The following is a 144,179-nucleotide window of genomic DNA, read 5'->3' as shown; positions in this document are numbered from 1 at the left end:
CATTATTTGGGCACTATGTGGTGGTAATATGTGATCTGGTCATGGTGTGGTAGTATTTCTGCCTTCTATCTGGTAATATTGGTCTTGGTAGAGTGGATTGTGGTTGGTCATTTGTTTTATCTGATATCAATAAGGGGAAACCTCTTTATTTCCAATAGATATTAAATACTTGGATGTTTAACCCCTCCCTGCCCTGTGACTATTACACAGCAGCAGAGATGCAGTTACAGAGGTTCACCAGAGAAAGCAAGTTGGCATTTGGTGAGATTTTCACCTCTGTATTTATAAGACAAAACCAGGAGTGGGTGAGAAATGCATAAAACATGACCTCGGATTGCTCCACTCCTGGTTTTGTCTTATAAATACAGAGGTAAAAATCTCACCAAATACTCAAAGTGCCACAATCTTCTGACAGTGCGGATTCCACCAATAAATAAGTGATCACCTTCCCAACCTGTGCATCGCTGAGAACTTGTTTTCACCAATAAAAACCCTTTAATGCAAACTACAGTAATTGTACATCGCAGTTCTGGTGAGCGCACAGTGATGGGCAGGAGCCGCCAGTATAATGGGTATAACGGCTAACAGGTATTTGCAAATAGCTGAAGGGTGGGCCCGGGTGGGTGGGCCCCTGGAGTCAATGTCCCTGGTGGGCCCCAGACACCCCAGTCCGGCGCTGCCCCTCTGCCCCCGACCCAGCCCGCCCCTGATTTGTCACTCACGGACCCGAAGCGACTGTGCACTGCGATACACACATCCTGTTGAAATTTCTGCTGGCGTTTACAAGCCCCAACCCCCCCTGGCCCGGTCGCAGTGACTGCCACTGCGACCGCGGACATTACGCCCCTGGCTACGTGAATCATATGTCCCATTTTGGTGCTCCTCACCATTTGCATGGCACAGTCATGCATGCTTCTCTATCACCATAGCATCCTGCAAACAATCAGGATGGCTTCTGCTACATCTCTATATAAAAAGATAGTACATCTGTATTTCTATGATACGTAGAGTGGATGGAAATCATACATCTTGCTAATATTTATTATATTACATTCATCTGATGCTCTGTAGTAACAATGTAAATTAAATTGGCGACTTAGTGCAGTGCTATTACTATTAGTAAATGTGGCACCTTGTGTTCCACAGAATATCTGAATATTACCTGAATATTTAATCTCAGCTAATGTTCATTTATCTCTTAAATATCATTGGTCAGATGCTGATCACATGACCAGTGGTGGTGCATGCATGATGATTCCATATGAAGTGCACTGAGTGACAGTTGTAAGTGACAGTTGGAATTGACCAACAACAGTGGAAGAGATGTCGGCTAACTCTAAGCAAAGCAATAATATGGATATAAAAGAGGAGGAGATTGTGGTGAGCAGAGAAAGAGTGAAGACACGAAGACCTTCCCATGACACATCTGATGATGAGAGGAAGTCTTCAGTCAACAGGACAAAACCACCAGTCCAGAAGAAAGAAGTAGAGGAGAACGTGGTGAGGAGAGAAGCAGCGAAGAGACTAAGACCTTCCCATGACACATCTGATGATGAGAGGAAGTCTTCAGTCAACAGGACAAAACCACCAGTCCAGAAGAAAGAAGAAGTAGAGGAGAACGTGGTGAGGAGAGAAGCAGCGAAGAGACTAAGACCTTCCCATGACACATCTGATGATGAGAGGAAGTCTTCAGTCAACAAGACAAAACAACCAGTCCAGAAGAAAGAAGAAGTGGAAGAAAAGGAGAAGGTAGAAAGTCAGAAGATGGGAGCCAAGAAGAGAGGAGCCATCTTCATCTCATCAGGGGACAAAAAGGAGAAGAAAAGAAGAAGGATTACATTAGGACAGAAACCCATGGATCTAAAGCAGAAGGCTGAAGAAGCTGCAGGAAGCAGCGGTGTTCGGCCAACCGGCTCCAAAAGCACAGTCTCTGATACCATCAAGAGGAGATTATTATTCCATCAAGTGCTTGGCCGGGGATGCTATGGAACGGTCCTGCTGGCGGAAGATTCATCTACCCGCAAACATTTTGCTGTTAAGATCATCTGCAAAAGAGCCCTGCTTGCTGACGGTGATGAGCGTGTGATGGTGGAGCGACGGGTTTTACAGCTGGCATCTGGGAGCCCCTTCCTTGTCCACGCAGACTTTGCATTCCAGACCAAGGTACAGTATTGATTGCTCGATATTAGGAAATGTCACACGTACCACACACTGCTCTGCCTCATGGACCCCACTGATATCATCTTACATTTCAATATAGCATGTCCCAAGGTAACCGCAGACAATAAGATGAATGTGATGACTATACACATGGGATATTGTGGCCCCTACTGTAATCAATAACATTTATGGCGGGGCTTGGTACATTGGGAATCATTTATTAAAACAGCCTTTTTACTTATCCCAGCCAATCACAGAACAGCTTTTACTTTTCCAGGTCCGTTAAAACAACCTTAGCTGAGCTCTAATTGGTTAGTATGGGCTACTAGTTTTCTAGTGAGCAGATTTATTAATGAGGCCCAATGTACCCCGCTGTATAAATGATTGAAAATATTAGATGTCATCATTGAGGTCAATGAACTGTAGAAAATCACTTGCCCGGACCTCATGTTTCTAATTGGGTGACTGGTAATATTTGTATCATTTACAGCATTAGCTGGGCATTATCTTGTGTGTAGGCATCATCGCCATGTAGTAGTCTCTAGCTCATTTCTTTGACACTGTAGAATTTTACATATTATTATCTTGTATAGACATGGGATTTCAGAATAGATTAAATGTATTTGTTATTTTTTGTTATTTCCTGGATGACATTGTATTTTGTGTATACCATGTGGGGGGACGGGACCCTGTGTACACTATATGTCAGGGCTATTGACTTTTGTGCACTTTATATACAATTTGAAATTGTGTTAATATTTTTGTATACAAGTATTATCTGTATCTTAAAGGCTTTTTTAATTATTGTTGGGACATTTTTATGCACGTGCATCTACTTGTTTTTCATTGCCATGTTTTCTATGTATAAATATACTGGAATAAAGTACAAAATCCACTGTCTTGGAGTGAAATTTCTTCTAACCTCACCAACTAATGAAAAAGATGGTATCATATTGACCAGGGGCGAGGTGGGCCAGAGGGGCACATGCCCTCCAAGCCGGTGGCCAAGCAGCTGCTTCTTTACAGACTGCAGGGCGGCCCTGTATCTTTCATTGTGTACATGTGCCAGCTGGGCATCTGCAGCCCAGAACAGCAGGCACAGGCCACGTTCTTATGCCTGCCGGAGAGAAGCTTCAGCCGCTGAGCAGTACGAGAGGGCAGACATCTTTGATTCTTGTAAGGCCACGACCCCACTATCAGTATTTGGTCAGTATTCGATCAGTATTTTTTCACAGGAGTGGGAGACAAAACCAGGAGTTGGTGATAAATGCAGAATTGGTGACTTGTTTCTATTATACCTTTTCTCTGATTTGTTACTGACCTGGTTTTGGCTCCCACTCCTGAGAAAATATACTGACCAAATACTGATAGTGGGGCCGTGGCCTTAGCCTGAGCTCCGGATAGTGGTCAGGACAGGAGATTTATACTTTTTGTAGAGTGTGGAAGTGGCAGGATGCTGCTCACCTCCTGACAAGTCCAGGGCCAGATCCTGAATGTTATCTATGGTCGCTCTGCTGAGGATCAGAAAGATTTATTGTAGCAGATGGACCCTTCAAGCAGGTTGGGGTCGCTGTCAGTGTGAGATCATCGGCTCTCGATCTGTATGAATGTTCAAATCACATCGGACCTGAGATCGAGACACTTCAGACCTTACTATACAGACCCCTGCCCCAGACTGATCCTGCACCAGCTACAGGGCCAGAGCCGGCATAACCACCCATTGCACCAGGGCAAGTGCCAGGGCCCTGGGCAAGAGGGGGGGGCCCACTCACAGTTGGGGACACTGGAACGCTATTGGGCCTGAGAGTTGGGGGGGCCGGGTAACCCCCCCCCCCCCCCGTGCTTTACGGTGTTTGAAATACTCACCTCTCGTCATACCCAGCTGGCCGCAGGTCCAGTCTCCTCTGCGTCTTCTGACTCTGTGACGTCTCAGTGTTGAAGAGACAGGACTTGTAGCCAGCATGGTATGAGGAGGGGTGAGTATTTTATTTATTTTTTATGTATGGAGCCCATTCTCTATGGAGCATTATATGGGGCCCATTCTCTATGGAGCATTATATGGGGCCCATTATTCTGCATGGAGTAATATATGGGGTCAATTATGGTGTAATGAGCATTATATGGGGTTCATTATTGTGTATAGAGCATTATATGGGGCCTATTATTCTTTATGGAACATTATATGGGGTCCATTATTCAGTATGGAGCCCATTCTGTATAGAGGACTATGTGGTGCCCATAATACTGTATGGAGTACTATGTAGTGCCCATAATACTGTATGGAGGACTATGTGGTGTCCATAATACTGTATGGAGGACTATGTGGTGCCCATAATACTGTATGGAATACTATGTAGTACCCATAATACTGTATGGAGGACTATGTGGTGTCCATAATACTGTATGGAGGACTATGTGATGCCCATAATACTGTATGGAGGACTATAATGTACAGTCTAAAATGAAAACTTTTGAATCCCCCCTTGACACGCCCCATGCACTGTGAGGATTCGCCAGTTTCTAAGCTATTATAGAATTTACAATAGATATCACTCATGTAATGTAAGAAGTACCGTATTTTTCGGACTATAAGATGCACCAGACCATAAGACGCACCTAGGTTTTAGAGGAGGAAAATAAAAAAATAAAAATTTAAGCCAAAAATGTGTTCATGATGCACTTTTAAGGGGGAGGGGGTCTTCTGCTGACACTGGTATAGGGGTAATGTCCCCCAATTCTGACAATATCCCCCATCCTGGTATATATGCCCCCCCTTCCTTTTATACGTGGTCCCCATCCTGGTATGCATGGAACCCCTCATCTCTATCCCGGTATGCATGGCACCCCTCATCCCTATCCCGGTATGCATGGCACCCCTCATCCCTGTCCCGATATGCATGGCACCCCTCATCCCTGTCCCGGTATGCATGGCACCCCTCATCCCTGTCCCGGTATGCATGGCTCCCCTCATCCCTGTCCCGGTATGCATGGCACCCCTCATCCCTGTCCCAGTATGCATGGCACCCCTCATCCCTGTCCCTGTATGCATGGCACCCCTCATCCCTGTCCCGGTATACATGGCACCCCTCATCCTTATCCTGGTATAGTAGTATGCATGGCACCCCTCATCACTGTCCTGGTATGTATGGCACCCCTCATCCCTGTCCCGGTATGCATGGCACCCCTAATCCCCATCATGCTGCATATGGCCCCCTCAGCGTTACCCTGGTATGCATGGCACCCCTCATCCCTGTCCCGGTATGCATGGCACCCCTCATCCCTGTCCCGGTATGCATGGCACCCCTCATCCCTGTCCCAGTATGCATGGCACCCCTCATCCCTGTCCCAGTATGCATGGCACCCCTCATCTCTGTCCCGGTATGCATGGCACCCCTCATCCCTGTCCCGGTATGCATGGCACCCCTCATCCTTATCCTGGTATAGTGGTATGCATTGCACCCCTCATCGCTGTCCTGGTATGTATGGCACCTCTAATCCCCATCATGCTGCACATGGCCCCCTCAGCGTTACCCTGGTATGTATGGCCCCCTCAGCGTTACCCTGGTATGTATGGCCCCCTCAGCATTACCCTGGTATGTATGGCCCCCTCAGCGTTACCCTGGTATGTATGGCCCCCTCAGCGTTACCCTGGTATGTATTGCCCCCTCTTCCTTATCCTGGTATGCATGGTCCCCCTAATCTCCATCATGCTGCACATAAAAGAAAATAAACACTGATACTCACCTTTCTTCTCTCCTCCAGCGCTGCGTCCTGTCTGCCCGTACTGATCTCTCCATGTGAGCCGCGCATGACATCACTGCCATGCGTGGCTCACAAGGAGAGATCAGCTGCCAGAAGTCACTGCTCCCCATGCCGGGACTGTGTGCGCTGGGAGCAGTGACTTCACTCTCCTTCATAGCCGGCACACACCGTAGCCGCGCTGCGGCTCCTGCTACTGCCGGGCTATCGCGTGTGCCCGCTTATTAAAGGGCATGAATATTCACCCCCTCACCATGCCCATGGGCGTGGAGAGAGGTTGAATATTCATGCCCTTTAACAGCGGGCACAGGCGATTCTGGCAGGAGCCACAGCGCGGCTACACTGTGTGCTGCTAATAAGGAGCATGAATATTCATTTTCTTTAGCAGCGGGGACAGTGTAGGCTGCAGCGGGCGGCTGCTGCCTCCTGTGCCCCGCTCCTCTACCGCTCCCCCCACACCCCACATATATATACCCCCCCCCCAACATTTGGACTATAAAACGCACCCCCCATTTTCCTCCAAAATTTTGGAGGGAAAAAAGTGCGTCTTATAGTCCGAAAAATACTGTAAGTGAAATTTTTGGCATTGTACTATATCTATATTTCTCTGCCTTATCTGTGCATCATGAATTGTGGTATGTGTTAAAGGGGCCACTGAGACTCTTTTGAGCCTACGAAAACCTGGAGCCGGCCCTGTACAGGACATCACAGATTATATCTATACTGTCATCTATACAATGTGATGTCTGGTAGTCGGTGCAGGATCAGTCCAGGGCATATATGATCTAATGTCAGTGCACAATAAAGTACATACTGTACATTGCTGACATACTGTGACTACAGACATCAGATCTTATACAGTATATATATGCTGTATGTATATACATGTATATGACTGTAGATACCACCAAAATAAAACATGGAAACAAGAGAACCACCAAATGATAGGTCCAATCATACAAAGGATTAAATAAATCACTTTATTAAATAAGGGTAACAAGTGGCACTACATGCAAAGAGAGAGCCGCATTGTAGAGTCCAAAACACAGAAATAAATCACAGAGTAAGATATACATGATGAGCTGCATAATATAAAAAACATAATGGTAATACAACAGGTACCAGTATTAGAAATATATTCAACCAACATCTATAAAAGTACTATGTGTACTATAATACTGACCATATCTATATCAAATATCCAATATATGTGTACAAGCAATACCAAAGGGGCAACGTACAATCAATTAGAGAAAAAAATGTATATGAGAAAGATGTATAGCGTACCTGTGTCTACAGCAGCTAGTGTGAGTGGCACTCCGCGGCAAACCCCGACGCGCGTTTCGGACACCACGTCCTTCGTCAGGATATAAAAATAAAACAATAGGTGCTTATTGAGGCTAAAATAAATATTGCAAAAATTAAAAAACAATTCTACAGAGAATAACAATGGAGGACCCCAAGTCACCAACTCATGAGTATCACATATATAGAGACAGTAGTGAATATATATATACTAGATGGTGGCCCGATTCAAACGCATCGGGTATTCTAGAATATGAATGCGGTACACCGGGCGCAATCAGCACAGCGGTGTTTAAATTTGGCGCCAATATCGCTTATTGGTCCCGGCCGCGACCAATCAGCGAATTGTATTAGTGAGGACCGGGGAGCGGCGCTGCGGGAGATGACCGGCTGCTCGCAGCAGAAGTATCCCGACCGGTGGCGCCGCTCCCCGGTCCTCCCTTCACACTTGCCGTCGGGAGATCAGCGGCCCTAGCCGCTGATCTCCTGACGGTAGCCGCATGGAGGTCAGCGGTGCTGCCGGTCGGGGTACTTCGGCTGCATCGCCGCTGACCTCTTTGAAGAGCGGTGTTTAAATTTGGCGCCAATATCGCTGATTGGTCGCTGCCGACGGCCGCGAACAATCAGCGATATTGTCGCCAAGTTTAAACACCGTTGTGCTGATTGGTCTCGGCCACCGGCCCCGACCAATCAGCGATATTGGCGCCAATTTAAACACCGCTGTGCTGATTGGCGCAGAGCAGTGTTTAGACTTGGCGCCAATATAGCTGATTGGTCGCGGCCGTCGGCAGCGACCAATCAGCGTCGTATTAGTGTGGGCCTGGGAGCGGCGCTGCTTATGCGGGTACTTCCGCTGCTAGCAGCTGGGAGATGACCGGCTGCTCGCAGCAGAAGCATCCCGACCGGCGGCGCCGCCGCTCCCCGGTCCTCCCTTCACACTTACCGTCGGGAGATCAGCGGTCCTAGCCGCTGATCTCCCGACGGTAGCCGCATGGAGGTCAGCGGCGCCGCCAGTCAGGGTAGTTCTGCTGCGATCAGCCGGGAGATGACCAGCTAGCGCCGGTCATCTCCCGGCTGCATCGCCGCTGACCTTCGTGCGGCAGATGAGCCGCTAACGGCCGCCATCTTTTTTCTGAAATCCCGCGTCGCTGATTGGCCGCGGCCGAACCAATCAGCGACGCGGGATTTTCTAGACAGACAGACAGACGGGATAAGACAATTCTATATATTATATATATGGCTATAACATGGTTGCCAAAAAAAATCCTAATGATTGCACGCATATGTAGCACAATGTGAATGTTAATCTATATATATAATCGTCTTATCCCGTCTGTCTGTCTGTCTGTGTTAGCGGCTCATTTGCGGGACGGAGCTCAGCGGCGAAGCAGCCGGGAGATGACCGGCGCGTGGCGCTCATCTCCCGGCCGGTACCAGCAGAAGGAACCCGACCGCCGGACCCATCTGCGGGACTGAGATGCATCCGGGAGATGAGCGGCGCGAGGCGCTCATCTCCCGGCCGGTATCAGCAGAAGGACCGCCGGCGCCGCTGACCTCCATGCGGAAGGGAGGACCGGGGAGCGGCGCTGCGGGTCGGGATACTTCTCCTGCGAGCGCCCGCTATGTCCCGGGTTCTCGCAGCGTAAGTAGCCGCACAGGCAGCGCCGCTCCCCGGTCCTCACCAAGACGATTCGATGATTGGTCGCGGTCTTCGGACCCGACCAATCACTGATCTTAGCGCAAAACTTAAACACCGCTGTGCTGATTGGTCGCCGACGCTGCCCGCGACCAATCACCGATTTGGGCACCAAATTTAAATATCGGCAGCGACCAATCAGCACAGCGGTGTTTAAATGTGGAGCCAAGATCGGTCATTGGTCGCGGCCGATATTTAAATTTGGCGCCCAAATCGGTGATTGGTCGCGGGCCAAGACAGCGACCAATCACCGATTTGTGCGCCAGTTTTAAATAGCGGCCGCGACCAATTGGATGTCAGCGGCGCTGCCTGTGCGGGTACTTCCGCTCCGAGAACCCGGGACATGAGCGGGCGCTCGGAGCAGAAGTATCCGGACCCGCAGCGCCGCTCCCCGGTCCTCCCTTCACACCCTAGCGCTGATGTCCCCACAGTATCCGCATGGTGTTACAAAGGTCCGGACATTTGTGTTAAAAATCGCTGATTGGTCGCCGGCGCTGCCCGCGACCAATCAGCGATTTGGACGCCAAATTTAAATATCGGCCACGACCAATCAGCACAGCGGTGTTTAAATGTGGAGCCAAGATCGGTGATTGGTCGCGGCCGATATTTAAATTTGGCGCCCAAATCGGTGATTGGTCGCGGGCAGCACCCGCGACCAATCACCGATTTTTAACACAAATGTCCGGATCTTTGTAACACCATGTGGATACTGTGGGGACATCAGCGGCTAGGGTGTGAAGGGAGGACCGGGGAGCGGCGCTGCGGGTCGGGATACTTCTGCTGCGAGCGCCCGCTCATGTCCCGGGTTCTCGCAGCGGAAGTATCCGCACAGGCAGCGCCGCTGACATCCATGCGGCTAGGGTGTGAAGGGAGGACCGGGGAGCGGCACTGACATCCAATTGGTCTCGGCCGCTATTTAAAAGTGCCGCACAAATCGGTAATTGGTCGCTGTCTTGGCCTGCGACCAATCACGGATCTTGCCGCAAAAGTTAAACACTACGGTGCTGATTGGTCTCGGGCAGCGTCCGCGACCAATCACCGATTTGGGCGCCACATTCAAATATCGGCCGCAACCAATCACCGATCTTGGCTCCACATTTAAACACCGCTGTGCTGATTGGTCGTGGACGCTATTTAAATGTGGTGCCAAAATCGGTGATTGGTCGCGCCCTACGTCGGCGACCAATCAGCACAGCGGTGTTTAAATGTGGAGCCAAGATCGGTGATTGGTCGCGGCCGATATTTAAATTTGGCGCCCAAATCGGTGATTGGTCGCGGGCAGCGCCAGCGACCAATCAGCGATTTTTAACACAAATGTCCAGACCTTTGTAACACCATGCGGATACTGTGGTGACATCAGCGGCTAGCGTGTCAAGGGAGGACCGGGGAGCGGCGCTGCGGGTCGGGATACTTCTGCTGCGAGCAGTCGCTCATGTCCCGGGTTCTCGCAGCGGAAGTACCCGCACAGGCTGCGGCGCTCCCCGATCCTCACTAATACAATTCCGCTCCCCGCTCCTCACCAATACGATTAGCTGATTGGTCGCGTGCGGAGAGCGTGACCAATCAGTGATCTTGGCGCTAAAGTTAAACACCGCTCTGCTGATTGGTCGCGGCCGCTGCCCGCGACCAATCACCGATTTGGGTGCCACATTTAAATAGCGGCCGCGACCAATCACTGATCTTTCCGCCACATTTAAACACTGCTGTGCTAATTGGTCGCGGACGCCAGCCGCAACCAATCAACGACCTTGGCTCCAAATTTAAACAACGCTCTGCTGATTGGTCGCAGATGCCGGACGCGTCCAATCAGCAAGATTGGCGCCAAATTTAAACAACGCTCTGCTGATTGGTCGCGGCCGCCATCCGCGACCAATCAGCGATTTTGGCGCCAAATTTAAACAACGCTCTGCATCGCTTTGCTGATTGGTCGCGGTCGGCAGTCGTGACCAATCAGCAGTATCGGCGCCAAATTTAAAAACCGCTCTGCTGATTGGTCGCGACTAATCAGCGATTTTGGTGCCAAATTTAAACACGCTCTCCAGTTCTCACTAACACGGTTCGCTGATTGGTCGCGGTCGCCGCCCGTGACCAATCTCCGATATTTCCGCCAAATTTAAACACCGCTTTGCTGATTGGTCGCGGTTGCCAAACGCGACCAATCAGCGATTTTGGCGCCAAATTTAAACACCGCTCTGCTAATTGCGCCCGGTCGGCCGCATACATATTCTAGAATACCCGATGCGTTAGAATCGGGCCACCATCTAGTCTATATATAGTTGACAATAACCAAGGGAAAATGTAAGTGTTTTTAGAACTACTAAGAAGATAGCTTCTTACACTCACAAGCCCAAGTGAGTACACATATATAGTATATAATATTAAACTCTGTAAAGAATCTCCTATAAAATAATACATTCAAAATGGAGGAGCAGTAGTTACAAGGCAACTTAAATGTCCAAGTGAGTAAATGTGGGATGTGGTCCTATGTGCACCAATGTACCTTTCGTCCTTGCTTCATCAGGGGCCCCCAAAACATCCATTTTGGATGTTTTATTTTATAGGAGATTCCTTATAGAGCTTAATATTAAATACTATATATGTGTACCCACTTGGGCTTGTGAGTCTATTGTGGTATAGCGACAAGCTCGGCTGTATGCGTAGGTAAAACACAAGATACTGTCTCTTTAAATTCTCAGGTTAGTTTATTTAGCAGTCATAAACTACCCTTGAGTCCATAAATAAAAACACAGCCCATTCAGCTAAAGAGACAAAACAAAATGCAAAACTTTCAGAACTTTCAGCAGAGTCCTTATCTCGGCCAAGGTCTGGCCACTCAAAATTAGCTACACACAGGTTCATCACAGCATGTGCTAGCTCCTTCCTGGAACAAAGTTTCCCCAGGTACTGAACACACCTGAGTGTCAGGGCTGACTATTTAAAGCCCAGACACTCCCCTGATTGGAAGGATGGTGGATAACGTTCCTCCCTACACTTTCATTATCCACTGAAAACATTCCCTTGTAAATATCGTTCTATTAACTCTCTCTGCACCTACTTGTGCATGAGAACTTGTATGTTTTCACATCACTGAGTCTAAGAGTCTCAGCGACACATACCTCCCTTCTGACACACTACCAGTGACTTTGTCACACTATGAAGATATCCTTTTAGTAGTTCTACAGACGCTTACATTTCCCCTTAGTTAATATCAATTATATAGATTAACATTCACATTGTGCTACGTATCTGTGCAATCATTAGGATTTTTTATTTTTTTCAACCATATTATAAATATATATATAATATATATATACAGTACAGACCAAAAGTTTGGACACACCTCATTTAAAGATTTTCTGTATTTTCATGACTATGAAAATTGTGCATTCACATTGCAGGCTTCAAAACTATGAATTAACACGTGTGGAATTATATACTTAACAAAAAAAGTGTGAAACAACTGAAAATATGTCTTATATTCTAGGTTCTTCAAAGTAGCCACCTTTTGCTTTGATGACTGCTTTGCACACTCTTGGCATTCTCTTGATGAGCTTCAAGAGGTAGTCACCGGAAATGGTCTTCCAACAATCTTGAAGGAGTTCCTAGAGATGCTTAGCACTTGTTGGCCCTTTTGCCTTCACTCTGCGGTCCAGCTCACCCCAAACCATCTCGATTGGGTTCAGGTCTGGTGACTGTGGAGGCCAGGTCATCTGGCGTAGCACCCCACCACTCTCCATCTTGGTCAAATAGCCCTTACACAGCCTGGAGGTGTGTTTGGGGTCATTGTCCTGTTGAAAAATAAATGATGGTCCAACTGAACGCAAACCGGATGGAATAGCATGCCGCTGCAAGATGCTGTGGTAGCCATGCTGGTTCAGTATGCCTTCAATTTTGAATAAATCCCGAACAGTGTCACCAGCAAAGCACCCCCACACCATCACACCTCATCCTCCATGCTTCACGGTGGGAACCAGGCATGTAGAGTCCATCCGTTCACCTTTTCTGCGTCGCACAAAGACACGGTGGTTGGAACCAAAGATCTCAAATTTGAACTCATCAGACCAAGGCACAGATTTCCACTGGTCTAATGTCCATTGCTTGTGTTCTTTAGCCCAAACAAGTCTCTTCTGCTTGTTGCCTGTCCTTAGCAGTGGTTTCCTAGCAGCTATTTTACCATGAGGGTCTGCTGCACAAAGTCTCCTCTTAACAGTTGTAAAGATGTGTCTGCTGCTAGAACTCTGTGTGGCGTTGACCTGGTCTCTAATCTGAGCTGCTGTTACCTGCGATTTCTGAGGCTGGTGACTCGGATAAACTTATCCTCAGAAGCAGAGGTGACTCTTGATATTCCTTTCCTGGGGCGGTCCTCATGTGAGCCAGTTTCTTTGTAGCGCTTGATGGTTTTTGCAACTGCACTTGGGGACACATTCAAAGTTTGCCCAATTTTTCGGACTGACTGACCTTCATTTCTTAAAATAATGATGGCCACTCGTTTTTCTTTACTCAGCTGCTTCTTTCTTGCCATAATACAAATTCTAACAGTCTATTCAGTAGGACTATCAGCTGTGTATCCACCAGACTTCTGCACAACACAACTGATGGTCCCAACGCCATTTATAAGGCAAGAAATCCCACTTATTAAACCTGACAGGGCACACCTGTGAAGTGAAAACCATTTCCGGTGACTACCTCTTGAAGCTCATCAAGAGAATGCCAAGAGTGTGCAAAGCAGTCATCAAAGCAAAAGGTGGTTACTTTGAAGAACCTAGAATATAAGACATATTTTCAGTTGTTTCACACTTTTTTGTTAAGTATATAATTCCACATGTGTTAATTCATAGTTTTGATGCCTTCAGTGTGAATGTACAATTTTCAAAGTCATGAAAATACAGAAAAATCTTTAAATGAGAAGGTGTGTCCAAACTTTTGGTCTGTACTGTATGTGCTCATTTCTACAGTGGGGAAAATAAGTATTTGATACTTTGCCGATTTTGCAAATTTTCCCACCTACAAAGAATGGAGAGGTCTGTAATTTTTCTCGTAGGTCACTTCACTTGTGAGAGACAGAATCTAAAAGTAATCCAGAAAATTACTTTGTATGATTTTTACATAATTCATTTGTATATTATTGCATGAAATAAGTATTTTTATGCAATAGAAAAACAGAACTTAATATTTGGTACAGAAACTTTTGTTTGCAATTACAGAGGTCAGACGATTCCTGTAGTTCTTGACCAGGTTTGCACGCACTGCAGCAGGGATTTTGGCCCCTTCCCCCATACAGATCTTCTCCAGATCTTTCAGGTTTCGGGGCTGTCACTGGGCAGCATTGAGTTTCAACTCCCTCCAAAGATTTTCTATTGGGTTCAGGTCTGGAGACTGGCTAGGCCACTCCAGGACCTTGAAATGCTTCTTACGGAGCCACACCTTAGTTGCCTGGCTGTATATTTCGGGTCATTGTCCTGCTGAAAGACCCATTCTTGACCTTTCTCAGAATTATCTCATGAGGCGAGATCTTGCATGGAGCCCCAGACTAAGGAAGATTAACAGTCATCAATCTATATAGCTATAATATATGACGCGCCCCCTGGGCCGTGGGGTACTCGGTGCAGGGCCGGTCGGTGCAGGGGAGATGTCACAGTGGCGGTGACCCGATCCGTGACCCAGGGCGGTCAATAAAAGGAGATATTTACAGGGGATATATAGTTTTTATATACAGTTCGTGACGCCATCTGTGGTATGCGGCTATATGGAGCCGCCGCTGCGGAGCAGGTCCTCTGGAGCTGGTGTAAATGCAGTAGAGTTGGTTTACCCCTCCACAGGTAGAGCTTAGCTCCAGGGCTGTGCTGAAATGTTATGGATGTTGCTGTTGCAGTTGTAGTGCAGGGGGTGATGGCGCGGCCGGAATAATTCACAGAGACAGTGGGGTGCAGTCTTCAGGGCTTACTCACAGTTGTTTAGTTCCTCAGGTTACACTTTCTGGACTACGACCTCCCACATCACGCTGCTTTCACCAGGCAGGGGTGCAGCAAACTCCCAGGTGTTTCAAGAGTGCCAGACAGGACCCCGTTCTATATGACCTCCTCAGCCGTCTTTCTGCGCTGGCCCTCACCCTTCTTGCCCTGTGCCTCGCCAAACAATGTCCCTAGTCGGTATCCTCGGATCTTTCTGGGCAACCTGGAGTTCCCTGGATCCTATGTGGTTACCTTTTTGGCGACTTGAGTGCGGATGTGGCAACTGCACCCTGAAAGTACAGAAGCCTCCGGTTCCTAGTTGAACTTTGTAATTCTCACTAGTTAGGGGCCGGTCCCCTCTGCGGCTTGATCCCTCCACCGCCTGGCAGATTCGGGCATACAGGTGGCCTCCAGCACTGCCCGTACCCCTGGGATCTCTTCCACGCTCCTGGAGCCTTTCTCCTGCTCCTCTCTCTCTCTCTTCAGTCTTGGGCCTCTCTGGCTAGGCCCTCCTCCCGAGCAGAGCTCCTGCAGAGCTCCTGCTCCCAACTCTTCCTCTCACTGAAGAACCCTTCTAGATTGTTCCACCTTCTTTTTATATCACTTCTTACTGAGCTCCTCTGATTTACTTCCTCCACCCACACCCACTACATGGTTCCCCCTATTTTGGTTCCCCCCACTCCAGCCAGGGACAGGGCTCAGAAGGGAAGCGATTCATCTTGCCCCTCCTGCTGGTCTGGAGTAGTGTAGTGTTGGATGCAGGTGTTAGGGTCCCGGGCAGCACTCTATCCTTACCTGAGAGTGAGATACCACACCTCTGGGTGAGATGCAGTACCTCTGTGGTGACTGAACCCACAGGGGCTCAACATATACACACATATATAATTCTAGACAATCGTGTTAAAAATTATGGTCGGCTTCCAGAAAAAAAGAGATTTCCCAGACAAGTAAGCAAATGTCCCGGGCACAGCCAAAGTCTACTGAAACCTCTTGAAAAGCTGCTTTTCTAATACTTCTTGTATGAGAACCTGAGATGCTACGTTAACCACTTCGCGCCAGAGCCTGTTTTTGCCTTCGTGACCGAGCCAATTTTTTCAATTCTGACCACTGTCACTTTATGAAGTAATTACTCTGGAACGCTTCAACGGATTCCCCTGATTCTGAGATTGTTTTTTCGTGACATATTGTACTTCATGATAGTGGTAAAATTTCTTCGACATCACTTGCGTTTATTTGTGAAAAAATCGGAAAATTTTGGAAATTTTGCAATTTTCAAACTTTGAATTTTCATGCCCTTAAATCAGAGAGATATGTCACACAAAATAGTTAATAAATAACATTTCCCACATGTCTACTTCACATCAGCACAATTTTGGAACCAAATTTTTTTTTTGTTAGGAAGCTATAAGGGTTAAAAGTTGACCAGCGATTTCTCATTTTTACAACAAAATTTGCAAAAACATTTTTTAGGGACCACATCTTATTTGAAGTCACTTTGAGGGGCCTTTATGACAGAAAATACCCAAAAGTGATACCATTCTAAAAACTTCACCCCTCAAGGTGCTCAAAACCACATTCAAGAAGTTTATTAACCCTTCAGGTGGTTCACGGGAATTTTTGGAATGTGGAAGAAAACAATGAACATTTAACTTTTTTTCACAAAAAATTACCTTAGACCCAATATTTTTTAATTTTCGCAAGGGTAACAGGAAAAAATGGACTCCAAAATGTGTTGTGGAATTTCTCCTGAGCACGCTGATACCCCATATGTGGTGCAAAACCACTGTTTGGGCGCACGGCATGGCTCGGAAGGTAAGGAGCGCCATTTGACTTTTGGAATGGAAATTTGGCTGGAATCGATAGCGGACGCCATGTTGCATTTGGAGAGCCCCTGAGGTGCCTAAACAGAGGAAACCCCCAACAAGTGACCGAATTTTACAATCTACTCCTCTGTATAAATTAATCTAATGGTGGGAAAATAAGTAGATAGGTAAATGGTCACTAAACCCATAGATGAATTCCCAGAGAGGTGTCATTTCCAAAATGGGGTCACTTCATGGGGGATTCTGCTGTTCTGGCACTTTTCAGAGGCGCTAAGTACCATAACTAAAGAATCCCCCCTGAAGTGACCCCATTTTGGAAATGACACCCCTCTGGGAATTCATCTATGGGTTTAGTGACCATTTTAACTCAATGGATGATTTCCAGAAACAAGCACACAATGGAAGGTTTAGATTCTGGAGAACCCCCACCCCACCCCTGGAAATTAAGTGAGCTCTACTTGAATGTGTCATTCACTAAATGAACCAAATGTTTGAATGACAAAATGGGATACATTTTTACAGTTTAAAAACGTGGTTCTGTGTGGAAGATTTTAAAGCAGTCAGTGATGCATAAGGCTGGCAATGATGGGCATTGTGGGCAATAGTAGCGGGTATCACGCCTCATTCCTCTCTTAGTACGTACACGACATCTTTTCTGGGGGTTCCTTCTCGTTACCGTTGCTGGAATAAGTGCAATAAAATGTCGCTCAGTGAGTCTTTTCACATCCTCAGATTCTAATGGATGAGCGGGGCTAACACTTTCAAAAACAAGATTTTCAATTACCTTTTCTTGATGATCAAGAAAAGGATCGGAATTTCCTGCTTTTTTGTACAACACAAAAGAATTGTATGTGGCCACCTGAAACAAATAAATAACCAACTTTTTATACCAGGTATAGGACTTTCTTTATACCTGGTATGGCTGTAGAACCTGGTCTGCAAGGTCCACACCCCCCATGTGTTTGTTGTAGTCAATGACTGACACAGGTTTTTGCTTCGGAGTGGTGGATCCTAGTTCTACAGTGGCCCTTGTGGCATCTGTGTGGATCGAGCTGGGGACAAAAATATCCCTCTTATCCTATACTTCAGGGCAAGCAGCTCTCCGTTGCGTACAGCCCTTGACTGCCCCTTTTGGAACTTTTGGTTGACCAATGGTTGTGGAAACCCCTGACGGTTTTTACGAATGGTCCCACAAGCTCCGATGTTGTGTTCAACCAGACTTGCTGGTGTAATAATTGTCCACATATAGATTGTAGCCTTTTTGAAAAAATGGACTTATCAGCTCCCAAACAATTTTTCCAGATGTCCCCAGATAAGTAGGGCATCCTGGTGGGTTTAGTTGGCTATCTTTCCCCTCATATATGTGAAAAGCGGATGTGTATCCGGTTGAACTTTCGCACATTTTATAGAGCTTTATTCCAAACCTTGCCCTTTTAGATGGGATAAATTGCTTGAGGAGCAGTGTTCCTTTGAATTTTTACAAGGGACTCATCTATAGAAATATTTTGTGTTGGGGTGTAGAGCCTTCAGATTTTTTCTGACAAATTTTCAATGATGGGTCTAATTTTATATAACCTGTCATGTTCTGGGGCATTTCTGGGCAGGCATTGACTATTGTCGTTAAAATGCCAAAACCGCATGAGCATTTCATAACGGGTCCTAGGAAGAACGACTGAAAACATAGGGGTGGCTTCAACAGGGTGGTTGGATCAGTAGGATCGAATGCTCGGTTTTTTAACAATCCCCATGGCAAATGTAAGTCCTAAATTTTTTTTGATTTCCGGGACATTAGTTGGTGTCCATAAATTTGCCCTAGCATAGTAAGATCGGGGATTCTGGCTTATGAATTGGGATGCGTATAAATTTGTTTGCACGACAATATGCTCTAGCAAGCTGTCTGTAAAAAACAAATTAAAAAAATGAATTGGTCCAAAATCTTCCACCTCCACATTTATACCAGGAATGGCGTTGAAATCAGGGCTGAATGGAGCAGCCGAATCCTGAGCCTCCCATCTGGGAAATGCTATATCATGTGGCAAAGCCCCTTGTACACTGGCGTGCGCCAATTCACTAGTAGAAGGGACAGCGCTTGTACTGGGCAGTGTTCCCTGATTTGGAGACGTTTCTCCAGTAGCGCTATTTGCCCCTATTGTTGTACTGGTCCTTGGGCTTGAGGATGGACCAGAATCACTGCTCATTTCTGAGCTCTCAGTGTCGCCGCTACTAAAGCCCTCAAAATCCACATCTCCATCTGAGATTGCGCTGTCATCAGTGTCAGAACATAGCAGGGCATTCACCTCCTCTGCGGTATAAGTCTGACGGGCCATTTTATTTGTTTTTATATTTTTTGACTGGACTGGACTGACCGGACTGGACTGACCGGACTGGACTGACCGGACTGGACTGGACTGGATAGACCGGACTGGACTGACCGGACTGGACTGACCGGACTGGACTGACCGGACGGGACTGGACTGGACTGGACTGACCTGACAGGACTGACTGACCTGACCTGACAGGACTGACTAACCCTAACCTAACTCTTACTTTCTTTTTTTCTACTTTCACAGTGGCAAGGCTGACACAGCTCTTGTCACACTGTTTCTCCTCTGCTCTCTCACTGAGATCGGAGGGGAAACAGTGTATTTATCAGGCAGATCGCCCTCTCTGATTGGCTGGTGTGATGCTGACATCATCGAGACCTGAGCCACTCAGGTCTCAATGAGGTCAGAGGCCACAGCATCAGGATCCCCTCGCTGCTAAGGTATGTGGGGGTCTGGATCACCGACCACCGGCTGTCACTATCTTTTAAATGCCGCGATCGCTATGGATCGCTTCATCTAGAAGATAGGAACAGGTTAACATCATGGGGACCTGATCCAATCAGGTCCCCATGATCTCACATGTCAGAGCTATCGCTCTGCACCGGAACCGCAGCGCTTGCAGGACCCTGGGGGTCCTGAGCGCTGCTGGACCACCCACCGTTTTTAAACGTCGGCGCTGCACAGAGCCCAGGCAGCGCCGACGTTTATGTACAGTGGGCGGTCCTGAACCGGTTAACAGATGGAGCATCATGTCCTTCAGACCACCACTTTTATGGCCTGGTATTATTGTAGCTTGGATTAGGGTATACAACAACCATGCTTTGTGCACTGCAGTCTACACTCGTCCAGTCCAGTCGGGCCTCCCTGACTGTTGGTCAGTAAGATATGTGTAAGTATTTTCTGTATGATATATTATTCTGCTGATACAACTAGTGAGACCTCCGGGCACAAAGATTTCATTCTTTTGTCTGAGTTAAATGCTTTGAAAAACATGATGCAATCCGAGCACCATATCTAAGGAGTCTCGCCACGTGAAGCTAGTTTCATGAAAACATGCCTCCATTTTTTACTTATTAAAGTGTTGTACAAGGTCTGACCTCGTGTTTTTACCATAAACCAGAATCATTTTATAATAAATCTGCCAGATGCTGCGGGGGAAGAGATACTGGCACCATGCCTGCCCTGTGCATCAGTAATCACAGGACACCCCTATAAATATCTGACATAAAATGACATTGAACATTAACTGAACAAAATGTACAGCAATTCTTTCTATCTCTGTATGCCCCTGAAGAAAATCATTCTACATATCCGCATATTTAAGTGACCCTCCACAGGAGCATCATTATGAGCCCTAAGGTGTCATTACAGGGATCTCATGGTCATCAGCTAGAACATTGAAACAAATGATGGGACATGTGAAATGTAATCCTTCTTACATGGGACATGTAGACCACCTTCCATTTATCCTGTGGCCTATAGTTATACGGAGCTATTCTGTAGTAGGTGTGTAGATATTGTGATCTTTTGGCCACTTTACCTGCATACAAATCTACTTCTGTATTTCTGTGCTCCAGCTCTGTGTGCTGCTTGGTCTGGAATACGTGAGCTGCGGGGACTTTAACACCTTCCTTCTGGAGAAGGGGCGGCTTGACATCCCCAGCGCAAGGTACATTTTATGTTACCTACAAACCTGATCATAACTGTATAGAAATTTCTAGCATTGATCCGTTCACTTCCGTGCTGTATTATCTGCCTTTGGGTTCTGGTGTTTTTAATATAAAAATATTGTAGATTGCAGCGAAATTAACCAGAACATTGACAGAAATCTTGAGTGGCCTCATTATTCTTCAGTGGGATCTGTCAGGATTTGTTGTATGTTCTGCATATGGTCATCTTGTTCTAATCGTCCAGTCAATGTAGATAATATTGGCTGGAAGCAATATCTTTGTGTTTCTTGTCTTCTCCTCGGAAAGTTACACTCATTCATGTCTTTCTGTCAGATTCTATGCCGCTGAACTGGTCTGTGGAATCCAGTACCTCCACTCCAAGGGCGTCATCCACAGAGACCTCAAGCCCGAGAACATCTTGGTGGCTGAAACGGGCCATATTAAGATCACAGATTTCGGTCTCGCAATTGACAACATGCATGGAGACCGAACAGCCACCGAATACGCTGGGACTGCAGGTTACATGGCTCCTGAGGTGGGATAATAGTGCTTTCCTATTTAGTTTTCACTAAAATTACAGTCCATGGGAATGTTAACATTTTGACCTTTTTGTTCTTACTTCCATGATAGATTTTTGCTGGCGAGGAGTATAACGCCGGAGTAGACTGGTATTCTCTTGGTGTCATCTTAAAAGATATGGTTACCAGTGAGTGTACGTTCCATCTGACACTCGATGAGGCATCCTCCGGCATTGATGACATCATTAAACAGGTCAGTATAGTTCCAGGTTATTAGTACTAGGGGTTGTACAATATTCATTTAAATGGTGAAGTTGTGAGAATGTTTTATTGCCTCTACCGCTTACCTTCATGGGTTTTACTTTATTGTTTTTAGCTCCTACAGAAAGATCCAGCCAGACGCTTAGGAGTCCATGGTAACATCCGAGAGCACGTGTTTTTCCAGTGTATTGATTGGGTCTCTGTGGAAGCCCTGAAAGTGTCTCCACCACACATCCCTGTAGTAAGTATATGACCAGATCACATTGCACCTCTGTTAAGTATTATTTAGCGCTGACACTTAGGCTATGTGCCCACGATGCAGAAATGCTCAGGATTTTTTCCTGAGCGTTTCTGCATCTCCCTGGCAGAAAAAAACGCATGCGGATTGTACATGCGGATCGTACATGCGGATCGTACTTGCGGATCGTACATGCGGATCGTACATGCGGATCGTGCATGCGGATCGTGCATGCGGATCGTACATGCGGATCGTACATGCGGATCGTACATGCGGATTGTACATGTAGATTGTACATGCGGATTGTACATGCGTTTTTCCTGCTGGGGACATGCGGAAATGGAGCGTTATTCACTGACATTTCCGCATGCGGATTGTACATGCGGATCGTACATGCGGATTGTACATGCGGATTGTACATGCGGATTGTACATGTGGATCGTACATGCGGATCGTACATGCGGATTGTACATGTGGATTGTACATGCGGATTGTACATGCGGATTGTACATGCGTTTTTCCTGCCAGGGACATGCGGATGTGAAGCGTTCTTCACATGCATTTCCGCATGCGGATTGACAAGCGCTTTCCAAGCGATTTTAGCATCACTTGGAAAGTGCTTGTGACAACTAGGTCACACTATATAAATCCATGCAAACTGCATGGATTTATATAGTGTGACCCGAGAGAGTGGTTAAAAATAAAAAAAAAAATGTATACTTACCCTCCGATGGCCCGCGCTGGCTTGCTTCGCTCGGTGCTGGCACTTTGCAGTGGATTGAAAGACCTGCCGATGTCAGCGTCGCATGACCCGTCACATGTCTCTGACGTCAGCGCAGGTCCTTCAATCCACTGCAAAGTGCCGGGAAGCAAGTAGGAGCGCAGCGCGGGCCGCCGGAAGGTAAATATACATTTATTTTTTATTTTATTCTTTTTTTACAGATTTTTTAATGGTGCCTGGGTCTGGAGGAGAGTCTCCTCTCCTCTAGTCCTGGGTACCATCCACACATTAGAACGCACCAATTACGCAAGTACAGATGCAGTCTTGCGGAATTGGCGCGTTCTATTGCAAGTCAATGGCGGCGATAAACGCAGCATTTCCGCAAAATAATTGGTAGTGCTGCGTTTTTTTCCGTAATGATAATCCTCAGCGGATATTTCCACAGCATGTGCACAGCACATGCGGATTATCATTGCTGCCCTTCTACCATGCGTTTTTAGTGCGTTTCCGCGCTGCAAAAACGCTGCAGGAACGCATTAAAAACGCATCGTGGGCACACAGCCTAACATTGGAAAATCAACATCATCCAGAGCTGCTGGTCCTGGTCTGATGGTCTAGATCATTTCATATCATCCTTCTCCAGAACGTTTGAGATTTTGGTAATAATTATTTTTTTGTTTGTTTTATAGTCATCTAAAGCTCATCACAGTTCTCGACCACACCATCTGGAGAAATTAGAAGCAGCAGAGGCCAAAAAGTCACCTCTATCAGCAAAGGACCAGGCCATGTTCAAGGGATTTTCTTTTGTCAACTTGGAAACCCTTGACAAGACACCAGCTCCATAGTCATCAGAGCCAGCTGTCTTCCTCAGCCTCCAGAAGACCTTGAAGAACTGAAGATTGGACATCACTTTGATGATCATCTGAAAGCACTGCTGGAATGAAGATGACCATGGATACGACACTGAGGGACCCAAAACACAGACCCCAAAGATGAAGAAGCCAGACAATGTAATCATGCGCTGGCAGTAAGTATAAGCGCCACAACATCTGCGCTTCACTATACTCATAGGCATGTGCAGAACATTTTACACTAACCGGTAATTGGATTTCCTCTTGCTCATGACAGCTCCATCTTTCGGTGCTGTCTTGGGGTAAGAAGAAATAACATGGTGTGCGATGGCCGGCTATTAAGGGGAGGAAGGAGGCCGGATTTTTTTTTTTAAAACAAACATCATTGCACATGTCTATGATCATTTTTATCATTACCGGTAGTAAGATTTCCTAACACTCATGAAAGTGCTGTCATGGGTGTCGGGAAGAGGTGTGTGATGGCCGGCTATTAAGGGGAGGAAGGAGGCCGGATTTTTTTTTTTTTTTTAATTACAGGTGAGCATAAAGATGACAGCAGATCCCAGTGGAGACATAGAAGATAGAGATGCCAGCAGATCTACTCCTATTCTGGCAGTAAGTATAAGCGCCACAACATCTGCGCTTCACTATACTCATAGACATGTGCAGAACATTTTACACTAACCGGTAATTGGATTTCCTCTTGCTCATGACAGCTCCATCTTTCGGTGCTGTCTTGGGCTAAGAAGAAATAACATGGTGTGCGATGGCCGGCTATTAAGAGGAGGAAGGAGGCCGGATTTTTTTTTTTAACTAACATTGCACATGTCTATGATCATTTTTACCATTACCAGTAGTAAGATTTCCTCACACTCATGAAAGTGCTGTCATGGGTGTCGGGAAGAGGTGTGTGATGGCCGGCTATTAAGGGGAGGAAGGAGGCCGGATTTTTTTTTTTTAATTAGCAGTTAATAATGAAGATAAGCATAGCAATGACAGAGGATCCCAATATATGACACCAAAGACAGAGATGCCAGCAGATCTACTCATATGCTGGCAGTAAGTATAAGCGCCACAACATCTGCGCTTCATTATACTCATAGGCATGTGCAGAACATTTTACACTAACTGGTAATTGGATTTCCTCTTGCTCATAACAGCTCCAGTCTTTGGTGCTGTCTTGGGCTAAGAAGAAATAACATGGTGTGCGATGGCCGGCTATTAAGGGGAGGAGGAGGCCAGATTTTTTTTTAACTAACATTGCACATGTCTATGATCATTTTTACCAGTAACAGTAGTAAGATGACTCCTGAGACCCAGCAACAAAATTTCCCCAAAAAGTCCCATGTAATAACGACAACATACAAAATTTAACCAAAACTCCTTTTAATGGTTAGAGGTCGTTCACAGCCAAAAAGGACGTGCTCAGCGCGTAACTGGTATAAAACCCGGTTAAGGCACTATTGGCCAGCTGAAACGGGTAATCCATATTCCACTGCCGGACTCCCGGCGCATATCATACTTCGTACTGGAGAAAAACATCAAGATAGAGCAAATGACTGCTGCTGTGACTTAAATACAGAACAACCAAATAATACCAACAAAACACACTGTACATGGGAAAAAAGGGGAGGGGTGGTGGGAAACGCAGACTGCGGGTCCCATGCTTGTGTGGAGAGAGGCAGGAAGAGGCAGGTGACTAGCCCAGGGGATGGGGGAAGACTCGGTTACCCGGGCCTTTAGCCTTAAGGAGGTCGCGGTGGTCGGCTCCCGGGCCCGTACTTTGGGGTCTCTCTTTAAAAAGGCGTTGATAGATGTTAAGTTTATAAAAGTTCGTGACGCCACCTGTGGCTTCTGGTGAGGATCACCAGCGCTGCGCAGTCCACTGAGGCCGATGATAAGGCAGCTGGATGGTATAGCTCCCCACAGGTGGAGCTAGGCCTCAGGGCAGTGTATGACGGGGTATGCAGGACAGAGAGACTCAGCCGCGTCAGAGCCAGAACAGGGACAGACACAATAGTCACTTCAGTACCTTTTACTGATGGAAATTCAGGCACTCCCCGGAGCACTGTAGGGTGAAGGGTGTATGTCTGGATCCTCCCCAATGAGCGGGTTTTGGGCCTCCTGTTCCTTGCCTCTACGTAGTAAGTTTCTGACCTGCCTGGAGCTAGGCCTAACTTTGTCTCTGTCCTGCGCTGGCTGACCTTGTGGTAGGGCCTTCTCTTGGAGTGCATGCTCCCAACCTACGGGGCCTATGTGTCTCCTGGCTCTGGTAGGTATCAGCACTTTAGCGATCCTGGGACTTGTAGTTCTCCAGGGATTCCGGTTATATCTTACTGGGTCGTGGATATCCCGGTAAGCTTCGGACCCGGTGTCCGGTAAATTCTTCTTCGGGGTGAGCTAGTTAAGCTCCTCTGCCCCCTATGTACTAACTCTCTCTACTCGCCTTCAGCCTACTCGGGCCCTCAATAGGCTACTCACACTAATGGCAGCTTGCCGCGCTTCACCGATCTTATGGCGCCGGCACACCTAAGCTCACTATTCTGAGCTACGACTCAACCGGGCTCAACTCTGTATTCAGGCTTGCACTAACTGAACTCTCCAGAGGAATTGCTGAGTCACTGAGCTCCACTGCAGACTGACCTGTTTCTGTGTCTCACTCTGCAGGAACTGACTGCCTGGCTCCACCTTCCCTTCTTTATATATCCCTAACAGGCTCCCTCTGGTCGTCTGAGGTGGAAGGTGGAGATGTGTGAATGGTTATGGGGGCCTCTTGTGGAGGAATCCGTCAATACACCCTTCTAGGATCTGTGATACCAAGCACAGCTGGGCTTCACACAGGGTCTGGACTTATAATGAGGGGAAGAGGGAGGAAGAAGAGGATTATTGGGTGAAAGCCAGGAGGAGAGGAGAAAAAGAACATGGGACACACAATTTAACCCCTTCAGCAGGGCACAGCAGTCAAGGGGCATTCAATTAAAGATTGACGTGCCCTGCAGACTGCTGAGACCCAACAACAATATTTCCTCAAAAAGTCCCATGGAATAACGACAACACACAGATCTTAACCAAAACTCCTTTTAATGGGTAGAAGTCGGTCACAGCCAAAAAGGACGTGCTCAGTACGTAACTGGTATAAAACTCAGTTAAGGCACTATTAGCCAGCTGAAACGGGTGCAAATCCATATGCCGCAGCTGGACTCCCAGCGCAAGTCAGACTTCGTACCGGAAAAAAACATCAAGATGGAGCAAATGACCGCTAAGGAGGAGCGGAGTATTTATACTGCGCTCCGCCCCCCACCCATTTGGTAAAAAGCTTGTTCTATGCTATCCTGGAGACCGGAGAGAAAAGTATCCAGCCCTATTTCCGTCAGATGGACTCCATCGGGTAGCATAAGACTGGAATTGTCTCCCTCAAGTTGGTGATGCCTCATGACCACTCCGGCCTTAAAACGGATAAAGCGGGCATTAAGCGTGCGCACAGAACGTTCAACTGCCGCCGCATCTCTCGCGCCCTGCCATGCAACACGTGACATGACCTCTGACCAAATCAGAGTAAGCTCTGGAAAAAGTCTGTGGAATTTATCCACGTCGGAGCGCATGATTGTGAGGAGCTCCGCTAGGTGAAAGGAGCAGAGATCATTCCCGCCCGCATGCAGGACTAGAATTAAGGGAGAGGAAGCAGTCTCAGCTATCCTCACCACCTCGGGAAGAACCTGAGGCCAGGTCAAGCCTCTTATTCCTCTCCAAAAAACGTTGATGCCGTGGAACCCAAGACCTCTGCCACCTGGTCGACGTTCTGCTCTTTGGGATGCCCAGAAGATGTAAGAGTGGCCCAGTATCCATACTGTGTGTTTTACACCAACTATGAAGAGATAATAAAGTTAGTGAAGCAATAAATTCGGTCTGATGTATCTTGCAAAACAGGAGGAACGCCATCTACCAATGCGCTGGATCTCGGAGTTAGGCAAACCAGCACGGGCTGCTTCGGTAGCAGCTGCTATCCTAAAGGAGTACGTACCAAATACCTTGAGAGGAAGGCCTACGAAAGCTAAACATTTCCAAAAAAGGGATTGAAATTGAAAAACCGTAAGAGGAGAACCATCCTCATGTGAGAAAAAGGAGTCACCAGATCGCCAGAACGATAAGTAATTATTAACAAGCGTTAAAGGACAAATAGGACCGGGGATGGTAAGAAGGGGAACCCATGAACAAATACCGGACGGGTCAATTTTCGATTTCCGAAAGTGGATACGGAGACCTCGGTCACAGGGAGTGACACCATCATACTGGAGTCCTCCTGAAGTGCGCTTGGATGGGGACACCAATTCACTAATGCGCAAAGCACCAATCCAAAAAACGCGAGTCAAAAAGCGGCAGAGAGTAGAGCAGACTTGAAAGGAGAAGAGCGGACAGCGGGAGTGGGTTGATTAGGCGGGTAAGTAAACTGAAAGAAATGGGCCGTCTGTTCCCCTGACGAGTGTGCTCCCTCCTCCAACCCATAATAGCCTGCCGAATGATGAAAACCTTAGTAACATCGTTCCAACCTAAGAGGTGAAAATAAACACCGAGATCAGATAGGCGGTTCTGTGCAACGGCTCCTGAAACACCCATGCTGCGCAAGTAAAGTAAATATTCGATTGTGACCTCCAGACGGGCAGCGTCGGATGCTGCTGCTGATCTATCCCCAAATAAGTTATGCCACTCATTCCATGCCTTACCGTAAGAACGCCATGTAGACGAGGCCACTGAAGATCTCACCAACTCCATCAATCTTTCTCTACCACCTTCCACATGAGGGATGGGCATGGATGCCCCTCTGGTTTGGCCGCGGGGAAACATTCCCGGAATTTCTGCCAATCGAAACGAGAAAGAGAATCAGCAATGACATTATTTGTACCCGGAACATGGCGGGCTTAAAACCAGATGTTTAAATTTAAGCATTTTAATACCAGAAATCTGAGTAATTTGATAACCAGGGGAGATGAGGATGACAAGTGATTTATGGCGTGTACAATACTCATATTGTCAGTCCAATAACAGATCCGTTTTTCCCTGAGGGATGGGCCCCATAAAGAAATGGCTGTGATGATAGGAAATAACTCTAACCAAGTAAGGTTTTTAACCCAGCCCTCAGTGCGCCAAGATTCCGGCCAAGGTTCGGCACACCATTGGTCTCCAAAAATGACACTGAAACCAGTAGATCCAGCGGCATCGGAAAAAAGGGAGAGATCCTCATTAGTCAATTCCGATAACTAAAAGCATGTATATCCATTATAGGACAAGAGGAACTCCTTCCCAACCAGCAAGTCTGCTTTCAAAGGAGGTTTTATCCGAATTCTTTGATGGGGAAGCTTGATGCTTTTGGTCGAGAGGGATAAACGTCTGGAAAAAATTCTCCCCATAGGCATTACTGTGCAAGCAAAGTTAAGGAGGCCTAGCATGGACTGCATTTGACATAGTGTTACTTTGAGAACAGAACAAAATCCTTCAATCTGGGACAGCAATTTTGAATTTTTTTCTGAGGGAAGGTGAAAAACCATGGCAACGGAATCAATCTCAATTCCTAAAAAGGATAGCGAAGTAGTAGCAAAAGTTTTTCCACTGGATAAGGGAACGCCAAAATACGACGCGAAAAAAATAAAATTGTCCAGCAAAAATTGACAGGACCTGGAATCTGGTGGTCCCACAAAAAGAAAATCGTCAAGATAATGGATTATAGCGGAGGAACCTGTTTCATACTTGACCACCCATTCTAGGAAAGAACCAAATAATTCAAAATAATAGCAAGAGATGGAACAACCCATGGGAAGGCAGGTAGATCTCACATCACCGTTACTTTCTGAGTAGCAACATCTTCGGAAAGTTTATGAAGCTACATTTACAGAAAACATGGGTCCACTGGCTTTACTAAACGCCATCTACAAATTCGAGCTTCAAGATTTGGAGAGGTGTGTATTGTAAGAATTTTTATCACCCAACCACTTTGAGTAGCAGAAGGAGAGATAGCATTAGCAAACTCTCAAGAACTATCTGCATTCTACAATGACGGAACAACGGTTAAACAGCCGAGCCCTTCTGTCAATTGAACATGAGCTCGCCAGACACCTGAATATTAAAGACCTGATTAAGGATTTTTCTAACCAGCAGGTAAAACGACTGCCTGTTCCATACATGTAAATTTGCATCTTCACATCTTCTACATTGCAGCCAGTTTTACATTAGTGTGTTATTGCCTTCTATGTTCCCCTGTATTATGGATGAGTGTCCTAGCCTGACTGCGGGATTACTGACCCAAAGTCCTAGCATTAGACAGATGTAACAGATCGGATAGTAATGTTTCAGTTCTGAGACCTGCACCTGACTGACCCTGCGATGCACTATCCGTACCCCAGATGGGAATACCCATTTAATATTAGGGCTCAGTTTTTAGGATAGAGCGCACTATTGTTTGTTGTTCTTGAATTTATGGAAATACGTCTTTATTATTATGGTTCATTCCTTAGATCGTTGTTTTAATATGTTTTCTGACATCACAAAATGACCTTATTTTCATTGTATTAATTGGTTATACGTTTTGTCTTTGTTTTGTTACATTATAATTTTGCACTTTACATAATTGACCAAAGGATTTAACTAAATGACTCTTATGAAAAATAGATTTAATTAGCGAAATGTTTAGTGGGAATGTTTTACAAAACTTTTATGTTAAGGGCATTGACCATGCTCTGGTTATTCTTAACCAATGTGTGTGTGAGATGAATAAAAGGCCCTTAATGCAGAAATTCAACATAGAAATATAGTCTATTTCCCATATTTCGTATTTAGTGCCGAAGTTCAAGAAAGACCATAATACTAAGTGCCTTATCATCATCTCAAACACATTGGTCAAGAATAACCAGAAAATTGCCAATCCTTTTAATCATAGTTTAACTTTTTGGAAGAATTTACTTTAAAGTTTGTCACCCCTTATATCATAAATAATAAATAAACAGAAATTGCTTTTCTAATAGAATAACACGTCCAGAAGAGATTCCTTTTCAGCAGTCACCTCATTATCATAGCCAGCAGGATTACTATGAGAGATAACAGAATCCACCATTCACATTAGGTCGTGTCACAGCTCACCTCTTCCCCTTTCCTGCACAATGACATCTGCATGTCACTAAACATGAGAACATGTATAGAAAACTCTCCCTAGGAATTAGAGTCCCCTGTTTTGTCTTGTGATATATATACATCCATATGTCTATTGTTCATATCTCCAAACAGGCAAGACAGCAGATTTCCATAAATGTACAGAAAACAGGATACAATAACCTGAAGTCAGAAATACAGATTATAAAAAAATTATCACAATCTGGTTTCAATTAGTTTAAAAAATGTACGTCACTCATTCCCTTAAAGAAAAATAAGCAAAATATACCTAAAAAGAATATTGGATAGTTTAAGAAATGTTTAATAGGTTAGAGTAGAGTAGGGCCCTGCCAAAAGAGTCTACCTTGTCGTGGTGGCAGGCTTAAAAAATCTTTTGGCCAAAACAAAAGCTGATGGCTGTGTATGTGATATGGTGTTCAATGGGAACTGTTTATGTGTGATTGGTGAAACCGAGGTGCAGAAGCAGAGTTTTTCCAAGAGTGGGAGGTGGGACGGTGGAAAGTTTGAGGGGTGGAGGCGGGGCTGGTGTGGAGTCTCAAGGGTGCCCGGAAATGTTGCCAGTATGGGGTGCTGAAATTCCTGGTGGCAGCCCTGCTTCAGTATGTAGTAAAAATCACAGTCTCCTACTCTCCACAGGCATGTGTTCAGAGGAGTATGTTACGGATCCGGGTGGTGGAACCTCTGTGCTGCGGTGCAAGGAGGGACCAGAGGGGCATAAGTAGCTGTCAACTCGGACTGACCAAGGTCATACGGCGGCTCAATCGACTCCGTGACCAGGGAAGGACCGAGCAGAGGGACCAGGTGCTACTCTGGGACCGACCTTGTATGAGAGCAGGTGACTCCCACGGGTCAGAAGGCAGGGACTGACCGGTACAGCAGATGAGCACGGCAGGCAGGCTGACGGGTGATCCGGGTAGGCGGACTGGCAGACACAGCAGGTAACAAGCAGGAGCCTCCAGATAGGCTGGCTGGTAGGCACGGCAGGTAACAGGCAGGTGCTTCCAGGTAAGCAGGCGGGCAAGGCCCATAGACAGACTGGCGGACTTGACTGTAGACAGACTGGCGGGCTGCAGAGTAGACAAGCTGGCAGACTGGACTAGTAGTCAGGCTGGCGGGCTGGACTTGTAGTCAGGCTGGCGGGCTGGACTTGTAGTCAGGCTGGCGGGCTGGACTTGTAGTCAGGCTGGTGGGCTGGACTTGTAGTCAGGCTGGCAGCGGGACCTGAGGGCTGAAGCAGAGTTTAACACGCAAAGCTACAACCTTGCATGGGCACCTCCATCTTGGAGGAGGTGCCTTTTATATGAGAGGTCCTCCGGTCATTGGCCGGGGACTCTTTAGGACGGCGTGCGCGGCCCCTTTAAGAGGGAGGGAGCGCGCGCGCGCCCTAAGCACAATGCCCGGGAAGTTGCGCGCCGGCAGAAGCAGGAGCGCCGGAGGACGCCGGGAGAGGAGCGCGGCGGTAAGAGGGACGGCGTCTCTGCCTGTCAAGGCGCAGAGACACCGATACTACAGAGTATTGTCATGACAAGCACTGGGGTGTTCAGAAAACCTCAAGCTGTCATGACAACCCTTTGGCACCCCACAATCATGATGCAGGGACAGTTAGAACAGTGTGCCCCACCTGGACCAGTCGCTGTAAATTCTGCCATCACAGATAGTTAGCGGCATATAACAGGTTAACGGCCGCTTCCGTCCACTCGCATCTGTTAGAGGCAGATGATGGCTGAATAATGCAGCCATCATTTGTCGGCTCAGTTCCCAAGTCCACATCAAAGAACGGGACCTGGGATTTGTGTTATTTGTTTCTATAAACCGTTTTGTTTTTTACTTTTTTTACTTTAGTCCCTTTACAGAATGTGAACCTGGTTGAGCTTTATTGCACGATGCTGCGAGGCATGATTTACAATTGCAGCTGTGGGGGCCATTGTGTGAGTTGGTTGACTAAAAGAGCCCCCTACCTTTATCTGACAACCTAGATGCCACTGATATTATAGGTTGCGGCCTCAAAGGCGTTAATTAAAGATAACAGCTAGGATCACAGACATTGACTGCTCAGTTCCTGCGGGAGCCCCTCAGTGATCCAGCTGGAATGGTGCCAGCACCGGAGGTGAGTATAGCTCCTATTATTTTACTTTGTGGAAACATAGTGATTGAGAAGGGTTGGTCCTAGTAGTGAACATCAGAGAGAGACTTGCGGCCTAGCCGGAAAACCCAGTGATCCCTGCTAGGGCCAGAGCTTCATAGAGAACTTACATGGAAACTCACACGACTGGGCACACCACCTTTGTGAAGAGAACATTAACGTTAAATAGTGAAAGACTTTCTCTGCTATCCCAAGCTTACTGATATTAGTTCTACTGTTGATTTGCCTTGTTACTAACACTTTATAGAGTATAAAGTATATACCGTATATACTCGAGGATAAGCCAACTGTTTCCGCACACTGAACTCATCATCTTTCCTTCATCTCGCATATCTTCCCCACCTGATCTTTCTATCACAATAAATGACATCACACTTTCCCCTGTCCCCGGAGTAACCCCTGACTCTGCCCTGTCCTTCAAACCCCACATCCAAGCTCTTGCCACCTCCTGTGGCCTCCAGCTCAAAAGTATTCCCAGAATCCATCCTTTCCTCAACCCTCAATCTATTAAACTGCTTGTTCATGCCCTCATCATCTCCCGCCTCGACTACTGCAACACCCTCCTCTGTGGCCTACCTGCTAACACTCTCGCACCCCTCCAGTCCATCCTCAACTCTGCTGCTCGACTAGTTCATCTCTCGCCTCACTATTCCTCTGCTACCCCCCTTTGCAAATACCTTCACATGCTAATAATAATAAAAAGTAATTTTTCATTTAACTTTGCATGAAGCCCTATGGGTTATACAAAATTTCTGAATACGGTTTTGAATATTTTGAGGTGTATACATGACATATAGATCCCTCAAAATCTTTTCAAATGTGTAGATGGTCCTGAAAAACTGAGGGATGGGACATTTCATTGGCATACAAAATTCAAAGTTCAAAAATGAGACTTTTTCTAAATATTTATCAAATATCCGATATTTTTTATATAAATGTCTATCATATTGACCTAAATTTACCACGAACATAAACTACAATGTGTCAAGAAAAAAATTATTACCACATAAAATGGCACATATTAGTTTAAAAAATTTGGCTTGGTCAGGAAAGTAAAAAGTACCTTAAGTGGGAAGGGGTTAAAGAGTTATTCCCAATATATGTAATAACTCTGAAGTGGAGCAGACTCCACAATACAAACTGTTTATTTTCTTAAAATAAATACATTTCTTAGACCTGATGAGGCTTGTTTGGTTGCATTAAAAATCCACTTGCTTTTGAGCCGAAACATTGGCACCTGTTCACACGGGCCAATAAATACACCATTTTTTATGTAATTTTCTATTAAGTGCTACCATCTTTTTTGCTTACTTATATGCCGACACTGGGGTATCGTGTGCCGGGACCCTTGGGACTCTCACTGCCATAAAAACTGAACGGCCGTGCAGTCCCTCCGCCTCTTATTGGACGTGCTGGTGAAGGTGCATACGCAATGACATCATCGCGTACGCGTCTGCATAGAGGGCCAAGATGCCAGTACAGAAGTGCAGCAGCAGGGGATTATATGAAAGGTTAGTATCAATTTATTTATTTTTAATAGAATTAATTAAATGGTCTTGGGGGAGAGCACATGATGAACTGGGAGTGGAGGTTGGGGAAAGCACTTGGAGAATAGGGAGTGGGGGAAGGGGAGAGCACATGATGAATTCGGAGTGGGGGGGGAGAGAGCACATGGTGAATTGGGGGTGGGGAGAGCAAATGATGATTTTGGAGTGGGGGTGGGGAGAGCTCATGATGAACTGAGAGTCGGGGTGGGGAGAGCACATGGAGAATTGGAAGTGGGGGGTGAGGAGAGCACATGGTGAACTGGAATTAAGGGGTGGGGAGAGCGCATGGTGAACTGGGAGTGGGGGGTGGGGAGAGCACATGGTGAATTGGGAGTGAGGAGTGGATAGAGCACATTATTAATTGGGGGTGGGGAGAGCACATGGTGGGTGGGGAGAGCAAATTATGAATTGAAGGTGGGGGTGGAGAGAGCAAATGGTGAATTGCGAGTGGGGGGTGGGGAGAGCACATGGTGAATTGGGGGTGGGGAGAGCAGATAATGATCTGGGGGGTGGGAAGAGTACATGGTGAATTGGAAGTGGGGGGTGGGGAGAGCATATGCTGAATGGGGGGGGTGAGGAGAGCAAATGATGAATTGGGAGTGGTTGGGGAGAGCAAATGATGAATTGGGAGTGGGTGGGGAGAGCAAATGATTAATTGAGAGAGGTGAGTGGGGAGAGCAAATTGTGAATTGGGAGTGTGGAGAGCACATGGTGAATTGGGGATGGGGAGAGCAAATGATGAAGTTGGGGTGGGGAGAGCAAATGGTGAATTGGGAGTGGGGGGTGGGGAGAGCAAATGGTGCATTGGGAGTGGGGGTGGGGAGAGCTAATGGTAAATTGGGAGTGGGGAGAGCAAATGGTCAATTGGGAGGGAGCGATAGTGAGAGCTAATGGTGAATTAGGAGTGTGGAGAGCACATGATGAATTGGGGGTGGGAAGAGCAAATGGTGAATTGGGAATAGGGGGTGGGGAGAACTAATGGTGAATGGAGCAAATAGTGAGTGGGGGGTGGTGAGAGCAAACGTTGAATTGGAAGTGGGGGGTAGAGAGCAGATGGTGAATTAGGAGTGCGGGTGGGGAGAGCAAATGGTGAATTGGGAGTGGAGGGTGGGGAGAACAAATGGTGAATTGGGAGTGGGGAGAGCAAATGATGAGTTGGAAGTGGGGAGAGCAAATGGTGAATGGGGAGTGGGAATGGGGGGAGCAAATGGTGAATTGGGAGTGGGGGGAGCAAATGGTGAATTGGGAGTGGGGGGTGGGGAGAGCTAGTGGTGAATTGGGAGTGGGGAGAGCTAATGGTGAATTTGGAGTGGGGAGAGCAAATGTTGAATGGGGGGTGGGGAGAGCTAATGGTGAATTGGGAGTGGGGGAGAGCAAATAATGAATTGGGAGTGGGGGAGAGCAAATGATTAATTGGGAGTGGGGGAGAATAAATGATTATGAATACAGGTTGGGAGAGAGCACGAACATGACATAATGAATTGGAGTGGAGGGGTTCATGTAAATATAATGAATTGGGGGAGCGGGAGGTACAGAGTGGGGGGTGTTGAGGATGCAGGAGTGTGACTGGTAATGAATTGGGAAAGAGTACAGGTGCTATTTAATTTATATATTTATTGGGTGGAGAAAGTGGCTATTTACAGTTAGTGGGGGGGCCGTGGTGGATTACAATTTGTATTTGGAATGGTGGGTTGCATAATAACTAATTATATATTAATGGTGGGTGCACATCTGTATTCAGCTGCGTAATGTAGAAATTGGGGAATGTGCTCTAGATAACTGTGTGCTATTTTATGCAGAGACGAGTCCTGGCTGGAAGAAGTCGGTCTGCGCTGGATGAAAGTGAAAAAAAGCGAAGATGAAGGACTTCAACTAGAGACGTCACTTGTGAGTCAGTGTGTTCTCTGTACAATGACACTATATACTAATGTACAGAGCTCCTGTGTATGTCACTGGTGATCACTGTATTACCTGTACACTATACACTATATGCAGAGCTCCTGTGTATAATGTCACTGGTGATCACTGTATTACCTGTACACTATATACACAGCTTCTATTTATAATGTCACTGGTGATCACTGTATTACCTGTACACTGACACTATATACAGAGCTCCTGTGTATAATGTCACTGGTGATCACTGTACACCGTCTACTATGTAGAGAGCTCCTGTGTATAATGAAACTTATGGTAATATTAGTATTTTTTTTTTATTATTAATGATCAGTATTGTATTATTTGGTCACTATGTGGTGGTAATATGTGGTCCGGTCATGGTGTGGTGGTATTTGTCCCTTACACTGTGTGCAAAATAATTAGGCAAGTTGTATTTTAGAGGATTATTTTTATTATTGATAAACAACTATGTTCTCAATCAACCCAAAAGACTCATAAATATCCAAGCTTAATATTTTTGGAAGTTGGAGTGTTTTTTTTTTTAGATTTGGCTATCTTAGGAGGATATCTGTGTGTGCAGGTATCTATTACTGTGCAGAATTATTAGGCAACTTAATAAAAACCAAATATAATCCTATCTCACTTGTTTATTTTCTCCAGGTAAACCAATATCAGTGCACAAAATTTAGAAATAAACATTTCTGACATGCAAAAACCAAAAAAATTAGTGATCATTATAGCCACCTTTCTTTATGATGACACTCAACAGCCTTCCATCCATAGATTCTGTCAGTTGCTTGATCTGTTTTCGATCAACATTGCGTGCAGCAGCCACCACAGCCTCCCAGACACTGTTCCGAGAGGTGTACTGTTTTCACTCCCTGTAGATCTCACATTTTATGATGGACCACAGGTTCTCTATGGGGTTCAGATCAGATGAACAAGGGGGCCATGTCATTATTTTTTCTTCTTTTAGACCTTTACTGGCCAGCCACGCTGTGGAGTAGTTGGATGCATGTGATGGAGCATTGTCCTGCATTTAAATCATGTTTTTTTTGAACGATACCGACTTCTTCCTGTACCACTGCTTGAAGAAGTTGTCTTCCAGAAAGTGGCAGTAGGTCTGGGAGTTGAGCTTCACTCCATCCTCAACCCGAAAAGGTCCCATAAGTTCATCTTTGATTATACCAGCCCATACCAGTACCCCACCTCCACCTTGCTGGCGTCTGAGTCGAAGTGGAGCTCTCTGCCCTTTACTGATCCAGCCTCTGGCCCATCCATCTGGCCCATCAAGAGTTACTCTCATTTCATCAGTCCATAAAACCTTTGAAAAATCAGTCTTAAGATATTTCTTGGCCCATTCTTGACATTTTATCTTATGTTTCTTGTTCAAAGGTGGTCGTTTTTCAGCCTTCCTTACCTTGGCCATGTCCCTGAGTATCGCACACCTTGTAACGTTGCAGCTCTGAAATATGGCAAAGCTGGTGGCGAATGGCATCTTGGCAGCTTCACGCTTGATTTTCCTCAATTCATGGGCAGTTATTTTGCGCCTTTTTTGGCCAACACGCTTCTTGCGACCCTGTTGGCTATTTGCCATGAAATGCTTGATTGTTCGGTGATCACGCTTCAAAAGTTTGGAAATTTCAAGATTGCTGCATCCCTCTGCAAAACATCTCACAATTTTGGACTTTTCAGAGCCCGTCAAATCTCTCTTCTGACCCATTTTGCCAAAGGAAAGGAAGTTGCCTAATAATTAAGCACACCTTATATAGGGTGTTGATGTCATTAGTCAACACCTCTCCTCATTACAGAGATGCACATCACCAGATTTACTTAATTGGTAGTTGGCTCTCAAACTTATGCAGCTTGGAATAGGACAACATGTATAAAAAGTATCATGTGATCAAAATACTTATTTGCCTAATAATTCTGCACACAGTGTATATGTGGTATTATTTGGTGACCATTTGGTGGTAATATGTGGTCTGGTCATGGTGTGGTGGTATTTGTTCCTTGCTTGTGGTATTATTCGGTCACTATGTGGTGGTAATATGTGGTCTGGCCATGGTGTGGCGGTATTTTTTCCTTGTATGTGGTATTATTTGATCACTATGTGGTGGTAATATGTGGTCTGGTCATGGTGTGGCAGTATACCTTGTATGTGGTACTATTTGGTGACTATGTGATGGTAAATTGTGGTCCGGCTATGGTGTGATGGTTTTTGTTCCTTGAATGTGATATTATTAGTCATTTTAAAAAATGTATGTGACACATTCCTTTAAAGAAAAAGAAATAAAAATATACCTAAAAAGAGTATTGGATACTTTAAGAAAGGTTTAATAGGTTAGAGTAAAGTAGGGCCCAGCCAAAAGAGTCTAACTTGTCGTGGTGGTTGATTAAAAAAATCTTTTGGCCAAAACAAAAGTTGCTGGCTATGTATATGATATATGGTTGAGTGGAAACTGTAAATCTGTGATTGGTGAGGGCGTGGTGCAGAAGTGGAGTTTTTCCAAGATTGGGTGGTGGGACTGTGGAAGTTTCGAGGGGTGGAGGTGGAGCTGGGGTGGAGCCTGGGCGGAGTCTCAAGGGAGCTTGAAAATGTTGCCAATATTGGGCCCTGAAATTCCTGGTGGCAGCCCTCTATCTATCTATCTGTCTATCTAAATAACAAAGTAAGGCTATGTGTGTTGTGATCTGCAAGAAGAAATAAGGAAAGATAGGGGAAAGCTGTCCCTACAGTAAGACTAAGCTGAATCCCTACGATGTAGCGGGCTGCCTGTTCCTAGTGAACAGACCCACCTTTTTCTTTGGCTAGTCTGAACGAAGACCTATAGAATTAAGGAAGGGCTCCTAAAGAACTAAGGACTGGGACAAAAATGGGACACTTCCTAAACAGAAATTGTTGTAGAACACAAAAGACAAATTGACAAAAAGTACTAGAGGTCCAAGAGGACCAAGCAAACTGACAGAGCTAGGCACCGAAGCACCAGGCTAGCAAAACAGTCAAACTACACTGAAGTCCAGCAAAGCCAGAAGGGCAGAGCTGGAATATATAGGCAGATGGTCATGTGACCGCAAAACACAAGATAGCAAAAACTAACAGGAGGGTTCTAACAGTACCCCCTCTTCTATGAGGATCCTCCGGATCCTCCAGGCCCAGGCCTATCAGGAAAGCTCCTGTGGAAAGCTTTAACAAGCCTAGGAGCAGAGACATCATCCGTCCTTACCCAGGAGTTGTCTTCGGGACCGAAACCCTTCCAGGAGACAAGATACTGTAATTTCCCTCTGTGCCATCTAGAATTCAAAATACGAGAAATTTCATATTCGCCGTCTTCCACCACAGGAGGAACTGTGACAGTGGCGTCCCTATTAGATACGTCAGCCTTTTTCAAGAAGGAAACATGAAACACAGGATTAATCTTCCAGGAAGTAGGGACATCCAACCTAACAGCAGACGAGTTAACAACCTGAAGCACTTTAAATGGACCCACAAACTTAGGACCCAGTTTTTTAGAGGGAATCCTCAAACGCAGGTTCTTCAAGGACAACCAAACCATGTCACCCACAGTAAACAAAACCTCTTTACGTTTCCTGTCAAAATACTTCTTGGACTTTTTGTTAGCCTCTTGAAGGTTACAACGTACATTAGTCCAAACTCTCTCTAAATCACCGGAAAAATTCTCCTCCTCCGGCACCGCCGACCCCAATTTGGAGAAAGAACCAAAAGACGGATGTCTCCCAGTACAACAAAAAAAAAGGAGAACACCCAGCAGAGGAGGATGTATGACTGTTAAGAGCAAATTCTGCGAGAGGCAGAAACTCCGACCACACCTCTTGATTGTCCGCCACAAAGCAATGCAAAAACTGCTCAACATCCTGGTACTTTCTTTCAGTCTGTCCATTAGACTCAGGATGATAACCAGACGAAAATGACAAATGGACTCCCAACCTGTCACAAAAAGCACGCCAAAAGCGAGCCACAAACTGAGGTCCTCTATTAGAAACAATATCTGTGGGAATGCCATGGAGCTTGACAATCTCCTTAACAAATGCCTTAGCGAGTGTCTTGGCGCAGGGCAACTTAATGAATGGAACCAAATGACACATCTTACTAAAACGGTCCATGACCACCCAGATGACAGTAAAACCCTCGCACACAGGAAGATCAGTAATAAAATCCATAGTGAGATGCGTCCAAGGCACACTAGGAACCTCCAGAAGGCAAAGCAACCCCGCAGCAGGAGTATGTGAAGCCTTTGACCTAGCGCACACAGTACACTGACGCACCCACTTGATGACTTCCTTCTGCCATCCAGGCCACCAAAAACTGCGACTGATCAGTCTCTTAGTCTCCGAAATTCCTGGATGACCTGCCAACAGAGACTCATGACACTCCACAAACAAATCTCTCCTAAAGGCTCCAGGCACGAACAACCTCCCATGGGGAGTGTTAGATGGAGCATCTTCTTGAGCTTTCAGAATCCCATTCTCCAAAACGGAGTCCAAAGCCGCCACCACAACTCCTTTCTGTAAAATGCTCTCCTCCTCCTCGGCACCGACCGTAGGAGAGAAGCTGCGAGATAAAGCATTGGCTTTAACATTCTTAGTACCAGGGAAATAGGTAACAGAAAAATGAAACCGAGAAAAAAAAAGTGCCCACCTAGCTTGACGGGCATTCAAGCGCTTGGCAGCATCCAGATAAATCAACTTCTTATGATCTGTGAAAACCTGAATAGGAAATCTAGCGCCTTCCAAAAAATGACGCCAATGTTCAAACGCGAGTTTAATAGCCAGCAGCTCCCAATTTCCAACATCATAATTCAGTTCGGTTTCCGAAAATTTTTTCGAAAAGAAGGCACAAGGATGTACTCCACCCTTGTTCTCCTGAGACAAAACTGCTCCGACCCCCACCGATGAAGCATCGACCTCGACCAAAAAAGGCTTGGTCTCATCAGGCTGCATAAGGATAGGGGCAGAACTGAACCTCTCTTTGAGATACTCAAAAACTTCAATGGCCTCAGTAGTCCACTGGGCCGTATTCGCACCTTTCCTGGTGAGATCGGTTAGAGGTTTAACAATTACAGAAAAATTCTTAATGAATTTCCTGTAATAATTGGCAAAACCCAAAAATCTCTGTATAGATTTCAAACCAATAGGCCTAGGCCATTCCTGCACAGCCTGAACCTTCACAGGGTCCATCTCAAAGCCATCGCTGGAGACAATGTAGCCCAAAAAACTAATTTTCTGCACAGCGAACTCACATTTCTCCAGATTAGCAAAGAGTGAAATATCACCCAATAACTGCAAAACTTCACTCTGCCAATGGGACTCCAGATCTGGTGAATAAATCAAAATGTCATCCAAGTACACAACCACATTCTTACCAATCAGAGGTCTCAGGATGTCATTAATAGGGTTCTGAAAAAATGCAGGTGCATTGGTAAGACCAAAAGGCATCACCAGATTCTCAAAATGACCTAACGGAGTGTTAAAAACAGTTTTCCATTCATCACCCTCCTTCACACGTAACAAATTGTATGCCCCCCGGAGATCAATTTTGGAGAACCACTTGTCTCCCACTAACTGGTTAAACAAGTCAGGAATTAACGGTAATGGGTAGGAATTGCATACGGTAATCTTATTAATTTCACGAAAATCCAGACATGGACATAAACCGCCGTCCTTTTTTTTAACAAAGAAGAATCCGACTGCCACAGGCGACTTAGAAGGTCTAATGTGACCAGCAGCAAGGCTAGTCTCTATGTACTCCTCCAAGGCCTTTCTTTCAGGGATAGTCAGATTAAACAAGCGACTTTTGGGAAGAGTAGCACCCAGAACAAACTCAATGGCGCAATCATAATCCCTATGAGGAGGTAAAACTTGCGACTCCTCCAAAAAAACCCTCCAAAAATCTTGAATAGGTACAGGTAATTCCACTTTTTCCACAGCCGCAGAGCGACCATTACAACTTTTATCATAGCACTTCGGACTCCAAAACTTAATCACATTAGTAGACCAGTCCAATAAAGGATTGTGCAGGTTTAACCAAGGCAATTCTAGAACAACTGGAGAGGGTAAATTATCCAAAACAACCAAGTCCAAAATTTCTTGGTGAACTCCATTGATAATGAGAGAAAATGCAGCAACCTTGTGAGTAATACATTTCAAAGGAGTGTTATCAATTGCAACCACAGAAATAGGTGATGACAAAGGTTTGGATTTCAATTTAAGGTTTTCCAAAAAACCTTTATCAATCACATTAAGTGCTGAACCACAATCCACAAATACCTGAAATTCAATCAAATCTCCCTGCAGAGTAGTACTCCCAGAAAGAAATACTCCTGCAGAGCATAAACAAGCTATACGGGCGTAACTGACCTTTTTTTTTCTTTACTTAAACGACGCTCACAATACTTAATCAAATGGTCACCTTTACCACAATAAAGACACAATCCCTCGGCGAATCTCCGGTCTTTTTCCTGAGAGTGGAGTGACATCTCCCCAACCTCCATCGGTTCCCCGCCGTCAGTGCAGATTTTCTGGGGACTAGGACCTGACATTACAGGAGTCTTTACGTCATTGAGCCTGCACCTCAGTCTCCTGTCTATACGAACAGCTAACTGCATAGCCTCCTGCAGAGTCTCAGGTGCAGGGAATGCAATTAGCAAATCCTTAACCCTTTCACTCAGACCAGCAAGAAATAAACATCTAAGCGCCGAATCATTCCACTTAACTTCTGAAGCCCATCTCCTGATGTGTGTGCAATAATTTTCAACATCATCAGACCCCTGATTCAAAGGTCTAAGTTCTGATTCAGCAGATGAGATTCGATCAGGATCGTCATATAATAGCCCCATAGCAGAAAAAAATTCTTCAACAGAACTTAAACACGGATCATTAGGCTGGAGAGAAAAGGCCCAACCCTGTGGTTCTTTGCGCAAAAGTGACATAATAAAACCAATGCGCTGTGATTCATTCCCAGAGGATCTTGGTCTCAAACGAAAATATAACAAATAAGCATTTTTAAAGGAAAAAAATCTTGCTGTTTACCATAAAAAACATCAGGCAGTCCTACCTTCGGTTACACAAAATGCGCTCCAGGACAGCTACTCACATGTTGCTGAAGCTCGGCCACCTCCAGAGACAATCCTTGCAGGCGTTGAGCCAACTCCTGGACGGAAACCATACTGATCCCTGAATTTCTTTCCTTTTAGTTTTTTTTTTGGGCTGGACTTACTGTTGTGATCTGCAACAAGAACTAAGGAAAGATAGGGGAAAGCTGTCCCTACAGTAAGACTAAGCTGAATCCCTACGATGTAGCGGGCTGCCTGTTCCTAGTGAACAGACCCACCTTCGTCCTCGGCTAGTCTGAACGAAGACCTATAGAATTAAGGGAGGGGTCCCTAAAGCACTAAGGGCTGGGACAAAAATGGGACACCTCCTAAACAGAAATTGTTGTAGAACACAAAAGACAAACTGACAAAAAGTACTAGAGGTCCAAGAGTACCAAGCAAAATGACAGAGATAGGCACCGAAGCACCAGGCTAGCAAAACAGTCAAACAACACTGAAGTCCAGCAAAGCCAGAAGGGCGGAGCTGGAATATATAGGCAGATGGTCACGTGACCGCAAAACACAAGATAGCAAAAACTAACAGGAGGGTTCTAACAATGTGCCCACGATGCAGAAATGCTCCGGATTTTTCCTGAGCATTTCTGCATCTCCCCTGGCAGAAAAAACGCATGCGGATTGTACATGTGGATTGTACATGCGGATTGTACATGCGTTTTTACTGCCAGGGACATGCGGATGTGAAGCGTTCTTCACATGCATTTCCGCATGCGGGTTGACAAGCGCTTTCCAAGCGATTTTAGCATCACTTGGAAAGTGCTTGACAACTTGGTCACACTATATAAATCCATGCAAACAGCATGGATTTATATAGTGCGACCAGAGAGAGTGTCAAAAAATAAAAAATAAATATATACTTGCCTTCCGATGGCCCCCGGTGTCTAGCTTCACCGTCCCGGCTGCCGGCAGATCATGTTACACTGAAGGACCTGCCGACGTCAGTGTCGCGTGACCCGTCACATGACTATGACGTCAGCGCAGGTCCTTCAGTCCATCGAACTGCCGGCATGAGAGGAGGAGCGCATCGGGGGCCGCCAGAAGGTAAAAAATAAATATATACTTATTTTATTCATTTTTTTTTACAGTTTTCTATGGTACTAGGGTCCGGAGGAGAGTCTCCTCTTCTCTAGACCTGGGTACGATCCACACATTAGAACGCATGGAATGCGCATCTACATATACAGTGATGCGTAATCCATGCGATCTAATGCAAGTAAATGGCGGCGAAAACGCAGCACTTCCGCAAAATAATTGGTAGTGCTGTGTTTTTTTCCACAATGATAATCCGCAGCGGAAATTTCCGCAGCATGTGCATAGCACATGCAGATTATCATTGGGGAGCATGGCAGGCCTTCTACCATGCGTTTTTTAAGCGTTTCTGCAGCGTTTTTGCTGCTGCGGAAAAGTTTAAAAATGCATCGTGGGCACACAGCCTTATGGAGACCAATCTCTGTGATGGGGGAAGGGCACTAAAATAGTGTATGTCCTACACAACAAACTACCTGCTTGAAGACTGAAGACCGGGATACAGAGCCACCGAATACAAGAGACACAAGCAGTGTCTGACTGGTGCCAGAGACCCCCACTGTCCAACTTTAGGGCCCCACTTCTCAACTACATGCAAATGTGACATTATCCTCAATCACAAATTTATATAACAATGAACTGGGTAGATTGGTAAATGAATAAGATGCTACCTTTGTCTGCACATAGTGAGTAAAGTTTATTGTGCCAAGTACTGCTCATATAAGAGGGTGGTGGCCACTCTGCACAGGGGCCCACTGGAGGATTCTCCTGTTCTCCTGTCGGCCAGTCCAAGCCTGAGCACAGAGCTGGCACAAAAATGCTCCCATCCCATCCAAAGTTCTGGCCAGAAGTGGTCTTCAAGGAAGAATTGTAATCAAAAACAATATCTTAGTCATAGAAACAAGGGTGCAGAAAAATGTCAGCCTTGGCTATGGACTAATGAGCAAAAATGTGAAATATTTGCCGTTCATAGAAAACAGTTAGTTTGTCAAAGGGCTGGAGAGTGGAACAATATAGAGGGTCTGCAAGCAACAATGAAGTATGGTGAAGGTGTAAGGGACGAGACAAGGGGTTCCTCGTTGTGTGCACATATTACTGATTCAGCTGATGGCACCTTCAGACTATGTTCTGCCACAGTTGGTGAGACACTGGGACACTCTAACTCCGCAAAGAAGAAGACAGACATGTTTACGAAAATAAACTCTCATTTACTAGGTCTGGAAAAAATGTACAATGGGTAGCAGGAATAATGCTTTAAACTTTCATCTGTATAGTATGACAGAGGTTCACACTTGATGGTTGAGGACGGTGGCGCAATACTTGTGTAGAACTTTGCAAATGAACAACAAGCTCCACCGAGGGCCTTCATATTCCCAGTACAGGGCTACATGGGTCGATGTATTGCGCTGTGACCATTGTACCAGCCTGACTGATCCCATATTTCTTCACAAAGACCTCCAGGTCTGGCTAACACTGAGACTAGCTTTAAAATGATTTATTTTTCAGTGGGTGCCCCAACTTGCCTTTGGTATGGAGTACTGCTGCCACTGTTACTTGAATGCTGAAATGTATTCCCTAGTATGTCTGCTCTTCACACACACAAAATTATGGCTAGATCCGATTGAAGTTGTCCTTTCTTCTCTGCAGCTCTACTCAGACTCTCTATTAAAACAGGAACTAACTCCTGGTGCCCACTTAATCCTCCCCAAACTATGGGCTGGCCCTACAGTTAACCATGTCCACCACTGTACAGAGGAAAACTGGAGCCTACATAAGGATAAAACACATAAAACCACAGGTCACACTAACTATACAGTCAGGAGTCTTCAGAGAGGGTGTTCAGACGTCTTCTACACCATTACAGAGGGACCTAGCATATTTGGAACTCCAGTTCAACAAATGGAGTTGGGGATTTGGTCATCATTAATGGTGTCTTCAATGCAGAGAAATATAGCAGATAATTATTAGTGTTGAGTGAGTATGTTCTGTTAACCCTTTTGGCGAGTATGACAACTTTAATACATGTGAGGAATGTGTAATAAATAGACATTCCTTACATGTACTAAAGCTGTCAAACAGTCGCAAATCATGCACACGGGAGTGATTTAAACATAACACCGAGCAGCTGTAACTACTCGGTGCTCGGCCCAAGCATACTCGCCGAAAGGGTTAACAGAACATACTCACTCAACACTAATAATTATCCATCATGCAATACCATCAGTTAAGCGTCTGACTGGCTCTAAATTTATTATTCAGCAGTGTTATGCGCTAACGCAGAAAGACCCAGGAAGACTGGCACCAAACCAGCAAATCCGCAGGGACAGACGCACTTGGCACAAGCTGCCCAGCTAGGTGAGTTCTTTAGGGCCGGGAACACTTTTCACTCAGCTCCCAGTGATGGAAGGGGGACTTTGGCAGAGCCTTCCCAGGCCCACTGTCGCCAGCCAGCTGGCGTCTGGTGACACAGCCGGTGCCTAGTCAAGAACCAGGTGGGTATCTCTGTAAGAACACCTAGGAAAAATTAAAAGGGAAAGAGAAGACTCCTAAGACAAAACGCTGGAAAGATAACAACTAATAATGATAGCACACCTCACCACCACAGCACATTGAAACTGTAATAAACAGCAAAGGACTGAGCAGGGAACAGGGTTAAATAGCCCACCTAATGATCAGGTGTTGAATACCTCTCAATCATCCCAAGACAACCACTCCCTGCTAACTTGCACAGCAGCTTGGATCCAATCCCACCACTGCGTAGTGCCAGACACAGCAGTATCGTGTGTTGCCTGGCAACCGGGGGAACACAGCATCCCATGTTAACCGGGCATTATATCAGGGGAGAAACTGCGTCCCGCGTCCTCACAAATCCTACTACTCCAGAGCGAATGGCTCCATAAGATTGAGACGGTTTTCCGGCATGCGTAGTAGCTTCGCCTGCAGAGTCAGGACAATGGTGACCCCTGCGACCGGAGTAGCGTAGCACTGGACTTGATCCATTCCCAGGTGGGAGCACAGAACCACAATACCTAACAAGTAGGACAATGACCCCAAACATAAAGCCAATGTGACTAAGTACTAACTACAGTATAAAAAAGAACAACGAACCTGGAAGTGATGATATGGCCCCCACAGAACACTGATCTCAAAATCATCAAGTCTGTCTTGGATTACATAGAGAGACAGAAGTATTTTTGTCCAAGCCTACATCCACAGAAGATCTGTGGTTATTTTTTAGTGAGCCAAGATATTGGGAACAGTCTCCTTGTTGAGGTCCTTCACAAAACTGTATGCAAGTGTACCTGATGCTTTGATGTTGTTTTGCAGCATTTTTCCATACCTGTTTAAAAATATTGCACAGTACTGTATGTACCCATTTGACTGACTGGTTATAGCTGCATGCAGTGGCGTAACTAGAGTCTTATGGGCCCAAGTGCAAGATCTGGACCGGGCCCCCCTTCCATCTTGAATAAATTATTATATTATATTATATATATATGCGCGTCCTCCATCCTGGTATATACCGTATATCACTCATCCTGGTATATATGTCCCTCATCCTGGCCCCATCCTGGTAGTTATATCGCCCATTCTGGTATATGTCCCTTACCCCGGGCCCATTCTGGTATATACAGTATATCCCTCATCCTTGTATATTTTCCCCATTCTGCTACTGTTCTTTAATGTATAGAAGAAAATAAACTATGCTCATCAGGGGCGTACGTAAAAGTCACGGGGCTCCATAGATGAAGTATAATGGACATCTCATAGTCCTTTATATTGTATAATACATCCCATAGTCCTCCATATAATACACTGCACAGCCCATAGTCATCCATATTAGCATAATACACAGCCCATATCCTTCATACAATATAATACACAGCCATTAGTCCTCCATAAAGTATAATGTACAGCCCATAGTCATCCATGTAGTATAGTGCACCCCATAGTCATCCATAAATTATAATGCACAATCCATAGTCATTCATAACGTATAATGCACAGCCCATAGTCATCCATGTACTATAATGCACCCCCATAGTCATCCATAAAATATAAGGCACCCCATAGTCATCCATAAAACATAATGCACCCTATAGTCATCCATAAATTATAATGCACAGCCCATAATCATCCATGTACTATAATGCAGCCCCATAGTCATCCATAAAGTATAATGCATCTCCATAGTCATCCATGTAGTAGTGTGGCGCCCCTGAGGGTTCGGTCGCCACAGAGGTACTGCACCTCACCCAGAGGTGTGGTGTCTCCCTTCTCTCAGGTAAGGAGGGAGTGCTGCACGGAACCCCAACACCTACATCCAACACTACACTACCCCAGGCCAGCAGGAGGGGCAAGACGCAATGTAGTTTTCTGCTGAGCCCTGACCTTGGCTGGGGTGGGGGGAACCCAAAGTTAGGGGGAACCAGTAGTGGGTGTGGGTGGAGGAAGTAGTTTATGGGAGCACTCATACAGTAGATATATAAAAAGCTAGACATCTTAAAAAGAGCAGGGAGTTGAGGAGTGTGGTTCAGAGGAACAGTCTGGGAGCAGAGTCTGTGTAGGAGCTCTGCTCCACTACAAGGGCCCAGGACTGAGGCCCAGGAGGGGAGCAGGGAGTAAGCTCTGTTCTGCAGAAGGGATCCTAGGGGAGTACGGCGAGTGCAGGTGGCACCCGTACACCCCGAACCTGCCAAGTGTCAGGAGGATCTAGGCCGCAAGAAGGGGACCGGCCCCTGGCCCAGTCGTGCAGCTTCAGGCCTCGGCTGGAAAAACTGGAGGCTTCTGACTTCTATAGCCAGGAGCCAAACCCCCACTTCAATCCAAGTAAGGTCAAGCAGGTCTGTGCAACTCCGACAGACAGGGGGGACCTCGCAGCCACCCGAACAGGATTCACAGTGGGAAGCGCAGGGCAGGAGGGAGTAAGACCCGGCGTGAAGTTGGTCTAGAGAGGTACATAAGAAAGTGGGGTTCTGCCAGGTACACCCGAACTGCCTGAGGAAGGACTGAACCCCTGCCCGGTGAAGGCGGCGCGACGCGGGAGGCTTGCACCAGTACAGTGCACCTGTGGACTGTCTAAGAACTGTGAGTAAATCTTGGATGACTGCACTGAGCTGCCTCCGCTCCTTTCTTTCGCCGGTGCCATTTCCCTCCCTGCACTACAACGCCTAGCGCACCTCCATTTATTCTACACAGCCCTGAGGCCTGCTCCACCTGTGGGGAGCCGTTCCATCTCAAGCTGCCCTATCATCTGCCTCAGAGGACTGTCGCAGCGCTGGTGATCCTCACCAGACACCACAAGTGGCGTCACGACAAATCCCCTATAAATATCCCCTTTTTGCACTGACCGACCTGGGTCACGGCAACGGGCCAGCCACCGTGATCTCTCCCCCGAAAGTAGCCATAAGGCCCGACTGCCGAGTAACCCACGGCCCTGGGGGCGAGTCACTAACATGACCACTGATTTAAAATAAATCATTAAATAAATAAATACTCACCTGCCCCTCGCTCTCCCGCCGTGCATCGTCCTCTTGTAAAGCCAGCAGCTGACTTTGGCAGGCGACAGGAGTGTATGACGTCACTGCCATGCTCGCCTTCACATGCATGCCAACGTCAGCCGCTGGCCTCTGATAGGCCATCAGCATGTATTGTCGCCAGGGGCTCTCTGGCACAAAGAATTGGCCCATGATTGGCAATCTATATTGGCTCAGATTCATTAAAGGGGTGGTCCAAAACCAAATTTTATTTTACTCCTAAATCTCTAGCTATTTAATGTCATAATCTGATCTTTTTTTCTAATATACTTTAATTTAAAATTCCCTATCCTTCCCTCACTACTCTGATTTATTTATATTACTTTCTCTTTGATGATGAAACGAATCGTCATCAGGGGGCAGAGGCTACAGTCATTGCCACAGCCTTTGCCCACTCCCTGAAATGAAGCGTCATTAGTGGCCTCCGTTTCGGGGGCTGGGCTAGTCCCTGCTTTACCGAGCATGTGTTGGTTGTCAGTTCTGATATATGCTCAGTAGATTCCGGTCACTGTGCACTGTTCTTCTTCTCACCCATTAGTATGGGTGAAATCTGCAGCAAAAACTCTGAAAGAATTGACATGCTGCAGATTTACATCTGTAAGGAAAAAATAAGCAACATGTGCATGAGACTTCAGGATTCTCTTTCACTCTGCTGACATCCGGAAACCCTTCAGGTTTTGTGACAAATCTGTGCAGAAAAATCTGCAACGTCTGCACAGGCCCTCACACATACAGGATAATATATGATTTATATGACTGACTGATTTGATATACATTATACACATTGTATGTATATACAGATATATGACAGTGTGTATAATGTATAACAGCTGATGTCTGTATTATTCTTTATACTATAGGGTAAACACTAAGAGAGTACACATATGGATATTAATAAAAGAATTACGTTAATTGTTATTATGTATTGTAAGATGGCTGCCGGACAGGTCCTTGAGGGGAGATATGCGTTACCAAGGTTAGTAGCTTCGGTGATATAAACCCAGAGAGAGTTAATTGGGCGTATCAGGGCTGGTTTTTACGAGCAGTCATTAGAGTTGGGAAGGATTGGCTGCTCACATATCCCCACCCAAGGGCCTGTGTATAAAATGGAGACAGAGTTTCTCATTCAGTGTCTGTGGCTGGAGGTGTGGAGACCTCCAGCGTGTCTGTGCTACAGGACACTGACCGTGAGCAGGTGAACCTGCAGTATTGTATGGACTAGTTATTTTCTGTTTTGTTACTTTGTGCTGGACAAGGCTGTCTTTTGTTTACTTTGCAAGTGCGGTTTATGAGGTCTGAATAAACTTGCCTTGGACATTTTTAAAGAAACAGTATCCTGTGCCTACCTCTAACGCGGCTGAGTGAGTACAATTCTCTACAGTATATATATGTATTAATATTATCTTTTTAGTTTTTCCTCACGTTCACCTTTTCCCCCTCCCGTCCACACCTCTCCCCTCCTTTTTTTCCTTCCCTTCCCCTTTATTAATTGGTCACATGTCACTGAAATTTTATTTTATACATTTTTTTTCTTTTATATATATTTTATATATTTTTCACCCTTTATTTATTGTTCACATGTCACTGCATTTTTATATATTTATATAAACATATTCACTATTGATTTTCACGATTTCGATATATGTATTAAAGGGGTTTTCCCACAAACAGAAGTAATTGTAATGAATGGCTGTGTCTGATGGTGTGCAGAACATGGTCTGATCATACCACATCTCCTGGGCAGGGGAGGAAGCAAAGGAGTATACAGACATTACAGCAGGGAATAACAGAGGATTCATTTTGTGAGGGAAAATATAGTTTAAATCAGGCAGTGAAATGTTTTACCTCAGAAAATGAATCCTCTGCGATCCCCGGCTGTAATGTCTGTATTGTCTTTTGCTCCCCCCCTGCCCAGGAGCTGTGGTATGTTCCGTACAGGGTCAGACACAGACAATGATTCAAATGAACTTTTGTTTCTGGGAAAACCCCTTTAATAATGACTTCGTATTTATTCCCCCTTTTTCTCCATCTATTATAATGGTTATTTTTAGTCTAATTCATTAATCTTTGTATTGTATATGGGGACTAATATCCGTATAATATACAGTATATATTATTTATTTATCACCTGATCACACATAATAATTTATGATATTCTTTATATTCTTATATACATGTAACACTCACTACCCCCTATTCCTGTGTATTGCTGTAATATATAACCTATACTCGTTATCCATCATTATAAATTAAGAAGATTTTCCACTTTATCCGATATATCCACACTCAATCAGTAGATTAGATGTCTGCTGAAGAGGCAATACACATGAACGTCTCCACATCATCCTCCCCGACTGTGTCTATATGTGCCCCGTGACCCCCGATCATGTGTCTCCATCACCTGATCGCAGCATCACAGGTCACATAGTTTCCTCGTAGCGTTGGTGCACGTTGTGTATCGCGCCACGCCTCCTCAGCACCCATTGGTTGGTGGAGACATACCTCCATCCTGATTGGTTATAGTTGGCCGTTTAACTCTTAGCTCTTTCCGAATGATACCACCCCCTGACGAAGACAAGAAGCCGAAACATACGTCGGGGTGGACGCCATTCAGGAGTGGGATCTGCATCTGCTATAGCGTGAGTACAATGCACATGTGGTCACCTTTTCTAAAAACGCTTAAAGTGGATACAAATACATATCTGTCAACAGCACTACTCTCTACAGGATTCACACCGACCTCCAAATAATAAGGGACCAGCCCTTGTGTATATACATACACAGGTGCATCTCACTAAAATAGAATATCATCAAAAAGTTACTTTGTTTCAGTTCTTCAATACAAAAAAGTGAAACTCGTATAGCCATAATCATCAGCATTAACAGAAATAAACAATAGATCACTCTGTAATGACTCTATATAATATATGAGGTTCACTTTTTGCATTGAAGAACTGAAATAAATTAACTTTTTGATGATATTCTAATTTAGTGAGAAACACCTGTATTTGTTCACATATGAGATATATAATTTATGTATATTTATACTTCGGAGGCACTTGTATGGCGCCCCTGAGGGTTCGACCGCCACAGGAATGCTGCACTTCTTTAGTGGAGTGTAGTGTTCCTCCTCCGAGGTAAGGCCAGTGTGATAGTTGTGACCTAACCTTTTGCATCCAACACCACATTTCCACCAGAGGGAGCTAGTATGCACTAGGTGCTGCTCCCCTGGTTACAGGGAGACTGGGGAACACAAAGTGGTAGGAACCAGTTAGTGGGTGAGGGTGGAGGACTTACAAGTTAGTTACACTTTAGATCTAATATTTAATGAAAAGCCATTTTTGATCTTAGTCCTTTTCTGCTAGTCGATCATTGGACCTAGTTAGTCAAGTCCTAGTGGTCGTACTGTGCTGTCAAACTACTACGTGTTAATGTGACTTCCCTCCGGGAGCGCAGATCCTGTGTGGGCCTGCACCGGTAAGGGACACAGCCCTCGTACCCTGGCCTTGGGACGAGAGGTAGGTTGCAGACAAGGAATGTCTCAACCCGGCCAAGGACCAGGATCAAGAAGGCCCGGGAGCTGTAGAGTGTGGCTCCCCAGCAAATGGGTCCCGGGGAGGATGCAGCCGGAGCGGAGTACGCCACCTGTCCTCGCCTACCTGATCTATTCAGAGGGATTCTGGCTGCATGAGGGGTACCGGCCCCCGACACCCGACCTTGTACCTTATGTCTTGGACGGGAAAGCCTGGTTAGGCCCTGAGGATCCCACCGGGCATCGGATGGAGAGGAATTGCCACCCGTGCCTTAGTCCTGAGAGGAGCTCAGAGGGAGACCCGGCCTAGCTACACACGCACAGACGGGAAAGGGTGAAGTCTGTAGTGCAGGAACACTCTGGTGTAGGGTCGCTACAGAACACTGGACTTTCTCGGAGGTAGTCGGACCCCCGTCCCTGGTGGCCGCGGGGAGCAGGGAGTCGCCTTCCCGTTGTCATCTCTAAGTGAGTAAAGCCTTGGAAGTTCACCCCTATGGCCTCCGGACTGTTCATTATGCGCCATACCATGCGACGCGGTGCCCGTACTCCTCGCACTACTACCCCCCTTCCATCCTGTCTGCCTGCCCTGAGGCCCTGCTCCGCCTGTGGGGAGCAGTGAGAACTTTGGCCGCCATGACACCGGGCCTCAGCGGACTGTAGCGGCGCTGGTGACCCTTCACCAGGCACCACAGGTGGCGTAGTCGTTAATCAGCCACTCAACCCGGACAAGCCCACACCATCTCTTTCTAATGTGACGGCACTGAGCACGGGTCGGGCCCGGGCCACGGCTGCATCCCACCTCTCCATCACAGGGCCCGACACCGAGTCCCCCAACACCCAGGGTAAAACACGGGCTTTACGAGTAGAGTCGTCACAACCTGGCGTAGTCGGCAGGATCGCGTGCCCGCAGCTAAGGAAGAAGTACCCATTGCTACCGGGTACTGTGTGCCTTACACCTTGAACTGTCGTTTACACTTAAAATGGCGCCCGCCCAAGAAGAACAGGCGCCATAATGCTGTGAAAAGACTGCCATTGAACGCCTCCCATCGTGGGCTGGGCTCCCGCTTGGCCCCAAAAATGTGGACTGCCCCTTCCATCAGAGTCTGTCCGCGGGGTAATGCCCGTCAAACTGGATGGGCTGAACGAAGGCGGGCCTGTCAGCATTCCGCCCAGGAACCGCCCCGAAAGAGGAGGAAGAAGAAAAGCAACAAGGTGCAGCCATTGCAGTCGGCGCTTGGCAGTCAACAGAGGCAGACATGGATGCCTGTGGGGAGCAAGACCACGCATCTACTGAACCCGGTTCAGGCCCTTCACCCGGCAGAGGGCAAGGCGGCAGTGTGTTGACCCCGGAAGATATCGCATTTCTCCAGCAGGAAGCTCCGGGACTCTTAAGAAAGCAAAGAGAGGCCCAGGAGGCGGCGACGGCTGCGTGGCGGGAGGAGATGCTGCTGCGTATCCGGGACCGCCGCCAAGGAGTTGAGGTCCCAGGACAAGTCGACTCGGTGACAGAGGTCGAGGGCGGCCCAGCGGCGGGTGAGTGTGCAACCCCTGCCCCGGCTGCAGAGCCTACCGTGAATATTCTGGACCTCATGACGGAGTATCTAACTCCCCACGCGGTCACTTGGGAGCAAGCGTTGGCTCCAGAGCTGCAATCGGCAGCCATCGGTGGGGACCTGCGATGCCGCCCAAACCCTGACACGGAGGTGCTGAAGCTGCGGAGGAAACTACCGGCTCCAACCCGGACTGGTTCGCGCCTACAGAGGACTCTCAGCAACCCGTTCTTACTCCGCTACCCGCATCAGCAGTAACCTGGCCCGAGGCTGAGGAGTGGGCCTGGGAAAACCAGGGGGGCGACCTGATGGGCTTCCCCGGGGAGACCAGGGCTGAAGCGCGGAGGAGGAGCCAGTGGTGCAGCGACCAGATTTTCTAGCTTGCATGGGAGCAGCGTCGGCGGGAGCAGCGCTGCCAGCGCCTCGAGGTCTGGACCAAAGCTGCCAAATCTCGGGCGCGTCAGGAGGAGGCCACCTGTCCGTTTTCATCATGAGGCGGGGTGGGGGTTCATCCGGTGTCCCCAGTTCCAGGACGATGTGTTCGTCAGCCGGCGAGACGTTGAGCCGCGCCTCAAGAATGGACACCCCGGTCGGAACCTCTTCCCGGGCGACACAGTGACTTTCTCTCGCCACCAGGGGGAGCATGGGTGGTACGCCCTGGACGTACACAAAGTGTCCGGGAGCGACGCCACCCCGTGATCAGCCTCAGGGGACCGGCTAGCCTCCGCCGGGAGGAATGAGCCCTTTCCAAGAAGACAGCCCGAGGTTTAAAGCAGCCCCCGGCTGTTGTTGCAATTTGTTTACAAGTTTTAGTGTGTGTTGACTTTCTTCTATCATTGTTTGATTTCTACCCGGTTTTTCTAGAGACACGTGTCCCTGCGGACTGGCAGCAGACTCTTTAAAATTGTACATAGTTTGCATCTGTTTAGGTGCTCCATATTGGTTTTATACAAAACCGCAGATATTCTCTACCTCAAAGCCTCAGAAGAAAAACCTGTCGGGGTGGCTCTCCGGGAGGGCCAACCCGGGATCTTCATGCCCTGCAGCCACCCCAGGGCCCACGTTGGGGGTTTAGGACAGGTCCCTCGCACTTCTGAAGTGACTCGGCTACCTTACACTTTACCTGTTTGTACAAAATGTCTCTGGAAAAATGCGAGCACTTTTATAATTTTATACTTTTGTATTTTTATACCTGTTATGCAACGTTTAAGAAATGTGCCTCCCATAAAGGGAAGATAGTTTTGTTATTATAAAAAGAAAATTTCCTGGGTGTTACTTCTTTTTCAGCCCACGGACGTGCTGTGTTTTACCAGGGGGGAATGTGGCGCCCCTGAGGGTTCGACCGCCACAGGAATGCTGCACTTCTTTAGTGGAGTGTAGCGTTCCTCCTCCGAGGTAAGGCCAGTGTGATAGTTGTGACCTAACCTTTTGCATCCAACACCACACTTCTCCACCAGAGGGAGCTAGTATGCACTAGGTGCTGCTCCCCTGGTTACAGGGAGACTGGGGAACACAAAGTGGTAGGAACCAGTTAGTGGGTGAGGGTGGAGACCTTACAAGTTAGTGACACTTTTGATCTAATATTTAATGAAAAGACATTTTTGATCTTAGTCCTTTTCTGCTAGTCGTTCGTTGGTCCTAGTTAGTCAAGTCCTAGTGGTCGTACTGTGCTGTCAAACTACTACGTGTTAATGTGACTTCCCTCCGGGAGCGCAGATCCTGTGTGGGCCTGCACCGGCATGGGACACAGCCCTCGTACCCTGGCCTTGGGACGAGAGGTAGGTTGCAGACAAGGAATGTCTCAACCCGGCCAAGGACCAGGACCAAGAAGGCCCGGGAGCTGTAGAGTGTGGCTCCCCAGCAAATGGGTCCCAGGGAGGATGCAGACGGAGCGGAGTACGCCACCTGTCCTCGCCTACCTGATCTATTCAGAGGGATTCCGGCTGCATGAGGGGTACCGGCCCCCGACACTGTAGTCTATGTCCTGGACGGGAAAGCCCGGTTAGGCCCTGAGGATCCCACCGGGCATCGGATGGAGAGGAATTGCCACCCGTGCCCTAGTCCTGAGAGGAGCTCAGAGGGAGGCCCGGCCTAGCTACACACGCACAGACGGGAAAGGGTGAAGTCTGTAGTGCAGGAACATTCTGGTGTAGGGCCGCTACCGAACACTGGACTTTCTCGGAGGTAGTCGGACCCCCGTCCCTGGTGGCCGCAGGACTCCGCGGGGAGCAGGGAGTCGCCTTCCCGCTGTCATCTCTAAGTGAGTAAAGCCTTGGAAGTTCACCCCTATGGCCTCCAGACTGTTCATTATGCGCCATACCATGCGACGCGGTGCCCGTACTCCTCGCACTACTACCCCGCTTCCATCCTGTCTGCCTGCCCTGAGGCCCTGCTCCGCCTGTGGGGAGCAGTGAGAACTTTGGCCGCCATAACACCATGCCTCAGCGGACTGTAGCGGCGCTGGTGACCCTTCACCAGGCACCACAGGTGGCGTAGTCGTTAATCAGCCACTCAAGCCGGACTAGCCCAAACCATCTCTTTCTAATGTGACAGCCCTGAGCACGGGTCGGGCCCGGGCCACGGCTGCATCCCACCTCTCCATCACAGGGCCTGACACCGAGTCCCCCAACACCCAGGGTAAAACACGGGCTTCTCTGAGTAGAGGCGTCACACTTGCACTTTATGTAAAGTTTATGATAATGAAACAATCATATGTACAGATATATCTAACTAATGATATGTATATATATTTTTATATACTGGATTAATTTGTGGCTTGATTCTCTGTATTATCCCTTTGCTGTTCTAATCATGATCCATTCCCACTGGTGTTAATTGTAATTCCTGTCTCGACGTCCCCTTTGCTTATAGTTTTTAATTTCCCCCCTTTTTTTTGCATTTCCTCCTCTTCCACCTGGTTATCAATATAATAATTATTAGCATCACCCACATGCCTGGACTCTTCTGGTCGATGTCTCCTTTCTGCTATATACTAGAGTGGTATACTATGTGCACAGATACATGGAGTGCCATATACTTCTCAGGAGGTGCGCAGCGTCCACCTCCTCACCGCACAGGCCCACAAGCTCCTCTCCGGCAGGAAGAAGATGCATTCAGGCGGCTCCTACCACTGCAGCAGACGGCAGTGCACAAGTATACAGGGAGCAGTGTGGATGTGTCTGCACCACTGGGATGTGGCCGACCTGCATGTATACATATGCCCCTCTGCAGGGGGGACTGGCCCACCGGAGGATCGGGAAAACCCCCGGGTCCCGATGGCCCCGTCCCCTACGCCCCTGGGCCCTGTACAGAGAACAGAGGGCCCTTCCCCCCCCCGGGTCCCAGCACTGCCGATATGATTAGTGATGGGCCCTCTGCCTCCTCTGCGCAGCGCGACACTGCCGGCGCGTGCGCAGGAGGTCAGTCTCAGGGTGATGACGTCATTGCCCTGGGACTGCTTCCTGTGCGCGCTGTGGAGTACGGACCCTGCGTCGCTCCAGGCAGCGGCTGCAGCTCATCTCGACGCGTCAGTATGAAAAGCAGGAAGCAGGGGGGAGGGGAGGAAGGGATAGGGGGGAGGGGTGACTGGGAGGACCCCTGGCCAAGGCTGGCAGTAAATACTACTGGACAATGGGCATGATTATCATCATGCCCATTGCCCAGCATGTCCTGCTGCCAGCCTCTGGTTACTGGTACTATGCCCAGCAGCATGTACTACCACCAGGGGCTGGCAGGACATAGTGGGTGGGCGTGATTGTACCACTGAGGCTGGCAGGACATACTAGGCATGAATCATGCCCAGCATGTCCTGCCAGGCACTGGTGGTACCATCATGCATGCCCATTGCCCAGCCACTGGTGGTGTGGTACTATCATGCTAGTACTAACACCAGTGGCTGGCTGGCAGGACATGCCATGTGAGCTTGAATGCTAATACCACAGAGGCTGGCAGTACATACTGGGCAATGGGCATGATAGTACCACCAGTAGACTGACTAGGCGGTCTCCAGGGCTCCGTCTCCCCTTCTCGCTGCTGTTAGGCTGGGTTAACATTGCGTTTATGCTGTGCGTTACAACGCATCCGTTGTAAATCAGTGCAGACGCAATGTACCGTAGACTTGCATTGCAAAAATAGGCATGTGTTTGAAAGTATGCATTATTTGCAACGCACAGCAAAACATGGTCGGCGGCTGGAGGCCAGCTGAGCACTTCTCTGACAACTGGGTTCTAGTGTTATTCTGTGCCTGCTCATCTCTGTCAGCAGGCATATTTGTCTGATGGCAAAGATGTAGCTGAGCTGGAGACAGAAGATCCGTGGATTACGTCAGAGCGAGGGTTTTGTTTTTTTATTAAAGATGGAGTCCCTACATGTGTTTTGTGTTTTATTTTTATTAAAAAAAAAATTCTGTGTTGTGTTTTTTTCTGTTTACTGGAAATTCATGGTGGCCATGTGTAGTTTGGCGTGATGCCATGAATTTCAGGCTTAGTGCCAGCTGATACTACAAAGCTGGTACTAACCCCATTATTACCCAGCGTGCCACCCCCCACCAGGGCCGTTGGAAGAGCCGGATAAAGTGCCTGGAAATGGCGCTACGATGAATGCACCAATTCCAGGGGTGGCTGCAGGCTGCCATTTTCAGCGTGGGGGGCCCAGAATGCTTGGGCCTTACCATGCTGAGAATCCCAGCCCCCAGCCCCCCCGATCAAAATATGGCGGGAGCCCACGCATTTTTTTTTTTTAATTATTTTTTTAAATAATTTAAAAAAAACATTGGGCTTTCCTGACTTTTGATCGCCAGTCAAGGTAAAACCAGGCAGATAAAGCAGACAGCTACGGGCTGCCACCTCTATCTGCGCTGAGAATCAAAATTTCTGCAGAGCGCTATGTCATTTTTGTTTTATTATTTATTTATTTTCACACTTCTATATGTGTGACAGTCCCAACAGCCAATCACAGAGGCTGACACAGAAAATGGGCGTCTGTGATTGGCTGCTTGAGTAACCTGAAAGCAGCCCATACATAGTACCATACTAGAATGTATGGGCTGATTGTACATTACTCAAACAGCCAATCACAGACGCCCATCCTCTTTGACAGCATCTGCGATTGACTGTTGGGTCTGTCACATATAAAAGTGTGAATAGAAAATTTTAAAAACGAATTTTTGATTCTCACCGCAGATAAAGCAGACAGCTACGTACTGCCACCCCCAGCTGCCTGGCTTTACCTTGGCTGGCGATCAAAAGACAGAGAAGCCGAATATTTGTTTTAAACTACTTAACTTTTTTTTTTCCCGCCATATGTTGATCGCCAGCCAGATAAAACCAGGCTGCTGGGGGCTGGGATTCGCAGCATGGTAAGGCCCAAGCGTTCTTGGCCCTCCACACTGAAAATCGCAGCCCACAGCCACCCCTGAAAATGGCGCATTCATCATGGCACCATTTCCAGGTGCTTTACCCGGCTCTTCCAGCGGCCCTGGTGGTGAGTGGCACCCTGGGTAATAATAGGGTTAGTACCAGGCCATCTTTGCCTTATCAGCTGGTACTAAGCCCGAAATTCATGGTTTCACGCCAAATTAGACATAGCCACCATCGATTTCTAGTAAACAGAGAAAAATAGATAGAATTTTTTTTTTTTATTATTAAAAATAAAACACATTTAGGGACTCCATCTTTAATAAAGAAAAATCCTCACTCCTAAAGTAATCCATAGGTCTTCTGTCTTCAGCTCTGCTAGATCTTTGCCATCAGACAAATATGTCTGCTGACAGATGAGCCGGCACAGAATGACACTGGAGCACTGTTACTGTGTAGTGCAGTGCTATGTTTCTTTTTTTGTCATTTCATGCAGTGTAGAAATCTTGGGAAAAGTGTGGATTGTGCTCTGGAAGTGATCAGTTATAGCTAACTATGTTATTTTCTGCAGAGATAAGTCCTGCATAGAAGATGTGATATATCGGTCTGCAGTTAAAGAACTTCACCTAGAGACATCACTGGTGAGTATGTGTATTACCTATACACACACACTGACACTATATACAGAGCTCCTGTGCATAATCTCCCTTGTGATCACTGTATTACCTGTACACTGACACTATATACAGAGCTCCTGTGTATAATGTCACTGGTGATCACTGTATTACCTGTACACTATATACAGAGCTCCTGTGTATAATATCAATGGTGATCATTGCATTACCTGTACACTGACACTATATACAGAGCTTCTGTGTATAATGTCACTGGTGATGTGTTGTGTTGTGACTACTACACAGCAGCAGAGATTTATTGGTTAATAAAGTTGATTCATTTTGAAAGAGTTTGTGGACTTATGTTATTCCTATATACGGTAACTGCATGGTGCTGGTGGGCCCCAAGATTGATTTTTTCCTGGTGGGCCCCAGGTACTCCAGTCCGGCGCTGGTCCCAGACAGTTACCTCCTCATCTGTCCTGCTGCCGGCTGGGAGTCCTGTACAGTGCAGCATGTAGTGTGATGTGAATGCCACACTATGGAGATGCTGCTCCTACTACTGCCAAGTGAGGATCTCACCTCCCCAGTATGGTGCCCTCAGGAGCTCCCACAGGGCATCACAGGCCTTAGTATGAAGCAATTCCACAAGTCTTCTAGTATTGCTTCATACTAAGGCCTGTGATGCCCTGTGAGAGCTCCCTGAGGAGGTGAGAGCCTCACCTCATAGGGCCCCATGATCTCTATGTACGATCCCTGACTGGGCCCCATGATCTCTATGTACGCCGCTGACTGGGCCCCATGATCTCTATGTACGCCGCTGACTGGGCCCCATGATCTCTATGTACACCGCTGACTGGGCCCCATGATCTCTATGTACGCCGCTGACTTGGCCCCATGATCTCTATGTACTCCGCTGACTGGGCCCCATGATCTCTATGTACGCCGCTGAGGGGGCCCCATGATCTCTATGTACACCCCTAACCTGATTGGCCCCATGATCTCTATGTACGCCTCTGACTCGGCCCCATGATCTCTATGTACGCCGCTGACTGGGCCCCATGATCTCTATGTACACCGCTGACTGGGCCCCATGATCTCAATGTATGCCGCTGACTGGGCCCCATGATCTCTATGTTCTCCGCTGACTGGGCCCCATGATCTCTATGTACACCGCTGAGGGGGCCCCATGATCTCTATGTACACCCCTAACCTGATTGGCCCCATGATCTCTATGTACGCCGCTGACTGGGCCCCATGATCTCTATGTACGATCCCTGACTAGGCCCCATAATCTCTATGTACGCCGCTGACTGGGCCCCATGATCTCTATGTACTCCGCTGACTGGGCCCCATGATCTCTATGTACGCCGCTGAGGGGGCCCCATGATCTCTATGTACATCCCTAACCTGATTGGCCCCATGATCTCTATGTACGCCGCTGACTGGGCCCCATGATCTCTATGTACACCCCTAACCTGATTGGCCCCATGATTTCTGTATACTCCCCTGACTGGGCCACATGATTTCTATGTACGATCCCTGACTGGGCCCCATAATCTCTGATCTCTCATGATGTTTTTTTTTTTTATTAAAGATGGAGTCCCTAAATGTATTTTGTGTTTTATTTTTACTGTGTAGTGCGGCACTATGTTGCATTTTGTCATTTCATGCAGTGCAGAAATCTTGGGAAAAGTGTGGCTTGTGCTCTGGAAGTGATCAGTTATAGCTAACTATGTTATTTTCTGCAGAGATAAGTCCTGCATAGAAGATGTGATATATTGGTCTGCAGATAAAGAACTTCACCTAGAGACATCACTGGTGAGTATGTGTATTACCTATACACACACACACACTGACACTATATACAGAGCTCCTGTGCATAATGTCACTGGTGATCACTGTATTACCTGTACACTGACACTATATACAGAGCTCCTGTGTATAATGTCACTGGTGATCACTGTATTACCTGTACACTATATACAGAGCTCCTGTGTATAATATCAATGGTGATCATTGCATTACCTGTACACTGACACTATATACAGAGCTTCTGTGTATAATGTCACTGGTGATGACTGTATAACCTGTACACTATATACAGAGCTCCTGTGCATAATGTCACTGGTGATCACTGTATAACCTGTACACTGACCCAATATACTGAGCTTTTTTACATTTTTATTATTTTAGCATTATTTGTCAATATGTGGTGGCATTATGTGCTTTGGTCATGACATGACGATATTTGTCCCTTCTATGTGGTATTATTCAGTCACTATGTGGTGGTAATATGTGGTCTCATGGTGTGTCAGTATTTATACCTTGTATCTGGTAGCATTTGATCACTATGTGGTGATATTATGTGCTTTGGTCATGGTGTGGCGGTATTTGTGCCTTGTATGTGGCATTATTTGGGCACTATGTGGTGGTAATATGTGATCTGGTCACGGTGTGGTGGTATTTCTGCCTTCTATCTGGTAATATTGGTCTTGGTAGAGTGGATTGTGGTTGGTCATTTGTTTTATCTGATATCAATAAGGGGAAACCTCTTTATTTCCAATAGATATTAAATACTTAGATGTTTAACCCCTCCCTGCCCTGTGACTATTACACAGCAGCAGAGATACAGTTACGGAGGTTCACCAGAGAAAGCAAGTTGGCATTTGGTGAGATTTTCACCTCTGTATTTATAAGACAAAACCAGGAGTGGGTGAGAAATGCATAAAACATGACCTCGGATTGCTCCACTCCTGGTTTTGTCTTATAAATACAGAGGTAAAAATCTCACCAATAGTCAAAGTGCCACAATCTTCCACCAATAAATAAGTGATCACCTTCCCAACCTGTGCATCGCTGAGAACTTGTTTTCACCAATAAAAACCCTTTAATGCAAACTACAGTAATTGTACATCGCAGTTCTGGTGAGGGCACAGTGATGGGCAGGAGCCGCCAATATAATGGGTATAACGGCTAACAGGTATTTGCTAATAGCTGAAGGGTGGGTGGGCCCGGGTGGGCCCCTGGAGTCAATATCCCTGGTGGGCCCCAGACACCCCAGTCCGGCTCTGCCCCCGACCCAGTCCGCCCCTGATTTGTCACGCACGGACCCGAAGCGACTGTGCCCTGCGATACACACATCCTGTTGAAATTTCTGCTGCCGTTTACAAGCCCCAACCCCCCCTGGGCCCGGTCGCAGTGACTGCCACTGCGACCGCGGACATTACGCCCCTGGCTACGTGAATCATATGTCCCATTTTGGTGCTCCTCACCATTTGCATGGCACAGTCATGCATGCTTCTCTATCACCATAGCATGCTGCAAACAATCAGGATGGCTTCTGCTACATCTCTATATAAAAAGATAGTATATCTATTTCTATGATACGTAGAGTGGATGGAAATCATACATCTTGCTAATATTTATTATATTACATTCATCTGATGCTCTGTAGTAACAATGTAAATTAAATTGGCGACTTAGTGCAGTTCTATTACTATTAGTAAATGTGGCACCTTGTGTTCCACAGAATATCTGAATATTACCTGAATATTTAATCTCAGCTAATGTTCATTTATCTCTTAAATATCATTGGTCAGATGCTGATCACATGACCAGTGGTGGTGCATGCATGATGATTCCATATGAAATGCACTGAGTGACAGTTGGAAGTGACAGTTGGAATTGACCAACAACAGTGGAGGAGATGTCGGCTAACTCTAAGCAAAGCAATAATATGGATATAAAAGAGGAGGAGATTGTGGTGAGCAGAGAAAGAGTGAAGACACGAAGACCTTCCCATGACACATCTGATGATGAGAGGAAGTCTTCAGTCAACAGGACAAAACCACCAGTCCAGAAGAAAGAAGTAAAGGAGAACGTGGTGAGGAGGGAAGGAGCGAAGAGACTAAGACCTTCCCATGACACATCTGATGATGAGAGGAAGTCTTCAGTCAACAGGACAAAACAACCAGTCCAGAAGAAAGAAGAAGTGGAAGAAAAGGAGAAGGTAGAAAGTCAGAAGATGGGAGCCAAGAAGAGAGGAGCCATCTTCATCTCATCAGGGGACAAAAAGGAGAAGAAAAGAAGAAGGATTACATTAGGACAGAAACCCATGGATCTCAAGCAGAAGGCTGAAGAAGCTGAAGGAAGCAGCGGTGTTCGGCCAACCGGCTCCAAAAGCACAGTCTCTGATACCATCAAGAGGAGATTATTATTCCATCAAGTGCTTGGCCGGGGATGCTATGGAACGGTCCTGCTGGCGGAAGATTCATCTACCCGCAAACATTTTGCTGTTAAGATCATCGGCAAAAGAGCCCTGCTTGCTGATGGTGATGAGCGTGTGATGGTGGAGCGACGGGTTTTACAGCTGGCATCTGGGAGCCCCTTCCTTGTCCACGCAGACTTTGCATTCCAGACCAAGGTACAGTATTGATTGCTCGATATTAGGAAATGTCACACGTACCACACACTGCTCTGCCTCATGGACCCCACTGATATCATCTTACATTTCAATATAACATGTCCCAAGGTAACCGCTGACAATAAGATGAATGTGATGACTATACACATGGGATATTGTGGCCCCTACTGTAATCAATAACATTTATGGCGGGGCTTGGTACATTGGGAATCATTTATTAAAACAGCCTTTTTACTTATCCCAGCCAATCACAGAACAGCTTTTACTTTTCCAGGTCAGTTAAAACAACCTTAGCTGAGCTCTAATTGGTTAGTATGGGCAACTAGTTTTCTAGTGAGCAGATTTATTAATGAGGCCCAATGTACCCCGCTCTATAAATGATTGAAAATATTAGATGTCATCATAGAGGTCAATGAACTGTAGAAAATCACTTGCCCGGACCTCATGTGTCTAATTGGGTGACTGGTAATATTTGTATCATTTGCAGCATTAGCTGGGCATTATCTTGTGTGTAGGCATCATCGCCATGTAGTAGTCTCTAGCTCATTTCTTTGACACTGTAGAATTTTACATATTATTATCTTGTATAGACATGGGATTTCAGAATAGATTAAATGTATTTGTTATTTTTTGTTATTTCCTGGATGACATTGTATTTTGTGTATACCATGTGGGGGGACGGGACCCTGTGTACACTATATGTCAGGGCTATTGACTTTTGTGCACTTTATATACAATTTGAGAATGTGTTAATATTTTTGTATACAAGTATTATCTGTATCTTAAAGGGTTTTTTTAATTAATGTTGGGACATTTTTATGCACGTGCATCTACTTGTTTTTCATTGCCATGTTTTCTATGTATAAATATACTGGAATAAAGTACAAAATCCACTGTCTTGGAGTGAAATTTCTTCTAACCTCACCAACTAATGAAAAAGATGGTATCATATTGACCAGGGGCGAGGTGGGCCAGAGGGGCACATGCCCTCCAAGCCGGTGGCCAAGCAGCTGCTTCTTTACAGACTGCAGGGCGGCCCTGTCTCTTTCATTGTGTACATGTGCCAGCTGGGCATCTGCAGCCCAGAACAGCCGGCACAGGCCACGTTCTTATGCCTGCCGGAGAGAAGCTTCAGCCGCTGAGCAGTACGAGAGGGCAGACATCTTTGATTCTTGTAAGGCCACGACCCCACTATCAGTATTTGGTCAGTATTCGATCAGTATTTTTTCACAGGAGTGGGAGACAAAACCAGGAGTTGGTGATAAATGCAGAATTGGTGACTTGTTTCTATTATACCTTTTCTCTGATTGTTACTGACCTGGTTTTGGCTCCCACTCCTGAGAAAATATACTGACCAAATACTGATAGTGGGGCCGTGGCCTTAGCCTGAGCTCCGGATAGTGGTCAGGACAGGAGATTTATACTTTTTGGAGAGTGTGGAAGTGGCAGGATGCTGCTCACCTCCTGACAAGTCCAGGGCCAGATCCTGAATGTTATCTATGGTCGCTCTGCTGAGGATCAGAAAGATTTATTGTAGCAGATGGACCCTTCAAGCAGGTTGGGGTCGTGCTGTCAGTGTGAGATCATCGGCTCTCGATCTGTATGAATGTTCAAATCACATCGGACCTGAGATCGAGACACTTCAGACCTTACTATACAGACCCCTGCCCCAGACTGATCCTGCACCAGCTACAGGGCCAGAGCCGGCATAACCACCCATTGCACCAGGGCAAGTGCCAGGGCCCTGGGCAAGAGGGGGGCCCCACTCACAGTTGGGGACACTGGAACGCTATTGGGCCTGTGAGTTGGGGGGGCCCGGTGTAACCCCCCCCCCCGTGCTTTACGGTGTTTGAAATATTCACCTCTCGTCATACCCTGCTGGCCGCAGGTCCAGTCTCCTCTGCGTCTTCTGACTCTGTCACGTCTCAGTGTTGAAGAGACAGGACCTGTAGCCAGCAGGGTATGAGGAGAGGTGAGTATTTTATTATTTATTTTTTATGTATGGAGCCCATTCTCTATGGAGCATTATATGGGGCCCATTCTCTATGGAGCATTATATGGGGCCCATTCTCTATGGAGCATTATATGGGGCCCATTCTCTATGGTGCATTATATGGGGCCCATTCTCTATGGAGCATTATATGGGGCCCATTATTCTGTATGGCATATTACATGACGCCCATTATTCTTCATGGAGTAATATATGGGGTCAATTATGGTGTAATGAGCATTATATGGGGTTCATTATTCTGTATAGAGCATTATATGGGGCCTATTATTCTGTATGGAACATTATATGGGGTCCATTATTCAGTATGGAGCCCATTCTGTATAGAGGACTATATGGTGCCCATAATACTGTATGGAGTGCTATGTAGTGCCCATAATACTGTATGGAGGACTATGTGGTGTCCACAATACTGTATGGAGGACTATGTGGTGCTCATACTACTGTATGGAGGACTATAATGTACAGTCTAAAATGAAAACTTTTGAATCCCCCCATGACACGCCCCATGCACTGTGAGGATTCGCCGGTTTCTGAGCTATTATAGAATTTACAATAGATATCACTCATGTAATGTAAGAAGTACCGTATTTTTCGGACTATAAGATGCACCGGACCATAAGACGCACCTAGGTTTTAGAGGAGGAAAATAAAAATAAAAAATTTTAAGCCAAAAATGTGTTCCTGATGCACTTTTAAGGGGGAGGGGGTCTTCTGCTGACACTGGTATAGGGGTAATGTCCCCCAATTCTGACAATATCCCCCATCCTGGTATATATGCCCCCCCCCTTCCTTTTATACGTGGTCCCCATCCCCATCCTGGTATGCATGGCACCCCTCATCCCTATCCCGGTATGCATGGCACCCCTCATCCCTATCCCGGTATGCATGGCACCCCTCATCCCTGTCCCGGTATGCATGGCACCCCTCATCCCTGTCCCGGTATGCATGGCACCCCTCATCCCTGTCCCGGTATGCATGGCACCCCTCATCCCTGTCCCGGTATGCATGGCACCCCTCATCCCTGTCCCGGTATGCATGACACCCCTCATCCTTATCCTGGTATAGTGGTATGCATGGCACCCCTCATCCCTGTCCTGGTATAGTGGTATGCATGGCACCCCTCATCCCTGTCCTGGTATGTATGGCACCTCTAATCCCCATCATGCTGCACATGGCCCCCTCAGCGTTACCCTGGTATGTATGGCCTCCTCATCCCCCATCCTGGTATGCATGGCTCTCTCATCCCCAATCCTGGTATGCATGACTCTCTCATCCCCAATCCTGGTACATATGGCCTCCTCATCCCCCAATCCTATTATGCATGGTTCCCTCATCACCCAATCCTGGTATGCATGGTTCCCTCATCCCCCAATCCTGGTATGCATGGCTCTCTCATCCCCAATCCTGGTATGCATGACTCTCTCATCCCCAATCCTGGTACATATGGCCTCCTCATCCCCCAATCCTGGTATGCATGGTTCCCTCATCACCCAATCCTGGTATGCATGGTTCCCTCATCCCCCAATCCTGGTATGCATGGTCCCCTCATCCCCCAATCCAGGTATGCATGGTCCCCTCATCCCCCAATCCAGGTATGCATGGTACCCCTCATCCCTATTCTGGTATGCATAGAACCCCACTTTCCTATCCTTGTATGCATGGTACCCCTCACCCCCCAATCCTGGTATGTATGGCACCACTCACCCCCCAATCCTGGTATGTATGGCACCCCTCACCCCCAATCCTGGTTTTCATGGTTCAGTCACCCCCCAAATCCTGGTATGTATGGCACCCCTCACCCCCCAATCCTGGTATGTATGGCATCCCTCACCCCCCAATCCTGGTTTTCATGGTTCAGTCACCCCCCAAATCCTGGTATGCATTGTACCCCTCATCCCACAATCCTGGTATGCATGGTCCCCTCACACCCCTTTCCTGGTATGTATGGTACCCCTCACCCCCCATTCCTGGTATGTATGGCACCACTCACCCCCCAATCCTGGTATGTATGGCACCCCTCACCCCCAATCCTGGTTTTCATGGTTCAGTCACCCCCCAAATCCTGGTATGTATGGCACCCCTCACCCCCCAATCCTGGTATGTATGGCACCCCTCACCCCCCAATCCTGGTTTTCATGGTTCAGTCAGCCCCCAAATCCTGGTATGCATTGTACCCCTCACACCCCTTTCCTGGTATGTATGGTACCCTTCACACCCCATTGCTGGTATGTATGGCACCCCTCATCCCTTTCACGGTGTACAGATACAAAAAAATAAACACATACTCACCTTTCTTCCCTGTGCTCCAGCGCTTCTGTATCCTGTTCTGCCGGGGAGCAGTGCTGCGCCAGAGTACGCGTGTGCCCATACCGTGCTGTTCAACGCCATTTTGCTGAAGACACACTGCAAATATGTCTTCAGTAAAATGGCGCCGGATAGAGCTATGCATATGTGCCGATTCCAACGCCTTCACTCCTGCCCTGGTCTCCGGCGAGAAGAGAAGCACCGCTGCAACACTCCTCCCGGTCAGGTAAGTATGGCGCCGGAGATCGCGGTATGTGTTCAGTGTCTACGCATACCGCAATCTCCGGCGCCATACACACTCCTCTTACCTGTAACGTAATAGGTTCTTCTGTCTAGAGCCAGACTGCGCAGGCATGTAGCACTTGCTAAGTCTTTAAAGGCTTCAGACAGAGGGAGGCTTGTAGTGTTATATTATATATACAGTACAGACCAAAAGTTTATTTAAAGATTTTTCTGTATTTTCATGACTCTGAATATTGTACATTCACACTGAAGGCATCAAAACTATGAATTAACACATGTGGAATTATATACTTAACAAAAAAGTGTGAAACAACTGAAAATATGTCTTATATTCTAGGTTCTTCAAAGTAGCCACCTTTTGCTTTGATGACTGCTTTGCACACTCTTGGCATTCTCTTGATGAGCTTCAAGAGGGAGTCACCGGAAATGGTCTTCCAACAATCTTGAAGGAGTTCCCAGAGATGCTTAGCACTTGTTGGCCTTTTTGCCTTCACTCTGCGGTCCAGCTCACCCCAAACCATCTCGATTGGGTTCAGGTCTGGTGACTGTGGAGGCCAGATCATCTGGCGTAGCACCCCATCACTCTCCTTCTTGGTCAAATAGCCCTTACACAGCCTGGAGGTGTGTTTGGGGTCATTGTCCTGTTGAAAAATAAATGATGGTCCAACTAAACGCAAACCGGATGGAATAGCATGCCGCTGCAAGATGCTGTGGTATCCATGCTGGTTCAGTATGCCTTAAATTTAGAATAAATCCCCAACAGTGTCACCAGCAAAGCACCCCCACACCATCACACCTCCTCCTCCATGCTTCACGGTGGGAACCAGGCATGTAGAGTCCATCCGTTCACCTTTTCTGCGTCGCACAAAGACACAGTGGTTGGAACCAAAGATCTCAAATTTGGACTTATCAGACCAAAGCACAGATTTCCACTGGTCTAATGTCCATTCCTTGTGTTCCTTATCCCAAACAAGTCTCTTCTGCTTGTTGCCTGTCCTTAGCAGTGGTTTCCTAGCAGCTATTTTACCATGAAGGCCTGCTGCACAAAGTCTCCTCTTAACAGTTGTTGTAGAGATGTGTCTGCTGCTAGAACTCTGTGTGGCATTGACCTGGTCTCTAATCTGAGCTGCTGTTAACCTGCGATTTCTGAGGCTGGTGACTCAGATAAACTTATCCTCAGAAGCAGAGGTGACTCTTGGTCTTCCTTTCATGGGGCGGTCCTCATGTGAGCCAGTTTCTTTGTTTTCTTGATGGGTTTTGCAACTGCACTTGGGGATACATTCAAAGTTTTCCCAATTTTTCGGACTGACAGACCTTCATTTCTTAAAGTAATGATGGCCACTCGTTTTTCTTTACTTAGAATTTGTATTATGGTAAGAATAAAGCAGCTAACAGTCTATTCAGTAGGACTATCAGCTGTGTATCCAGCTGATTTCTGCACAACACAACTGATGGTCCCAACCCCATTTATAAGGCAAGAAATCCCACTTATTAAACCTGACAGGGCACACCTGTGAAGTGAAAACCATTTCTGGTGACTACCTCTTGAAGCTCATCAAGAGAATGCCAAGAGTGTGCAAAGCAGTCATCAAAGCAAAAGGTGGCTACTTTGAAGAACCTAGAATGTAAGACATATTTTCAGTTGTTTCACACGTTTTTGTTAAGTATATAATTCCACATGTGTTAATTCATAGTTTTGATGCCTTCAGTGTGAATGTACAATTTTCATTGTCATTGAAAATACAGAAAAATCTTTAAATGAGAAGGTGTGTCCAAACTTTTGGTCTGTACTGTATATATATATATATATATATATATATATATGTGACTACTATGTCTCTATAAATGTGATACTCATGTGTTTGTGATCCTCCATTGCTATACTCTGTACGATTGTCTTTTAATTTTTGCAATATTTAATAGAGATTTATTTTAGCGGCAATAAGCGCCTATTGTTTCATTTTGGTGGTATCTATAGTTTTGGTGTTGCCTGTAGTGATAAAGTCTTGGATTACTCATGCTCCTTATGTTGGTAGTCATATATATGACAGTGTATCTACTGTAAAACATCTGATGTCTGTATCACAGTATTTGATATACCAGTCACATATTATTGGCTGGCAAATTTTCGCCTGGGGGGCAAGCACAATGCAGCGGCCCATGAGTGTCGCGGCCATCTTTAGGCTTGAGTTTCATGTAGCACCTGATGAGTATAGCATGTGTGCGACCAAGGTACATCTGCTAACAACCCATTTCATAAAGATCACAGCTTTTTTCAGCTGTACTGGTAGAAATTAATTACAAATGGTTCACTTATTGTTAATGGCTGCACAGTTTTTGCAAAAGCATGCGGCCATTACCAAGAAACAAGCAATTTGCACTTAATATCTAATCATATAGTGGAAAAACAGTAATTAAATGATTGGCAGTCAGCTCCTGTGCTTGGTTTGCACAGTCATGCTGAAAGAGTCCTATTAAAAGCCTAACTGTAGCTTCCAAATTAGTTTTACATGTTGGATAAACCCTTTATTTGTCCTGCTTATTCTTTTCTTTTAAACATCTTTTTATTAAGGTTTTTTTTAAAGAAGGTTAACAATTGAACAAAGAAAAGTCACATTGTTAATGAAACAAATCAAAGATAACGATATCACATAGATTATAAGAGCAGAAATTGACCAGACTGCATAAATTTCAGCCAAACATTGACACGTTTCGGAAGAGAAAAAAAATATAAGAGAGGTTCAATTCTTTTGAACATGTCGTAGTACAAAATTGTGGTCACATAACATGTTATCATATTCAAGACGGTTTATTGTGATATCCTGGAAATAAAAACTTCAGAAGAGAAAAAGAAAAAAAAAAAAACCTGGAGAAGGGGGGAAGGTTGAAAGGGAAGTGGGATGAACGGGGAGATGAGATGGAGGGGGGGGGGGACTACAAAGATATAGATGATGGGAGGGGGGGGGACTACAAAGATATAGATGATGGGAGGGGGGGGGGACTACAAAGATATAGATGATGGGAGGGGGGGGGAGGGAGTTGGGATTAGAATGGGCTAGCGATCTGAGTATTTTAGGTTAGTATTGTGCGGTCTGTAATATATTTGTGCCAGGGACGCCATATCAACGAGAATTGTTTATGCCTTTTTTCATCCCAACTAGCCAATTCTTCTAGCCTGTATACTTGTTCAACCTTCATTTCCCAGAGTGAGATATTTGGGGTCTTCGCAGATTTCCATAAGGATGTCACAAGTAACTTAGCCGAGGCCAGGAGCTGTCTAAGAAGGGTTAATTTTATTTTAGGGAAGTTATCTAGGAACAGAAACAGAAGGCAGATCTCCGGCGAGGTCAAGAGTTGCAAGTTTAAAATTGTATTAATAGTTTGAATTATTTTTGTCCAGAAGGGCTTAATCAATGTACAGTTCCACCACATGTGGAGCATAGTGCCCACATCAGAAGAGCATCTCCAGCAGTCAGGATCAAGTCCTTTGTAACATTTCTGAAGTTTTGATGGAGTCATATACCACCTGGAGAGAACTTTATAGCCATTCTCTTGTACTCTAACACATCTAGAGGAGACTTTAGGTGCTAGTAGTAATCTTTTAATTTCAGATGGGGTGAAAGGCCTATTCAGATCCTGTTCCCACTTCATTACATATGGCAGTTTCTTAGGGGTTCTGGCTAGGCATAATTGTTTTTGTAGAGCTGATAACGTTCTTTTTTAGGGGTTTTTTGCAGCTATAAGTTTTTCAAAATCAGTCATTTCCCTAATATAATTTGGAGTTTTAAAGACTAGTTTTAAGTTAGACATAAATTTCTGGTACATAAAGGGGTGAAAAGAGATAGTATCTAGCATTTGATTGAGTTCTGCCAAGCAGGGCATGACCCCATTATCTGTAATTTTTTGGAGTGGTGTTATCAAGTTGCGAATTGAGTTGTGTATTGTGGCATTATGGGCTGGAGAAAGGAGAGAACTAGGTCTCTAACTTGTAGGAGAGGGGAGGGAAACGGGGAGCATATTTGTCTTATATGGGGATTGGACCAGATTTTAAAAGTAGTGGCGGTGAAAGGGTTTTTAATTGATGTATACCTAGTACTACTTGAGGGCGTGAGGATGAGCTGTCTAAGGGGGAATTTAAGGATTGTTTCTTCTACTTTAATCCATTGCTTCTGTGGTGGGAGCCTGATCCATCCACGACTCTTTGGAGATGAGTGGCTTGTTGAAGTATCTTTAGATCTGGCAGATCTATACCTCCTTCAGAGTGTGGGAGGGATAATATTTGTAAGGGAAGTCTGGGTTTTTGGTTGTGCCACAGAAAACGGCTGAGGAGTTTTCGTATGTCAATGAAAAAAGAATTAGGTAGGTGGATTGGAAGGGCTTGCACTAGATAAGTTATTTTTGGCCATATCATACATTTAAGGAGATTTTTCCTACCCAACCAGGAGATGTATGAGATATTCCAGTTGGGGGTAAGTTTCTGGATTTTCTGCAATAGCGGTGGGAAGTTTAACTTATAAAGTTCTTGTAGGTTTGGAGAAATCTCAACTCCCAAGAAACGTATTGATGGGGGGGACCAGGTAAAGGGGGACCCGATTGCCATTTGTGTTTTTTGTGGTTCTGGGATATTTATATTTAAGACTTGAGATTTGCTAAGATTCACCTTAAAATTTGATAGTGCACCGTATTTCTTGAGTAATGTCAGGATAACTGGGACAGATATTCTCGGGTTAGAGGTCATGATAAGTAGATCGTCTGCGTATGCTGCGATTTTATGTTCAGTACCAGCTGATTTGATGCCAACGATCCTCCCCTCCTCTCTGAGCTTTTGTAGTAAAGGTTCTAGTGTAAGAATAAAAAGGAGAGGGGAAAGCGGGCATCCCTGCCTGGTGCCGTTAGAAATATTAAAAGATGAAGACATAACATGAGAGAGGATTAGATACACTGCTCAGCAGACAGTATCACACCGGATAGGATTAGATACACAGCTCAGCAGACAGTATCACACCGGATAGGATTAGATACACAGCTCAGCAGACAGTATCACACCGGATAGGATTAGATACACAGCTCAGCAGACAGTATCACACCGGATAGGATTAGATACACAGTTCAGCAGACAGTATCACACCGGATAGGATTAGATACACAGCTCAGCAGACAGTATCACACAGGAGAAGATTAGATACACAGCTCAGCAGACAGTATCACACAGGAGAGGATTAGATACACGGCTCAGCAGACAGTATCACACCGGATAGGATTAGATACACAGCTCAGCAGACAGTATCACACAGGAGAGGATTAGATACACAGCTCAGCAGACAGTATCACACCGGATAGGATTAGATACACAGCTCAGCAGACAGTATCACACCGGATAGGATTAGATACACAGCTCAGCAGACAGTATCACACAGGAAAGGATTAGATACACTGCTCAGCAGACAGTATCACACAGGAGAGGATTAGATACACGGCTCAGCAGACAGTATCACACCGGATAGGATTAGATACACAGCTCAGCAGACAGTATCACACAGGAGAGGATTAGATACACTGCTCAGCAGACAGTATCACACCGGATAGGATTAGATACACAGCTCAGCAGACAGTATCACACCGGATAGGATTAGATACACAGCTCAGCAGACAGTATCACACCGGATAAGATTAGATACACAGCTCAGCAGACAGTATCACACCGGATAGGATTAGATACACAGTTCAGCAGACAGTATCACACCGGATAGGATTAGATACACAGCTCAGCAGACAGTATCACACAGGAAAGGATTAGATACACTGCTCAGCAGACAGTATCACACAGGAGAGGATTAGATACACGGCTCAGCAGACAGTATCACACCGGATAGGATTAGATACACAGCTCAGCAGACAGTATCACACAGGAGAGGATTAGATACACTGCTCAGCAGACAGTATCACACCGGATAGTATTAGATACACAGCTCAGCAGACAGTATCACACCGGATAGGATTAGATACACAGCTCAGCAGACAGTATCACACCGGATAGGATTAGATACACAGCTCAGCAGACAGTATCACACAGGAGAGGATTAGATACACTGCTCAGCAGACAGTATCACACCGGATAGGATTAGATACACAGCTCAGCAGACAGTATCACACCGGATAGGATTAGATACACAGTTCAGCAGACAGTATCACACCGGATAGGATTAGATACACAGCTCAGCAGACAGTATCACACAGGAGAAGATTAGATACACAGCTCAGCAGACAGTATCACACAGGAGAGGATTAGATACACGGCTCAGCAGACAGTATCACACCGGATAGGATTAGATACACAGCTCAGCAGACAGTATCACACAGGAGAGGATTAGATACACAGCTCAGCAGACAGTATCACACCGGATAGGATTAGATACACAGCTCAGCAGACAGTATCACACCGGATAGGATTAGATACACAGCTCAGCAGACAGTATCACACCGGATAGGATTAGATACACAGCTCAGCAGACAGTATCACACAGGAGAGGATTAGATACACTGCTCAGCAGACAGTATCACACCGGATAGGATTAGATACACAACTCAGCAGACAGTATCACACCGGATAGGATTAGATACACAGTTCAGCAGACAGTATCACACCGGATAGGATTAGATACACAGCTCAGCAGACAGTATCACACAGGAGAAGATTAGATACACAGCTCAGCAGACAGTATCACACAGGAGAGGATTAGATACACGGCTCAGCAGACAGTATCACACCGGATAGGATTAGATACACAGCTCAGCAGACAGTATCACACAGGAGAGGATTAGATACACAGCTCAGCAGACAGTATCACACCGGATAGGATTAGATACACAGCTCAGCAGACAGTATCACACCGGATAGGATTAGATACACAGCTCAGCAGACAGTATCACACAGGAAAGGATTAGATACACTGCTCAGCAGACAGTATCACACAGGAGAGGATTAGATACACGGCTCAGCAGACAGTATCACACCGGATAGGATTAGATACACAGCTCAGCAGACAGTATCACACAGGAGAGGATTAGATACACTGCTCAGCAGACAGTATCACACCGGATAGGATTAGATACACAGCTCAGCAGACAGTATCACACCGGATAGGATTAGATACACAGCTCAGCAAACAGTATCACACCGGATAAGATTAGATACACAGCTCAGCAGACAGTATCACACCGGATAGGATTAGATACACAGTTCAGCAGACAGTATCACACCGGATAGGATTAGATACACAGCTCAGCAGACAGTATCACACAGGAAAGGATTAGATACACTGCTCAGCAGACAGTATCACACAGGAGAGGATTAGATACACGGCTCAGCAGACAGTATCACACCGGATAGGATTAGATACACAGCTCAGCAGACAGTATCACACAGGAGAGGATTAGATACAATGCTCAGCAGACAGTATCACACCGGATAGTATTAGATACACAGCTCAGCAGACAGTATCACACCGGATAGGATTAGATACACAGCTCAGCAGACAGTATCACACCGGATAGGATTAGATACACAGCTCAGCAGACAGTATCACACAGGAGAAGATTAGATACACTGCTCAGCAGACAGTATCACACAGAAGAAGATTAGATACACAGCTCAGCAGACAGTATCACACAGGAGAAGATTAGATACACAGCTCAGCAGACAGTATCACACAGGAGAAGATTAGATACACAGCTCAGCAGACAGTATCACACCGGATAGGATTAGATACACAGCTCAGCAGACAGTATCACACCGGATAGGATTAGATACACAGCTCAGCAGACAGTATCACACCGGATAGGATTAGATACACAGCTCAGCAGACAGTATCACACCGAATAGGATTAGATACACAGCTCAGCAGACAGTATCACACCGAATAGGATTAGATACACAGCTCAGCAGACAGTATCACACAGGAGAGGATTAGATACACAGCTCAGCAGACAGTATCACACAGGAGAAGATTAGATACACAGCTCAGCAGACAGTATCACACAGGAGAAGATTAGATACACAGCTCAGCAGACAGTATCACACAGGAGAAGATTAGATACACGGCTCAGCAGACAGTATCACACCGGATAGGATTAGATACACAGCTCAGCAGACAGTATCACACCGGATAGGATTAGATACACAGCTCAGCAGACAGTATCACACCGGATAGGATTAGATACACAGCTCAGCAGACAGTATCACACAGGATAGGATTAGATACACAGCTCAGCAGACAGTATCACACAGGATAGGATTAGATACACAGCTCAGCAGACAGTATCACACCGGATAGGATTAGATACACAGCTCAGCAGACAGTATCACACCGGATAGGATTAGATACACAGCTCAGCAGACAGTATCACACCGGATAGGATTAGATACACAGCTCAGCAGACAGTATCACACCGGATAGGATTAGATACACAGCTCAGCAGACAGTATCACACCGAATAGGATTAGATACACAGCTCAGCAGACAGTATCACACCGAATAGGATTAGATACACAGCTCAGCAGACAGTATCACACAGGAGAGGATTAGATACACAGCTCAGCAGACAGTATCACACAGGAGAGGATTAGAAACACTGCTCAGCAGACAGTATCACACAGGAGAGGATTAGATACAATGCTCAGCAGACAGTATCACACAGGAGAGGATTAGATACACAGCTCAGCAGACAGTATCACACAGGAGAGGATTAGATACACGGCTCAGCAGATGGTATCACACAGGAGAGGATTAGAGATACAGCTCAGCAGACAGTATGACACAGGAGAGGATTAGATACATGGCTCAGCAGACAGTATCACACAGGAGAGGATTAGATACACAGCTCAGCAGACAGTATCACACAGGAGAGGATTAGATACACGGCTCAGCAGACAGTATCACACAGGGGAGGATTAGATACACGGCTCAGCAGACAGTATCGCACAGGGGAGGATTAGATACACGGCTCAGCAGACAGTATCGCACAGGAGAGGATTAGATACACAGCTCAGCAGACAGTATCACACAGGACAGGATTAGATACACGGCTCAGCAGACAGTATCACACAGGAGAGGATTAGATACACAGCTCAGCAGACAGTATCACACAGGAGAGGATTAGATACACGGCTCAGCAGACAGTATGACACAGGAGAGGATTAGATAAACGGCTCAGCAGACAGTATCGCACAGGGGAGGATTAGATACACGGCTCAGCAGACAGTATCACACAGGAGAGGATTAGATACACAGCTCAGCAGACAGTATCATACAGGGTAGGATTAGATACACAGCTCAGCAGACAGTATCACACCGGATAGGATTAGATACACAGCTCAGCAGACAGTATCACACCGAATAGGATTAGATACACAGCTCAGCAGACAGTATCACACCGAATAGGATTAGATACACAGCTCAGCAGACAGTATCACACAGGAGAATATTAGATACACGGCTCAGCAGACAGTATCACACAGGAGAGGATTAGATACACAGCTCAGCAGACAGTATCACACAGGAGAGGATTAGATACACGGCTCAGCAGACAGTATGACACAGGAGAGGATTAGATACACGGCTCAGCAGACAGTATCATACAGGGTAGGATTAGATACACAGCTCAGCAGACAGTATCACACCGGATAGGATTAGATACACAGCTCAGCAGACAGTATCACACCGGATAGGATTAGATACACAGCTCAGCAGACAGTATCACACCGAATAGGATTAGATACACAGCTCAGCAGACAGTATCACACCGAATAGGATTAGATACACAGCTCAGCAGACAGTATCACACAGGAGAAGATTAGATACACAGCTCAGCAGACAGTATCACACAGGAGAAGATTAGATACACAGCTCAGCAGACAGTATCACACAGGAGAGGATTAGATACACGGCTCAGCACACAGTATCACACAGGAGAGGATTAGAAACACTGCTCAGCAGACAGTATCACACAGGAGAGGATTAGATACAATGCTCAGTAGACAGTATCACACAGGATAGGATTAGATACACGGCTCAGCAGACAGTATCACACAGGAGAGGATTAGATACACGGCTCAGCAGACAGTATCACACAGGAGAGGATTAGATACACGGCTCAGCAGATGGTATCACACAGGAGAGGATTAGAGATACAGCTCAGCAGACAGTATCACACAGGAGAGGATTAGATACACGGCTCAGCAGACAGTATCACACAGGAGAGGATTAGATACACGGCTCAGCAGACAGTATCACACAGGAGAGGATTAGATACACGGCTCAGCAGACAGTATCATACAGGGTAGGATTAGATACACAGCTCAGCAGACAGTATCACACAGGAGAGGATTAGATACACGGCTCAGCAGATAGTATCACACAGGATAGGATTAGATACACAGCTCGGCAGACAGTATCACACAGGACAGGATTAGATACACAGCTCAGCAGACATTATCACACAGGAGAGGATTAGATACACAGCTCAGCAGACATTATCACACAGGAGGGGATTAGATACATACACAGCTCAGCAGACAGTATCACACAGGACAGGATTAGATACATAGCTCAGCAGACAGTATCACACAGGAGAGGATTAGATACACGGCTCAGCAGACAGTATCACACAGGAGGGGATTAGATACACAGCTCAGCAGACAGTACCACACAGTATAAGATTAGATACACTGCTCAGCAGACAGTATCACACAGGAGAGGATTAGATACACAGCTCAGCAGACAGTATCACACAGTATAAGATTAGATACACTGCTCAGCAGACAGTATCACACAGGAGAGGATTAGATACACAGCTCAGCAGACAGTATCGCACAGGAGAGGATTAGATACACAGCTCAGCAGACGGTATCGCACAGAAGAGGATTAGATACACGGCTCCACAGACAGTATCACACAGGAGAGGATTAGATACACAGCTCAGCAGATGGTATCACACAGGAAAGGATTAGATACATAGCTCAGCAGACGGTATCACACAGGACAGGATTAGATGCACAGCTCAGCAGACAGTATCACACAGGAGAGGATTAGATACACAGCTCAGCTGACAGTATCACATAGGACAGGATTAGATACACAGTTCATCAGACAGTATCACACAGGAGTGGATTAGATACACGGCTCAGCAGACAGTATCACGAAAGATAGGATTAGATACACAGTTCATCAGACAGTATCACACAGGAGACGATTAGATACACAGCTCAGCAGACAGTATCACACAGGATGGGATTAGATACACAGCTCAGCAGACAGTACCACACAGTATAAGATTAGATACACTGCTCAGCAGACAGTATCACACAGGAGAGGATTAGATACACTGCTCAGCAGACAGTATCACACAGGAGGGGATTAGATACACAGCTCAGCAGACAGTATCACACAGTATAAGATTAGATACACTGCTCAGCAGACTATCACACAGCATAGGATTAGATACACGGCTCAGCAGACAGTATCACACAGTAGAGGATTAGATACACAGCTCAGCAGACAGTATCACACAGGAGGGGATTAGATACACAGCTCAGGAGACAGTATCACACAGTATAAGATTAGATACACTGCTCAGCAGACAGTATCACACAAGAGAGGATTAGATACACAGCTCAGCAGACAGTATCGCACAGGAAAGGATTAGACACACTGCTCAGCAGACGGTATCGCACAGGAGAGGATTAGATACACGGCTCAGCAGACAGTATCGCACAGGAGAGGATTAGATACACAGCTCAGCAGACAGTATCACACAGGAAAGGATTAGATACATAGCTCAGCAGACGGTATCACACAGGACAGGATTAGATGCACAGCTCAGCAGACAGTATCACACAGGAGAGGATTAGATACACAGCTCAGCAGACAGTATCACACAGGATAGGATTAGATACACAGCTCAGCAGACAGTATCACACCGGATAGGATTAGATACACAGCTCAGCAGACAGTATCACACCGGATAGGATTAGATACACAGCTCAGCAGACAGTATCACACCGGATAGGATTAGATACACAGCTCAGCAGACAGTATCACACCGGATAGGATTAGATACACAGCTCAGCAGACAGTATCACACCGGATAGGATTAGATACACAGCTCAGCAGACAGTATCACACCGAATAGGATTAGATACACAGCTCAGCAGACAGTATCACACCGAATAGGATTAGATACACAGCTCAGCAGACAGTATCACACAGGAGAGGATTAGATACACAGCTCAGCAGACAGTATCACACAGGAGAGGATTAGAAACACTGCTCAGCAGACAGTATCACACAGGAGAGGATTAGATACAATGCTCAGCAGACAGTATCACACAGGAGAGGATTAGATACACAGCTCAGCAGACAGTATCACACAGGAGAGGATTAGATACATAGCTCAGCAGACGGTATCACACAGGACAGGATTAGATGCACAGCTCAGCAGACAGTATCACACAGGAGAGGATTAGATACACAGCTCAGCTGACAGTATCACATAGGACAGGATTAGATACACAGCTCAGCAGACAGTATCACACAGGATAGGATTAGATACATAGCTCAGCAGACAGTATCACACCGGATAGGATTAGAAACACTGCTCAGCAGACAGTATCACACAGGAGAGGATTAGATACACAGCTCAGCAGACAGTATCACACAGGAGAGGATTAGATACACAGCTCAGCAGACAGTATCACACAGAAGATTAGATACACAGCTCAGCAGACAGTATCACACAGGAGAAGATTAGATACACAGCTCAGCAGACAGTATCACACAGGAGAAGATTAGATACACAGCTCAGCAGACAGTATCACACAGGAGAAGATTAGATACACGGCTCAGCAGACAGTATCACACCGGATAGGATTAGATACACAGCTCAGCAGACAGTATCACACCGGATAGGATTAGATACACAGCTCAGCAGACAGTATCACACCGGATAGGATTAGATACACAGCTCAGCAGACAGTATCACACAGGATAGGATTAGATACACAGCTCAGCAGACAGTATCACACAGGATAGGATTAGATACACAGCTCAGCAGACAGTATCACACCGGATAGGATTAGATACACAGCTCAGCAGACAGTATCACACCGGATAGGATTAGATACACAGCTCAGCAGACAGTATCACACCGGATAGGATTAGATACACAGCTCAGCAGACAGTATCACACCGGATAGGATTAGATACACAGCTCAGCAGACAGTATCACACCGAATAGGATTAGATACACAGCTCAGCAGACAGTATCACACCGAATAGGATTAGATACACAGCTCAGCAGACAGTATCACACAGGAGAGGATTAGATACACAGCTCAGCAGACAGTATCACACAGGAGAGGATTAGAAACACTGCTCAGCAGACAGTATCACACAGGAGAGGATTAGATACAATGCTCAGCAGACAGTATCACACAGGAGAGGATTAGATACACAGCTCAGCAGACAGTATCACACAGGAGAGGATTAGATACACGGCTCAGCAGATGGTATCACACAGGAGAGGATTAGAGATACAGCTCAGCAGACAGTATGACACAGGAGAGGATTAGATACATGGCTCAGCAGACAGTATCACACAGGAGAGGATTAGATACACAGCTCAGCAGACAGTATCACACAGGAGAGGATTAGATACACGGCTCAGCAGACAGTATCACACAGGGGAGGATTAGATACACGGCTCAGCAGACAGTATCGCACAGGGGAGGATTAGATACACGGCTCAGCAGACAGTATCGCACAGGAGAGGATTAGATACACAGCTCAGCAGACAGTATCACACAGGACAGGATTAGATACACGGCTCAGCAGACAGTATCACACAGGAGAGGATTAGATACACAGCTCAGCAGACAGTATCACACAGGAGAGGATTAGATACACGGCTCAGCAGACAGTATGACACAGGAGAGGATTAGATAAACGGCTCAGCAGACAGTATCGCACAGGGGAGGATTAGATACACGGCTCAGCAGACAGTATCACACAGGAGAGGATTAGATACACAGCTCAGCAGACAGTATCATACAGGGTAGGATTAGATACACAGCTCAGCAGACAGTATCACACCGGATAGGATTAGATACACAGCTCAGCAGACAGTATCACACCGAATAGGATTAGATACACAGCTCAGCAGACAGTATCACACCGAATAGGATTAGATACACAGCTCAGCAGACAGTATCACACAGGAGAATATTAGATACACGGCTCAGCAGACAGTATCACACTGGAGAGGATTAGATACACAGCTCAGCAGACAGTATCACACAGGAGAGGATTAGATACACGGCTCAGCAGACAGTATGACACAGGAGAGGATTAGATACACGGCTCAGCAGACAGTATCATACAGGGTAGGATTAGATACACAGCTCAGCAGACAGTATCACACCGGATAGGATTAGATACACAGCTCAGCAGACAGTATCACACCGGATAGGATTAGATACACAGCTCAGCAGACAGTATCACACCGAATAGGATTAGATACACAGCTCAGCAGACAGTATCACACCGAATAGGATTAGATACACAGCTCAGCAGACAGTATCACACAGGAGAAGATTAGATACACAGCTCAGCAGACAGTATCACACAGGAGAAGATTAGATACACAGCTCAGCAGACAGTATCACACAGGAGAGGATTAGATACACGGCTCAGCACACAGTATCACACAGGAGAGGATTAGAAACACTGCTCAGCAGACAGTATCACACAGGAGAGGATTAGATACAATGCTCAGTAGACAGTATCACACAGGATAGGATTAGATACACGGCTCAGCAGACAGTATCACACAGGAGAGGATTAGATACACGGCTCAGCAGACAGTATCACACAGGAGAGGATTAGATACACGGCTCAGCAGATGGTATCACACAGGAGAGGATTAGAGATACAGCTCAGCAGACAGTATCACACAGGAGAGGATTAGATACACGGCTCAGCAGACAGTATGACACAGGAGAGGATTAGATACACGGCTCAGCAGACAGTATCACACAGGAGAGGATTAGATACACGGCTCAGCAGACAGTATCACACAGGAGAGGATTAGATACACGGCTCAGCAGACAGTATCATACAGGGTAGGATTAGATACACAGCTCAGCAGACAGTATCACACAGGAGAGGATTAGATACACGGCTCAGCAGATAGTATCACACAGGATAGGATTAGATACACAGCTCGGCAGACAGTATCACACAGGACAGGATTAGATACACAGCTCAGCAGACATTATCACACAGGAGAGGATTAGATACACAGCTCAGCAGACATTATCACACAGGAGGGGATTAGATACATACACAGCTCAGCAGACAGTATCACACAGGACAGGATTAGATACATAGCTCAGCAGACAGTATCACACAGGAGAGGATTAGATACACGGCTCAGCAGACAGTATCACACAGGAGGGGATTAGATACACAGCTCAGCAGACAGTACCACACAGTATAAGATTAGATACACTGCTCAGCAGACAGTATCACACAGGAGAGGATTAGATACACAGCTCAGCAGACAGTATCACACAGTATAAGATTAGATACACTGCTCAGCAGACAGTATCACACAGGAGAGGATTAGATACACAGCTCAGCAGACAGTATCGCACAGGAGAGAATTAGATACACAGCTCAGCAGACGGTATCGCACAGAAGAGGATTAGATACACAGCTCCACAGACAGTATCACACAGGAGAGGATTAGATACACAGCTCAGCAGATGGTATCACACAGGAAAGGATTAGATACATAGCTCAGCAGACGGTATCACACAGGACAGGATTAGATGCACAGCTCAGCAGACAGTATCACACAGGAGAGGATTAGATACACAGCTCAGCTGACAGTATCACATAGGACAGGATTAGATACACAGTTCATCAGACAGTATCACACAGGAGTGGATTAGATACACGGCTCAGCAGACAGTATCACGAAAGATAGGATTAGATACACAGTTCATCAGACAGTATCACACAGGAGACGATTAGATACACAGCTCAGCAGACAGTATCACACAGGATGGGATTAGATACACAGCTCAGCAGACAGTACCACACAGTATAAGATTAGATACACTGCTCAGCAGACAGTATCACACAGGAGAGGATTAGATACACTGCTCAGCAGACAGTATCACACAGGAGGGGATTAGATACACAGCTCAGCAGACAGTATCACACAGTATAAGATTAGATACACTGCTCAGCAGACTATCACACAGCATAGGATTAGATACACGGCTCAGCAGACAGTATCACACAGTAGAGGATTAGATACACAGCTCAGCAGACAGTATCACACAGGAGGGGATTAGATACACAGCTCAGGAGACAGTATCACACAGTATAAGATTAGATACACTGCTCAGCAGACAGTATCACACAAGAGAGGATTAGATACACAGCTCAGCAGACAGTATCGCACAGGAAAGGATTAGACACACTGCTCAGCAGACGGTATCGCACAGGAGAGGATTAGATACACGGCTCAGCAGACAGTATCGCACAGGAGAGGATTAGATACACAGCTCAGCAGACAGTATCACACAGGAAAGGATTAGATACATAGCTCAGCAGACGGTATCACACAGGACAGGATTAGATGCACAGCTCAGCAGACAGTATCACACAGGAGAGGATTAGATACACAGCTCAGCTGACAGTATCACACAGGACAGGATTAGATACACAGCTCAGCAGACAGTATCACACAGGATAGGATTAGATACACAGCTCAGCAGACAGTATCACACCGGATAGGATTAGATACACAGCTCAGCAGACAGTATCACATAGGACAGGATTAGATACACAGCTCAGCAGACAGTATCACACAGGATAGGATTAGATACACAGCTCAGCAGACAGTATCACAACGGATAGGATTAGATACACAGCTCAGCAGACAGTATCACACCGGATAGGATTAGATACACAGCTCAGCAGACAGTATCACACCGGATAGGATTAGATACACAGCTCAGCAGACAGTATCACACCGGATAGGATTAGATACACAGCTCAGCAGACAGTATCACACCGAATAGGATTAGATACACAGCTCAGCAGACAGTATCACACCGAATAGGATTAGATACACAGCTCAGCAGACAGTATCACACAGGAGAGGATTAGATACACAGCTCAGCAGACAGTATCACACAGGAGAGGATTAGAAACACTGCTCAGCAGACAGTATCACACAGGAGAGGATTAGATACAATGCTCAGCAGACAGTATCACACAGGAGAGGATTAGATACACAGCTCAGCAGACAGTATCACACAGGAGAGGATTAGATACATAGCTCAGCAGACAGTATCACACAGGAGAGGATTAGATACACAGCTCAGCAGACAGTATCACACAGGAGAGGATTAGATACACAGCTCAGCAGACAGTATCACACAGGAGAGGATTAGATACACAGCTCAGCAGACAGTATCACACAGGAGAGGATTAGATACATAGCTCAGCAGACAGTATCACACAGGAGAGGATTAGATACACAGCTCAGCAGACAGTATCACACAGGAGAGGATTAGATACACGGCTCAGCAGATGGTATCACACAGGAGAGGATTAGAGATACAGCTCAGCAGACAGTATGACACAGGAGAGGATTAGATACACGGCTCAGCAGACAGTATCACACAGGAGAGGATTAGATACACAGCTCAGCAGACAGTATCACACAGGAGAGGATTAGATACACGGCTCAGCAGACAGTATCACACAGGGGAGGATTAGATACACGGCTCAGCAGACAGTATCGCACAGTGGAGGATTAGATACACGGCTCAGCAGACAGTATCGCACAGGAGAGGATTAGATACACAGCTCAGCAGACAGTATCACACAGGACAGGATTAGATACACGGCTCAGCAGACAGTATCACACAGGAGAGGATTAGATACACAGCTCAGCAGACAGTATCACACAGGAGAGGATTAGATACACGGCTCAGCAGACAGTATGACACAGGAGAGGATTAGATAAACGGCTCAGCAGACAGTATCGCACAGGGGAGGATTAGATACACGGCTCAGCAGACAGTATCACACAGGAGAGGATTAGATACACAAATCAGCAGACAGTATCATACAGGGTAGGATTAGATACACAGCTCAGCAGACAGTATCACACTGGATAGGATTAGATACACAGCTCAGCAGACAGTATCACACCGGATAGGATTAGATACACAGCTCAGCAGACAGTATCACACCGAATAGGATTAGATACACAGCTCAGCAGACAGTATCACACCGAATAGGATTAGATACACAGCTCAGCAGACAGTATCACACAGGAGAGGATTAGATACACAGCTCAGCAGACAGTATCACACAGGAGAGGATTAGAAACACTGCTCAGCAGACAGTATCACACAGGAGAGGATTAGATACAATGCTCAGCAGACAGTATCACACAGGAGAGGATTAGATACACAGCTCAGCAGACAGTATCACACAGGAGAGGATTAGATACACGGCTCAGCAGATGGTATCACACAGGAGAGGATTAGAGATACAGCTCAGCAGACAGTATGACACAGGAGAGGATTAGATACATGGCTCAGCAGACAGTATCACACAGGAGAGGATTAGATACACAGCTCAGCAGACAGTATCACACAGGAGAGGATTAGATACACGGCTCAGCAGACAGTATCACACAGGGGAGGATTAGATACACGGCTCAGCAGACAGTATCGCACAGGGGAGGATTAGATACACGGCTCAGCAGACAGTATCGCACAGGAGAGGATTAGATACACAGCTCAGCAGACAGTATCACACAGGACAGGATTAGATACACGGCTCAGCAGACAGTATCACACAGGAGAGGATTAGATACACAGCTCAGCAGACAGTATCACACAGGAGAGGATTAGATACACGGCTCAGCAGACAGTATGACACAGGAGAGGATTAGATAAACGGCTCAGCAGACAGTATCGCACAGGGGAGGATTAGATACACGGCTCAGCAGACAGTATCACACAGGAGAGGATTAGATACACAGCTCAGCAGACAGTATCATACAGGGTAGGATTAGATACACAGCTCAGCAGACAGTATCACACCGGATAGGATTAGATACACAGCTCAGCAGACAGTATCACACCGAATAGGATTAGATACACAGCTCAGCAGACAGTATCACACCGAATAGGATTAGATACACAGCTCAGCAGACAGTATCACACAGGAGAATATTAGATACACGGCTCAGCAGACAGTATCACACTGGAGAGGATTCGATACACAGCTCAGCAGACAGTATCACACAGGAGAGGATTAGATACACGGCTCAGCAGACAGTATGACACAGGAGAGGATTAGATACACGGCTCAGCAGACAGTATCATACAGGGTAGGATTAGATACACAGCTCAGCAGACAGTATCACACCGGATAGGATTAGATACACAGCTCAGCAGACAGTATCACACCGGATAGGATTAGATACACAGCTCAGCAGACAGTATCACACCGAATAGGATTAGATACACAGCTCAGCAGACAGTATCACACCGAATAGGATTAGATACACAGCTCAGCAGACAGTATCACACAGGAGAAGATTAGATACACAGCTCAGCAGACAGTATCACACAGGAGAAGATTAGATACACAGCTCAGCAGACAGTATCACACAGGAGAGGATTAGATACACGGCTCAGCACACAGTATCACACAGGAGAGGATTAGAAACACTGCTCAGCAGACAGTATCACACAGGAGAGGATTAGATACAATGCTCAGTAGACAGTATCACACAGGATAGGATTAGATACACGGCTCAGCAGACAGTATCACACAGGAGAGGATTAGATACACGGCTCAGCAGACAGTATCACACAGGAGAGGATTAGATACACGGCTCAGCAGATGGTATCACACAGGAGAGGATTAGAGATACAGCTCAGCAGACAGTATCACACAGGAGAGGATTAGATACACGGCTCAGCAGACAGTATGACACAGGAGAGGATTAGATACACGGCTCAGCAGACAGTATCACACAGGAGAGGATTAGATACACGGCTCAGCAGACAGTATCACACAGGAGAGGATTAGATACACGGCTCAGCAGACAGTATCATACAGGGTAGGATTAGATACACAGCTCAGCAGACAGTATCACACAGGAGAGGATTAGATACACGGCTCAGCAGATAGTATCACACAGGATAGGATTAGATACACAGCTCGGCAGACAGTATCACACAGGACAGGATTAGATACACAGCTCAGCAGACATTATCACACAGGAGAGGATTAGATACACAGCTCAGCAGACATTATCACACAGGAGGGGATTAGATACATACACAGCTCAGCAGACAGTATCACACAGGACAGGATTAGATACATAGCTCAGCAGACAGTATCACACAGGAGAGGATTAGATACACGGCTCAGCAGACAGTATCACACAGGAGGGGATTAGATACACAGCTCAGCAGACAGTACCACACAGTATAAGATTAGATACACTGCTCAGCAGACAGTATCACACAGGAGAGGATTAGATACACAGCTCAGCAGACAGTATCACACAGTATAAGATTAGATACACTGCTCAGCAGACAGTATCACACAGGAGAGGATTAGATACACAGCTCAGCAGACAGTATCGCACAGGAGAGAATTAGATACACAGCTCAGCAGACGGTATCGCACAGAAGAGGATTAGATACACAGCTCCACAGACAGTATCACACAGGAGAGGATTAGATACACAGCTCAGCAGATGGTATCACACAGGAAAGGATTAGATACATAGCTCAGCAGACGGTATCACACAGGACAGGATTAGATGCACAGCTCAGCAGACAGTATCACACAGGAGAGGATTAGATACACAGCTCAGCTGACAGTATCACATAGGACAGGATTAGATACACAGTTCATCAGACAGTATCACACAGGAGTGGATTAGATACACGGCTCAGCAGACAGTATCACGAAAGATAGGATTAGATACACAGTTCATCAGACAGTATCACACAGGAGACGATTAGATACACAGCTCAGCAGACAGTATCACACAGGATGGGATTAGATACACAGCTCAGCAGACAGTACCACACAGTATAAGATTAGATACACTGCTCAGCAGACAGTATCACACAGGAGAGGATTAGATACACTGCTCAGCAGACAGTATCACACAGGAGGGGATTAGATACACAGCTCAGCAGACAGTATCACACAGTATAAGATTAGATACACTGCTCAGCAGACTATCACACAGCATAGGATTAGATACACGGCTCAGCAGACAGTATCACACAGTAGAGGATTAGATACACAGCTCAGCAGACAGTATCACACAGGAGGGGATTAGATACACAGCTCAGGAGACAGTATCACACAGTATAAGATTAGATACACTGCTCAGCAGACAGTATCACACAAGAGAGGATTAGATACACAGCTCAGCAGACAGTATCGCACAGGAAAGGATTAGACACACTGCTCAGCAGACGGTATCGCACAGGAGAGGATTAGATACACGGCTCAGCAGACAGTATCGCACAGGAGAGGATTAGATACACAGCTCAGCAGACAGTATCACACAGGAAAGGATTAGATACATAGCTCAGCAGACGGTATCACACAGGACAGGATTAGATGCACAGCTCAGCAGACAGTATCACACAGGAGAGGATTAGATACACAGCTCAGCTGACAGTATCACACAGGACAGGATTAGATACACAGCTCAGCAGACAGTATCACACAGGATAGGATTAGATACACAGCTCAGCAGACAGTATCACACCGGATAGGATTAGATACACAGCTCAGCAGACAGTATCACATAGGACAGGATTAGATACACAGCTCAGCAGACAGTATCACACAGGATAGGATTAGATACACAGCTCAGCAGACAGTATCACAACGGATAGGATTAGATACACAGCTCAGCAGACAGTATCACACCGGATAGGATTAGATACACAGCTCAGCAGACAGTATCACACCGGATAGGATTAGATACACAGCTCAGCAGACAGTATCACACCGGATAGGATTAGATACACAGCTCAGCAGACAGTATCACACCGAATAGGATTAGATACACAGCTCAGCAGACAGTATCACACCGAATAGGATTAGATACACAGCTCAGCAGACAGTATCACACAGGAGAGGATTAGATACACAGCTCAGCAGACAGTATCACACAGGAGAGGATTAGAAACACTGCTCAGCAGACAGTATCACACAGGAGAGGATTAGATACAATGCTCAGCAGACAGTATCACACAGGAGAGGATTAGATACACAGCTCAGCAGACAGTATCACACAGGAGAGGATTAGATACATAGCTCAGCAGACAGTATCACACAGGAGAGGATTAGATACACAGCTCAGCAGACAGTATCACACAGGAGAGGATTAGATACACAGCTCAGCAGACAGTATCACACAGGAGAGGATTAGATACACAGCTCAGCAGACAGTATCACACAGGAGAGGATTAGATACATAGCTCAGCAGACAGTATCACACAGGAGAGGATTAGATACACAGCTCAGCAGACAGTATCACACAGGAGAGGATTAGATACACGGCTCAGCAGATGGTATCACACAGGAGAGGATTAGAGATACAGCTCAGCAGACAGTATGACACAGGAGAGGATTAGATACACGGCTCAGCAGACAGTATCACACAGGAGAGGATTAGATACACAGCTCAGCAGACAGTATCACACAGGAGAGGATTAGATACACGGCTCAGCAGACAGTATCACACAGGGGAGGATTAGATACACGGCTCAGCAGACAGTATCGCACAGTGGAGGATTAGATACACGGCTCAGCAGACAGTATCGCACAGGAGAGGATTAGATACACAGCTCAGCAGACAGTATCACACAGGACAGGATTAGATACACGGCTCAGCAGACAGTATCACACAGGAGAGGATTAGATACACAGCTCAGCAGACAGTATCACACAGGAGAGGATTAGATACACGGCTCAGCAGACAGTATGACACAGGAGAGGATTAGATAAACGGCTCAGCAGACAGTATCGCACAGGGGAGGATTAGATACACGGCTCAGCAGACAGTATCACACAGGAGAGGATTAGATACACAGCTCAGCAGACAGTATCATACAGGGTAGGATTAGATACACAGCTCAGCAGACAGTATCACACTGGATAGGATTAGATACACAGCTCAGCAGACAGTATCACACCGGATAGGATTAGATACACAGCTCAGCAGACAGTATCACACCGAATAGGATTAGATACACAGCTCAGCAGACAGTATCACACCGAATAGGATTAGATACACAGCTCAGCAGACAGTATCACACAGGAGAAGATTAGATACACGGCTCAGCAGACAGTATCACACAGGAGAGGATTAGATACACGGCTCAGCAGACAGTATGACACAGGAGAGGATTAGATACACGGCTCAGCAGACAGTATCATACAGGGTAGGATTAGATACACAGCTCAGCAGACAGTATCACACCGGATAGGATTAGATACACAGCTCAGCAGACAGTATCACACCGGATAGGATTAGATACACAGCTCAGCAGACAGTATCACACCGAATAGGATTAGATACACAGCTCAGCAGACAGTATCACACCGAACAGGATTAGATACACAGCTCAGCAGACAGTATCACACAGGAGAAGATTAGATACACAGCTCAGCAGACAGTATCACACAGGAGAAGATTAGATACACAGCTCAGCAGACAGTATCACACAGGAGAGGATTAGATACACGGCTCAGCACACAGTATCACACAGGAGAGGATTAGAAACACTGCTCAGCAGACAGTATCACACAGGAGAGGATTAGATACAATGCTCAGCAGACAGTATCACACAGGATAGGATTAGATACACGGCTCAGCAGACAGTATCACACAGGAGAGGATTAGATACACGGCTCAGCAGACAGTATCACACAGGAGAGGATTAGATACACGGCTCAGCAGATGGTATCACACAGGAGAGGATTAGAGATACAGCTCAGCAGACAGTATCACACAGGAGAGGATTAGATACACGGCTCAGCAGACAGTATGACACAGGAGAGGATTAGATACACGGCTCAGCAGACAGTATCACACAGGAGAGGATTAGATACACGGCTCAGCAGACAGTATCACACAGGAGAGGATTAGATACACGGCTCAGCAGACAGTATCATACAGGGTAGGATTAGATACACAGCTCAGCAGACAGTATCACACAGGAGAGGATTAGATACACGGCTCAGCAGATAGTATCACACAGGATAGGATTAGATACACAGCTCGGCAGACAGTATCACACAGGACAGGATTAGATACACAGCTCAGCAGACATTATCACACAGGAGAGGATTAGATACACAGCTCAGCAGACATTATCACACAGGAGGGGATTAGATACATACACAGCTCAGCAGACAGTATCACACAGGACAGGATTAGATACATAGCTCAGCAGACAGTATCACACAGGAGAGGATTAGATACACGGCTCAGCAGACAGTATCACACAGGAGGGGATTAGATACACAGCTCAGCAGACAGTACCACACAGTATAAGATTAGATACACTGCTCAGCAGACAGTATCACACAGGAGAGGATTAGATACACAGCTCAGCAGACAGTATCACACAGTATAAGATTAGATACACTGCTCAGCAGACAGTATCACACAGGAGAGGATTAGATACACAGCTCAGCAGACAGTATCGCACAGGAGAGGATTAGATACACAGCTCAGCAGACGGTATCGCACAGAAGAGGATTAGATACACGGCTCCACAGACAGTATCACACAGGCGAGGATTAGATACACAGCTCAGCAGATGGTATCACACAGGAAAGGATTAGATACATAGCTCAGCAGACGGTATCACACGGGACAGGATTAGATGCACAGCTCAGCAGACAGTATCACACAGGAGAGGATTAGATACACAGCTCAGCTGACAGTATCACATAGGACAGGATTAGATACACAGTTCATCAGACAGTATCACACAGGAGTGGATTAGATACACGGCTCAGCAGACAGTATCACGAAAGATAGGATTAGATACACAGTTCATCAGACAGTATCACACAGGAGACGATTAGATACACAGCTCAGCAGACAGTATCACACAGGATGGGATTAGATACACAGCTCAGCAGACAGTACCACACAGTATAAGATTAGATACACTGCTCAGCAGACAGTATCACACAGGAGAGGATTAGATACACTGCTCAGCAGACAGTATCACACAGGAGGGGATTAGATACACAGCTCAGCAGACAGTATCACACAGTATAAGATTAGATACACTGCTCAGCAGACTATCACACAGCATAGGATTAGATACACGGCTCAGCAGACAGTATCACACAGGAGAGGATTAGATACACAGCTCAGCAGACAGTATCACACAGGAGGGGATTAGATACACAGCTCAGGAGACAGTATCACACAGTATAAGATTAGATACACTGCTCAGCAGACAGTATCACACAAGAGAGGATTAGATACACAGCTCAGCAGACAGTATCGCACAGGAAAGGATTAGACACACTGCTCAGCAGACGGTATCGCACAGGAGAGGATTAGATACACGGCTCAGCAGACAGTATCGCACAGGAGAGGATTAGATACACAGCTCAGCAGACAGTATCACACAGGAAAGGATTAGATACATAGCTCAGCAGACGGTATCACACAGGACAGGATTAGATGCACAGCTCAGCAGACAGTATCACACAGGAGAGGATTAGATACACAGCTCAGCTGACAGTATCACATAGGACAGGATTAGATGCACAGCTCAGCAGACAGTATCACACAGGAGAGGATTAGATACACAGCTCAGCTGACAGTATCACACAAGAGTGGATTAGATACACAGCTCAGCAGACAGTATCGCACAGGGCGGGATTAGATATATGACACAGCAGACAGTATCACACAGGAGAGGATTAGATACACAGCTCAGCTGACAGTATCACATAGGACAGGATTAGATACACAGTTCATCAGACAGTATCACACAGGAGAGGATTAGATACACAGTTCATCAGACAGTATCACACAGGAGAGGATTAGATACACAGCTCAGCAGACAGTAACGCACAGGAGAGGATTAGATACACGGCTCAGCAGACAGTATCACACAGGAGAGGATTAGATACACAGCTCAGCAGACAGTATCACACAGGATAGGATTAGATACACAGCTCAGCTGACAGTATCACACAGGATAGGATTAGATACACGGCTCGGCAGACATTATCACACAGTAGATGATTAGATACACAGCATAGGATTAGATACACAGCTCAGCAGACAGTATCACACAGCATAGGATTAGATACACTTCTCAGCAGACAGAATCACACAGGAGGGGATAAGATACACAGCTCAGCAGACAGTATCACAGGATAAGATTAGATACACAGCTCAGCAGACAGTATCACACAGGAAAGGATTAGATACACAGCTCAGCAGACAGTATCACACAGGAGAGGATTAGATACACAGTTCATCAGACAGTATCACACATGAGTGGATTAGATACACGGCTCAGCAGACAGTATCGCACAGGGCGGGATTAGATACACGACTCAGCAGATGGTATCACACAAGATAGGATTAGATACACAGTTCATCAGACAGTATCACACAGGATAGGATAAGATACACATCTCAGCACACAGTATCACACAGGAGAGGATTAGATACACGGCTCAGCAGACAGAGTCACACAGGAGAGGATTAGATACACAGCTCATCAGACAGTATCACACAGGAGAGGATTAGATACACAGCTCAGCAGACAGTATCACACAGGAGAGGATTAGATACACAGCTCAGCAGACAGTATCACACAGGAGAGGATTAGATACACAGTTCATCAGACAGTATCACACAGGAGAGGATTAGATACACAGCTCAGCAGACAGTATCACACAGGAGAGGATTAGATACACAGCTCAGTAGACAGTATCACACAGGAGAGGATTAGAGACATAGCTCAGCAGACAGTATCACACAGGAGAGGATTAGATACACGGCTCAGCAGACAGTATCACACAGGAGAGGATTAGATACACGGCTCAGCAGATGGTATCACACAGGAGAGGACTAGAGATACAGCTCAGCAGACAGTATCACACAGGAGAGGATTAGATACACGGCTCAGCAGACAGTATGACACAGGAGAGGATTAGATACACGGCTCAGCAGACAGTATCACACAGGAGAGGATTAGATACACGGCTCAGCAGACAGTATCACACAGGAGAGGATTAGATACACGGCTCAGCAGACAGTATCATACAGGGTAGGATTAGATACACAGCTCAGCAGACAGTATCACACAGGAGAGGATTAGATACACGGCTCAGCAGATAGTATCACACAGGATAGGATTAGATACACAGCTCAGCAGACGGTATCACACAGGACAGGATTAGATACACAGCTCAGCAGACATTATCACACAGGAGAGGATTAGATACACAGCTCAGCAGACATTATCACACAGGAGGGGATTAGATACATACACAGCTCAGCAGACAGTATCACACAGGACAGGATTAGATACATAGCTCAGCAGACAGTATCACACAGGAGAGGATTAGATACACGGCTCAGCAGACAGTATCACACAGGAGGGGATTAGATACACAGCTCAGCAGACAGTACCACACAGTATAAGATTAGATACACTGCTCAACAGACAGTATCACACAGGAGAGGATTAGATACACAGCTCAGCAGACAGTATCACACAGTATAAGATTAGATACACTGCTCAGCAGACAGTATCACACAGGAGAGGATTAGATACACAGCTCAGCAGACAGTATCGCACAGGAGAGGATTAGATACACAGCTCAGCAGACGGTATCGCACAGGAGAGGATTAGATACACGGCTCCACAGACAGTATCACATAGGAGAGGATTAGATACACAGCTCAGCAGACAGTATCACACAAGAGAGGATTAGATACACAGCTCAGCAGACAGTATCACACAGGAAAGGATTAGATACATAGCTCAGCAGACGGTATCACACAGGACAGGATTAGATGCACAGCTCAGCAGACAGTATCACACAGGAGAGGATTAGATACACAGCTCAGCTGACAGTATCACATAGGACAGGATTAGATACACAGTTCATCAGACAGTATCACACAGGAGTGGATTAGATACACAGCTCAGCAGACAGTATCGCACAGGGCGGGATTAGATATATGACACAGCAGACAGTATCACACAGGAGAGGATTAGATACACAGCTCAGCTGACAGTATCACATAGGACAGGATTAGATACACAGTTCATCAGACAGTATCACACAGGAGAGGATTAGATACACAGCTCAGCAGACAGTAACGCACAGGAGAGGATTAGATACACAGCTCAGCACACAGTATCACACAGGAGAGGATTAGATACACGGCTCAGCAGACAGTATCACACAGGAGAGGATTAGATACACAGCTCTGCAGACAGTATCACACAGGATAGGATTAGATACACAGCTCAGCTGACAGTATCACACAGGATAGGATTAGATACATGGCTCAGCGGACATTATCACACAGGAGATGATTAGATACACAGCATAGGATTAGATACACAGCTCAGCAGACAGTATCACACAGCATAGGATTAGATACACTTCTCAGCAGACAGAATCACACAGGAGGGGATTAGATACACAGCTCAGCAGACAGTATCACAGGATAAGATTAGATACACTGCTCAGCAGACGGTATCACACAGGACAGGATTAGATGCATAGCTCAGCAGACGGTATCACAAAGGACAAGATTAGATACACAGCTCAGCAGACAGTATCACAAAGGAGAGGATTAGATAAACAGCTCAGCAGACAGTATCACACAGGAGAGGATTAGATACACAGTTCATCAGACATTATCACACAGGAGTGGATTAGATACACGGCTCAGCAGACAGTATCGCACAGGGCGGGATTAGATACACGACTCAGCAGATGGTATCACACAAGATAGGATTAGATACACAGTTCATCAGACAGTATCACACAGGATAGGATAAGATACACATCTCAGCACACAGTATCACACAGGAGAGGATTAGATACACGGCTCAGCAGACAGAGTCACACAGGAGAGGATTAGATACACAGCTCATCAGACAGTATCACACAGGAGAGGATTAGATACACAGCTCAGCAGACAGTATCACACAGGAGAGGATTAGATACACAGCTCAGCAGACAGTATCACACAGGAGAGGATTAGATACACAGTACATCAGACAGTATCACACAGGAGAGGATTAGATACACAGCTCAGCAGACAGTATCACACAGGAGGGGATTAGAGACATAGCTCAGCAGACAGTATCACACAGGAGAGGATTAGATACACAGCTCAGCAGACAGTATCACACAGCATAGGATTAGATACACAGCTCAGCGGACTGTATCACACGGGTGGATTAGATACACAGCTCAGCAGACAGTATCACACAGGATAGGATTAGATACACAGTTCATCAGACAGTATCACACAGGAGAGGATTAGATACACAGCTCAGCAGACAGTATCACACAGGAGAGGATTAGATACACAGCTCATCAGACAGTATCACACAGAGGATTACATACACAGCTCAGCACACAGTATCACACAGGAAAGGATTAGATACACAGCTCAGCAGAGAGTATCGCACAGGAGAGGATTAGATACACAGCTCAGCAGCCGGTATCATACAGGAGAGGATTAGATACACTGCTCAGCAGACGGTATCACACAGGAGAGGATTAGATACACGGTTGAGCAGACAGTATTACACAGGGTAGGATTAGAGATACAGCTCAGCAGACAGTATCACACAGCATAGGATTAGATACACAGCTCAGCAGACAGTATCACACAGCATAGGATTAGATACACAGCACAGCAGTCAGTATCACACAGGAGAGGATTTGATACACAGCTCAGCAGACAGTATCACACAGGAAAGGATTAGATACACAGCTCAGCAAACAGTATCACACAGGAGAGGATTAGATACATAGCTCAGCAGACAGTATCACACAGGAGAGGATTAGATACACGGCTCAGCAGACGGTATCACACAGGAGAGGATTAGATACACAGCTCAGCAGACAGTATCACACAGGAAAGGATTAGATACACAGCTCAGCAGATGGTATCACACAGGATAGGATTAGATACACAACTCAGCTGACAGTATCACACAGCACAGGATTAGATACAAAGCTCAGCAGATAGTATCACACAGGAGTGGATTAGATACACGGCTCAGCAGACAGTATCGCACAGGGCGGGATTAGATACACGGCTCAGCAGACAGTATCACACAGGATAGGATTAGATACACAGTTCATCAGACAGTATCACACAGGAGTGGATTAGATACACGGCTCAGCAGACAGTATCGCACAGGGCGGGATTAGATACACAGCTCAGCAGACAGTATCACACAGGAGTGGATTAGATCCACGGCTCAGCAGACAGTATCGCACAGGGCGGGATTAGATACACGGCTCAGCAGACAGTATCACACAGGATAGGATTAGATACACGGCTCAGCAGACAGTATCACACAGGAGAGGATTAGATACACAGCTCAGCAGACAATATCGCTCAGGAGAGGATTAGATACATAGCTCAGCGGACTGTATCACACAGGACAGGATTAGATACACAGCTCAGCAGACAGTATCACACAGGAGAGGATTAGATACACGGCTCAGCAGACATTATCACACAGGAGAGGATTAGATACACAGCTCAGCAGATGGTATCACACAAGATAGGATTAGATACACTGCTCAGCAGATAGTATCACACAGTAGAGGATTAGATACACGGCTCAGCAGACAGTATCACACAGGAGAGGATTAGATACACTGCTCAGCAGATAGTATCACACAGGAAAGGATTAGATACACAGCTCAGCAGACAGTATCACAAAGGATAGGATTAGATACACAGCTCAGCAGCTGGTATCACACAGGACAGGTTTAGATACACTGCTCAGCAGATGGTATCACACAGGATATGATTAGATACAGGGCTCAGCAGACAGTATCACACAGGAGAGGATTAGTTACACGGCTCAGCAGATGGTATCACACAGGATAGGATTAGATACACAGCTCAGCAGACAGTATCACACAGGGCAGGATTAGATACACGGTTCAGCAGACAGTATCACACAGGTAGGATTAGATACACAGCTCAGCAGACAGTATCACACAGGAGAGGATTTGATACACAGCTCAGCAGACAGTATCACACAGGAGAGGATTAGATACACAGCTCAGCAGATGGTATCACACAGGATAGAATTAGATACACTGCTCAGCAGACAGTATCACACAGGAGAGGATTAGATACACAGCTCAGCAGACAGTATCACACAGGGTAGGATTAGATACACGGCTCAGCAGACAGTATCACACAGGAGAGGATTAGATACACAGCTCAGCAGACAGTATCGCACAGGGGAGGATTAGATACACGGCTCAGCAGACAGTATCACACAGGAGAGGATTAGATACACAGCTCAGCAGACAGTATCACACAGGACAGGATTAGATACACGGCTCAGCAGACAGTATCACACAGGAGAGGATTAGATACACAACTCAGCAGACAGTATCACACAGGAGAGGATTAGATACACGGCTCAGCAGACAGTATGACACAGGAGAGGATTAGATAAACGGCTCAGCAGACAGTATCGCACAGGGGAGGATTAGATACACGGCTCAGCAGACAGTATCACACAGGAGAGGATTAGATACACAGCTCAGCAGACAGTATCATACAGGGTAGGATTAGATACACAGCTCAGCAGACAGTATCACACCGGATAGGATTAGATACACAGCTCAGCAGACAGTATCACACCGAATAGGATTAGATACACAGCTCAGCAGACAGTATCACACCGAATAGGATTAGATACACAGCTCAGCAGACAGTATCACACAGGAGAATATTAGATACACGGCTCAGCAGACAGTATCACACAGGAGAGGATTAGATACACAGCTCAGCAGACAGTATCACACAGGAGAGGATTAGATACACGGCTCAGCAGACAGTATGACACAGGAGAGGATTAGATACACGGCTCAGCAGACAGTATCATACAGGGTAGGATTAGATACACAGCTCAGCAGACAGTATCACACCGGATAGGATTAGATACACAGCTCAGCAGACAGTATCACACCGGATAGGATTAGATACACAGCTCAGCAGACAGTATCACACCGAATAGGATTAGATACACAGCTCAGCAGACAGTATCACACCGAATAGGATTAGATACACAGCTCAGCAGACAGTATCACACAGGAGAAGATTAGATACACAGCTCAGCAGACAGTATCACACAGGAGAAGATTAGATACACAGCTCAGCAGACAGTATCACACAGGAGAGGATTAGATACACGGCTCAGCACACAGTATCACACAGGAGAGGATTAGAAACACTGCTCAGCAGACAGTATCACACAGGAGAGGATTAGATACAATGCTCAGTAGACAGTATCACACAGGATAGGATTAGATACACGGCTCAGCAGACAGTATCACACAGGAGAGGATTAGATACACGGCTCAGCAGACAGTATCACACAGGAGAGGATTAGATACACGGCTCAGCAGACAGTATCATACAGGGTAGGATTAGATACACAGCTCAGCAGACAGTATCACACAGGAGAGGATTAGATACACGGCTCAGCAGATAGTATCACACAGGATAGGATTAGATACACAGCTCGGCAGACAGTATCACACAGGACAGGATTAGATACACAGCTCAGCAGACATTATCACACAGGAGAGGATTAGATACACAGCTCAGCAGACATTATCACACAGGAGGGGATTAGATACATACACAGCTCAGCAGACAGTATCACACAGGACAGGATTAGATACATAGCTCAGCAGACAGTATCACACAGGAGAGGATTAGATACACGGCTCAGCAGACAGTATCACACAGGAGGGGATTAGATACACAGCTCAGCAGACAGTACCACACAGTATAAGATTAGATACACTGCTCAGCAGACAGTATCACACAGGAGAGGATTAGATACACAGCTCAGCAGACAGTATCACACAGTATAAGATTAGATACACTGCTCAGCAGACAGTATCACACAGGAGAGGATTAGATACACAGCTCAGCAGACAGTATCGCACAGGAGAGGATTAGATACACAGCTCAGCAGATGGTATCGCACAGAAGAGGATTAGATACACGGCTCCACAGACAGTATCACACAGGAGAGGATTAGATACACAGCTCAGCAGATGGTATCACACAGGAAAGGATTAGATACATAGCTCAGCAGACGGTATCACACAGGACAGGATTAGATGCACAGCTCAGCAGACAGTTTCACACAGGAGAGGATTAGATACACAGCTCAGCTGACAGTATCACATAGGACAGGATTAGATACACAGTTCATCAGACAGTATCACACAGGAGTGGATTAGATACACGGCTCAGCAGACAGTATCACGAAAGATAGGATTAGATACACAGTTCATCAGACAGTATCACACAGGAGACGATTAGATACACAGCTCAGCAGACAGTATCACACAGGATGGGATTAGATACACAGCTCAGCAGACAGTACCACACAGTATAAGATTAGATACACTGCTCAGCAGACAGTATCACACAGGAGAGGATTAGATACACTGCTCAGCAGACAGTATCACACAGGAGGGGATTAGATACACAGCTCAGCAGACAGTATCACACAGTATAAGATTAGATACACTGCTCAGCAGACTATCACACAGCATAGGATTAGATACACGGCTCAGCAGACAGTATCACACAGTAGAGGATTAGATACACAGCTCAGCAGACAGTATCACACAGGAGGGGATTAGATACACAGCTCAGGAGACAGTATCACACAGTATAAGATTAGATACACTGCTCAGCAGACAGTATCACACAAGAGAGGATTAGATACACAGCTCAGCAGACAGTATCGCACAGGAAAGGATTAGACACACTGCTCAGCAGACGGTATCGCACAGGAGAGGATTAGATACACGGCTCAGCAGACAGTATCGCACAGGAGAGGATTAGATACACAGCTCAGCAGACAGTATCACACAGGAAAGGATTAGATACATAGCTCAGCAGACGGTATCACACAGGACAGGATTAGATGCACAGCTCAGCAGACAGTATCACACAGGAGAGGATTAGATACACAGCTCAGCTGACAGTATCACATAGGACAGGATTAGATACACAGCTCAGCAGACAGTATCACACAGGATAGGATTAGATACACAGCTCAGCAGACAGTATCACACCGGATAGGATTAGATACACAGCTCAGCAGACAGTATCACACCGGATAGGATTAGATACACAGCTCAGCAGACAGTATCACACCGGATAGGATTAGATACACAGCTCAGCAGACAGTATCACACCGGATAGGATTAGATACACAGCTCAGCAGACAGTATCACACCGAATAGGATTAGATACACAGCTCAGCAGACAGTATCACACCGAATAGGATTAGATACACAGCTCAGCAGACAGTATCACACAGGAGAGGATTAGATACACAGCTCAGCAGACAGTATCACACAGGAGAGGATTAGAAACACTGCTCAGCAGACAGTATCACACAGGAGAGGATTAGATACAATGCTCAGCAGACAGTATCACACAGGAAAGGATTAGATACACAGCTCAGCAGACAGTATCACACAGGAGAGGATTAGATACATAGCTCAGCAGACGGTATCACACAGGACAGGATTAGATGCACAGCTCAGCAGACAGTATCACACAGGAGAGGATTAGATACACAGCTCAGCTGACAGTATCACATAGGACAGGATTAGATACACAGCTCAGCAGACAGTATCACACAGGATAGGATTAGATACATAGCTCAGCAGACAGTATCACACCGGATAGGATTAGAAACACTGCTCAGCAGACAGTATCACACAGGAGAGGATTAGATACACAGCTCAGCAGACAGTATCACACAGGAGAGGATTAGATACACAGCTCAGCAGACAGTATCACACAGAAGATTAGATACACAGCTCAGCAGACAGTATCACACAGGAGAAGATTAGATACACAGCTCAGCAGACAGTATCACACAGGAGAAGATTAGATACACAGCTCAGCAGACAGTATCACACAGGAGAAGATTAGATACACGGCTCAGCAGACAGTATCACACCGGATAGGATTAGATACACAGCTCAGCAGACAGTATCACACCGGATAGGATTAGATACACAGCTCAGCAGACAGTATCACACCGGATAGGATTAGATACACAGCTCAGCAGACAGTATCACACAGGATAGGATTAGATACACAGCTCAGCAGACAGTATCACACAGGATAGGATTAGATACACAGCTCAGCAGACAGTATCACACCGGATAGGATTAGATACACAGCTCAGCAGACAGTATCACACCGGATAGGATTAGATACACAGCTCAGCAGACAGTATCACACCGGATAGGATTAGATACACAGCTCAGCAGACAGTATCACGCCGGATAGGATTAGATACACAGCTCAGCAGACAGTATCACACCGAATAGGATTAGATACACAGCTCAGCAGACAGTATCACACCGAATAGGATTAGATACACAGCTCAGCAGACAGTATCACACAGGAGAGGATTAGATACACAGCTCAGCAGACAGTATCACACAGGAGAGGATTAGAAACACTGCTCAGCAGACAGTATCACACAGGAGAGGATTAGATACAATGCTCAGCAGACAGTATCACACAGGAGAGGATTAGATACACAGCTCAGCAGACAGTATCACACAGGAGAGGATTAGATACACGGCTCAGCAGATGGTATCACACAGGAGAGGATTAGAGATACAGCTCAGCAGACAGTATGACACAGGAGAGGATTAGATACATGGCTCAGCAGACATTATCACACAGGAGAGGATTAGATACACAGCTCAGCAGACAGTATCACACAGGAGAGGATTAGATACACGGCTCAGCAGACAGTATCACACAGGGGAGGATTAGATACACGGCTCAGCAGACAGTATCGCACAGGGGAGGATTAGATACACGGCTCAGCAGACAGTATCGCACAGGAGAGGATTAGATACACAGCTCAGCAGACAGTATCACACAGGACAGGATTAGATACACGGCTCAGCAGACAGTATCACACAGGAGAGGATTAGATACACAGCTCAGCAGACAGTATCACACAGGAGAGGATTAGATACACGGCTCAGCAGACAGTATGACACAGGAGAGGATTAGATAAACGGCTCAGCAGACAGTATCGCACAGGGGAGGATTAGATACACGGCTCAGCAGACAGTATCACACAGGAGAGGATTAGATACACAGCTCAGCAGACAGTATCATACAGGGTAGGATTAGATACACAGCTCAGCAGACAGTATCACACCGGATAGGATTAGATACACAGCTCAGCAGACAGTATCACACCGAATAGGATTAGATACACAGCTCAGCAGACAGTATCACACCGAATAGGATTAGATACACAGCTCAGCAGACAGTATCACACAGGAGAATATTAGATACACGGCTCAGCAGACAGTATCACACAGGAGAGGATTAGATACACAGCTCAGCAGACAGTATCACACAGGAGAGGATTAGATACACGGCTCAGCAGACAGTATGACACAGGAGAGGATTAGATACACGGCTCAGCAGACAGTATCATACAGGGTAGGATTAGATACACAGCTCAGCAGACAGTATCACACCGGATAGGATTAGATACACAGCTCAGCAGACAGTATCACACCGGATAGGATTAGATACACAGCTCAGCAGACAGTATCACACCGAATAGGATTAGATACACAGCTCAGCAGACAGTATCACACCGAATAGGATTAGATACACAGCTCAGCAGACAGTATCACACAGGAGAAGATTAGATACACAGCTCAGCAGACAGTATCACACAGGAGAAGATTAGATACACAGCTCAGCAGACAGTATCACACAGGAGAGGATTAGATACACGGCTCAGCACACAGTATCACACAGGAGAGGATTAGAAACACTGCTCAGCAGACAGTATCACACAGGAGAGGATTAGATACAATGCTCAGTAGACAGTATCACACAGGATAGGATTAGATACACGGCTCAGCAGACAGTATCACACAGGAGAGGATTAGATACACGGCTCAGCAGACAGTATCACACAGGAGAGGATTAGATACACGGCTCAGCAGATGGTATCACACAGGAGAGGATTAGAGATACAGCTCAGCAGACAGTATCACACAGGAGAGGATTAGATACACGGCTCAGCAGACAGTATGACACAGGAGAGGATTAGATACACGGCTCAGCAGACAGTATCACACAGGAGAGGATTAGATACACGGCTCAGCAGACAGTATCACACAGGAGAGGATTAGATACACGGCTCAGCAGACAGTATCATACAGGGTAGGATTAGATACACAGCTCAGCAGACAGTATCACACAGGAGAGGATTAGATACACGGCTCAGCAGATAGTATCACACAGGATAGGATTAGATACACAGCTCGGCAGACAGTATCACACAGGACAGGATTAGATACACAGCTCAGCAGACATTATCACACATGAGAGGATTAGATACACAGCTCAGCAGACATTATCACACAGGAGGGGATTAGATACATACACAGCTCAGCAGACAGTATCACACAGGACAGGATTAGATACATAGCTCAGCAGACAGTATCACACAGGAGAGGATTAGATACACGGCTCAGCAGACAGTATCACACAGGAGGGGATTAGATACACAGCTCAGCAGACAGTACCACACAGTATAAGATTAGATACACTGCTCAGCAGACAGTATCACACAGGAGAGGATTAGATACACAGCTCAGCAGACAGTATCACACAGTATAAGATTAGATACACTGCTCAGCAGACAGTATCACACAGGAGAGGATTAGATACACAGCTCAGCAGACAGTATCGCACAGGAGAGAATTAGATACACAGCTCAGCAGACGGTATCGCACAGAAGAGGATTAGATACACGGCTCCACAGACAGTATCACACAGGAGAGGATTAGATACACAGCTCAGCAGATGGTATCACACAGGAAAGGATTAGATACATAGCTCAGCAGACGGTATCACACAGGACAGGATTAGATGCACAGCTCAGCAGACAGTATCACACAGGAGAGGATTAGATACACAGCTCAGCTGACAGTATCACATAGGACAGGATTAGATACACAGTTCATCAGACAGTATCACACAGGAGTGGATTAGATACACGGCTCAGCAGACAGTATCACGAAAGATAGGATTAGATACACAGTTCATCAGACAGTATCACACAGGAGACGATTAGATACACAGCTCAGCAGACAGTATCACACAGGATGGGATTAGATACACAGCTCAGCAGACAGTACCACACAGTATAAGATTAGATACACTGCTCAGCAGACAGTATCACACAGGAGAGGATTAGATACACTGCTCAGCAGACAGTATCACACAGGAGGGGATTAGATACACAGCTCAGCAGACAGTATCACACAGTATAAGATTAGATACACTGCTCAGCAGACTATCACACAGCATAGGATTAGATACACGGCTCAGCAGACAGTATCACACAGTAGAGGATTAGATACACAGCTCAGCAGACAGTATCACACAGGAGGGGATTAGATACACAGCTCAGGAGACAGTATCACACAGTATAAGATTAGATACACTGCTCAGCAGACAGTATCACACAAGAGAGGATTAGATACACAGCTCAGCAGACAGTATCGCACAGGAAAGGATTAGACACACTGCTCAGCAGACGGTATCGCACAGGAGAGGATTAGATACACGGCTCAGCAGACAGTATCGCACAGGAGAGGATTAGATACACAGCTCAGCAGACAGTATCACACAGGAAAGGATTAGATACATAGCTCAGCAGACGGTATCACACAGGACAGGATTAGATGCACAGCTCAGCAGACAGTATCACACAGGAGAGGATTAGATACACAGCTCAGCTGACAGTATCACACAGGACAGGATTAGATACACAGCTCAGCAGACAGTATCACACAGGATAGGATTAGATACACAGCTCAGCAGACAGTATCACACCGGATAGGATTAGATACACAGCTCAGCAGACAGTATCACATAGGACAGGATTAGATACACAGCTCAGCAGACAGTATCACACAGGATAGGATTAGATACACAGCTCAGCAGACAGTATCACAACGGATAGGATTAGATACACAGCTCAGCAGACAGTATCACACCGGATAGGATTAGATACACAGCTCAGCAGACAGTATCACACCGGATAGGATTAGATACACAGCTCAGCAGACAGTATCACACCGGATAGGATTAGATACACAGCTCAGCAGACAGTATCACACCGAATAGGATTAGATACACAGCTCAGCAGACAGTATCACACCGAATAGGATTAGATACACAGCTCAGCAGACAGTATCACACAGGAGAGGATTAGATACACAGCTCAGCAGACAGTATCACACAGGAGAGGATTAGAAACACTGCTCAGCAGACAGTATCACACAGGAGAGGATTAGATACAATGCTCAGCAGACAGTATCACACAGGAGAGGATTAGATACACAGCTCAGCAGACAGTATCACACAGGAGAGGATTAGATACATAGCTCAGCAGACAGTATCACACAGGAGAGGATTAGATACACAGCTCAGCAGACAGTATCACACAGGAGAGGATTAGATACACAGCTCAGCAGACAGTATCACACAGGAGAGGATTAGATACACAGCTCAGCAGACAGTATCACACAGGAGAGGATTAGATACATAGCTCAGCAGACAGTATCACACAGGAGAGGATTAGATACACAGCTCAGCAGACAGTATCACACAGGAGAGGATTAGATACACGGCTCAGCAGATGGTATCACACAGGAGAGGATTAGAGATACAGCTCAGCAGACAGTATGACACAGGAGAGGATTAGATACACGGCTCAGCAGACAGTATCACACAGGAGAGGATTAGATACACAGCTCAGCAGACAGTATCACACAGGAGAGGATTAGATACACGGCTCAGCAGACAGTATCACACAGGGGAGGATTAGATACACGGCTCAGCAGACAGTATCGCACAGTGGAGGATTAGATACACGGCTCAGCAGACAGTATCGCACAGGAGAGGATTAGATACACAGCTCAGCAGACAGTATCACACAGGACAGGATTAGATACACGGCTCAGCAGACAGTATCACACAGGAGAGGATTAGATACACAGCTCAGCAGACAGTATCACACAGGAGAGGATTAGATACACGGCTCAGCAGACAGTATGACACAGGAGAGGATTAGATAAACGGCTCAGCAGACAGTATCGCACAGGGGAGGATTAGATACACGGCTCAGCAGACAGTATCACACAGGAGAGGATTAGATACACAGCTCAGCAGACAGTATCATACAGGGTAGGATTAGATACACAGCTCAGCAGACAGTATCACACTGGATAGGATTAGATACACAGCTCAGCAGACAGTATCACACCGGATAGGATTAGATACACAGCTCAGCAGACAGTATCACACCGAATAGGATTAGATACACAGCTCAGCAGACAGTATCACACCGAATAGGATTAGATACACAGCTCAGCAGACAGTATCACACAGGAGAAGATTAGATACACGGCTCAGCAGACAGTATCACACAGGAGAGGATTAGATACACGGCTCAGCAGACAGTATGACACAGGAGAGGATTAGATACACGGCTCAGCAGACAGTATCATACAGGGTAGGATTAGATACACAGCTCAGCAGACAGTATCACACCGGATAGGATTAGATACACAGCTCAGCAGACAGTATCACACCGGATAGGATTAGATACACAGCTCAGCAGACAGTATCACACCGAATAGGATTAGATACACAGCTCAGCAGACAGTATCACACCGAACAGGATTAGATACACAGCTCAGCAGACAGTATCACACAGGAGAAGATTAGATACACAGCTCAGCAGACAGTATCACACAGGAGAAGATTAGATACACAGCTCAGCAGACAGTATCACACAGGAGAGGATTAGATACACGGCTCAGCACACAGTATCACACAGGAGAGGATTAGAAACACTGCTCAGCAGACAGTATCACACAGGAGAGGATTAGATACAATGCTCAGCAGACAGTATCACACAGGATAGGATTAGATACACGGCTCAGCAGACAGTATCACACAGGAGAGGATTAGATACACGGCTCAGCAGACAGTATCACACAGGAGAGGATTAGATACACGGCTCAGCAGATGGTATCACACAGGAGAGGATTAGAGATACAGCTCAGCAGACAGTATCACACAGGAGAGGATTAGATACACGGCTCAGCAGATGGTATCACACAGGAGAGGATTAGAGATACAGCTCAGCAGACAGTATCACACAGGAGAGGATTAGATACACGGCTCAGCAGACAGTATGACACAGGAGAGGATTAGATACACGGCTCAGCAGACAGTATCACACAGGAGAGGATTAGATACACGGCTCAGCAGACAGTATCACACAGGAGAGGATTAGATACACGGCTCAGCAGACAGTATCATACAGGGTAGGATTAGATACACAGCTCAGCAGACAGTATCACACAGGAGAGGATTAGATACACGGCTCAGCAGATAGTATCACACAGGATAGGATTAGATACACAGCTCGGCAGACAGTATCACACAGGACAGGATTAGATACACAGCTCAGCAGACATTATCACACAGGAGAGGATTAGATACACAGCTCAGCAGACATTATCACACAGGAGGGGATTAGATACATACACAGCTCAGCAGACAGTATCACACAGGACAGGATTAGATACATAGCTCAGCAGACAGTATCACACAGGAGAGGATTAGATACACGGCTCAGCAGACAGTATCACACAGGAGGGGATTAGATACACAGCTCAGCAGACAGTACCACACAGTATAAGATTAGATACACTGCTCAGCAGACAGTATCACACAGGAGAGGATTAGATACACAGCTCAGCAGACAGTATCACACAGTATAAGATTAGATACACTGCTCAGCAGACAGTATCACACAGGAGAGGATTAGATACACAGCTCAGCAGACAGTATCGCACAGGAGAGGATTAGATACACAGCTCAGCAGACGGTATCGCACAGAAGAGGATTAGATACACGGCTCCACAGACAGTATCACACAGGCGAGGATTAGATACACAGCTCAGCAGATGGTATCACACAGGAAAGGATTAGATACATAGCTCAGCAGACGGTATCACACGGGACAGGATTAGATGCACAGCTCAGCAGACAGTATCACACAGGAGAGGATTAGATACACAGCTCAGCTGACAGTATCACATAGGACAGGATTAGATACACAGTTCATCAGACAGTATCACACAGGAGTGGATTAGATACACGGCTCAGCAGACAGTATCACGAAAGATAGGATTAGATACACAGTTCATCAGACAGTATCACACAGGAGACGATTAGATACACAGCTCAGCAGACAGTATCACACAGGATGGGATTAGATACACAGCTCAGCAGACAGTACCACACAGTATAAGATTAGATACACTGCTCAGCAGACAGTATCACACAGGAGAGGATTAGATACACTGCTCAGCAGACAGTATCACACAGGAGGGGATTAGATACACAGCTCAGCAGACAGTATCACACAGTATAAGATTAGATACACTGCTCAGCAGACTATCACACAGCATAGGATTAGATACACGGCTCAGCAGACAGTATCACACAGGAGAGGATTAGATACACAGCTCAGCAGACAGTATCACACAGGAGGGGATTAGATACACAGCTCAGGAGACAGTATCACACAGTATAAGATTAGATACACTGCTCAGCAGACAGTATCACACAAGAGAGGATTAGATACACAGCTCAGCAGACAGTATCGCACAGGAAAGGATTAGACACACTGCTCAGCAGACGGTATCGCACAGGAGAGGATTAGATACACGGCTCAGCAGACAGTATCGCACAGGAGAGGATTAGATACACAGCTCAGCAGACAGTATCACACAGGAAAGGATTAGATACATAGCTCAGCAGACGGTATCACACAGGACAGGATTAGATGCACAGCTCAGCAGACAGTATCACACAGGAGAGGATTAGATACACAGCTCAGCTGACAGTATCACATAGGACAGGATTAGATGCACAGCTCAGCAGACAGTATCACACAGGAGAGGATTAGATACACAGCTCAGCTGACAGTATCACACAGGAGTGGATTAGATACACAGCTCAGCAGACAGTATCGCACAGGGCGGGATTAGATATATGACACAGCAGACAGTATCACACAGGAGAGGATTAGATACACAGCTCAGCTGACAGTATCACATAGGACAGGATTAGATACACAGTTCATCAGACAGTATCACACAGGAGAGGATTAGATACACAGTTCATCAGACAGTATCACACAGGAGAGGATTAGATACACAGCTCAGCAGACAGTAACGCACAGGAGAGGATTAGATACACGGCTCAGCAGACAGTATCACACAGGAGAGGATTAGATACACAGCTCAGCAGACAGTATCACACAGGATAGGATTAGATACACAGCTCAGCTGACAGTATCACACAGGATAGGATTAGATACACGGCTCAGCAGACATTATCACACAGTAGATGATTAGATACACAGCATAGGATTAGATACACAGCTCAGCAGACAGTATCACACAGCATAGGATTAGATACACTTCTCAGCAGACAGAATCACACAGGAGGGGATAAGATACACAGCTCAGCAGACAGTATCACAGGATAAGATTAGATACACAGCTCAGCAGACAGTATCACAAAGGAGAGGATTAGATAAACAGCTCAGCAGACAGTATCACACAGGAAAGGATTAGATACACAGCTCAGCAGACAGTATCACACAGGAGAGGATTAGATACACAGTTCATCAGACAGTATCACACAGGAGTGGATTAGATACACGGCTCAGCAGACAGTATCGCACAGGGCGGGATTAGATACACGACTCAGCAGATGGTATCACACAAGATAGGATTAGATACACAGTTCATCAGACAGTATCACACAGGATAGGATAAGATACACATCTCAGCACACAGTATCACACAGGAGAGGATTAGATACACGGCTCAGCAGACAGAGTCACACAGGAGAGGATTAGATACACAGCTCATCAGACAGTATCACACAGGAGAGGATTAGATACACAGCTCAGCAGACAGTATCACACAGGAGAGGATTAGATACACAGCTCAGCAGACAGTATCACACAGGAGAGGATTAGATACACAGTTCATCAGACAGTATCACACAGGAGAGGATTAGATACACAGCTCAGCAGACAGTATCACACAGGAGAGGATTAGATACACAGCTCAGTAGACAGTATCACACAGGAGAGGATTAGAGACATAGCTCAGCAGACAGTATCACACAGGAGAGGATTAGATACACGGCTCAGCAGACAGTATCACACAGGAGAGGATTAGATACACGGCTCAGCAGATGGTATCACACAGGAGAGGATTAGAGATACAGCTCAGCAGACAGTATCACACAGGAGAGGATTAGATACACGGCTCAGCAGACAGTATGACACAGGAGAGGATTAGATACACGGCTCAGCAGACAGTATCACACAGGAGAGGATTAGATACACGGCTCAGCAGACAGTATCACACAGGAGAGGATTAGATACACGGCTCAGCAGACAGTATCATACAGGGTAGGATTAGATACACAGCTCAGCAGACAGTATCACACAGGAGAGGATTAGATACACGGCTCAGCAGATAGTATCACACAGGATAGGATTAGATACACAGCTCAGCAGACGGTATCACACAGGACAGGATTAGATACACAGCTCAGCAGACATTATCACACAGGAGAGGATTAGATACACAGCTCAGCAGACATTATCACACAGGAGGGGATTAGATACATACACAGCTCAGCAGACAGTATCACACAGGACAGGATTAGATACATAGCTCAGCAGACAGTATCACACAGGAGAGGATTAGATACACGGCTCAGCAGACAGTATCACACAGGAGGGGATTAGATACACAGCTCAGCAGACAGTACCACACAGTATAAGATTAGATACACTGCTCAACAGACAGTATCACACAGGAGAGGATTAGATACACAGCTCAGCAGACAGTATCACACAGTATAAGATTAGATACACTGCTCAGCAGACAGTATCACACAGGAGAGGATTAGATACACAGCTCAGCAGACAGTATCGCACAGGAGAGGATTAGATACACAGCTCAGCAGACGGTATCGCACAGGAGAGGATTAGATACACGGCTCCACAGACAGTATCACACAGGAGAGGATTAGATACACAGCTCAGCAGACAGTATCACACAAGAGAGGATTAGATACACAGCTCAGCAGACAGTATCACACAGGAAAGGATTAGATACATAGCTCAGCAGACGGTATCACACAGGACAGGATTAGATGCACAGCTCAGCAGACAGTATCACACAGGAGAGGATTAGATACACAGCTCAGCTGACAGTATCACATAGGACAGGATTAGATACACAGTTCATCAGACAGTATCACACAGGAGTGGATTAGATACACAGCTCAGCAGACAGTATCGCACAGGGCGGGATTAGATATATGACACAGCAGACAGTATCACACAGGAGAGGATTAGATACACAGCTCAGCTGACAGTATCACATAGGACAGGATTAGATACACAGTTCATCAGACAGTATCACACAGGAGAGGATTAGATACACAGCTCAGCAGACAGTAACGCACAGGAGAGGATTAGATACACAGCTCAGCACACAGTATCACACAGGAGAGGATTAGATACACGGCTCAGCAGACAGTATCACACAGGAGAGGATTAGATACACAGCTCTGCAGACAGTATCACACAGGATAGGATTAGATACACAGCTCAGCTGACAGTATCACACAGGATAGGATTAGATACATGGCTCAGCAGACATTATCACACAGGAGATGATTAGATACACAGCATAGGATTAGATACACAGCTCAGCAGACAGTATCACACAGCATAGGATTAGATACACTTCTCAGCAGACAGAATCACACAGGAGGGGATTAGATACACAGCTCAGCAGACAGTATCACAGGATAAGATTAGATACACTGCTCAGCAGACGGTATCACACAGGACAGGATTAGATGCATAGCTCAGCAGACGGTATCACAAAGGACAAGATTAGATACACAGCTCAGCAGACAGTATCACAAAGGAGAGGATTAGATAAACAGCTCAGCAGACAGTATCACACAGGAGAGGATTAGATACACAGTTCATCAGACATTATCACACAGGAGTGGATTAGATACACGGCTCAGCAGACAGTATCGCACAGGGCGGGATTAGATACACGACTCAGCAGATGGTATCACACAAGATAGGATTAGATACACAGTTCATCAGACAGTATCACACAGGATAGGATAAGATACACATCTCAGCACACAGTATCACACAGGAGAGGATTAGATACACGGCTCAGCAGACAGAGTCACACAGGAGAGGATTAGATACACAGCTCATCAGACAGTATCACACAGGAGAGGATTAGATACACAGCTCAGCAGACAGTATCACACAGGAGAGGATTAGATACACAGCTCAGCAGACAGTATCACACAGGAGAGGATTAGATACACAGTACATCAGACAGTATCACACAGGAGAGGATTAGATACACAGCTCAGCAGACAGTATCACACAGGAGGGGATTAGAGACATAGCTCAGCAGACAGTATCACACAGGAGAGGATTAGATACACAGCTCAGCAGACAGTATCACACAGCATAGGATTAGATACACAGCTCAGCGGACTGTATCACACGGGTGGATTAGATACACAGCTCAGCAGACAGTATCACACAGGATAGGATTAGATACACAGTTCATCAGACAGTATCACACAGGAGAGGATTAGATACACAGCTCAGCAGACAGTATCACACAGGAGAGGATTAGATACACAGCTCATCAGACAGTATCACACAGAGGATTACATACACAGCTCAGCACACAGTATCACACAGGAAAGGATTAGATACACAGCTCAGCAGAGAGTATCGCACAGGAGAGGATTAGATACACAGCTCAGCAGCCGGTATCATACAGGAGAGGATTAGATACACTGCTCAGCAGACGGTATCACACAGGAGAGGATTAGATACACGGTTGAGCAGACAGTATTACACAGGGTAGGATTAGAGATACAGCTCAGCAGACAGTATCACACAGCATAGGATTAGATACACAGCTCAGCAGACAGTATCACACAGCATAGGATTAGATACACAGCACAGCAGTCAGTATCACACAGGAGAGGATTTGATACACAGCTCAGCAGACAGTATCACACAGGAAAGGATTAGATACACAGCTCAGCAAACAGTATCACACAGGAGAGGATTAGATACATAGCTCAGCAGACAGTATCACACAGGAGAGGATTAGATACACGGCTCAGCAGACGGTATCACACAGGAGAGGATTAGATACACAGCTCAGCAGACAGTATCACACAGGAAAGGATTAGATACACAGCTCAGCAGATGGTATCACACAGGATAGGATTAGATACACAACTCAGCTGACAGTATCACACAGCACAGGATTAGATACAAAGCTCAGCAGATAGTATCACACAGGAGTGGATTAGATACACGGCTCAGCAGACAGTATCGCACAGGGCGGGATTAGATACACGGCTCAGCAGACAGTATCACACAGGATAGGATTAGATACACAGTTCATCAGACAGTATCACACAGGAGTGGATTAGATACACGGCTCAGCAGACAGTATCGCACAGGGCGGGATTAGATACACAGCTCAGCAGACAGTATCACACAGGAGTGGATTAGATCCACGGCTCAGCAGACAGTATCGCACAGGGCGGGATTAGATACACGGCTCAGCAGACAGTATCACACAGGATAGGATTAGATACACGGCTCAGCAGACAGTATCACACAGGAGAGGATTAGATACACAGCTCAGCAGACAATATCGCTCAGGAGAGGATTAGATACATAGCTCAGCGGACTGTATCACACAGGACAGGATTAGATACACAGCTCAGCAGACAGTATCACACAGGAGAGGATTAGATACACGGCTCAGCAGACATTATCACACAGGAGAGGATTAGATACACAGCTCAGCAGATGGTATCACACAAGATAGGATTAGATACACTGCTCAGCAGATAGTATCACACAGTAGAGGATTAGATACACGGCTCAGCAGACAGTATCACACAGGAGAGGATTAGATACACTGCTCAGCAGATAGTATCACACAGGAAAGGATTAGATACACAGCTCAGCAGACAGTATCACAAAGGATAGGATTAGATACACAGCTCAGCAGCTGGTATCACACAGGACAGGTTTAGATACACTGCTCAGCAGATGGTATCACACAGGATATGATTAGATACAGGGCTCAGCAGACAGTATCACACAGGAGAGGATTAGTTACACGGCTCAGCAGATGGTATCACACAGGATAGGATTAGATACACAGCTCAGCAGACAGTATCACACAGGGCAGGATTAGATACACGGTTCAGCAGACAGTATCACACAGGTAGGATTAGATACACGGCTCAGCAGACAGTATCACACAGGAGAGGATTTGATACACAGCTCAGCAGACAGTATCACACAGGAGAGGATTAGATACACAGCTCAGCAGATGGTATCACACAGGATAGAATTAGATACACTGCTCAGCAGACAGTATCACACAGGGCAGGATTAGATGCACGGTTCAGCAGACAGTATCACACAGGGTAGGATTAGATACACGGCTCAGCAGACAGTATCACACAGGAGAGGATTAGATACACAGCTCAGCAGACAGTATCACACAGGAGAGGATTAGATACACGGCTCAGCAGACAGTATCACACAGGAGAGGATTAGATACACGGCTCAGCAGATAGTATCGCACAGGAGAGGATTAGATACATAGCTCATCAGACAGTATCACACAGGACAGGATTAGATACACAGCTCAGCAGACAGTATCACACAGGAGAGGATTAGATACATAGCTCATCAGACAGTATCACACAGGACAGGATTAGATACACGGCTCAGCAGACAGTATCACACAGGAGAGGATTAGATACACAGCTCAGCTGACAGTATCACACAGGAGAGGATTAGATACACTGCTCAGCAGATGGTATCACACAGGATATGATTAGATACAGGGCTCAGCAGACAGTATCACACAGGAGAGGATTAGTTACACGGCTCAGCAGATGGTATCACACAGGAAAGGATTAGATACACAGCTCAGCAGACAGTATCACACAGGGCAGGATTAGATACACGGTTCAGCAGACAGTATCACACAGGGTAGGATTAGATACACGGCTCAGCAGACAGTATCACACAGGAGAGGATTTGATACACAGCTCAGCAGACAGTATCACACAGGGCAGGATTAGATACACGGTTCAGCAGACAGTATCACACAGGGTAGGATTAGATACACGGCTCAGCAGACAGTATCACATAGAAGGGGATTTGATACACAGCTCAGCAGACAGTATCACACAGGAGAGGATTAGATACACAGCTCAGCAGATGGTATCACACAGGATAGAATTAGATACACTGCTCAGCAGACAGTATCACACAGGGCAGGATTAGATACACGGTTCAGCAGACAGTATCACACAGGGTAGGATTAGATACACGGCTCAGCAGACAGTATCACACAGGAGAGGATTAGATACACGGCTCAGCAGACAGTATCACACAGGAGAGGATTAGATACACAGCTCAGCAGATGGTATCACACAGGATAGGATTAGATACACAGCTCAGCAGACAGTAACGCACAGGAGAGGATTAGATACACAGCTCAGCTGACAGTATCACACAGGAGAGGATTAGATACACAGCTCAGCTGACAGTATCACATAGGACAGGATTAGATACACAGTTCATCAGACAGTATCACACAGGAGAGGATTAGATACACAGCTCAGCAGACAGTAACGCACAGGAGAGGATTACATACACAGCTCAGCACACATTATCACACAGGAGAGGATTAGATACACGGCTCAGCAGACAGTATCACACAGGAGAGGATTAGATACACAGCTCAGCAGACAGTATCACACAGGATAGGATTAGATACACAGCTCAGCTGACAGTATCACACAGGATAGGATTAGATACACGGCTCAGCAGACATTATCACACAGGAGATGATTAGATACACAGCATAGGATTAGATACACAGCTCAGCAGACAGTATCACACAGCATAGGATTAGATACACTTCTCAGCAGACAGAATCACACAGGAGGGGATTAGATACACAGCTCAGCAGACAGTATCACAGGATAAGATTAGATACACTGCTCAGCAGACGGTATCACACAGGACAGGATTAGATGCATAGCTCAGCAGACGGTATCACAAAGGACAAGATTAGATACACAGCTCAGCAGACAGTATCACAAAGGAGAGGATTAGATAAACAGCTCAGCAGACAGTATCACACAGGAGAGGATTAGATACACAGCTCAGCAGACAGTATCACACAGGAGAGGATTAGATACACAGCTCAGCAGACAGTATCACACAGGAGAGGATTAGATACACAGCTCAGCAGACAGTATCACACAGGATAGGATTAGATACACAGCTCAGCAGACAGTATCACACCGGATAGGATTAGATACACAGCTCAGCAGACAGTATCACACCGGATAGGATTAGATACACAGCTCAGCAGACAGTATCACACCGGATAGGATTAGATACACAGCTCAGCAGACAGTATCACACCGGATAGGATTAGATACACAGCTCAGCAGACAGTATCACACCGAATAGGATTAGATACACAGCTCAGCAGACAGTATCACACCGAATAGGATTAGATACACAGCTCAGCAGACAGTATCACACAGGAGAGGATTAGATACACAGCTCAGCAGACAGTATCACACAGGAGAGGATTAGAAACACTGCTCAGCAGACAGTATCACACAGGAGAGGATTAGATACAATGCTCAGCAGACAGTATCACACAGGAGAGGATTAGATACACAGCTCAGCAGACAGTATCACACAGGAGAGGATTAGATACACGGCTCAGCAGATGGTATCACACAGGAGAGGATTAGAGATACAGCTCAGCAGACAGTATGACACAGGAGAGGATTAGATACATGGCTCAGCAGACATTATCACACAGGAGAGGATTAGATACACAGCTCAGCAGACAGTATCACACAGGAGAGGATTAGATACACGGCTCAGCAGACAGTATCACACAGGGGAGGATTAGATACACGGCTCAGCAGACAGTATCGCACAGGGGAGGATTAGATACACGGCTCAGCAGACAGTATCGCACAGGAGAGGATTAGATACACAGCTCAGCAGACAGTATCACACAGGACAGGATTAGATACACGGCTCAGCAGACAGTATCACACAGGAGAGGATTAGATACACAGCTCAGCAGACAGTATCACACAGGAGAGGATTAGATACACGGCTCAGCAGACAGTATGACACAGGAGAGGATTAGATAAACGGCTCAGCAGACAGTATCGCACAGGGGAGGATTAGATACACGGCTCAGCAGACAGTATCACACAGGAGAGGATTAGATACACAGCTCAGCAGACAGTATCATACAGGGTAGGATTAGATACACAGCTCAGCAGACAGTATCACACCGGATAGGATTAGATACACAGCTCAGCAGACAGTATCACACCGAATAGGATTAGATACACAGCTCAGCAGACAGTATCACACCGAATAGGATTAGATACACAGCTCAGCAGACAGTATCACACAGGAGAATATTAGATACACGGCTCAGCAGACAGTATCACACAGGAGAGGATTAGATACACAGCTCAGCAGACAGTATCACACAGGAGAGGATTAGATACACGGCTCAGCAGACAGTATGACACAGGAGAGGATTAGATACACGGCTCAGCAGACAGTATCATACAGGGTAGGATTAGATACACAGCTCAGCAGACAGTATCACACCGGATAGGATTAGATACACAGCTCAGCAGACAGTATCACACCGGATAGGATTAGATACACAGCTCAGCAGACAGTATCACACCGAATAGGATTAGATACACAGCTCAGCAGACAGTATCACACCGAATAGGATTAGATACACAGCTCAGCAGACAGTATCACACAGGAGAAGATTAGATACACAGCTCAGCAGACAGTATCACACAGGAGAAGATTAGATACACAGCTCAGCAGACAGTATCACACAGGAGAGGATTAGATACACGGCTCAGCACACAGTATCACACAGGAGAGGATTAGAAACACTGCTCAGCAGACAGTATCACACAGGAGAGGATTAGATACAATGCTCAGTAGACAGTATCACACAGGATAGGATTAGATACACGGCTCAGCAGACAGTATCACACAGGAGAGGATTAGATACACGGCTCAGCAGACAGTATCACACAGGAGAGGATTAGATACACGGCTCAGCAGATGGTATCACACAGGAGAGGATTAGAGATACAGCTCAGCAGACAGTATCACACAGGAGAGGATTAGATACACGGCTCAGCAGACAGTATGACACAGGAGAGGATTAGATACACGGCTCAGCAGACAGTATCACACAGGAGAGGATTAGATACACGGCTCAGCAGACAGTATCACACAGGAGAGGATTAGATACACGGCTCAGCAGACAGTATCATACAGGGTAGGATTAGATACACAGCTCAGCAGACAGTATCACACAGGAGAGGATTAGATACACGGCTCAGCAGATAGTATCACACAGGATAGGATTAGATACACAGCTCGGCAGACAGTATCACACAGGACAGGATTAGATACACAGCTCAGCAGACATTATCACACATGAGAGGATTAGATACACAGCTCAGCAGACATTATCACACAGGAGGGGATTAGATACATACACAGCTCAGCAGACAGTATCACACAGGACAGGATTAGATACATAGCTCAGCAGACAGTATCACACAGGAGAGGATTAGATACACGGCTCAGCAGACAGTATCACACAGGAGGGGATTAGATACACAGCTCAGCAGACAGTACCACACAGTATAAGATTAGATACACTGCTCAGCAGACAGTATCACACAGGAGAGGATTAGATACACAGCTCAGCAGACAGTATCACACAGTATAAGATTAGATACACTGCTCAGCAGACAGTATCACACAGGAGAGGATTAGATACACAGCTCAGCAGACAGTATCGCACAGGAGAGAATTAGATACACAGCTCAGCAGACGGTATCGCACAGAAGAGGATTAGATACACGGCTCCACAGACAGTATCACACAGGAGAGGATTAGATACACAGCTCAGCAGATGGTATCACACAGGAAAGGATTAGATACATAGCTCAGCAGACGGTATCACACAGGACAGGATTAGATGCACAGCTCAGCAGACAGTATCACACAGGAGAGGATTAGATACACAGCTCAGCTGACAGTATCACATAGGACAGGATTAGATACACAGTTCATCAGACAGTATCACACAGGAGTGGATTAGATACACGGCTCAGCAGACAGTATCACGAAAGATAGGATTAGATACACAGTTCATCAGACAGTATCACACAGGAGACGATTAGATACACAGCTCAGCAGACAGTATCACACAGGATGTGATTAGATACACAGCTCAGCAGACAGTACCACACAGTATAAGATTAGATACACTGCTCAGCAGACAGTATCACACAGGAGAGGATTAGATACACTGCTCAGCAGACAGTATCACACAGGAGGGGATTAGATACACAGCTCAGCAGACAGTATCACACAGTATAAGATTAGATACACTGCTCAGCAGACTATCACACAGCATAGGATTAGATACACGGCTCAGCAGACAGTATCACACAGTAGAGGATTAGATACACAGTTCAGCAGACAGTATCACACAGGAGGGGATTAGATACACAGCTCAGGAGACAGTATCACACAGTATAAGATTAGATACACTGCTCAGCAGACAGTATCACACAAGAGAGGATTAGATACACAGCTCAGCAGACAGTATCGCACAGGAAAGGATTAGACACACTGCTCAGCAGACGGTATCGCACAGGAGAGGATTAGATACACGGCTCAGCAGACAGTATCGCACAGGAGAGGATTAGATACACAGCTCAGCAGACAGTATCACACAGGAAAGGATTAGATACATAGCTCAGCAGACGGTATCACACAGGACAGGATTAGATGCACAGCTCAGCAGACAGTATCACACAGGAGAGGATTAGATACACAGCTCAGCTGACAGTATCACACAGGACAGGATTAGATACACAGCTCAGCAGACAGTATCACACAGGATAGGATTAGATACACAGCTCAGCAGACAGTATCACACCGGATAGGATTAGATACACAGCTCAGCAGACAGTATCACATAGGACAGGATTAGATACACAGCTCAGCAGACAGTATCACACAGGATAGGATTAGATACACAGCTCAGCAGACAGTATCACAACGGATAGGATTAGATACACAGCTCAGCAGACAGTATCACACCGGATAGGATTAGATACACAGCTCAGCAGACAGTATCACACCGGATAGGATTAGATACACAGCTCAGCAGACAGTATCACACCGGATAGGATTAGATACACAGCTCAGCAGACAGTATCACACCGAATAGGATTAGATACACAGCTCAGCAGACAGTATCACACCGAATAGGATTAGATACACAGCTCAGCAGACAGTATCACACAGGAGAGGATTAGATACACAGCTCAGCAGACAGTATCACACAGGAGAGGATTAGAAACACTGCTCAGCAGACAGTATCACACAGGAGAGGATTAGATACAATGCTCAGCAGACAGTATCACACAGGAGAGGATTAGATACACAGCTCAGCAGACAGTATCACACAGGAGAGGATTAGATACATAGCTCAGCAGACAGTATCACACAGGAGAGGATTAGATACACAGCTCAGCAGACAGTATCACACAGGAGAGGATTAGATACACAGCTCAGCAGACAGTATCACACAGGAGAGGATTAGATACACAGCTCAGCAGACAGTATCACACAGGAGAGGATTAGATACATAGCTCAGCAGACAGTATCACACAGGAGAGGATTAGATACACAGCTCAGCAGACAGTATCACACAGGAGAGGATTAGATACACGGCTCAGCAGATGGTATCACACAGGAGAGGATTAGAGATACAGCTCAGCAGACAGTATGACACAGGAGAGGATTAGATACACGGCTCAGCAGACAGTATCACACAGGAGAGGATTAGATACACAGCTCAGCAGACAGTATCACACAGGAGAGGATTAGATACACGGCTCAGCAGACAGTATCACACAGGGGAGGATTAGATACACGGCTCAGCAGACAGTATCGCACAGTGGAGGATTAGATACACGGCTCAGCAGACAGTATCGCACAGGAGAGGATTAGATACACAGCTCAGCAGACAGTATCACACAGGACAGGATTAGATACACGGCTCAGCAGACAGTATCACACAGGAGAGGATTAGATACACAGCTCAGCAGACAGTATCACACAGGAGAGGATTAGATACACGGCTCAGCAGACAGTATGACACAGGAGAGGATTAGATAAACGGCTCAGCAGACAGTATCGCACAGGGGAGGATTAGATACACGGCTCAGCAGACAGTATCACACAGGAGAGGATTAGATACACAGCTCAGCAGACAGTATCATACAGGGTAGGATTAGATACACAGCTCAGCAGACAGTATCACACTGGATAGGATTAGATACACAGCTCAGCAGACAGTATCACACCGGATAGGATTAGATACACAGCTCAGCAGACAGTATCACACCGAATAGGATTAGATACACAGCTCAGCAGACAGTATCACACCGAATAGGATTAGATACACAGCTCAGCAGACAGTATCACACAGGAGAAGATTAGATACACGGCTCAGCAGACAGTATCACACAGGAGAGGATTAGATACACGGCTCAGCAGACAGTATGACACAGGAGAGGATTAGATACACGGCTCAGCAGACAGTATCATACAGGGTAGGATTAGATACACAGCTCAGCAGACAGTATCACACTGGATAGGATTAGATACACAGCTCAGCAGACAGTATCACACCGGATAGGATTAGATACACAGCTCAGCAGACAGTATCACACCGAATAGGATTAGATACACAGCTCAGCAGACAGTATCACACCGAACAGGATTAGATACACAGCTCAGCAGACAGTATCACACAGGAGAAGATTAGATACACAGCTCAGCAGACAGTATCACACAGGAGAAGATTAGATACACAGCTCAGCAGACAGTATCACACAGGAGAGGATTAGATACACGGCTCAGCACACAGTATCACACAGGAGAGGATTAGAAACACTGCTCAGCAGACAGTATCACACAGGAGAGGATTAGATACAATGCTCAGCAGACAGTATCACACAGGATAGGATTAGATACACGGCTCAGCAGACAGTATCACACAGGAGAGGATTAGATACACGGCTCAGCAGACAGTATCACACAGGAGAGGATTAGATACACGGCTCAGCAGATGGTATCACACAGGAGAGGATTAGAGATACAGCTCAGCAGACAGTATCACACAGGAGAGGATTAGATACACGGCTCAGCAGATGGTATCACACAGGAGAGGATTAGAGATACAGCTCAGCAGACAGTATCACACAGGAGAGGATTAGATACACGGCTCAGCAGACAGTATGACACAGGAGAGGATTAGATACACGGCTCAGCAGACAGTATCACACAGGAGAGGATTAGATACACGGCTCAGCAGACAGTATCACACAGGAGAGGATTAGATACACGGCTCAGCAGACAGTATCATACAGGGTAGGATTAGATACACAGCTCAGCAGACAGTATCACACAGGAGAGGATTAGATACACGGCTCAGCAGATAGTATCACACAGGATAGGATTAGATACACAGCTCGGCAGACAGTATCACACAGGACAGGATTAGATACACAGCTCAGCAGACATTATCACACAGGAGAGGATTAGATACACAGCTCAGCAGACATTATCACACAGGAGGGGATTAGATACATACACAGCTCAGCAGACAGTATCACACAGGACAGGATTAGATACATAGCTCAGCAGACAGTATCACACAGGAGAGGATTAGATACACGGCTCAGCAGACAGTATCACACAGGAGGGGATTAGATACACAGCTCAGCAGACAGTACCACACAGTATAAGATTAGATACACTGCTCAGCAGACAGTATCACACAGGAGAGGATTAGATACACAGCTCAGCAGACAGTATCACACAGTATAAGATTAGATACACTGCTCAGCAGACAGTATCACACAGGAGAGGATTAGATACACAGCTCAGCAGACAGTATCGCACAGGAGAGGATTAGATACACAGCTCAGCAGACGGTATCGCACAGAAGAGGATTAGATACACGGCTCCACAGACAGTATCACACAGGCGAGGATTAGATACACAGCTCAGCAGATGGTATCACACAGGAAAGGATTAGATACATAGCTCAGCAGACGGTATCACACGGGACAGGATTAGATGCACAGCTCAGCAGACAGTATCACACAGGAGAGGATTAGATACACAGCTCAGCTGACAGTATCACATAGGACAGGATTAGATACAAAGTTCATCAGACAGTATCACACAGGAGTGGATTAGATACACGGCTCAGCAGACAGTATCACGAAAGATAGGATTAGATACACAGTTCATCAGACAGTATCACACAGGAGACGATTAGATACACAGCTCAGCAGACAGTATCACACAGGATGGGATTAGATACACAGCTCAGCAGACAGTACCACACAGTATAAGATTAGATACACTGCTCAGCAGACAGTATCACACAGGAGAGGATTAGATACACTGCTCAGCAGACAGTATCACACAGGAGGGGATTAGATACACAGCTCAGCAGACAGTATCACACAGTATAAGATTAGATACACTGCTCAGCAGACTATCACACAGCATAGGATTAGATACACGGCTCAGCAGACAGTATCACACAGGAGAGGATTAGATACACAGCTCAGCAGACAGTATCACACAGGAGGGGATTAGATACACAGCTCAGGAGACAGTATCACACAGTATAAGATTAGATACACTGCTCAGCAGACAGTATCACACAAGAGAGGATTAGATACACAGCTCAGCAGACAGTATCGCACAGGAAAGGATTAGACACACTGCTCAGCAGACGGTATCGCACAGGAGAGGATTAGATACACGGCTCAGCAGACAGTATCGCACAGGAGAGGATTAGATACACAGCTCAGCAGACAGTATCACACAGGAAAGGATTAGATACATAGCTCAGCAGACGGTATCACACAGGACAGGATTAGATGCACAGCTCAGCAGACAGTATCACACAGGAGAGGATTAGATACACAGCTCAGCTGACAGTATCACATAGGACAGGATTAGATGCACAGCTCAGCAGACAGTATCACACAGGAGAGGATTAGATACACAGCTCAGCTGACAGTATCACACAGGAGTGGATTAGATACACAGCTCAGCAGACAGTATCGCACAGGGCGGGATTAGATATATGACACAGCAGACAGTATCACACAGGAGAGGATTAGATACACAGCTCAGCTGACAGTATCACATAGGACAGGATTAGATACACAGTTCATCAGACAGTATCACACAGGAGAGGATTAGATACACAGTTCATCAGACAGTATCACACAGGAGAGGATTAGATACACAGCTCAGCAGACAGTAACGCACAGGAGAGGATTAGATACACGGCTCAGCAGACAGTATCACACAGGAGAGGATTAGATACACAGCTCAGCAGACAGTATCACACAGGATAGGATTAGATACACAGCTCAGCTGACAGTATCACACAGGATAGGATTAGATACACGGCTCAGCAGACATTATCACACAGTAGATGATTAGATACACAGCATAGGATTAGATACACAGCTCAGCAGACAGTATCACACAGCATAGGATTAGATACACTTCTCAGCAGACAGAATCACACAGGAGGGGATAAGATACACAGCTCAGCAGACAGTATCACAGGATAAGATTAGATACACAGCTCAGCAGACAGTATCACAAAGGAGAGGATTAGATAAACAGCTCAGCAGACAGTATCACACAGGAAAGGATTAGATACACAGCTCAGCAGACAGTATCACACAGGAGAGGATTAGATACACAGTTCATCAGACAGTATCACACAGGAGTGGATTAGATACACGGCTCAGCAGACAGTATCGCACAGGGCGGGATTAGATACACGACTCAGCAGATGGTATCACACAAGATAGGATTAGATACACAGTTCATCAGACAGTACACATCTCAGCACACAGTATCACACAGGAGAGGATTAGATACACGGCTCAGCAGACAGAGTCACACAGGAGAGGATTAGATACACAGCTCATCAGACAGTATCACACAGGAGAGGATTAGATACACAGCTCAGCAGACAGTATCACACAGGAGAGGATTAGATACACAGCTCAGCAGACAGTATCACACAGGAGAGGATTAGATACACAGTTCATCAGACAGTATCACACAGGAGAGGATTAGATACACAGCTCAGCAGACAGTATCACACAGGAGAGGATTAGATACACAGCTCAGTAGACAGTATCACACAGGAGAGGATTAGAGACATAGCTCAGCAGACAGTATCACACAGGAGAGGATTAGATACACGGCTCAGCAGACAGTATCACACAGGAGAGGATTAGATACACGGCTCAGCAGATGGTATCACACAGGAGAGGATTAGAGATACAGCTCAGCAGACAGTATGACACAGGAGAGGATTAGATACACGGCTCAGCAGACAGTATCACACAGGAGAGGATTAGATACACGGCTCAGCAGACAGTATCACACAGGAGAGGATTAGATACACGGCTCAGCAGACAGTATCATACAGGGTAGGATTAGATACACAGCTCAGCAGACAGTATCACACAGGAGAGGATTAGATACACGGCTCAGCAGATAGTATCACACAGGATAGGATTAGATACACAGCTCAGCAGACGGTATCACACAGGACAGGATTAGATACACAGCTCAGCAGACATTATCACACAGGAGAGGATTAGATACACAGCTCAGCAGACATTATCACACAGGAGGGGATTAGATACATACACAGCTTAGCAGACAGTATCACACAGGACAGGATTAGATACATAGCTCAGCAGACAGTATCACACAGGAGAGGATTAGATACACGGCTCAGCAGACAGTATCACACAGGAGGGGATTAGATACACAGCTCAGCAGACAGTACCACACAGTATAAGATTAGATACACTGCTCAACAGACAGTATCACACAGGAGAGGATTAGATACACAGCTCAGCAGACAGTATCACACAGTATAAGATTAGATACACTGCTCAGCAGACAGTATCACACAGGAGAGGATTAGATACACAGCTCAGCAGACAGTATCGCACAGGAGAGGATTAGATACACAGCTCAGCAGACGGTATCGCACAGGAGAGGATTAGATACACGGCTCCACAGACAGTATCACACAGGAGAGGATTAGATACACAGCTCAGCAGACAGTATCACACAAGAGAGGATTAGATACACAGCTCAGCAGACAGTATCACACAGGAAAGGATTAGATACATAGCTCAGCAGACGGTATCACACAGGACAGGATTAGATGCACAGCTCAGCAGACAGTATCACACAGGAGAGGATTAGATACACAGCTCAGCTGACAGTATCACATAGGACAGGATTAGATACACAGTTCATCAGACAGTATCACACAGGAGTGGATTAGATACACAGCTCAGCAGACAGTATCGCACAGGGCGGGATTAGATATATGACACAGCAGACAGTATCACACAGGAGAGGATTAGATACACAGCTCAGCTGACAGTATCACATAGGACAGGATTAGATACACAGTTCATCAGACAGTATCACACAGGAGAGGATTAGATACACAGCTCAGCAGACAGTAACGCACAGGAGAGGATTAGATACACAGCTCAGCACACAGTATCACACAGGAGAGGATTAGATACACGGCTCAGCAGACAGTATCACACAGGAGAGGATTAGATACACAGCTCTGCAGACAGTATCACACAGGATAGGATTAGATACACAGCTCAGCTGACAGTATCACACAGGATAGGATTAGATACATGGCTCAGCAGACATTATCACACAGGAGATGATTAGATACACAGCATAGGATTAGATACACAGCTCAGCAGACAGTATCACACAGCATAGGATTAGATACACTTCTCAGCAGACAGAATCACACAGGAGGGGATTAGATACACAGCTCAGCAGACAGTATCACAGGATAAGATTAGATACACTGCTCAGCAGACGGTATCACACAGGACAGGATTAGATGCATAGCTCAGCAGACGGTATCACAAAGGACAAGATTAGATACACAGCTCAGCAGACAGTATCACAAAGGAGAGGATTAGATAAACAGCTCAGCAGACAGTATCACACAGGAGAGGATTAGATACACAGTTCATCAGACATTATCACACAGGAGTGGATTAGATACACGGCTCAGCAGACAGTATCGCACAGGGCGGGATTAGATACACGACTCAGCAGATGGTATCACACAAGATAGGATTAGATACACAGTTCATCAGACAGTATCACACAGGATAGGATAAGATACACATCTCAGCACACAGTATCACACAGGAGAGGATTAGATACACGGCTCAGCAGACAGAGTCACACAGGAGAGGATTAGATACACAGCTCATCAGACAGTATCACACAGGAGAGGATTAGATACACAGCTCAGCAGACAGTATCACACAGGAGAGGATTAGATACACAGCTCAGCAGACAGTATCACACAGGAGAGGATTAGATACACAGTACATCAGACAGTATCACACAGGAGAGGATTAGATACACAGCTCAGCAGACAGTATCACACAGGAGGGGATTAGAGACATAGCTCAGCAGACAGTATCACACAGGAGAGGATTAGATACACAGCTCAGCAGACAGTATCACACAGCATAGGATTAGATACACAGCTCAGCGGACTGTATCACACGGGTGGATTAGATACACAGCTCAGCAGACAGTATCACACAGGATAGGATTAGATACACAGTTCATCAGACAGTATCACACAGGAGAGGATTAGATACACAGCTCAGCAGACAGTATCACACAGGAGAGGATTTGATACACAGCTCATCAGACAGTATCACACAGAGGATTACATACACAGCTCAGCACACAGTATCACACAGGAAAGGATTAGATACACAGCTCAGCAGAGAGTATCGCACAGGAGAGGATTAGATACACAGCTCAGCAGCCGGTATCATACAGGAGAGGATTAGATACACTGCTCAGCAGACGGTATCACACAGGAGAGGATTAGATACACGGTTGAGCAGACAGTATTACACAGGGTAGGATTAGAGATACAGCTCAGCAGACAGTATCACACAGCATAGGATTAGATACACAGCTCAGCAGACAGTATCACACAGCATAGGATTAGATACACAGCACAGCAGTCAGTATCACACAGGAGAGGATTTGATACACAGCTCAGCAGACAGTATCACACAGGAAAGGATTAGATACACAGCTCAGCAAACAGTATCACACAGGAGAGGATTAGATACATAGCTCAGCAGACAGTATCACACAGGAGAGGATTAGATACACGGCTCAGCAGACGGTATCACACAGGAGAGGATTAGATACACAGCTCAGCAGACAGTATCACACAGGAAAGGATTAGATACACAGCTCAGCAGATGGTATCACACAGGATAGGATTAGATACACAACTCAGCTGACAGTATCACACAGCACAGGATTAGATACAAAGCTCAGCAGATAGTATCACACAGGAGTGGATTAGATACACGGCTCAGCAGACAGTATCGCACAGGGCGGGATTAGATACACGGCTCAGCAGACAGTATCACACAGGATAGGATTAGATACACAGTTCATCAGACAGTATCACACAGGAGTGGATTAGATACACGGCTCAGCAGACAGTATCGCACAGGGCGGGATTAGATACACAGCTCAGCAGACAGTATCACACAGGAGTGGATTAGATCCACGGCTCAGCAGACAGTATCGCACAGGGCGGGATTAGATACACGGCTCAGCAGACAGTATCACACAGGATAGGATTAGATACACGGCTCAGCAGACAGTATCACACAGGAGAGGATTAGATACACAGCTCAGCAGACAATATCGCTCAGGAGAGGATTAGATACATAGCTCAGCGGACTGTATCACACAGGACAGGATTAGATACACAGCTCAGCAGACAGTATCACACAGGAGAGGATTAGATACACGGCTCAGCAGACATTATCACACAGGAGAGGATTAGATACACAGCTCAGCAGATGGTATCACACAAGATAGGATTAGATACACTGCTCAGCAGATAGTATCACACAGTAGAGGATTAGATACACGGCTCAGCAGACAGTATCACACAGGAGAGGATTAGATACACTGCTCAGCAGATAGTATCACACAGGAAAGGATTAGATACACAGCTCAGCAGACAGTATCACAAAGGATAGGATTAGATACACAGCTCAGCAGCTGGTATCACACAGGACAGGTTTAGATACACTGCTCAGCAGATGGTATCACACAGGATATGATTAGATACAGGGCTCAGCAGACAGTATCACACAGGAGAGGATTAGTTACACGGCTCAGCAGATGGTATCACACAGGATAGGATTAGATACACAGCTCAGCAGACAGTATCACACAGGGCAGGATTAGATACACGGTTCAGCAGACAGTATCACACAGGTAGGATTAGATACACGGCTCAGCAGACAGTATCACACAGGAGAGGATTTGATACACAGCTCAGCAGACAGTATCACACAGGAGAGGATTAGATACACAGCTCAGCAGATGGTATCACACAGGATAGAATTAGATACACTGCTCAGCAGACAGTATCACACAGGGCAGGATTAGATGCACGGTTCAGCAGACAGTATCACACAGGGTAGGATTAGATACACGGCTCAGCAGACAGTATCACACAGGAGAGGATTAGATACACAGCTCAGCAGACAGTATCACACAGGAGAGGATTAGATACACGGCTCAGCAGACAGTATCACACAGGAGAGGATTAGATACACGGCTCAGCAGATAGTATCGCACAGGAGAGGATTAGATACATAGCTCATCAGACAGTATCACACAGGACAGGATTAGATACACAGCTCAGCAGACAGTATCACACAGGAGAGGATTAGATACATAGCTCATCAGACAGTATCACACAGGACAGGATTAGATACACGGCTCAGCAGACAGTATCACACAGGAGAGGATTAGATACACAGCTCAGCTGACAGTATCACACAGGAGAGGATTAGATACACTGCTCAGCAGATGGTATCACACAGGATATGATTAGATACAGGGCTCAGCAGACAGTATCACACAGGAGAGGATTAGTTACACGGCTCAGCAGATGGTATCACACAGGAAAGGATTAGATACACAGCTCAGCAGACAGTATCACACAGGGCAGGATTAGATACACGGTTCAGCAGACAGTATCACACAGGGTAGGATTAGATACACGGCTCAGCAGACAGTATCACACAGGAGAGGATTTGATACACAGCTCAGCAGACAGTATCACACAGGGCAGGATTAGATACACGGTTCAGCAGACAGTATCACACAGGGTAGGATTAGATACACGGCTCAGCAGACAGTATCACATAGAAGGGGATTTGATACACAGCTCAGCAGACAGTATCACACAGGAGAGGATTAGATACACAGCTCAGCAGATGGTATCACACAGGATAGAATTAGATACACTGCTCAGCAGACAGTATCACACAGGGCAGGATTAGATACACGGTTCAGCAGACAGTATCACACAGGGTAGGATTAGATACACGGCTCAGCAGACAGTATCACACAGGAGAGGATTAGATACACGGCTCAGCAGACAGTATCACACAGGAGAGGATTAGATACACAGCTCAGCAGATGGTATCACACAGGATAGGATTAGATACACAGCTCAGCAGACAGTAACGCACAGGAGAGGATTAGATACACAGCTCAGCTGACAGTATCACACAGGAGAGGATTAGATACACAGCTCAGCTGACAGTATCACATAGGACAGGATTAGATACACAGTTCATCAGACAGTATCACACAGGAGAGGATTAGATACACAGCTCAGCAGACAGTAACGCACAGGAGAGGATTACATACACAGCTCAGCACACATTATCACACAGGAGAGGATTAGATACACGGCTCAGCAGACAGTATCACACAGGAGAGGATTAGATACACAGCTCAGCAGACAGTATCACACAGGATAGGATTAGATACACAGCTCAGCTGACAGTATCACACAGGATAGGATTAGATACACGGCTCAGCAGACATTATCACACAGGAGATGATTAGATACACAGCATAGGATTAGATACACAGCTCAGCAGACAGTATCACACAGCATAGGATTAGATACACTTCTCAGCAGACAGAATCACACAGGAGGGGATTAGATACACAGCTCAGCAGACAGTATCACAGGATAAGATTAGATACACTGCTCAGCAGACGGTATCACACAGGACAGGATTAGATGCATAGCTCAGCAGACGGTATCACAAAGGACAAGATTAGATACACAGCTCAGCAGACAGTATCACAAAGGAGAGGATTAGATAAACAGCTCAGCAGACAGTATCACACAGGAGAGGATTAGATACACAGCTCAGCAGACAGTATCACACAGGAGAGGATTAGATACACAGCTCAGCAGACAGTATCACACAGGAGAGGATTAGATACACAGCTCAGCAGACAGTATCACACAGGAGGGGATTAGAGACATAGCTCAGCAGACAGTATCACACAGGAGAGGATTAGATACACAGTTCATCAGACAGTATCACACAGGAGAGGATTAGATACACAGCTCAGCAGACAGTATTACACAGGAGAGGATTAGATACACAGCTCAGCAGACAGTATCACACAGGAGGATTAGATACACAGCTCAGCTGACAGTATCACACAGGAGAGGATTAGATACACGGCTCAGCAGACAGTATCGCACAGGGCGGGATTAGATACACGGCTCAGCAGACAGTATCACACAGGATAGGATTAGATACACAGTTCATCAGACAGTATCACACAGGAGTGGATTAGATACACGGCTCAGCAGACAGTATCGCACAGGGCGGGATTAGATACACAGCTCAGCAGACAGTATCACACAGGAGTGGATTAGATCCACGGCTCAGCAGACAGTATCACACAGGGCGGGATTAGATACGCAGCTCAGCAGACAGTATCTCACAGGAGAGGATTAGATACATGGCTCAGCAGACAGTATCACACAGGAGGGGATTAGATACACAGCTGAGGAGACAGTATCACACAGGAGAGGATTAGATACACTGCTCAGCATACAGTATCACACAGCATAGGATTAGATACACAGCTCAGCAGGCAGTATCACACAGTATAAGATTAGATACACAGCTCAGCAGACAGTATCACACAGCATAGGATTAGATACACGGCTCAGCAGACAGTATCACACAGGACAGGATTAGATACACAGCTCAGCAGACAGTATCACACAGGAGAGGATTAGATACACAGCTCAGCAGACAGTATCACACAGCGTAGGATTAGATACACAGCTCAGCAGACAGTATCACACAGGAGAGGATTAGATACACAGATCAGCAGACAGTATCACACAGCATAGGATTAGATACACAGCTCAGCAGACAGTATCACAGAGGAGTGGATTAGGTACACGGCTCAGCAGACAGTATCGCACAGGGCGGGATTAGATACACGGTTCATCAGACAGTATCACACAGGAGAGTATTAGATACACTGCTCAGCAGACAGTATCACACAGGAGAGTATTAGATACACAGCTCAGCAGACAGTATCATACAGCGTAGGATTAGATACACAGCTCAGCAGACAGTATCACACAGGAGTGGATTAGATACACGGCTGAGCAGACAGTATCACACAGGATAGTATTAGATACACTGCTCAGCAGACAGTATCACACAGGAGAGTATTAGATACACAGCTCAGCAGACAGTATCACACAGGAGAGAATTAGATACACAGCTCAGCAGACGGTATCACACAGGAGAGGATTAGATACACGGCTCAGCAGACAGTATCACAGGAGGGGATTAGATACACGGCTCAGTAGACAGTATCACACAGGAGAGGATTAGATACACATCATAGGATTAGATACACAGCTCAGCAGACAGTATCACACAGGAGGGGATTAGATACACAGCTCAGCAGACAGTATCACACAGGATAAGATTAGATACACTGCTCAGCAGACAGTATCACACAGGAGAGGATTAGATACACGGCTCAACACACAGTATTACACAGAGGATTAGATACACGGCTCAGCAGACAGTATCACACAGGAGAGGATTAGATACACAGATCAGCTGACAGTATCACACAGCATAGGATTAGATACACAGCTCAGCAGACAGTATCACACAGGAGTGGATTAGATACACGGCTCAGCAGACAGTATCGCACAGGGCGGGATTAGATACACGGCTCAGCAGACAGTATCACACAGGATAGGATTAGATACACAGTTCATCAGACAGTATCACACAGGAGAGTATTAGATACACTGCTCAGCAGACAGTATCACACAGGAGAGTATTAGATACACAGCTCAGCAGCCGGTATCACACAGGAGAGGATTAGATACACAGCTCAGCAGACAGTATCACACAGGATTAGATACATAGCTCAGCAGACAGTATCACACAGGAGAGGATTAGATACACTGCTCAGCAGACAGTATCACACAGGGCAGGATTAGATACACAGCTCAGCAGGCAGTATCACACAGCATAGGATTAGATACACGGCTCAACAGACAGTATCACACAGGAGGGGATTAGATACACAGCTCAGCAGAGAGTATCACACAGGAGGGGATTAGATACACAGTTCATCAGACAGTATCACACAGGAGAGGATTAGATACGCAGCTCAGCAGACAGTATCTCACAGGAGAGGATTAGATACATGGCTCAGCAGACAGTATCACACAGCATAGGATTAGATACACGGCTCAGCAGACAGTATCACACAGGAGGGGATTAGATACACAGCTGAGGAGACAGTATCACACAGCATAGGATTAGATACACAGCTCAGCAGGCAGTATCACACAGCATAGGATTAGATACACAGCTCAGCAGACAGTATCACACAGCATAGGATTAGATACACAGCTCAGCAGACAGTATCGCACAGCATAGGATTAGATACACGGCTCAGCAGACAGTATCACACAGGACAGGATTAGATACACAGCTCAGCAGACAGTATCACACAGGAGAGGATTAGATACACAGCTCAGCAGACAGTATCACACAGCATAGGATTAGATACACGGCTCAGCATACAGTATCACACAGGACAGGATTAGATACACAGCTCAGCAGACAGTATCACACAGGAGAGGATTAGATACACAGCTCAGCAGACAGTATCATACAGCGTAGGATTAGATACACAGCTCAGCAGACAGTATCACACAGGAGTGGATTAGATACACGGCTGAGCAGACAGTATCACACAGGATAGTATTAGATTCACTGCTCAGCAGACAGTATCACACAGGAGAGGATTAGATACACGGCTCAGCAGACAGTATCACACAGGGGAGGATTAGATACACAGCTCTGCAGACAGTATCACACAGGATAGGATTAGATACACAGCTCAGCTGACAGTATCACACAGGATAGGATTAGATACATGGCTCAGCAGACATTATCACACAGGAGATGATTAGATACACAGCATAGGATTAGATACACAGCTCAGCAGACAGTATCACACAGCATAGGATTAGATACACTTCTCAGCAGACAGAATCACACAGGAGGGGATTAGATACACAGCTCAGCAGACAGTATCACAGGATAAGATTAGATACACTGCTCAGCAGACGGTATCACACAGGACAGGATTAGATGCACAGCTCAGCAGACGGTATCACAAAGGACAAGATTAGATACACAGCTCAGCAGACAGTATCACAAAGGAGAGGATTAGATAAACAGCTCAGCAGACAGTATCACACAGGAGAGGATTAGATACACAGTTCATCAGACATTATCACACAGGAGTGGATTAGATACACGGCTCAGCAGACAGTATCGCACAGGGCGGGATTAGATACACGACTCAGCAGACAGTATCACACAGGAGAGGATTAGATACACAGTTCATCAGACAGTATCACACAGGATAGGATAAGATACACATCTCAGCACACAGTATCACACAGGAGAGGATTAGATACACGGCTCAGCAGACAGAGTCACACAGGAGAGGATTAGATACACAGTTCATCAGACAGTATCACACAGGAGAGGATTAGATACACAGCTCAGCAGACAGTATCACACAGGAGGGGATTAGAGACATAGCTCAGCAGACAGTATCACACAGGAGAGGATTAGATACACAGCTCAGCAGACAGTATTACACAGGAGAGGATTAGATACACAGCTCAGCAGACAGTATCACACAGGAGGATTAGATACACAGCTCAGCAGACAGTATCACACAGCATAGGATTAGATACACAGCTCAGCGGACTGTATCACACGGGTGGATTAGATACACAGCTCAGCAGACAGTATCACACAGGATAGGATTAGATACACAGTTCATCAGACAGTATCACACAGGAGAGGATTAGATACACAGCTCAGCAGACAGTATCACACAGGAGAGGATTAGATACACAGCTCATCAGACAGTATCACACAGAGGATTACATACACAGCTCAGCACACAGTATCACACAGGAAAGGATTAGATACACAGCTCAGCAGAGAGTATCGCACAGGAGAGGATTAGATACACAGCTCAGCAGCCGGTATCACACAGGAGAGGATTAGATACACTGCTCAGCAGACGGTATCACACAGGAGAGGATTAGATACACGGTTGAGCAGACAGTATCACACAGGGTAGGATTAGAGATACAGCTCAGCAGACAGTATCACACAGCATAGGATTAGATACACAGCTCAGCAGACAGTATCACACAGCATAGGATTAGATACACAGCACAGCAGTCAGTATCACACAGGAGAGGATTTGATACACAGCTCAGCAGACAGTATCACACAGGAAAGGATTAGATACACAGCTCAGCAAACAGTATCAGACAGGAGAGGATTAGATACATAGCTCAGCAGACAGTATCACACAGGAGAGGATTAGATACACGGCTCAGCAGACGGTATCACACAGGAGAGGATTAGATACACAGCTCAGCAGACAGTATCACACAGGAAAGGATTAGATACACAGCTCAGCAGATGGTATCACACAGGATAGGATTAGATACACAACTCAGCTGACAGTATCACACAGCACAGGATTAGATACAAAGCTCAGCAGATAGTATCACACAGGAGTGGATTAGATACACGGCTCAGCAGACAGTATCGCACAGGGCGGGATTAGATACACGGCTCAGCAGACAGTATCACACAGGATAGGATTAGATACACAGTTCATCAGACAGTATCACACAGGAGTGGATTAGATACACGGCTCAGCAGACAGTATCGCACAGGGCGGGATTAGATACACGGCTCAGCAGACAGTATCACACAGGATAGGATTAGATACACTGCTCAGCAGATAGTATCACACAGGATAGGATTAGATGCACAGCTCAGCAGACAGTATCACACAGGAGAGGATTAGATACACAGCTCAGCAGACAATATCGCTCAGGAGAGGATTAGATACATAGCTCAGCGGACTGTATCACACAGGACAGGATTAGATACACAGCTCAGCAGACAGTATCACACAGGAGAGGATTAGATACACGGCTCAGCAGACATTATCACACAGGAGAGGATTAGATACACAGCTCAGCAGATGGTATCACACAAGATAGGATTAGATACACTGCTCAGCAGATAGTATCACACAGTAGAGGATTAGATACACGGCTCAGCAGACAGTATCACACAGGAGAGGATTAGATACACTGCTCAGCAGATAGTATCACAAAGGATAGGATTAGATACACAGCTCAGCAGCTGGTATCACACAGGACAGGTTTAGATACACTGCTCAGCAGATGGTATCACACAGGATATGATTAGATACACGGCTCAGCAGACAGTATCACACAGGAGAGGATTAGATACACAGCTCAGCAGACAGTATCACACAGGAGAGGATTAGTTACACGGCTCAGCAGATGGTATCACACAGGATAGGATTAGATACACAGCTCAGCAGACAGTATCACACAGGGCAGGATTAGATACACGGTTCAGCAGACAGTATCACACAGGGTAGGATTAGATACACGGCTCAGCAGACAGTATCACACAGGAGAGGATTTGATACACAGCTCAGCAGACAGTATCACACAGGAGAGGATTAGATACACAGCTCAGCAGATGGTATCACACAGGATAGAATTAGATACACTGCTCAGCAGACAGTATCACACAGGGCAGGATTAGATGCACGGTTCAGCAGACAGTATCACACAGGGTAGGATTAGATACACGGCTCAGCAGACAGTATCACACAGCAGAGGATTAGATACACGGCTCAGCAGACAGTATCACACAGGAGAGGATTAGATACACGGCTCAGCAGATAGTATCGCACAGGAGAGGATTAGATACATAGCTCATCAGACAGTATCACACAGGACAGGATTAGATACACAGCTCAGCAGACAGTATCACACAGGAGAGGATTAGATACATAGCTCATCAGACAGTATCACACAGGACAGGATTAGATACACGGCTCAGCAGACAGTATCACACAGGAGAGGATTAGATACACAGCTCAGCTGACAGTATCACACAGGAGAGGATTAGATACACAGCTCAGCAGACAGTATCGCACAGGAGAGGATTAGATACATAGCTCATCAGACAGTATCACACAGGACAGGATTAGATACACAGCTCAGCAGACAGTATCACACAGGAGAGGATTAGATACACAGCTCAGCTGACAGTATCACACAGGAGAGGATTAGATACACAGCTCAGCAGACAGTATCGCACAGGAGAGGATTAGATACACAGCTCAGCAGCCGGTATCACACAGGAGAGGATTAGATACACTGCTCAGCAGACGGTATCACACAGGGTAGGATTAGATACACGGCTCAGCAGACAGTATCACACAGGAGAGGATTAGATACACAGCTCAGCAGACAGTATCACACAGGAGAGGATTAGATGCACAGTTCATCAGACAGTATCACACAGGAGTGGATTAGATACACGGCTCAGCAGACAGTATCACACAGGATAGGATTAGATACACAGTTCATCAGACAGTATCACACAGGAGAGGATTAGATACACAGCTCAGCAGACAGTATCACACAGGAGAGGATTAGATACACAGCTCATCAGACAGTATCACACAGAGGATTACATACACAGCTCAGCACACAGTATCACACAGGAAAGGATTAGATACACAGCTCAGCAGAGAGTATCGCACAGGAGAGGATTAGATACACAGCTCAGCAGCCGGTATCATACAGGAGAGGATTAGATACACTGCTCAGCAGACGGTATCACACAGGAGAGGATTAGATACACGGTTGAGCAGACAGTATTACACAGGGTAGGATTAGAGATACAGCTCAGCAGACAGTATCACACAGCATAGGATTAGATACACAGCTCAGCAGACAGTATCACACAGCATAGGATTAGATACACAGCACAGCAGTCAGTATCACACAGGAGAGGATTTGATACACAGCTCAGCAGACAGTATCACACAGGAAAGGATTAGATACACAGCTCAGCAAACAGTATCAGACAGGAGAGGATTAGATACATAGCTCAGCAGACAGTATCACACAGGGGAGGATTAGATACACGGCTCAGCAGACGGTATCACACAGGAGAGGATTAGATACACAGCTCAGCAGACAGTATCACACAGGAAAGGATTAGATACACAGCTCAGCAGATGGTATCACACAGGATAGGATTAGATACACAACTCAGCTGACAGTATCACACAGCACAGGATTAGATACAAAGCTCAGCAGATAGTATCACACAGGAGTGGATTAGATACACGGCTCAGCAGACAGTATCGCACAGGGCGGGATTAGATACACGGCTCAGCAGACAGTATCACACAGGATAGGATTAGATACACAGTTCATCAGACAGTATCACACAGGAGTGGATTAGATACACGGCTCAGCAGACAGTATCGCACAGGGCGGGATTAGATACACAGCTCAGCAGACAGTATCACACAGGAGTGGATTAGATCCACGGCTCAGCAGACAGTATCGCACAGGGCGGGATTAGATACACGGCTCAGCAGACAGTATCACACAGGATAGGATTAGATACACGGCTCAGCAGACAGTATCACACAGGAGAGGATTAGATACAAAGCTCAGCAGACAATATCGCTCAGGAGAGGATTAGATACATAGCTCAGCGGACTGTATCACACAGGACAGGATTAGATACACAGCTCAGCAGACAGTATCACACAGGAGAGGATTAGATACACGGCTCAGCAGACATTATCACACAGGAGAGGATTAGATACACAGCTCAGCAGATGGTATCACACAAGATAGGATTAGATACACTGTTCAGCAGATAGTATCACACAGTAGAGGATTAGATACACGGCTCAGCAGACAGTATCACACAGGAGAGGATTAGATACACTGCTCAGCAGATAGTATCACACAGGAAAGGATTAGATACACAGCTCAGCAGACAGTATCACAAAGGATAGGATTAGATACACAGCTCAGCAGCTGGTATCACA

Source organism: Phyllobates terribilis, unplaced genomic scaffold (assembly GCF_046119375.1).
Source record: "Phyllobates terribilis strain yellow unplaced genomic scaffold, ASM4611937v1 Scaffold_79__1_contigs__length_6888602, whole genome shotgun sequence".
NCBI classification, from domain to species: Eukaryota; Metazoa; Chordata; class Amphibia; order Anura; family Dendrobatidae; genus Phyllobates; species Phyllobates terribilis.
This window is presented reverse-complemented; position numbering follows the sequence as displayed.